A 144,179-nucleotide genomic window follows, 5' to 3' on the forward strand; every position below is an offset into this window, starting at 1 on the left:
TGTCTATTAGGGGCACAGGGTGAGCAAGAAAATAATGGACATTAAGAAATGTCTTGGATTACTTAGAATGTGACAGTAATATTCATCCACAATATCTCCCAGGATATATGCCATATTAGAAAGTGACTTATTCATACTGTTGGGACATATACTGCAAGGAGATGCTAATGTGTTCAACTACAGCCACCTGTCTGTTATAATGTAAATGAGTCTAGGATAACTTCAAAGGATCTTTCATTGTGGCTTGTGCTAATTGACCCTGTAATTGTGTGAAGGGGTTCTGTGTTGATTGGTGATAATGTCGATTGTGTCTTCTGAGCTACAAGACGGCAAGTCTAGCCTAAAGGTCATGCCTCTGAGTCATCTTAGCTGCTTAAAGGGATTCATTAGCTCATGTTAATTAGGTCTGGTCACAGGTGTATTTTCAGAGTAATATGAGCAGGATATGTATGCACCTCCTATTTTACTGTATATAAGCCTGTAGTCTTTCAATAAAGATTATATTCCTGTTTGACCTTCAACACAGAGCTTCGTCTCGTATTTGGGGGAGAATTATTCGTATGGGTTTCTTCTTCGGCTGGTTGGAGTGTTGGTAGCTGCCCTTGTGCCCTAAACGACTTCACCCCTTTCATACTCGGGGTGTCGTTACACACATGTTGACAGAAAGAGAGGGTAGAGTTGAAGACTTACCAGAGTGTTACTATTCTTCTCTGTCCAATCAGCAGACTGCTAGCAGTAAGCCGACAAGATTGTACCCCCCCCAGTTGTGCGGCCTCACAAAGGTGTATGAATAAAAAAAAAACTGGCTAGACAGAATTGCAAATCCTATGACAGATAAATTATTTCAGGCGTGTGCACTTTAATTGTGGATTTAGTGATTTGCTCAGAGTTCAGCTTTATTATAGTCTGTTAATTTGTGGAGAAGTCTAATACAGCCTTCCAAATGCTAACTTTTTCAATTACAATACATAAGGAAATAAAAAGCAGCAAAACATGATTTTAGTACTGAAACACAAGTAGCTTTGGTTCAATAACACTACATATATGCTGGTGTGTAAAAATAGACTTGGACTATTAAAGCTTTTTTCCCCTAATCATACTTTCCGATGCTCCATCTGTCCCTCTGCGATTCTGCACTGGGAACCGAGCCATCAAACATCGCAGATGGCTCGGTTCTCTGAGAGGAGAGCTTCTGACTGTCAATCAGCATCTCTCCCACTCTGCTTATCAACGCTCATTGGAGCGATGAGCTGTGGAGGGTCAGCTGTCTCAGCGGCCCGCTGAGAGGCTGACACTGTCAACCGTCCAGGCACCTGGTGGATTCAGACTTCCCCTTATTTAGAATTAATTAGAATTACTCCTTTGCTGGCCCAGAACATCTTGCTAGTCTGCCTAAGCGTAGTAACATTTGACCTGTTAGTTGTCACCAGTGACAGAATCACTTGTGTGATATGGGCCATAGGGGTTATTCTTACTGGGTGAATGAACAGGAGAAACTGCACTGTGTATAAAATGCACAGCACTGCAACACATACAAAAATGGAGAAGCATGAAGGCTTCCTTAGAACAAATAGTAATAAAGCCAAAAAAACAAAAAAATGGTACAATATACTTTATATAGTTCAACCTTTTAAAAAATACATATTTTGATCATAGAAATGCAACAAGAGTTAACACATGTTTTTTGGTATCTGAACCAACACAATAAAAACATATTTTTTTTAATCTTGGCTATAATCATAGCATGACTTAAGGACCTAAAATAATTGTATACAAAAAAAAAAAAAACATTTTAGAGCATTTTTTCTGCCAGTTCGAGGATCCATTCTCCCGATTGCCATGATATCCAAGTGTGTTGGGCCACTGCCACAATTAATCTATATAAACTCATGTGAAACAATCTGTAGTAGAACTAGAAGGAAAGAATGTTCACAAAGATAAAAAAAAAAAAAATATTATATTAAAATGTTTCCTATCCACAAAACAAAATAAAAAAAAAAGCGAGAAAATACAAAGGAAGCACACACTAGTTTTCTACCACGCCAGTCCTTTTGGCTGTTTTGACTTTCCCTTCTTTTTAGTACGCACGGTCTTAAGTTTCTTTCTTTGTCTCTGATTCATCCATTCAGGATATTGGCCGTGCTGGTCTAGTAGGCTCTTCTTGTTACGTTTTAGATCGGTGTCCATTTTCATGGTGGAGGCACCTATTGGAGAAATGAAAACATCAGAACTAGAACCACAGCTGTTAACCAGAAGCATTTTCACACTTCAGCTACAGACTTAATTAATTTAGGAATAACGTCATTAGTTATAGGGACATAAAAACACACTTTACACACACAAAAATATACTTCTTTCCAGTCTGACCAGTGATGACTAAAAAATATATATATATATATAAAAATATAAAATACTTTTACTTACCATTTGTTCAAAATTAAGTTTCTGGTATAAAGCATGGTTAATGTAGTCATGTTATTTTTTTTAAATACAATTTTGTAAATGTTGAACTTAAAAAAGCATAAAAATAAAGAAAAAAATAAAAACACCCCACCAAAATTAATGAAACCACATAAAACAGTTAAAAAGGAAGATAAAAAAAAAAGTAAGAGAAGCTAGCCATGAAAAACAGCGAGAGGAAAGTGTTAATTATGTCCATTTAAAGGCATTAATTAGGGGGTAAATCGCTGGGTACTTTTTTTTCAGATCTGCAAGGTAGAGCCAAAATGTGCTAGTATGCATTGCATACTAGCACATTATGTGAAACTTCTCTGAAAACAAAGCATTCCAGCGATACGATCTCATCGCTAGTGGCCGCTTCCATCTTCACTCGTCTTCCTTCTGGGTCCATGGACTCTGGCTGTGTGACTGGTTGAAGCCGCGATGATGTCACGTCCGCACATGCATGGAGGCGCCGCCATTTACGACACAGGCCATCCAGGCCGATGACGTCATTGGCTGCATATATAGTAAATATCTCCTAAACGGCGCACATTTAGGAGATATTTACAGCAGGGCTCGACAAATCCCGGGCGCCAGGTCGCCATGGCGACTAGAAATGGTGTCCTGGCGACTTGGCTTGGAAGGTGTTATTACAAGTTAAGCATTACAAGTTAAACAGCAATTCTAATGTCATTTTTCACTGCCATCTTCTTCCCTCTAATTAGAACCCCCAAACATTATATATGCCCCATTACGAAGAGTCACCTTCTCCATTTGTCCTGTTTACCATTATCACAGAAAGTGAAAGTAAAATAAAATCCTAAATTTGGGCAGTCCAAAAAAAAAAAAAAAACGAAATAAAAATTAGAAGAGGGAAATTTGGATTTGGAGGAATCACTTCTCACGTCATGGTTTTGGCTATAGGATATGAAGTGAAGAGAAGGCTTCCCAATGAGACACACTTGGTAAAATATATATATAAAAAAAATGACAGTGCTTATAGCCCCCCCCCCCCCCCCTTATATATTAAAAAAATAAAATTGTTTTTAGTTCCATGTTAAAACGGAACTAAACTCTCAATCAGAATTAAATCGGTGTTCCAGCCACAAACACTGTAGCTGCTGACTTTTAAAAAGGACACTTACTTGTCCAGGGAGCCCGGGATGTCGGCCCCTTGTGGCCAATCTGTCCATTGGATCAGGTGCATCTGCCATTCTAACTAAGGGAATAACAGCAGTGGAGGCTTCACCGCCGATTTCCTACTGTGCATGCACGAGTTGCGCGGCGCTTTCTGAATGCCTCTGTCGTCTTCTGGGGGACACACAGGTCCCAGAAGGCAGCGAGTGAGCAGCACAACTTCCACCCCAGCGGTGAGGCTGGGGTGGAAGTACATTATAATGTACTTCATTAAAGGTAGGAAGGAAAAAGCAAAAAAAAATAAAATCATTAGCTAAAACTAGGGGTGGAGGGGTAGTCTTTCCTTTAAGACCTAGTTGAAAAAGTGAGTGGAACTCTGCTTTAACTATGGTAGTTAGTAGATAGGTAGGTATATTATATTACTTATTTTAAACTTATTTTTTTACATCTTTAGTCGTTTCCCGATTTATGGTCTAGACCAACATCCAGAGCACCTTCAACATCCACTTGCCTGTATGCCTGAGCCAAGGACAGATGGATTCCAGGATGTAAATGCTACATGAATCATCAATTACTCCAAATGCCAGGGAGTGTTTTTCAACAAAATAAAGCATGGTAACATAAAATAGATGGATGGGGAATATTAAAAATGAATAGTGTTTTCAGTTTGTGGTGCTTAGATACAGTTTTGTTTTCCGTTTTAGGCTGCATTCACACCTGAGCGTTTTGTTGCCTGAAGCGCGACACTCAAAAACGCTAGAGGGGAAAGAATACATTATTCCCTATGGAGATGGTTCACATCTCCACTCCTAAATGCCTGACGCCGAACGCCTGAAGCTCAAACAAGTTCCGGACCCTTTTTTGTCGCGCGTATGGGCGTTTTTGAGCGTTTCCATTTCCCATAGAAAGTAATGGAAACGATTGATTCAAGCGACTAGCGCGACAAGGAGCGTTTGCTACGGGCGTTTCGTCGCATTAATCAATGGAACATTTCACCCAGGCAGAAGATAAAAAAAATCTACCAACATAGCAAAAAGTGATGAAAAGATGATCATTTTTCCTATTGGCTAAAATAAAAAACGTCGAAGTACAAAAACGTCGGACGACGCTGTATGCAAACGCGCAAATAAGCATGAATAAGCACGACAAAACGCAGGAAAAAAACACCCGACCAAACGACCTACGCTCAGGTGTGAATGCAGCCTTAAGGGACTGTTCGGTTCACGCCACAATTTCTGCAATCCAGATGCGTTTCTGCATACACGTTTTAGATGTGTTCCGGTGCATTTTCCCTCTTTATCTCAATTGAGGACATGTGTTTTTGATGCATTTGGCCACATTCCAGATGCGTTCCATACAGAAAAAAGGCAACAGGTTCTACTTTTGTTGACTGCACTGGAACGCACTGCACTAGTGTGAACTAGAGCCATTGGAATCCATGTGAAACACTTTTAATGCGCATTTGATGCAGTATAAAAAAAAATGCACTGAACTGCATCTGGTGTAAACCAGCCCTAAAAAAGGAAAAGAAAAAACATTTTCCTTCCTACTTTTAGGTTTACTTTGCCAAGTTCTGTAAAAAAAAAAATATAGATTCATTGTAATTAAAGCAGAGTTCCACTCATATAAAAGTCAGCAGCTACAAAAAGTCTCGCTCCTTTCCCCCTCCTCTCTGCGGCACCAGCATCACTACTGGAACCTGAGATGTGTCCCAAAAGTTGGCATGGAGGAGAGAGGTGAACGTCCTTCCGGCGCCGCGGAGCCCCGGGAGGAAGTGGGAGCTGGATGCCCCCCCCAAAAAAAATTACAAATGTGGCACTTAAAGCGGAAGATCCATTTTTTGTGGAACTCCGCTTTAACACCTTCCCACCCGTTGTACGTTGTACAATAACGACCAGGTGGGAGCATTGTTGTATGTAAAAAAAATAAAAAAATGTATACAATATTAAAAAATAAAAAAATTATATTATATATTAGGGTTTTCCCAATACCACTTTTTTAAGACCGAGTACAAGTACCTATACTTTTTTTCCAAGTAGTCGCTGATATCGATACTTTTTTTTTTAATGTCATGCGACAGTGGCACGTTATATTTTTTACTGCGCTTTCTTCTTCTTTTTTTTAGGGGGGGGGGGGGGGGTTTTGATTGAAATTTGTATTATTTTTTACAATTTTTATTTATTGCAATTTTTTTTATCAGCCCTGTTGGGGGGCTTTGGTGAGATCTCCCCTTTGAGATGGATTCCCCAGTCCCTTTCTCTGCAGCCTCAGCTAAAATGAATGGACAGAAGCTCCTCTCTATTCATAAACTGAAGCATCGTAAACACAGGTTACAATGTTTCAGTTATGTGAATAGACAGTCAGTGATCACCGACTGTACATTTCGAAAAAAGGTAGGAGCCCGGTATAGCAGCTCTTACCTCCGCTCTCCATACTGACCGATCGAGGGGGTGGAGGACAACATTGAGGGGGTCACGGAGTGCGGAGGGAGAGAGCAGCAGGAAGGGGGACACGGAGCACGGACAGTAGCACAAAGGACCCAAGGACCCAGAGGGGAGAGCAGCACGGAGGAGGGTACAGGGACAGTGATCGGTTTGGCTTTGGGGGGAAGTTACAAGCACCGATCACCGCTGTATAACTTTCACTAAAGCAGCTGAAAAGGGGGCAGATCAGTGCTTGTAACTACCCCCACCGCACCGATCACCCCTGACTGCTCAGGTATCGGGCGAAGCATTGGAGCATTTCCCAGAGTACTTGTACTTGAGTAATGCTCAGTTTCGGGACAACCCCAATATAAATATATACACATACACACCATAAAATACTATACAATTTGCAGACGCGATAACTTTCATACAGACTAAATGATTAACACTCATTTGGGTTATTTTTACCTAAGACATGCAGCAGTGTACAGTTTAGCCTAAAATAATGAAGGTAGATTATTTGCAGAATTTTATAACAGAAACTTTAAAACCGAATTTCATTTGTTTTGCAAAGAGTTCAGGGGTGACATTATGGACCTAAGAGAGTCTGCACTATGCCATCACATCAGCCCCCCTTGTGACAGCATAAAATTAAAATGAATAAACAAATCTGGCCAGGTTCACACAACCCGCATGGTAAAATGCAGCTTTGAGCTCCACTGGCAGGGAATTGTGCGATGCGTGATACAATTAGAGTAAAATTTGTGATCTTGTCCAGAACAGGCCCCCATCTCAGCCATCAAAAAACAGGGAGTGTTTAACTACGACAATTGCTGCCTAGCCCAAAGCACATTTTACAAAACAGACGCTCTCTTGGGGCTTTTCACGCAAAATTAATAAAACTATTTATTAAAGACAGCAAGATCAACTAAAAACATCCCCCCTGTACAATTCTTGTGGTTCAAGAAACAGCTTGCTGATGCCAAAAGACTGAAGGAGCATGACAAGATTTGGGCAACAGAACAAGCAGCCCACAAATAATCAAATTACAGCACATTACAACCTTGGTGGGCAGAAATAAAAGCGTGTCAAGTTTTCTTCTTTGTAATGAAAAAAAGTACAGCAAAAGATTAAAATAGACTTATCTATTTCAATCATTTGTTGTACTTTTTTTAATATAAGTCTATATTCATGTTTCATGCTGCTGGCAGATGAAAACTAGGGAAGAAAAATAAAAACGTATGAAATAACCGAGCTAATGCTCTTGGTTCAAAGAATGTTTTCCTGGCGGACATCATGTGCAGAGATTACTACGTAGTATTTCAGGTCCATGGAGTACTTATTTTTGCATCCTTATTCATCTCCACCACTGCAAAAATACTTTCAAGAGCACATTACACCAGCCCACTAATGTTGTCATGAAAGATCACAGAACAGAAATGCTTCAAATCGACTGAATGCAAACACTGCAAAATATATTCTCATGGACTAGGCCAAAGTCGCGGCCTCGCCTAAAAAATCCTGCCCACAGCTCCTCAGGACCGGCGCTGGAGTCCTCCTGCTACTGGGCGCGAACCCTCACAACTGACCATCCTGTGTCCCTCCTGCCTGGGTGGCCTCTCCGGGGTGTGCAGGGGAGAAGTCAATCTGCCGCGATCCCGGGAATAGGCCGCGAGGCCGGACGCCACGGACTAGGCCGATGCGGCAGCCTCGCCTAAAAACTCCTGCCCGCAGCTCCTCAGGACCAGCGCGTTGTCCATAAAAAAAAAAAAATAATATATCGATTCGAATCGTAAATCAAGTTTTTTTATTAAAAAAAAAAAAAAACGCAGATTTTTTTTTTTAGAGGAAGAAATCGCCCAGATCTAATGCATAGAGAGTGGGCCGGCAGTTTGTGATCTCAAACACAGCAGAAAAGTATGTTGCCTGAGAACCTCTGTCAATTATCACAGACTATAAGATGAGGCACCTAAACGGACTACAGAAGATGCAGGCAGAGGGTCCTGCATCTCAGAGCAGTATTCCAAGGGACATTAAAGAGGAAGTAAACCCTGATGGGTTTTACTTCCTCTTTTGCTCCCTGCAAATTAAAAGCATAATGGGCTAGTATGCATCGCATACTAGCCCAATATGTGACACTTACCTGCAAAAGAATCCAGCGCTGTCCCCTGTGCAGGCTGCGTCCATTTTCTGGCCCCTCTTCTTTCCGGGCCGCAGACTCTGGCTCTGATTCGCTGGAGCCACATGATGTCACTCCCACGCATGCGCACGGGAGCCACCATTAACAGCACGTGCTAGGGAAGAAACAGCACCGAGTTTCGTTTCTTCCCAGCGCATGCGCCGTTTACATTAATCGGCAGACTACAAGTGAAATATCTCCTAAACGGCGCATGTTCAAGAGATATTTTCACTACCTATAGGTAAGCCTAGAATAAGGCTTACCTATAGGTAGACGTCACAAAAAAGGGTTTACAACCATTTTAACAAAGAAGGGCTGGGCAGTCGGTGTGGCACCTAAACTGACTAAGGGAAATAAAAGCAAACACTGTGTGTTGTGACCTGTATCTCCTGCCAGCCATCCCAGGGACACAAACTGACCACATCAGCATGGATTTGCTTCTATGCTTGGGATGGTCAGTTTGATACAGGATCATCGGGTATTTATCTGCACCAAAGGGGAAAAAAATAAAAAAATAGAGACTACATTGACAAGGGCTTGTGTGAATAAACCGTATTAACATTTAAAAATACACTTTAATGCTACCAATATATGAAAAACTACTACCTTCTATTGCATCAAGATCCATTTTATTTTCATCCTTCAATTTTTTAGACGTTACAACAGTTGCTATTTCTTTTATGTCATCCATCAACGCATCTGTGTTTGCTTTTGCCACAACATTTTTTAGGCGGGCAAGTTCCTTCGGAGCATTCTTCTTCCTCTTCTCTGCCCTCATTTTCCTCTTCCATTTGCTTCTTAGACTTTTAGCCATTTTATTTTCTGAAAGAATAACAAAAAGTGCAGTATTAGTATACAAATGGTGCCTGTAATCTCATGGAAGCCATGTAAACAACTACTGAGGTCTGTTTAAAGCGAGCCTGGCATAACACATTTCGAAGTTAACAACAAGCACATCGTTGGGTACCTGTGTTAGCCTTCAATCATTTATGATTGATGCATCTAATTTATGGAGCTCTTAAATCCAAGGCTGTACACAAGGCCGTGACTTCTGTCCAAGTTAAAGGGTAAGTTTACGTTTGTACACTTTTCTTTTTCTTTCTAAATTCCAGCTCCCATATGCACCAATATAGCATTTGTGTACTTTTTTTGCAAAAATATCAAAGCTTTCCATTAAATCTACAGTCATGGGCGATCGCTATAGGCAAGCCATAAGATGCTGCCTACTTCTGGGTTTCAGGCACACGCATGAGCGCCCCCTGCCCAGCACCCGCTGCAATTGCACACACAATGGGAGCCTGTCGGCAAAACCTGGCCAAAGATTCATGCCTGGGACCTGCTGATCAGCCCAGAGATCTTGTGTTGGTAAACAACAGAGCGCTCTGTACAGAGGGAGCAATCTGTCAGTTTCTCATTCCTGCAAAGGGGATGAGAAACAGAGATCTTTTAGTAAAAGCAGCACTCATTACACATAGTTGGGCACATATTTAACGCCTTGATCACCCTTAGATTTTAACCCCTTCCAAGCCAGTGTCATTAAAATGGTGACAATGTACAGTATTATGACTGATCACTGTATTAAAGCGGAGCTCTAGGCTTCTCAGAAAAAAAATACTGTAGCTGCTGTTAAAACTAGGGTTGCACCGATACCACTTTAAGACCGAGTACAAGCACTGATACTTTTTTCACGTACTCGTCGATACCAATTACCGATATATATTTTTTTAATGTCATGTGACAGTGCCAATAATATGCAGCACTGATAGGTGGTACTGATTGGCACTGATGAGGCGTGGACTGCGTCAGTGTTTTTTTTACAATTTATATATTTTTTTGGGGGGGGGGGGGGAGTGGACGCTGTCAGTGTTTTTTTATTATTTATACTTTTAAATATTACTAGGATTCTATATTTTTTTATCAACTCTGTTGGGGGGGGGGGGGCTTCGGTGAAATGTCAGGGTTTAGACCCCTGACATCTCTCTTTTGAGACAGGGAAAGGGACTGAGGACACAGATTCCCCAGTCCCTTTCTCTGCAACCTCAACTGCGCTGAAGATGAATAGAGAGGAGACAGAGGCTCCTCGCTCCACTGTTTATGATGCTCAGTTATGAATGGACAGAGTTACAATCACGATCTCCCTGCTGTCAAATTCTTTATTGAAAGATAAGGGAGATCAGTGATTGTAACTCCCCCCACCGCCGCACTAATCGTCCCTGACTGTACAAGTATGGGGTTCAAGTACTCGTGCAAATGCTCGGTATCAGCACTGATACCAGTATCGTTGCAACCTTAGTTTATATTAGGACACCTGTCCACGTATCCAGCGGTGTCATCACCTGAGCCGGCAGCGAGGGGAAGGTGGAAGGGGAGCCGAACTTCCAGCTGAGCTAGCCGTGGAGAACTTAACCAAAAGTGGGAGCGGGTACCTGTCAAAACCAAGTACCCATTACTAGGGCCAAAACAACTAATCGATTATGAAATTAATTGGATTACAATTTTCATAATCGATTAATCGGCCAGTAACATAATGGGGTTAGAACAACTAAAATTAGCCCTTTATAGCACAAAAAAGCAAATCGCTACTGTAAATATTACTTGCACTGTCCCACAGTAAAAAAATGAACCCCTTACAGTAGCGATTATTTGCTCTTTTTGTACTTATTTTAGTTTTTTTTAACCCCATTATGTTACTTAACATCTCAGGCCTGTTTTTTTTTTTATTTTTACATTTTTTCTGGGTCAATTTGTCACACTGTATTTGCTCAGCGGTCTTACAAGCTTACTTTTTTGGGAAATAAATACACTTTTTTAAATAAAAAAAATAAGACAACAGTAAAGTTAGCCCAATTATTTTTTTATATTGTGAAAGATAATGTTACGGCGAGTAAATGGATACCCAACATGTCACGCTTCAAAATTGCGTCCGCTCACACACAGCTCTTCTCTCATCATCCTACATTCACAGGAGACTCAGACAGCAGCGGGAGCCAACGGCAGTCAAATCCTGGGAGGAGGAAGCGGAGGTGAGGCTCGGCCACGCTTAGGGGTGCAACGGATCATCATTGATCCGTACGGGCCGCCGCATTCCTATGGGCAGATTGCGCCCATAGGAAATGCCGCGGCTTCAGCCTAGCGCCGGAGCGGCAGCCATCTTAGTATACCCAGCGGCGGCGGCCTAGGTGAGATGTGGGGAGATGTGGACATTACAGTGGGGGAGACGTCTGTGGACATTACAAGGGGGGGGGGGAGACGTCTGTGGACATTACAAGGGGGGGGGGAGACGTCTGTGGACATTACAAGGGGGGGGAGACGTCTGTGGACATTACAAGGGGGGGGGGAGACGTCTGTGGACATTACAAGGGGGGGGGGGGAGACGTCTGTGGACATTACAAAGGGGGGGGGGGAGACGTCTGTGGACATTACAAGGGGGGGGGGAGACGTCTGTGGACATTACAAGGGGGGGGGAGACGTCTGTGGACATTACAAGGGGGGGGGAGACGTCTGTGGACATTACAAGGGGGGGGGGACGTCTGTGGACATTACAAGGGGGGGGGAGACGTCTGTGGACATTACAAGGGGGGGGGGGAGACGTCTGTGGACATTACAAGGGGGGGGGGGAGACGTCTGTGGACATTACAGGGGGGGGGGGAGACGTCTGTGGACATTACAAGGGGGGGGGGACTTCTGTGGACATTACAAGGGGGGGGGACGTCTGTGGACATTACAAGGGGGGGGGAGACGTCTGTGGACATTACAAGGGGGGGGGGGGGAGACGTCTGTGGACATTACAAGGGGGGGGGGAGACGTCTGTGGACATTACAGCGGGGACTATATATGGTGGTGATCCGAAAAATCATGCGATCCATGACTCTGATCCGAGGAACGATCCGAACCGTGAGTATTCGATCGGTTGCACCCCTAGGCACGCTGTGTGTTTCTATGGACATACACAGCCCGGCACGGGAGTGCGCGCACACACACCTACCATCATAGCTTGCTATACTGGCACATGCAGGAGGGGAAAAGTGCAGGGAGGGGGGGGGGGGGGAGTAAATCTTTATTTTAATTTAAAAAAAGCTTGACAACCACCTTTATTTTCTCAGTAATCAAGTCTGTGCAGTAACAATCACTCTGCATTCATTTCTATGGCTTCGGTACAAAACAAACTGTAGTGACAAATGCTAACTCAGCCAAAGTTTGTCCTGCCGCTGCGAAAGAAGCATTCTTAGTAACAAATCACAATGTTGTGTATTTTGTCACTCACTACAAATCGCTGTTAGCATTTGAATTGTGTTGCCTTGTCAATGTGACATGTTCTTTATCCATTTGAACTGTACTGTTGGTGTAGTCGTGTCTTGCTACATCGCAAACTGTTGGCGCTATATAAATCCTGTATAATAATAAGAACTACCCCAACCAACAACTACTCAGATGAAGACAACTGTGACCTCCTAATTAGACCCCCCAATGTATGCTCACTGTGATCACCCTACGACAGACACATTGAGGAACTCACCCTTGCAGCACACGAGAACCCACGTTGTACAAAGCACCGCCCCGGAAATGACGTCCATACGGAAACTCTCTAGTGGGGACTCTAGTGGGGACACTAGAGGGGACTTCCATGGTAACGTGACCCGGTGTGATGACACGCGTTATAATATACCATGACATATTCCCCGTGTGATAACATTGGCAGTAATGACATAGGTACAAAGGCGTTAGAAAGATTTTAGTGCTGCGCTAACAAGAGCGTATAGTACTGGTCTTCGGGAAAATGGCTGCCATACTCCGACGTAGGCATACACGCACTAAACCAAGTGTCTCGATGACGATCTTGCTCCCTATTGGCTGTCGTTCTTCCTGTTCCGTTTCCAGCTTGTCTGTACTGGGAAAATCCGTATTTGTCAACTAGGTAACCTGTGATCATGGCGTCTGTTGATCCCTATCCCATGTCCTCCATCGTAGATGACTTCAACTATGGGTCCAATGTCGCCTCGGCCAGTATTCATATCCGTATGGGTGAGCCTGAATCTCTGTGTGCAATCATATGTCCAGCTGTGACTGATCTTACCTGTTGTACAGGAATCCATTATTGCCTGGTATGGTTAGATCTGCCCACAATCTCATTGTACAATTTCCTTTAGATTTCCCTTCAAATGTGTAGTGCAAGGACCAGCCAGATTGCATACATAACATATGTCCTCTTATTATTTGGAAAATCTAAAGGAGATTGTACAATCTGACTGTATAGTGTATGGACCGCTTTAGATCTAGCATCAGGTTTGTAGTACAAGGGCCTCTCTGATTTCATACTAGTTGAATGTTTAGGTATGAACTCATATTACATAGTTTTGGTAAATAGAAAGGAGATTATATCGTATTTGGCCAGCTTTAATGTGTATGTATAGCCAAATCTGTAGTAAACATTTTGGCTAGGCCAGAGAAAGGGTTAAACCCCATCTGTTATTTTATTTTACATTTGTTGCGGTGTCCCCAGTGGAGAGATTTTCTTTCCTGAAGATGTAACAGGAGGGAACAGTGAGGCAAAAACAGCCTTAAAGCGGTTGTATACCGCTGGACATTTTTATTTATTTTTTCCCTGCAAGGTAAAGTTATATTGTGCTAGTATGCATTGCACACTAGCACTTTATGTAAAACTAAGTTGTTCCAGTGTCGTGATGTCAGTGATGCAGCCGCTTCCAACATCACCCATCTTGCTTCCTGGTTCGAGGGCTCCACCTCTGTGACTGGTCGGAGCCGCGATGATGTCACTTTTTTCAGGTGTTTTAGCGCTACAAAAGAGCACCTGAAAAACGTCTCCCATGCCTCCCCAGTGTGAAATCCAGAGTGCTTTCACACTGGGGCGGTGCGCTTGCAGGACGTTGGAAAAAGTCCTGCAAACAGCATCTTTGGGGCGATTTTCGAGCGCTGTATACAGCACTCCTACACTGCCCCTGCCCATTGAAATTAATGCAGTGCCACAACAATGCAATGCCACAACACAGGCGCTTTTAACTTTTTCTTCAACCGCTAGTGGGGGTTAAAAATGCCCGCTTGCAGCCAAAAAGCGCCTGCTAAAACTAGCGTTGCTTTACTGCCAACGTTGACTGCTCCCCAGTTTGAAAGGGGTCTAAAGGAAGTTTACTAGTTTACTTCCTCTTTAAAGAAATGTGTGTGTGTGTGTGTGTGTGTGTATATATATATATATATATATATATATATATATATATATATATATATATATATATATATATATATATATATATATATATATATATATATATATATATATATTAAAATGGATAATAACCTAACTTACATGTATTGGCTGTTTCTTTTTTTCTATAAGACCCCTTTCACACTGGGGCGGTTTGCAGGCACTATTACGCTAAAAATAGCGCTGCAAACCGACCTGAAACAACGGCTGCCCCGAGGGCTTTTACACTTGAGCGGTGCGCTAGCAGGACCTCTCCAAAAGTCCTGCTAGCCACATCTTTGGAGCGGTGTGTTTACCGCTCCTTCCCATTGAAAGCAATGGGAAACCGCAGCTATACTTCTGCAGAGGCACATTGCCGGCTTTAATAACCCTTTTTCGGCTGCTAGTGGGGGTAAAACCGCCCCTGCCAGCGGCCGAATAGCGCCGCGAAATTAGCGGTAAAGCGCCGCTAAAAATAGCGGCACTTTACCACCACCGCACCTGCTGCCCCAGTGTGAAAGGGGGCCTAAATCTCCTCCTCCTCCTGAGCTTACTTTTTCTTTCACTATTTTTGATGAGTTTTCTAATATAAAAGTTATAACAAAATACAGTAAGGTCATGGTATCCATAGGTATTGATCACTTGTAATTGGGCAAGAATATAGACAAAAATACTTTTCACATAAAATTTTTATCTGTGTATCATTATGAGCATACAGATCCATTGGTCCTTCAAAATGGGCCACGCTTCTCATCTCGTGGCTGCACTGACGCACACCACGTGTTATTTGTGCCTCCAGGAGTCTCCTCTTTGTTTGTGGTTCCATACTAAAACTCTATATGCAGCCGTTCCATCATTCAGTAGAGGGGAAATACACCAGCTTCCTGCTGATTGCAAAACCACATCTCCCATAGTTCCTTGCAGAGCTCAGTCACTGTACTGCTGTTTTGTCTAAGCAAAAAATTAAAGAACCGATCCCAAAGACCTTTTAGACATGCACATTCCAGGAAGAGAGCTTGTCAGTGGATGGTTTAGGCTTTAGCTATGCAGTCAGCCCATTGGTTCCATGATTACATTCTATCAGACTTGATTCTGGAACAGCAATCAAATAACTGTTTAACAGAGCTAAAGTCTGTATCATCCAGTGACCAGTAGGGAGTGGGAGTGAAGACCGCGGAGGAGCATGTCGGCAACAGGCAGTACACCGATCTTTCCAGTGAATGGCTTTCCAGGGGGGCATGTCAGCAGAAGTCTTGGCCTCTTTCCTAGCACAGCCCAAAAATTTACACTCTGGGATTGACGTGCTCTCCTGCCTAGAGTGGTCAGTTTTGAAATAGGAAAGAAAAAAAAACTGGCAGGAACACCAGTGATTTCACACAAAGGAAGCAATGCAAACAGGAACTTTTTAATACAAGTACATGGTACAGCAGGCACATACATCCGGAAAGTATTTACAGAGCTTCACTTTTTCTACATTTTGTTCTGTTACAGCCTTATTCCAAAATGGATTCAATTCATTATTTTCCTTAAAATTCTACAAACAATACCTCATAATGGCAATGTGAAAGAAGATAGTTTGGTTGAAATCTTTGCAAATTTATTAAAAACAAAAAAAAGATCCCATGTACATAAGTATTCAAAGGCTTTGTCATGACACTCAAAATTGAGCTCCGTTGCATTCTGTTTCCACTGATCATCCTTGAGATGTTTCTACAACTTGTTTGGAGTCCACCAAATTCAGTTGATTGGACATTATTTGGAAAGGCACATACCTCTCTATATAAGATCCCACAGTTAACAGTGCATGTCAGAGCACAAACCAAGCCATGAAGTCCAAGGAATTGTCTGTAGACCTCTGAGACAGGATTGTGATGAGGCACGGATCTGGGGAAAGGTACAGAAAACTTTCTGCAGCATTGAAGGTCTCAATGAGCACAGTGGCCTCCATCATCCATTAACAGAATAAGTTTGGAATTACCAGCACTCTTCCTAGAGCGGGCTGCCTGGCCAAACTGAGCGATCGGGGAGAAGGGCCTTAGTCAGGGAGGTTATAGAGAACCCGATGGTCACTCCGACAGAGCTCCAGCTATTTCAAACCAACTTCTTTCACGTTGTCATTATGGGGTATTGTTTGTAGAATTTTGAGGAACATATTGAATTGAATACATTTTGGAATAAGGCTGCTTTCACATTGGGCAGTGGAGCCGCGGTGACGGTATAGCCGCGCTATTTGTAGCGCCGCTATACCGTCGTATTTACCGCGATATTCGGGCGCTAGCGGTGGGGTATTAACCCCCGCGAGCGGCCGAAAAAGGGTTAAAGGGTTAAATGCAATTGCAAACTTGGGTATTACTTTATAAAAGTATCTGTGACATCACCATGGTGCTGATCGTAGCTTGTGCAGAGAGCAGAGCTGTGTGAGGGGCCCAGCAGGTCCCACCCAGCACAGGCTGCCTGAAGAAAAGGAGGCAGAGACAAGACCAGTCTCCCTGCACAAGGAGAGAGAGCAGCCTTGACCGGTCTTTATTACAGGAAGCTCTGCACAGAGGCAAAGTTTTACACTGGATTGCTGCACAGATCTGGAAGAAATATACAAAGCACAACAGGATTGAAGAAAGCAGACACATGACTTTTGTATTTAGACAATATTTACATATCCTGGAGCTCCGCTTTCAGGGATGGGGGAGGTTAGAATGGGAAGAAATTAGGAGAAAAGAGTGACAGAGAGGGGGGGGGGGGGTCTGATATTTGGCACTTAATGTGCATATATGCCAGCACACCACAGATTGTTAATTATGTCCAATTCTTTTATTGAAGAATGATCACATCACAGAAAACATTCAGTGTGCTGCAGAACCCCTTGGTCAGGCATGTGATGCATGTCTTCTGTGTTGTGATCATTCTTCAATAAAAGGATTGGATATAATTGACGATCCCTTGTAAAATAAATAAGCATGACAGGTCCTCTTTATTAAGAGATCTGGGGACACAAATACCCCAGATCTCTCATTTACCTTTTTAAAAGAAAAAAAATAAGGCATTTTAACTTAAAAAAAAATCCTGTCAATCTGCCCGAGCACCCGAAGTGACATTGGAGGTCGCTCTGGTCCTCCGTGGGCATAGAGCTGAGCAGGCGCTACCTTGCCCCTCACTTAGCTCCCTGCCTAGCTATTGGCTGCACTAGATTGGTTCCGGGCTTACCGACAGCTCCAGTAAGCTCGGAAACCACCAGGAAGCAACAGGAGGGAGGGGCACCTCTCCCGCTGCCTACAAAAGTGATTTAGTGGCAAATCCGCCACTGGGACCACTTTTATCTGAAAGCTAACTGCCTGACTGAAAAAAGATACCGGGTTTATGGTAACTAGCTGCTGCAATAACCCCAATGTTTAACGTCCAAAGTAATAACGTACATTTACAGTTAGGCGGTCGACGGGTGGTTTTAATAAAACAACCTCGGTCTCCCAAGTTATGGAAACGTACCTAAACCCAAGAACAAAAATGTAATATTGGAGCTTTCGAGTCCTTGGATGTAATGGTTGCTTTAGTTTTCTTTTTTCAGCTTTTTTTTCTTTTCATTACTTCCACCTAGTGATCCAGACAGTAACACTGTCCTAGGGCAACAAAGCTCACTCACTGTACTGTATCTATAGAGCAACAGCATTGTCACCCTAGGACAGGACTACAGAACACTTCCTCCTAGAGTGCAGGACCACTAGATTTCTGACAGGATCAACAGGCATGACCCAAACTAATGCTGGCCATACACTATACGAAGAACAGGTTGAAATTCGGTCGTTCAGACAGTTTGTTCATTGTTCGAACAGTTAATGGGCTCAAAATGGATAATCGTCAGGACGTTTTTGAGCCGAAAAAACGAAGGACAAGTTTGGAAATTTTCTGCCGAACGAACGATAAATCGGAAGGTTAATGTGTTTCCCATCCGAACTTTCTACACTAGGGGCCAGATTCACGAAGGAGTTACGCTTGGCGTATCTATTGATACGCCGCGTAATTTTAAAGTTGCGCCGTCGTATCTCTGCGAGGTATTCTGGGAACAAGATACGCCTGAAATATGGCTTCAGCCAGTCGACGCAAGTCTTAGTACGCCGTCGTATCTAGGGTGCATATTTACGCTGGCCGCTAGGGGCGCTTCCATAGATTTACGCGTTGAATGTAAATGAGCTAGATACGCCGATTCACGAATGTACTTGCGCCCGCTACGCCGTTTATGTAAGGCTTACGTCCGGCGTAAAGTTACCCCTGCTATATGAGGCGTAGGTAATGCAAAGTATAGACGTCAGAACAAGCGTATCTTTTTACGTTGTTTACGTAAGTCATACGTGAATGGGGCTGTGCGTAGGTCACAGGCATTGAGTCGGCATATATTGAGTAAATTTGACGTGATACTGAGCATGCGCCGTTCGTTAGGTGCTTCATTTACGTGGGGTCACGATTCATTTCCATACAACACGCCCCCTACCAGCCTACTTTGAATTACGCGGGCTTACGCCGGCCCATTTACGCTACGCCGCTGCAACTTACTGAGCAAGTGTTTTGTGAATACTGCACTTTCCTGTCTAAGCTGCGGTGGCGTAGCGTAAATAGGATACGCTACGCCCAACTAAAGATACGCCCAGGTACGTGAATCTGGCCCTAGGTATATGTAAAAAAAAACTAACCAAATTTTTTTAAATTATGTCCACTGAACGATTTATCGGTCATTACATGATGGCACCATCGTTTGCGCTCACGGCCGAGCGTTCGTTTTTTCGAAAGTTCGTTCGGACAATTTTTCGTAGAGTGTATGGCCAGCATAAGTTTACAGGTGCCGCTCAAGGCTCCATTAGGTTCTCTTATGTAGCAAAGGCTTTGGGTGCAGACAAGGACAGAGCTTGTCCAGCTGTAGACATCTAATGGGAAAGTCCGTAAGAAGGTGTATGACAGCCCCAGCCTGGGCTCCAACCATCCCGGGCTGAGGCTGCCATACGCCATCTTCTGGGTTTTTTCAGAGATGTGCGACTTTCAGGACTTTTCCAGTTTCTGTAAAGAGGGCATTTCTTTCCACTGACCACCAATATAAGGAACATCCTTCCCGCTTACTACCATGCTAATGTACTGTGAGCTCAGGATGCAGTGGTTATTGTCAGGGGTTCCCTGAGACTTGTAAGTTATTTTAAGGGGTCCTGTTTGTTAAAAAGGTTGATGAACTCTGTTGTAGAGAAATAATAGTCTGTGTTCTCTGTTATGTATTGTTTGTTGCGTACTGATGCTTTATTCCCACATTTACCAAAGTATTCTTTCCCCTAACTAGATTTTCTACGGAAGGTCTATTCGATTTTGTCTGTACAGATTATTCTGACCACAGTGACAGCTGCAGTATTCCTCTATTTTGAGCCAATCAAGACCTTTGTTCATGAAAGGTAGGATAGTGTCTTTGTTATTCTACATCAGAGGTCTCCAAACTGCGGCCCGAGGGCCAGATGTGGCCTTTTGCTAGCCTTTATCCGGTCCTTGGGGCACAATTTCTTCCAATGATATGAGGCACTATTCCTCCCATTGACACCAACAATGGGGCACTATATTATCCACTGATACCAATGATGGGATACTATTCCTCCTACTAATAGGGGGAATACTCCTCTTCCTATTGACCACCAACCCTGAGGCCATATATGTTCTCACTGATGCCGGGCCTGTGACTTTTTCTTCCCTTGCTGGCCCCAATCCGGCCCTCCTAAAGTCTGAAGGGCAATAAAGTGGCCCTTTGTTTGTAAAGTTTGGAGACCCCTGTTCTACATGAATGTGATGAGATGCAAATGTCAAAATGACTACTATAGATGACAATGTTAAATTGCACCTTTACTATGGTATGTTGCTATGCCTTATCTTAGCTGTGGAAGCTGAGCCTAATATAGGCAAGCAGTGGGCAAAAGACAAGTCTTCCTCAGTACTGACTTACCATGCCTTTTTCCACACTGTGGTTTTGATTGATCATTGGCAAATAGGCTGCTGCACTTTGCAAGGATATTTTCTCCAGAGTTTAGAGAAGACAGTATACTGTAGTGAAAATTCATTTTACAAAGTATACCAATCTTGTGTGGGCAAAATGTATAAAAAAATATATATATTTTTGCTTGCACATGATTGGATGATGGAAATCAGCAGAGCTTCACCTCGCCTCATTCACTAATCTCTGGGGAAAATTCCCTTGCAAAATGAACAGTCTTTTTGTCTTTGGTAAATCAACCCCTGTGCTTCTGTATGGAGATGATCATTTTGTTGGAGGAGCAGGAGTTCTTCCTCATGTCAGAACTGCTACTCTGACTGATGGAGGAATAATCAAGACGCAGCAGGAGAGGTTCAGAAATGCTCAGAATGGATGAAGCAGAACCTCCGGGTACACCCTTTTTTTTCCAACAAGGAGAAGAGTTATTGGGCCATTCTAACACATGAATATGCTTTGATCTAAACCATTTCACGGTAGCTCTGGCTGTATGTTTAGGGTAACTTTCCTGCTGGAAGGCAGTGTTAATTTCGTCGACTAAAATATTTTTGGCGCCTGATTTAATACTATTGTAGTCGACTTAAACAATTCAGATGACTAAAACTAAAACTGCATTTTAGTCAAGACTATAACTAAAGCTAAATTGAATTTATATCACAATGGCTAAATCTGTGTCTGTAGTATTCAAACCTTAATACCATAAATAATAAATGAGTTCATAAGATTTTTACTCCAGGAGTATATAATGTTTGGCAGTTCTATAGACATAATGCATTAAAATTTAACTAAACCCATTCGATTTAATACGACTGAGGCCTCGTACACACGACCGAACATGTCTGCTGTGTGTAGGGCCTACCGGTCCGGATTCCTGGCCGAGCGGACAGGTTTCCAGCGGACAAAAGTTTCTTAGCATGCTAAGAAACTTGTCCGCTGGAAGCCTGTCCGTCGGACATGTCCGATGGTCAGTACGACTCATCGGACATGTCCGCTGGCCCGAGAACCCGCGCATGGCGTCAAAGTGATTTGACGCATGCGTGGAAGCATTGAACTTCCGGGTTCGCGCACGTCGCCACGTCATCGTCGTCACCGCGTATTCTGTCCGTGGGGAATTTGGTCTGATGGTGTGTACACACATCAGACCAAATGATCCCAGCAGACATGTCCGTGTGTACAAGGCCTAAAACTAACATACCATTTTAGTCAAAAGACTATAACTAAAACTAAATCAAAATTGTATGTCCAAATTCACACTGCTGGAAGGTGAACCTCCATCCCAGTCTCAAGTCTTTTGCAGTCTCTAACAGGTTATCTTCTAAAATTGCCCTGCATTTGGCTTCATTCATCTTCCCATCAACTCTGACCAGCGTACCTGTCCCTGCTGAAGAAATGAATCCCAAAAACATGATGCTGCCACCACCATGTTTCACGGTGGGCATGGTGTGTTCAGGGTGATGTGCTGTGTTAGTTTTCCTGCACACAGCATTTTGCTTTTTCCATAAAGGCAGATTTGTGGAGTGCACGACTAATAGTTGTCCTGTGGACAGATTCTCCCATCTGAGCTGTGGATCTCTGCAGCACCTCCAGAATTGTCATGGGGCTCTTGGCTGCTTCTCTGATTAATGCTCTCCTTGCCCGGCCAGTCAATTTAGGTGGACGGCCATGTTGTGGTAGGTTTGCAGTTGTGCCACACTCTTTCCATTTTCGGATGATGGATTGAACAGTGCTCCGTGAGATGTTGTTCAAAGCTTGGGATAATTTTTTTATAACCTAACCCTTGTTTAAACTTCTCCACAACTTTATCCCTGACCTGTCTGGTGTGTTCCTTGGCCTTCATTTTGCTGTTTGTTCACTAAGGTTCTCTAACAAACCTCTAGGGCGGGGATATGCAATTAGCGGACCTCCAGCAGTTGCAGAACTACAAATCCCATGAGGCATAGCAAGGCTCTGACAGCCACGAGCATGACACCCAGAGGCATGATGGGATTTGTAGTTTTGCAACATCTGGAGGTCCGCTAATTGCATATCCCTGCTCTAGGGCTTCACAGAACAACTGTATTTATACTGAGATTAAATTACACACAGGTGGACTCTATTTACTAATTAGGTGATTTCTGAAGGCAATTGATTCCACTAGATTTTAGTTAAAGTGGAGGTTCACCCTCAAAAAAAATTCTGACATCACATGGAGTCGAGCCATCCTACCGACAGAATGCCAGTGTTTTTTTTTTTTCTTTTTCTCAGCACATACCTCGTTATCACGATTTTCACCCCCCGGCAATCCCGCGGGACTGGGCGTTCCCAAGCACTGCCTGTGATTGACAGGCTTCCGAACGGCGCATACTGCGCATCACAGGTTGCCGAAAAAGGGTTCTGTCGGCAACCTGTGACGCGCAGTATGCGCCGTTCGGAAGCCTGTCAATCACAGGCAGTGCTTGGGAACACCCAGTCCCGCGGGATTGCCGGGGGGGGGTGAAAATCGTGATAACGAGGTATGTGCTGAGAAAAAAAAATTCTGTCGGTAGGATGGCTCGACTCCATGTGATGTCAGAAATTTTTTTGAGGGTGAACCTCCACTTTAAGGATATCAGAGTAAAGGGGGCTGATTACAAATGCAGGCCACACTTTTTACATATTTATTTCTTAAAAAAAAGGAATTTTCCTTCCACTTCACAATTATGTTCCACTTTGCGTTGGCCTATAACATAAAATTTACTTTTTTGGTTGTAAAATGACAAAATGTGGACAATTTCAAGGGGTGTGAATACTTTTTCAAGGCACTGTATGCTGCTGTAAGAACAGGCACTGCAACTGCTATTTGTTAGGAGGAATTCAAGAAAAAGGTATTTGTTGGAAACCTCCCTTTAAAGACATGTCAAGAATGCACATTTGCAATATTTCAAATGATTTGCTACCTTCTCATGTTTGTAGATTTTGATTCCCACACCTTTTTTTTTTTTTGCTTTTCTTTTTTTTTTCTTTTGTGTCATGAAGCATGGGAATTAATAAATTAAGCTCCAAAAGCAGCAACACTAATTACTTCCTAATGTGTGAGAGATGACATCACAAAAAGTCATGTGTTTTCTGCTGCTAAACTCTATGGAATAAACGCAAATTAGATGGTGCCTTGCATGAGCTGATTGCTTACCAGCATGAAGGAAAAGTGCTTGACACAGATCGGTTTTGCCTAGTAATAGCATTGACTTCAGTATCGTGTGGTATTTATCATCTTGAAAATGTCAACACTAATTTGGATAATTATACAAATAAATTAGAAAAGCTCTTTAACTTTTTTTTTTTTTTTTTTCTAGCCCTGCTTTACTTTTAATATGTGCCATTGGATCACTAGGTACAATTATCGCCTTGACCATCTACAGGCATCAACATCCAGTGAACCTGTATCTGTTATTTGGTTTTGTAAGTCTATTTAATTTCAGTCTGTGATGAGAAAATAAATGTTAATCTGAGTTTTGTAAGTCAGTGTTTTTTTTTTTTGTTTTTTTTTTTTAAGAAAGTGTTTTTTTGTATTGATATTTTGTATGCAACAACATGCAGTTTTTACACAACTCTAAAAGTATAATCAAAGAACACCTGAAATATTGTGTGTGTGTATGTATGTATGTGTGTGTGTGTGTGTGTGTATATATATATATATATATATATATATATATATATATATATATATATATATATATATATATATATATATATATATATATATATATATATATATATATATATATATATATATATATATATATATATATAATTTATTATAGATGTATATCCCTTAGCCCTGGTTCACATTGATGCTATTTTGAAATTGCGCTACTTCACTTGAAGGCAAGGTCAGCGGAATTTCAGGTGCTACTTGATAGACATCTGTGTGGCTTCATGTACAGATGTCTATTGAAGTCGCACCTGAAATCGGCAAAAGTAGTGCAGGAACTACTTTTTCAAATCGGTGCCACACCGCTTAGAACAGTGCCATTGCTGCCGACAGGCTGCGACTTATGCGATTTGATCTCTCAAATCGCACAACAAATCGCTCCAATGTGAAGCTAGGCTAAAGGTCAGTGATGTGAGTAAGGCCTCGTACACACAAGGGGACATGTCCGATGAAAACGGTCCGCGGACCTGTTCGATCGTGTGTACGAGGCCTTAGAGGAAGAAAATGTTGTAAAATCATAATGAGCTGTATAACCGCAAATGTGCATGTTGGGGTTCATACGTGGCTTATATTTTGTATTTGAGCAAAATAATTCAATGCCAGGTTGTGTTCTTTAATAATCACTTGAATGTCAAGGCCAAACAAGAAAATCCTTCTAATGGGTGTTTGATTCAGGCATGATTTAAGTTAACAAACATCTTAAAATGTTCTGATGACTGATGAGAATTACGCTGCATGGTTTCAGTTTCAGGATATTTCCTTAAAGTAGAACTATAGGCAAAACTTATTTTTTTTTCATTTTGAATTGAGGGGTATAACCCCTGTCAGATATATATATATATATATATATATATATATATATATATATATATATATATATATATATATATATATATATATATATATATTGCCTTCTGTGTCCCATTGCACAGAGTTCCCTTAACTCCCTGTCCCATAGCCAAACAGGAAGTGAGAGGAAATCTCAGAAAATTAAGGACATTCTTTGGGGATCTCCAGGTCACCAGAACTAGTGTCCTGATTGGAAGATTTCCCCTATATATTACTTTTTTGGAGACAGCTCAAAATTTGGGGTTTTCTTTTACTTTCAATGAACAGGACAAGTAGAGAGGGTGAATCTCCCCAATGGGGGCACAGACAGCAATAAAAACTAACGGGTGTTCTAATCCATCTCCACTCTATCCAAAACTAATTAAGTTTTACCATTAGTTATATGTTGGGCTGGGTTCACACATATTCCCTGCACCCAATTTGCATGACGGGAGAGTGTGGTCGGCTCTCAATGCTCCGGGGGAGACACGGTCCGCATTTAAAAAGGGTCCTGTGTGTCTTTGGTTTCCGATTCAGTTGCAAATCCAGGCAAAAATTCGGACCCGAATCAGTGAACACGGACGCATTAGACCCCATTCTGTGAATCACGGCTGCAGCAAATGTGAACTCAGCCTAAAACTTATGAGAAACAAAATGTCACCCCAGCTCCACTGCCAATATAGAAGTCCACGAACTGTGATCCGATGCTCTAGCCAGGACGTTCAGGCCCCATAAATACAATACCTGAATCAAAAAGGGCCGGCAACTCGGATGCTCTTGAATAAAAGTATTTTATTGGTTACATGGGTACAGGCTATACGCTGACGCGTTTTGGCTAAGAAACCGTCATCAAAGCATCAATGTTTTGATGAAGGCTTCTTAGCCGAAACGCGTCAGCTTATAGCCTGTACCCATGTAACCAATAAAGGACTTTTATTCAAGAGCATCCGATTAGCCCTTTTTGATTCAAGCCTAAAACTTATGACTTGATTCAGGCTTGGTTCACACATGAGCTGTGCGAATTGAAGCTCTGTTTTCCCAGATAATTGACACATGTAGTTGTTTTTAGTGTTTTCAGGTAAATTTTTGATCGGTATACGGTCAGGTTTACATCAGTATTGGGTCAGGATTTTATCCTGTTCACAACTGAATGACATGTGCGATTCAGAAACATTCCCATAAAAATCAATGTACCTGAATTCGCACCTGAGCCGGACCACACTGCTCAGAAAACAATCCGCACTCGGGCTGCACTGGACATATGTGAACAGGCAGAATAGAAAGAAATGTTCTTTCACATGTGAAAATCAATAGAAGAGCGCTACCCAGTGCTAATTGTACTAAAACATAGTTACCATTGTGCAACAAATAATCAATACAGGACAATAAATAAATATCCATATAGAGTTCATGAATTCAGAAAAGTTCATAGGCTACACAATCTTCAAAGTGCAGTTTAAAATTTTTCTTTGTGCAAAATAAAAGTTCTAAGCGGTGAAAAACAGATTAACTGTGCAGTCGGTGCTCCCCTCTGTGTGCCCTCTCACCAGATACTAAGGACGCCTATGACAGAAATCACAAACTATTTTGTGGATTGTCCCTCTGGCTATATCTCTGACTGTGGCGTGGGTTGTCCTCAGTGTGCGGTCATACGGTACAAATGAATGGCAGAGAAAGCGCAATTTAGCGTAATTCCATTTATTCCATAATATTCCAAATATTTATCCCCTCGCATGTTAAAATGCGGTGACAAGTATAAAAACCTGCAACCGTAATTAACCCCATGTATTGATTATGTGTTGTACAATGGTAACTGTGTTTTAGTATAATTGGCATTAAAGGGGTTGTAAAGGTACAATTTTAATTTTTTTCCTAAATAGCTACCTCAGTGCAGTCCTCCTTCACTTACCTCATCCTTCCATTTTGCTTTTAAATGTCCTTATTTCTTCTGAGAAATCCTCACTTCCTGTTCTGTCTGTAACTCCACACAGTAATGCGAGGCTTTCTCCCTGGTGTGGAGTGTCGTGCTCCCCCCATCCCTTGGACTACAGGAGAGTCAGGACGCCCACTAACACACAGCTCCTTTCTCTATCTGCAACGGGGAGCACGACACTCCACCCCAGGGAGAACGCCTTGCATTACTGTGTGGAGTTACAGACAGAAGAACAGGAAGTGAGGATTTCTCAGAAGAAAGAAGGACATTTAAAAGCAAAATGGAAGGATGAGGTAAGTGAAGGAGGACTGCACTAAGGTAAAGGAAGCTGTTTAGGGAAAAAATATGTTACCTTTACAATCCCTTTTAAGCTTTGACAATAAAACCTGGATGCTGATTGGTTTCTATGCATCAGATTCTGTGTGCACCCGTTTTGGTAAATCTCCTTAAAAAAAAAAAAAAAAAAAACCTCTAATGCCGCGTACACACGATCGTTTTTCGGCATGAAAAAAAAACGACTTTTTTTTTAAAACGTAATTTAAAATGATCGTGTGTGGGCTTCACATCGTTTTTCGGCTTCTGAAAAACGACAAAAAAAAAATTCGAACATGGTGCATTTTTTCACGTCGTTTTTAAAAATGTCATTTTTCATGTTGTTAAAAATGATCGTGTGTGGGCAAAAACGACGTTTTAAACCCGCGCATGCCCAGAAGCAAGTTATGAGACGGGAGCGCTCGTTCTGGTAAAACTACCATTCATAATGGAGTAAGCACATTCATCACGCTGTAACAGACAGAAAAGCGCAAATCGTCTTTTACTAACAAGGAATCGGCTAAAAGCAGCCCAAAGGCGAATAGAACTTCCCCTTTAGAGTGCCGTTGTACGTCACCGCGCTTTGTTCATAATTTTTCAAAAACGACGGTGTGTGGGCAACATCGTTTTTAATGATGAAGTTGGAAAAACTTCGTTTTTTGGACATGCTGAAAAACTACATTTTTTTTTTTTTTTTTTTTTTTTTTTTCATGCCGAAAAACGATCGTGTGTACGCGGCATAACTGTTTGGACAATTGCCAAGCTGAAAATGTTATTAGTAATTGGAAAGTTGGGAATTTACTGACTGATTTAATCTTTATTTTATAGACTTTACTGGAAGCTGTTACTGTTGGTATTGCAGGTAACTGATTCATTTTTTAGCTTTTGAACTATGGCTATTGTTTTTATACATGTTGTTGTATTTTCATGCTCACTTATTTGATATTTACATCGATTTTGCCATTTGTATGTGTTTTTCAGTGACATTCTATGAGGTGGCTGTGGTTCTACAGGCATTTATACTGACTGGTGCTGTGTTCCTTGGCCTTACTGCATACACTTTCCAGACCAAGAAAGACTTCAGCAAGTTTGGGGCTGGGTATGTTTGTTTGCAGACACTTTAGAACAATAGGATTGCAGCTGTTTGCGATATCTATGCAGTTAAACTGAACATGTAAAGCTGGTTTTATGAGTTGCAATGCCACTTTTATTTTAATGGTTTAGCAAATAAATCTAATACTAGCTACTCGCACAGTATTAGTAATATTGCTCTACTTTGATGTTAATTTATACAATTATTTTATTAATATTATTATGGAAACGGGAAGTGATGTGTAGAATGTAACTTTCTCCCAGTGACCCTCGGTTCTTTTTTAGAAAGTGTAGAATGTAACTTTCTCCCATCAAATTCCAGTGAACCTCGGTTCTTTTTTAGAAAGTGTAGCGTTTATTGGAACCCAGCAACATATTACAAGTCCAGCAGAGTGTATACAAACTAATACAATAAATGGAAGCCCTACCTTTATAGCAAAACTTCACCATTTAAAGTGAATATAAACACACTCTCATCCTTTCTAAACTACTGCCATAGTGCTGATCTATAAGGATATAGATGCCTCCTACCTGACAAATGTCTCCCCCTTATATAAGAACTGAAAAACTGCAGATTCTGTGGGTGGGTCTGTTGTCTGGAGCTCGAGGGTGGAGTCGTGATGTCAGTAGACTCCCTGCCCTCCTCTACACTCCCCTTGTCGACATGCATTTAATCACTAACATCCAGTCAAAATCCAGCAAAGTAACCACATGACTTCAGAAAAGGAGAGGGGGTGGGAATTGAAAAATAAAGCCTGTCTCCAGGCTAGTGCATGAGATATGTAATAATAGCTGTCACTCACAGCAAGGGGGCGGAACGGACTAAGGTTTTTTTCTGTAAGTCCATTTTATTTCACTGAACAATAAAAGAGGATTGCTCAGAGTTGGATTAACTCTGTGTGGCAAGACTGGGCACAGATTATAGGAAATCTTATACTCTACATTGTGACATAAAAAAAAAATTTGGGTTTACATCCACTTTAAGGCTTTTTCCCTCTAGACTAGAGTGCCTCCACTTGGATGTTTGTGCACAGGGCAGGGGACAGATTTTGACAGCAGTATTGTCAGTCTGGGGGGAGTGTTAGATGTACTAGCAGATTTCAATAAACTAACAAATCGAAGCTCAACTCCAGCTAATACTTTATAAGCAGTTACAGCAAAAAGATTTTTTTTTTTTCTTTTGAAATAAAAGCTGTTCATTTTAATTGCCCCTGCCAGTGTTATTAAATGGTTTATCTCATCCATGTAATCTGATACATACTGCTGGGGACTTTTATGTTAAAGGGGGTGTAAAGGTTCGTTTTTTATTTTCTAAATAGGTTACTTTAAGCTAGTGCATTGTTGGTTCCCTTACCTTTTCCTTAAATTTCCCTTCTTAGGGTCCTTTCACACGAGCGGACCGTTCGTCCGTTCATTACAAGTCCGTTAACGGACTTGTAATGAATCCCTATGGGATCGCGTCTGTTAGCGGATGGAGCATCCGCTAGCGTCCGCGTCCGTCGGGATCCGCTTTTGCGAACGGAAGAAACCCTATTTTTCTTCCGTTCGGCGGAACGGATCGAATGCAGACGGACAGACGGTCCGTCTGCATCCGGTCCCCCATAGGGGAGAGTGGAGCAGAGACAGGGCGGTCTCTGCACTGTGTGCGGGGACCGCCCTATCCGCCGACAGCTCAGCGGGGATCCCCGCTGAGCTTTGGCGGACACACGGAGCGGACCCAGAAACGGTCCGCTCCGTGTGAAAGAGCCCTTGTTTTTTTTTTTTTTTCTGTTTTCTTTGTCTGAATTTCTCACTTCCTGTTCCTCCTCAGTAAGGTGTTCAGTAAGCTGTTCTAAATGACTTTCCACCGCTCGGATGATGGTGGAAAGCTTACTGAGGAGAAACAGGAAGTTAGAGATTCAAACAAAGAAAAAAAAACATTTAGAAGGGAAATCGAAGGAAAAGGTAAGGGAACCAACAACGCACTAGCTTAAAGGAACCTATTTAGAGAATCAATCCCTTTAAAAACAGATTTACTGGCTGGATCACCAAGTGAAAATATATATAAAAAAAAAAAGGAAATTAATACAGCTTATCAAATCTAAGAATTGATAAGCTACAATATAATTGTTTCCTTTTGGGTTTAATACTGCATTAAGGTTCAATCTCTATATATAAATCTGTGTCTTTCATGCCATGTCAGGGAATGCATTCATATACCCGGGCCTAGGGTATTCCTTCCACTATCCTCTCATAGCAGTTAAACCTTTTTTGATATGCATTTTTTTTCTTATTTACTAATATGTAAAGGAAGCTGACTGGTTGATCACACACTTTTTTGTTAAACAAGATATATGCATTTATTGAAAAACAACACACAGTAAATACAGGCCAACTGTAGTGTTTACAACCGTCGTCTCTTAAGCCTGGTACACACTATAGGTTTTCTGTTCAACCTGTTTTCGGCCCGTGTGTGCCCAGCTTTAGTTTTAAATTTGTTTTATTATGTTTTTGCAGATAAAAAAATCTTACATACTTTGCAAAACAATTTCATTCATAAAAATACAAAACATTCTCAACATACACATAAATACATAAAAAATACATATAGGTACATAGATGGATCAATCCTCTAACATGCACTTAAAAATGTATTTATACCGCAGCATGTACTCTTAATTCTCCTGGGTCATCCAGAGAAACATGGGAGCAGGCCCATTCCCCTATGCCCTCCCCTCAAAAAAAAAAAAAAAACCTCTTGCCCGTGTCTGTTTATCTTTACTTTCAGGGAAGTGGGGGGGGGGGGAATTCCCATCTCCCTGTCCCCATTACTATCGTCCTTCAAATTGTGCACAAAAAAAAAAGGAAATATATATATATATATATATATATATATATATATATATATATATATATATATATATAATCTCTTTATGTGAATTGCATTACCAGTTATAGGTTTTCAGTTTTAACCTGTTTTCGGCCCGTGTGTACCCGGCTTTAGGACAGTAAACAATTACCTATTTGACCAATCACAATAAGTCTCTGACCGTACAGTTGGTATTGGACTTTTGAATAGAATTCACATCGAATAAAATTGAGACTTACCCTATCTGTTCTGAGGTTCTTCTTTTTAATGTGTAAATGCAGGTCTAGCTGTTACACAAAATTGCTAAATATTATATTTTAATATATATATATAATCTCTTACATTCATTGCTTATTAAATTAGTGTTACCAAAACCAGCTCATATGGACCACTAAGACCCCTTTCACACTGAGCCGCTCATAGCGTCGGTGGTAAAACTCTATTTTTACTGCCGACGCTATGGGTGGATTTGCAGTACATTTCGGCCGCTAGCGTGGCGGTTTTACCCCCCCTAGCGGCCGAGAAAGGGTTAAACCCGCCCGCAATGCACTGCTGCAGCAGCGCATTGCCAGCAGTATAGCTGCGCTGTCCCATTGATTTCAATGGGCAGCAGCGGTGAAGGAGCGGTAAACACACTGCTCCTTCACCGCTCCAAAGATGCGGCTAGTGGGACTTTTTTTTACAGAAGTTCCTTCAAATGTGTTGCATATTATGCTAAGGTAGTTTAGTGGCATAGAGTTGCTGGGCCTTGTGGGATGATACATAGTTATGCTTTGCTACTACGTGGCGCATGTAAAGGTATTAATAATAAGCATACACTAACTAGCAATTGTGTAGCGAATAGTGCTTACAGCTAAAGAAGCTGCTTAGGTAAGCTGCTAAAATTCTTCAACATTACAGAACAAGCCCAGTTGAATGTAACTAACCAGTGCTAGCTATACAATGACCTGGATAAATAGGAATCTTTGCAGACGTACAGTACTAACTGTTTATTTTACTTTTGTAGGCTCTTTGCTGGGTTATGGATTTTGATCCTTGCCGGATTCCTTAGGGTAAGCTTTATTTTTAGTGTTTTGTAAGAAGACAAAAGCCAGTGAGTGATTTTGACAGTTTTTGCTGGTGCTCAGGGAAAGAAATTAACATTTGGGGCAGATTTTCAACCTGCGACGTTAATGTTAATCAAATAGTTATTATGTATATTGTTTTTGAAAGCCTAACTCCATGTTTTACTGAACTTTAAATAGTTTGTTTTGGACCAATATGTTCTAAATGAACAGTTTCCTTCACTACCCTATGCAGCAGCTGTCAGCACTGCATTTATTCTCAACTACTTACAGTATACAGCTCTGCGCTCCGGAAGCAGGATAGGGACTTCCCACCCTGCTTCCAGAACAAAATCAAGTCGTAATGAATACAAGGCTTCCTCTGATTGGCTGAGGTGGAGAGGCAGACAGATGACGACACAATCTCTACTTCAGCCAAGCAGAGTAAACCTTGTATTTATTCATAAAATCCAAATCCTGTAAATGGCTGAGCTCAGCCTGACTTGATTTTATTTCCAGAGTGGGACAGGAACACAGCGCTGTATGCTGTAAAATATTTTAAGTTCTCTAAAACTGGAGTTAGGCTTTAAGTATTAATTTTTATTGCTCCTTCCTGGACTAGGCCATATTGTCGGTGTGTCTAAAAGTACTGTTGATATCGGTTGATGTGCACCTTTCCTGAAATAAGGGCCATTATCAAAAACTGTTTTGTATTCTCATAACTGTAGCCATGTCCCTATACAATATTATGAATTTAGGCCCAAGAACATAAAATGTTATATGTTGCAGCTTACAAGTCCTTCAATTTGGTAGCATCATTTTTTTTTTACTTTTTAGGCTAAGGCTTTTCAGCAAATTCACAAAATATATGTTGCTCTTTCCAGAAATGCCGTGTCCTTGTCCCTTCCTGTAGGATGAAACAATAATAATATCACATTTGTGTAAACTATTAGGCTGGGTTCACACTGTGTGTGGATGCGGCTCACAGCAGGGGTCCGGTGCGCCACTGTTCTCTGTTTCATGGACGGATCCTGAATTCGGATCTGAAACGAAGCCAAAGACGCACAGGACCCCTGTGCAATGCGCTTTGCGGCCGCTCCGAAGATGTGTGAACCGGCTCCATTGAGAGTCAGTCACAGTCTTCTGTTATGCGAATTGGATGCAGGGAAAGGGGCATCAAACTTACATCAGTGTGATCCCAGCCTACAGTCCATCATTCCCCATTTCATGGAGAATAATAAAGGCTGAACCACAAAATCCAGCCTTAGTGGCTTCCTCAATAAATACAGTGGGGGAGTGGAGAATGGGGTGTGGTGTCGTTTGTAGGATTGCCAGGTGAAAATGGGGGGGGGGGGGGCGTGGAAAAAATAAAACGAATGCAGCCACCTCATCTAAGGAACACAGCACATTAAAGCGGATGTTCCGACAAAAAAAAAATATTAAAAGCTAGCAGCTACAAATACTGCAGCTGCTGACTTTTAATATTAGGACACTTACCTGTCCTGGAGTCCAGCGGCGTCCGCAGCAGATGACGAGCGATCGCTCATCACCCTGCTGCTCCCCCCTCCATCCACGCTGAGGGAACCTGGAAGTGAAGCGCTGCGGCTTCACTGCCCGGTTCCCCACGGCGCATGCACGAGTCGCGCCGCGCCTGCCGATTGGCTCCCGCTGTGTGCTGGGAGCCGAGTGTTCCCAGCACACAACGGGGGGGCCACGGGATGTGATGTAATGCCCGTCTTTTGCCCGTGAATGCCGGGCCGGAAGTGGGTGCAAATACCTGTATCTGCACCCCCCTGAAAGGTGTCAAATGTGACACCGGAGGGGGGGAGGGTTCCGATCAGTGGGACTTCACTTTAGGGTGGAGAACCGCTTTAATTTCCTGTTTATGGGTTTAGATGCCCCTTGCAGATGACCCTTGTACGCTTCACTGGCAGTATAATAGTTTGTTCTAAACCATGTCATTGTCCACTGAAAATGTAGATACAAATATAGAAAAGGCACTGAAACTAAAAATAAATAAAAAATAATGAATGTATTAAATGCTGTTAACACATGCATTACCTTCATACAATTGGCAAAATGTAGTACTTATTGTGATGGTGGTCCCCTATTGGTAACTGAGATGTTGAAAAGATTTCCCCTATTTCTTCTCCCGGTGACAAAGATGTCACCAGGGAGGAAGTGTGGGAAAATAAACATTGACCGGAGTTCTAGCCCTCCCTTTAAAGCAGTGGTCTCCAAACTGCGGCCCGGGGGACAGATGCGGCCCTTTGCTAGCCTTTATCTGGCCCTTGGGGTACTATTCCTCCCACTGACACCAACAAGGAGGCACTATTTCTTCTGCTGATACCAATGATGGGATACTATTCCTCATACTAATAGGGGCACTACTCCTCCTACTACTGACCACGAACCCTGAGGCCCTATTTATTCTCACTGATGCTGGGCTCGGGACATTTTCTGCCCAAGCTGACCACAATCCGGCCCTCTGAAGGCCAATAAACTGGCCCTTTGTTCGAAAAGTTTGGAGACCCCTGCTTTAAAGTATAAAAAATAAATAAAGGTGTCTTTATTGCATAACTTCCTGTCCAGGTGACAATGTTTCCAGGAAGAAAAAGTCAGGAGAATTCACCCCAGTGGAACCCCATAGAGCGGAGGTATCCAAACCACACCCTAGGGCCAAGTCTGCCCTGCTGCAGGATTGCATCTATTCCGCAGCTAGGGTTGGGTTTCTCCTCTGATGCGAACATGATATAAGGGGGGCTCTGATGGAGGACTTTGATGTAAGGGGAAATATGATGGGACTCTAATGTAAGGGGGAACTTCTACAGCGAACTCTGATGTGAGGGTACCTGCTGTAAAGAGGGGCTCTGATGTAAGGGGGGGTCCTAAGGTGAACCCTTATGTAAGTAGGGCTCTTATGGAGACCTTGATGTAAGGGGTGACTGATGGTGGGGATGTCTGATGAGGACCCTGGTGTAAATGGGGGCTCTTTTGCTTCAAATCATATCAGGCTGATTCCAAAAAAGTATAAAAAAAATTTTTTTCGACCTGTGAATATTTGTAAAAATGTGCATGTGGCCCTCCTACTGAAAAGTTTGGTGATCCCCGCCATAGAGCAGTAAAACGTTTTGGTGGGAGATGCACTTTTTATTTTCTTCTATTTATTATGATTGCCTCATTTTTATGTTGTGAATCGTTGCTTGATCGTTAAGTTTTATTGCATCTGTGGTCATTGTAATACTCATTCTTTGTATTTTTTTTCTTTCGTCAGTTTTTCTTCTACAGTGAGACGATGGAGATTGTGTTAGCTGCTGGAGGAGCTTTGCTATTTTGTGGATTCATCATCTATGATACTCACATGCTGATGCACAAATTGTCCCCAGAAGAACACATTATCGCTTCCATCAACCTCTATCTTGATGTGATCAATCTCTTCCTTCACCTTTTACGCTTACTAGAAGCCATAAACCGAAAATAACTTGCAGTACTCTTTTATTCTTAGGATTAAAACTCAATTCAAATAATGCAGTTTTAATGATTCCATTCGTATTTAGCCAAACGTGCTGTTTTATCAGTGTTCTTCCTAATAGAGGATATTTATTGCAACTTCTTCGGGATAAAACAGACAAGATTGCACAAGAGTAGTAAACAAAGGAGTTAAATATATCATCTTGAAAGCATCACAATGCATTCAATCAACCTAGTTTCAGTTTATACCTCCTAGGCGATTTTGCACTTTTCCTACTGCAGCTGTACTGCAATACAACTATATTCATGGTGGAGTGGAAATTATACTCTAACATTTTTCTGCTTATTTGTATTATGTTCTGTTGTGTGAATAGCAGTATATTTCCCAGGATGTTTAATGGGCTTAATTTGCATAACGGACTGTATTGGCATTTAAGTCCACCCAGAAATGAGAACTACATTTTGGATGGCTGAAGTTTTAATTAGCTGCTGGCTTCCTGAGAATCGCACTGGGAACAGATCCTTTGGCCTTATGGCCAGCAGTGTTTAAAGCACTCCAGTGTAGAAACTTGCAGCCCTCAAAACCAAAATGCCTACCATTTTAACTTCTGAAGACAAACCTTACTTTGACACACAGGGGCTTCTGCTCTGAAGAATTATGTACAATGTGCTTCTATCACTACAATAAATTAAGCTTAATGATACTGTGAAAAGAGTTTATTTGATTTAGCGTTTTAGGTTAGAGTAAATCCTGGTTTCTTAAATTAAAGTCTAATATAAAAATTTCTAATTTAGTTTACAATGTATTATGACATGCCTAATGGATAGTATTGGTTTGTATATGTGTTTTGCTGCACAAACTGCAATTAGGGAAATAACAGACATATGAGATCTCTCATTCCTGGCCTGTTTGTAAAGGTAAAGGCCCCCAAGCTTTCAGCACTCAATAGTGAGTCACTGCCCTGCAACAAGCATTTGCTTATTGGGTACCTGTTAACTTTCTTATCACCAGAATTAAATATAGCTTGCTAACCCCTCCAGTGGATCCTGTGCACATAGCACTTGTCCCCATATAAATCCATGCAGGGATTTCTGAGTTGTGTTGTCAGGTAGCTAGCCCCACCCACCTAACTACCTACCTACCGTTTTGACAAACCTGATCAACAGAAACGGAGTGGGTTTCTGAGCAACAGCTTGGGAGGTGAGGAGGCATGACATGCAGCGTATAAAGAACATAAGCTGCTAGATCAAACCTTGTTGTGCAGTGCCATACCTTCCCATCTCCCTGTTTAGGTTGCACTGTTTCAGAGCTGCAGCCTGCTATTCAGTGCAACAGAGAGAGTGGAAACTGTAACCTTTTGTGGTGAATGATTGCAGCATTTTCATTTATAAAAACACAAGCTGACAACAGCACAAGCAGGTACTACACTAGACTGCCTCTGACAAGTGTAGTATCCAGTGGGGGCAGGGCTTAGTGTTGGCTGTAGCTCCACTCATGGAAAGGCCCGGACTGAATGATTTTATTTAATTTAGAAAGTTTTATTTAATTACCACTATTTCCTCTGGTGATATTTCTTCCTTAAAGTGGATGTAAACCTGATTCATGAAATTTGAGTTGGACACATACATCTTCAGTGTTTTTGTTAACTCTCTTCAAAGCACTATGTCCCGTAGCTGTCTCCTGCTCCGTTCTTCTGTTATCAGCCTGATAACTCCTGACAAGTTCTCCGTCACATATGATAAAAGCAGGCAGAGTTTTATGTTGAGGAGGATGCTATAAATAAATTGGCAGAGCCCTGAACCATTTAACAGAGCTGAAAGTCTCTACCTATGAGGAGAGGGGGTGTGTGCCTTTCCTCCAATCAGCTATCTTGGCTGTATGCCCAGGCTTCACTGCAGTGCTAACCAGGAAGAGAAAATCTCTTAACACCATGTGCACCTTCCATGGTTTCGTCCCTGTGTATTATCTGAGGCTGTTCACTTTACTGGGTATATGTAAGGGTTTACATCCACTTTAAAACTTGTTCTGGGTCAGCCTGGGAGCCTACACTTTCACAAACAAGTCCGCAATTTCTTTTGACAGCTTCCTTTTAAATAGGTTTTTCTTTGTTTTTCACAAAGCCATCAAGAATTAAAGCTACCTATAGACCTCAAAGAGCAGTCCACCAAAACCTCTTTCTGTGAACGCTTTTTCTGTGTATGCTAAAATCATCTATGTATGTATGTATGTATGTATGCATGTTTATGGCTATGGATGGAAAAAAGAAATTGGGTAAAAATAGTAACCAGAAAGCATTGAGGCTAGAGGTAGCCCAGCGAATGAAGTTAACAATGGCAGCCTGCATGACTTTCTCAGTACAGGTCTAACCTACATGGTCAAATAAGTTCACAAAAAAGGTTATGCTAATTGATCTCTTTTTATTTCATAAGATACTTTCCCATGTCATGTCTAGTCTTTAAGTGGTCATTCCTTCAAGATCGCTAAATTGCAAAAAGAAAATCATGAATTTTACTGATCTTCAACATATGCAGTATTTTTGTGTGGATTCAAAGACACCTCTTGCCAATAAAAGTTTGATCATTAAGTAATTGAACTTCTTTTGTGAGCATTTTATCATGCGTTTCAAATTTACTCACATTTTGTAAGTGTCCTGAAGTAATTTTAAAACCCTGTTTTGATTATTTCTGGTATGATATTGACAAGTAAACAGGCCATAGATAATTTTATTTTATTTCCTTCCACCACAGGAGCCTTCCTGGCTGGCAGAACAACGTGATTACTTCTAGCAGCTATAGCTGCCTGCAGTAATCGCATGTGACATTTTTTGACAAGCTGGTTCGGACGACATTGGTACAATCAGCCTGCCCATAGATGGATGAATCTTGGGACAGTCCCTGCTGAACCGGACAAATTTTTAATCCATGTATGGCTGGCTTTACTCACTGTTTCACATTTAGGAACCCTTGTAGCTTAGATCTGTAGCCAAACACTTTTTTTATTTATTTTGGATAGACTAGGGCAGTGTTTCTCAACTCCAGTCCTCAAGGCGCCCCAACAGGTCATGTTTTCAGGATTTCCCTCAGATGAAACGGCTGTGGTAATTACCTAGGCAGTGAAACTGATCAAATCACCTGTGCAAAATAATGGAAAGCCTGAAAACATGACCTGTTGGGGCGCCTTGAGGACTGGAGTTGAGAAACACTGGACTAGGGAATATTTAAAACCTGTCTTTTTTTTTTTTTTTTTTTTTTTTTTTGTGTGTGTTCTATTCAAAAGATTATTTTTTTCCTTCTTGTTCTGTAAACAAGACAAGCAGTAAGAACAAAGTGAGGCAAGTCTCCTATTAGGTATTGTGGGAACAAGTGTCCCCATTAGATGGTTTCAGACTACAGTTCCAATTCTGGAGGGAAAATTGGTCACCAATGTCAGTGGGAGGGAAAATTGAAGTGGATGTAAATCCGATTTCATGAAATTTGAGCTGGGCACATATTTTAAAGGCAGTGTTCTCTTGTCTATCTTCAAAGCACTATGTACAGTGGCTTTCTCCTGCTCCGTTGTTCTTCTGTTATCAGCATGATAACTTCTGACAAGTTCTCAGTCAACTGAGATAAAAGCAGCCTAAGTTTTTTGTGCTGGGGAGGATGCTATAAATTAGTAGAGTGCTGAACTATTCAACAAATGGTTCTGAAAGTATCTACCTATGAGGAGAGGACCATTTGTCCATTTACATCAGTTTTTTTTTTTTTTTTTCATTCGTTCCATTTAAATGGGGAAAAAAAAGCAGTTAGACTTACCGGTAACGGTATTTTCAGGACAGCTACTTGAGAGATGATTGGCTCCGCCCTCTACAGGAAACAAATCGGATACAATTTTAAGGCACCTCCCTTTCCTCTGACCCTCAGTTGTTAGAAGATCAAGTAAACCTCCACCAAAAGTGCACTCGGCAGAGGAAAAGAAAATGCAGAAACTCGTATAAAAACACCACCACCAGGTAAACAAGGTCAACCAGTGAAAAAACAGAATAGGGTGGGAATATAGACACTGTCCTGGAAGGTTCCTGGAAATACCATTACCGGTAAGTCTAACAGGGGTATTCCCCCCCCCCCCCCTCTCACCTTCCAGGACAGCTACTTGAGAGGATAAGCAAGATACTATACCTTAGGCCTCGTACACACGGACGGACAGTCCGCTGAAAAAGTTTTCAGCGGACATGTCCGCCCGGAGATTTCTGTCTGATGGTTGTACACACCATCAGACAGAAATCCGCGCGTAAACAATACGCGGGGACGTGGCCGCGCCGTCGCCGCGACGATGATGCGGCGACGTGGGCAGCCCTGGAAGTTCAAAGCTTCCACGCATGCGTCAAATCAGTACGACGCATGAAAGGGATGGCGGCCGATCGGACGTGTCCGGTGAGTCTGTACAGACGACCGAACATGTCCGACGGACAGGTTTCCAGCGGACAGATTTCTTAGCATGCTAAGAAATTTTTGTCCGCTGGAAACTGTCCGATCCGCTGCACAATTGTCCGGTAGGGCCTACACACGACCGAACATGTCTGCTGAAACTGGTCCGTCGGACCAGTTTCAGCGGACAGATCCGGTCGTGTGTACGGGGCCTTAGGGAGGGACAACAGCCAGAAGCACTTTCCTACCAAAGTAGAGGCCCTGGCTGGAAAGCATCCAAACTCTATAATGTTTTACAAATGCATGAGAGGAGGACCAGACAGCAGCTTTCAAAATTTCTTCTCATGATGCCCCTGCTCTTTCTGCCCATGATGTGGCCATGGATTTCATTGAATGAGCCCTAATTCTAGAAGGAAGGGTGCGACCTGACGCTTTGTACGCTTCACAAGTAGCTCCCCTAATCCACCTAGCAATAGAGCTTTTAGACGCTTTGGAGCCACTGAATAACACTAACAGCTGGGAGGACCTCCTAAAACCACTGGATTTCTCTAGATAAAGCAGAAGACATCTCTTTACGGCTAAAAGACTAAATCTTTCCTCCTCCGCGTTCTTGGGGAGAGGTACAGAAACTAGGCAGGACTACCTCCTGGGACCTATGAAAGTTTGAAGATTCTTTGGGCAAATAGAAAGGATCAGGCCTAATCGCAACCCTGTCCTCTAGAATCCTCAGGAAGGGGTCTTTACAGGAAAGGGACTGCAGATCAGAAATCCTTCTCCCTGATGTAATAGCCAAAAGGAAGGAAATCTGCAAGGAAATACATTTCAGGGAAGCCTCATGCAAAGGCTCAAAAGGAGCCCTTGTCAGAGCATTTAATACTAATAACAAATCCCAGGGAGGAACGTGTCTGACGACCTTGGGAGCATGTCTAGATCTGGCTGAAAGGAACCTCCTGACTAAAGGATCTTCCGCTAGTCTCCTTTCTGCAAACAAGGATAGGGCAGTAACCTGAACCCTACTCCCCTCTGCAAAAAAAATCCAATATACAGGGAGTGGAGAAAGAATCTAAACCGGATCTATGTCTGTCAAAACCTGTGTTAACTAAGCAGCAGGGGCAGTAACTTGGCATTGGGACCCAGAAATGTGGTGCAATTTCTGTAGTAGTAGTGCCTAGTACAGTGATTTTCAGCTTCAATAAGGGTTTCTACAGGTATGGCACATATATACTTACATTTTTCCAAGCTGTAACTACAGTATATAAACATTGCTATACCTAAACTTCAGCTTTAAAATACTGTATTTATCAGCGTATAACGCACACCCCAATTTTAAGAGGGAATTTTCTGGAAAAACTATTTTTTTTTTAGTCCAAATAGTAAATGCTGCTTATCTTATTTTTAATTTTAACTGCAATGTACAGCAAGCAACTCAGAGAGCAGCTCCTATGTTCAAGGAGATACACAGTACCTTAGGGCTTCTAGCTGTCGGCACTGGATGGTGTAAGGGAGGGAACTGGAACTCTCAGAAGCAGGCAGCGCTAACCGGGACTGTAGCGCGGCTTGGGGCTTCTATACCCAAATGTTCAGCAGTCTGAGGAAACCCTTAAACGTGGGCAGCGCTGGCTGAGACTAGCGCATACCTCGGGGGGGACGAGCGCCGCCGGAAATCACCCAGCTGTCATCTCCACTCAGCTGTCGCGTCACACACACACAGTCCCGCCATTGGCATTGGACCATCTCCTGTGACAGACAGAACACTGGTCCAATGCTGGTGGCGGAGGCGGGACTGTGTGTGTGTGACGTGAGAGCCGAAAGGAGATGACGGCTCAGTGATTTCCGGCGGGCGCTCGTTCCCCTCCGAGGCATGCTATCGGCGTATAGCGCGCACCCGTGATTTTCCCCCTATTTTCAGGGGAAAAAAGTGCGCGGTATAAGCCGATAAATACGGTACTTGATTGATTAATCATAAAAATGTAATAAATGTATGCTTTTTGACAAAATCTAAGCTGTTACATTTCGGAGTCTCTTAAGAAAAAGTTTTTTGATACTTGGCCCTTATACCTGCTCAATACCCTGACATATAGCCAACTTATGTCGCTGTTTAGATACTCTAGATCAGTGGTCCCCAATCTTTCGGACCTCAAGGACCACTAAACTCACAATATTGAAGCCCGTGGACCAGTGATCAGCGCTGCCATTGGGAGTCCCCTCCTCCGTCACCTCTGGCTCTCTGCACTACTCCCAGCACATCCCTCTGTGTTCACAGGAGCTGGAACTACAGAGGAGACATTGGGTATCAATGCGTGCTGACAGTATTGACTGTCAGCACGCATTGAGAACAACACTGGGCAGTATAAATCCGCCACAATGTTCATTTGCAGCAGAACCCCTGGGACCATAATCATTTTCTCGTGGACCACCAGTGTTCCGCAGACTACTGGTTGGAAACCGCAGTTACAGCAACAGTTTTTTTTTCCTTTTAGGATAAAGGTTTTACATAAATAAATAAAAGCTGATCATTTTAAGCACCTATCAGTGTTAAATGGTTTGTCTCATCTCTGTAACAACAATAGAGCTTTTCTGTTGAAAAAACAACTTACTGGCCAGATCACCAGAAGGAAATAGAGGAAAGAAAGACTAAAAAGGAAAACGAATACAGCCATTGCATCTAGGAGTTTGTAAGCTGCAATGTAACAATATAATAAATGTTTGCTTTGGGGTTTAATACTCCTTTGTCTCTGTGTATGAGGGGGACATATGTCATTCTTTCTTGCTGATAAACCGAGTCCAACTGGCAATGTTTTAAAAAAATAATAATAATTATTGCGATTTAACAATAAATTTGACATTGGGGCACTGCCAATCGGTGCATACAAAAATACACAACATAGAAAACAATTACATATCCAGACAATGGTAGCAGCACACACAGGGCCTGCAAAGAAAGTTGACCCACCCCCCGTTGTCCACTGTGTTTATCAGGGTTCTCCAATGTGATTGTAGAGCCCAGGATTATTTTTCTGTAAAGCAGAGATCAATGTTTGTTTTCTCTCTATAAAGAGGACCTGTCATGCTTTATTTCTATCACAAGGGATGTTTACATTTCTTGTGATTGGAATAAAAGTGATAAAAAAAATTGAAGGGATAGTGTAAAAAATAAATAAAATAATAATAATAAAAAGATTAAATCGCCCCGTCCCCTTGTACTTGTGCGTAGAAGCGAATGCATACATATGTTGCACCAGTATGTAACTCTAAACTGGTAACCTGTAAAAAAAATGAAAGCGTTGCCTATGGAGATTTTTAAGTACTGTAGTTTAGCGCCATTCCACAAGTGTGTGCAATTTTAAAGCAGGACATGTTAGGCATCTATTTACTCTGTGTAACATCATATTTTAAAGCAGGGTGCCCAACCTTTTGAGGTGCAAGTGCCACTTTAGTGACTTGGTAAGCAATCACGGGCCACAATGAGCGTAGCAGGCAGATGACAGGTCCGTACTATCCACATTGCATATGCAGAGTAGACACGGACACAGCCCGCTCTACTCTATGGGCCCTCCAGTCCTAACAGCCCAGACAGAAGAGGACAGATCCCCTTCTGTTTTTTAAGTGGATCAGATTGAAGATAGGTAGGTGTAAATAGACACAAGTCAGTTTACATCTGCCGCTCTATAGAAGTGAATGGAGGGTCTGATTGGGACAGGTGGACCCAATTGGACTGATCGTGTGAAGGGGGCCTAAGGCTGCTTTCACACTGATGCACTGCTGTTTACCCGCACCTCAACTGACCTCAATTGTAACTTCTCTCTCAGGATTCCTGCAGGGCTGGTACTGCTGGCACTGGCACTAATGGTGGGTACTGTTGGCACTGCTGTTTACCTGCACCTCAAGTGACCTCAATCATCACTTCTTCCTTAGGATTCCTGCAGGTATCGCTCACTGCTGTTGTCCCTGGGGCAGGTATGGCTGGCAGCTGTTGCTGTCCCTGGGGCAGGTATGGCTGGCAGCTGCTGCTGGCTGTCCTCCAGGGCTGGTACTGCTGGTGGTGTCTGCTGGCTGGTACTGCTGGCACTGGCACTATTGGTGGGTACTGCTGGCACTGTTGGTGGGTACTGCTGGCGGTGGGTACTGCTGTCGGGTGCTGGTGGTGAGTACTGCTGGCACTGTTGGTGGGTACATTTTTTGTGGGGGGCGGATACCGTCACAGGTCCCAGAAGATTTCCCGACCATTCACAACGCGTAGCGCGGCTAGCACATGCACAGCGTGTGCCTAGCTGTGAAGCCACAGCTGGGTTCCCACAGTAGTGATGCTGGCTCTGGGGAGAGGATTATTAAAAGTCAGCAGCTACACTTTTGTAGATGCTGACTTTTATTTTATTTTTTTTCGGCGGAACTCCACTTTAAGGTGAATTTTTTCCAAAAACAATTGCGTTTGAAAAATCACTGCACAAATAGTGTGTGACATAAAACAATGTAACATCCACCATTTTATTCTCTAGAATCTCTGCTTAAAAAAAAAATGTATAAAAAGTTTGGGGGTTTTAAATCATTTTCTAGCAAAAAATTATGATTTCTACATTTATTATTATTATACACGATTTATATAGTGCCAACAGTTTACACCTTGCTTTACAATGTATAGAGGGGAGAACACAATTACGGTACAGTTCAATACAAAAGGTACAGGACATTTAGGAGAGAAATGCCAGAATTGGCCTGGGAAGTGGTTAAATGCATCTGTTATATGCTGTATTTCTAAAAAAAAAAAAAAAAATGCAACATTTTTTTTTTTTTTAACTACTTGATTCTTCGGTACCTGTCATTTTTTAAGTTGGTGACATGGGCTTTTTAAAACAAAGCAGCGCTGCTCTACAATCTCCAACCTGCGCACTACCTCAATCTCGTCACTAGATGGCGCTCAAATGCCCCATACGCCTCGTCATCTCATGTAATACTACAGCAATTCACGATCTGCGCGCCCGTCTTTGCGTCATGACGACACACCCCGGAGCGCGCCGCCAGGCGGAACGTGTTATTGGAGTATTCGGGACTTGCCTGGTCCGCTGCTGCTGCGTGCTGATCTACTGACGCTGCGACGTGCTATAGGCTTCACCTAGAATACAGCGGGTGGGAGGAGGAGCCGCCGCATGGAGCAGTGACCGGCGGGGAAGGTGAGGAAGCCGGTTGACACTCAGAGGGGGGTTGGCATCTTTCTGCCATGCTTGTAGATGAAGGCGGCCCTGTAAGTCGGCACATGGGCATGGCCTGCGGTCTGTGCTGGTGTCAGCCGAGTCATCCTGTGCGCATTGGGGAGAGGCTCCATGTGTCATGTATGTGGAGACTTCACACGTGTCCTCCGGGGGGGGAAGGGAAGCATTGTATCATGTGATCACCGGACAGCACTGTGTGTATCACTCAGGTGTCATTCCATAGATGGAATACAGGAGCCATAGAGGGACTAGTACAAGTTCCATGTTATTCTGGATATTATTGTGTAGTTGTGGCTATCAGTAACAGTAAAAGTGCTTTGTTCATAGTATGGTTACATTTTCATGCAATGTTTATCTTGCTTAAAGTGATTCTAAAGCCCCGCCCCCTTTAAAAAAACTATTTGGCTTCTCTGTGCCATGGTATGGCACGGAGTGGGCCTGATCCCTGTCTCCTTGGGTCCCCAGCTGGCACTGTCCCCCCTCCTTTTATCGTTTTGAGTCCCCCCCTCAGCGAGCCATATGCTTGGGGCATCTGTGTGGGCATGGCTGTGCGCGTCCATAGACGCACGCAGCTCAGCCCCACTCCCTTCTCACAGGACTTGACTGCTCTGAGTCTCCTGTGAGACCATGAAAAGAGCAATGGTGCTGCGAGCGGGACAGTGCTGAAAGTGGTATTAACCACTTCTGCAACAGATGGTTACCCCCCCCCCTTCATGACCAGGCCATTTTTGTGCAACATGGCACTGCATTACGGTAACTGACAGTTGTGCAACGCTGTACCCAAATACCTCTTGTGGTAACCCCAAAAAAGTATTCAGAAAGCGATTTTATTAGAAAAATGTAAGCAGAGTTCAGCGGAAAAAGGTGAAGCTTCATGTAACAAATGAGTTATTGGGTAGCCATTTCTTCTACTTTAAGGCCCCCTTCCCCACTGGGGTGGGGGCGGCGTCGGGGGTAAAGCGCTGCTGTTTTTAGCGGCGCTTTACCGCCAATTTCTCTGCGCTATTAGGCCGCTAGCGGGGCCGTTTTACACCCTGCTAGCAGCCGAGAAAGGGTTACAAACTGGCCGGCGGTATAGCCGCAGTGTCCCATTGATTTCAATGGGCAAGAGCGGTATACACACTGCTCCAAAGATGCTGCTAGCAGGACTTTTTTTTTACCATCCTGCTAGCTCACCGCTCCAGTGTGAAAGCCCTTAGGGCTTTCTCACTAAGGCTTTCACACTGGAGACACAGCAGCACCTGTTTCAGGTTGGTTTGCAGGTGCTTTTAGCGCCTGCCAAACGACCCAGTGTGAAAGGGATGTAACGAATCGTCGTTCCTGTAGTTCAGTGATTCTCAACCAGGGTTCCTCCAGAGGTGGTCCCTTCAGCATTGGGCAGTTTCTGCCTCTCAGATAAGTTCCCACTGACACCATTGATCTTTTTAGCTATCTGTAAGGAGGTAATTCTTCACCCAATGACCACAAGTGTAAGGCACATTCTTCCCACTGAGCATCACACCAATTTATCATGAGTTGTAGATTTCAAATATTTAGCAGGGGGTTCCCAGAGATCGGAGAACTATTTCAAGGATTCCTCTGTGTTGAGAAAAGCTGCTGTAGTTATTCAGCTTTGTTGTAGCTATCCAGCTTCAGGGGAGAAGTGAGGGTACCTGAGCAGTAACGTTGCCCATAGGCTTACCATGGGGCTTCTGTTGTCAGCTGTCCCTCTTCTCCCGTAAAGCTGCCACTGGCAGCCAATTATGTGACCGGAGCGCCTTTAGAATAGATAAGTAAGCATCTTCCTTCTACAGGGGAGTTAAGGGGAGTGGCAGCTGTTTTAAGTTTAGTTATAGATTGGACATTCACTTTCTTTTTTTTTTTTTTTCTTTTTTTTTTGTCTTTAAGCAGCCACAGCCTAGAAAAGCCTGTCTCCTGCCAGCATGTGATAGAATGGGACCCTTGCTCCCTGCATGGAAACAGTGATCTCTTGCCACACGTCACTGAAACCCTGCATTCTGAGCTCCCAAATCAGTGGGGAGCATGAGTGTTGCTGATTGGCAACCTATATGTTGGACTTCTGCAGTGAGACCACTGCTTTAGGGTCGAAACAACTAATCGATCTTGAAATTAATCGGCCAGTAACATAATGGGTTAAAAAAACAACGAATTATACCTTTATAGTACAAAAAGAGCAAATCTCTACTGTTATTATATGAATACTAAAAATCTTTGTACATTCGCTGAAGGAGAGAATGTTGTTTGAAATTTTCACTTGCCTTTAACATTCAGTTTTAAAATGAATGTAATTTTTGAACGAAAACCACCTACTGTCTGAAGATCCTTTGACCAAGAAGTTTTCTATTTCAAAATTTCCCTGTCACTGCGGTTGTAAACTAATGTCGATTTGAACCCACTTTTTTGAAGGAAGATGTTGTATGTAGTGCAGAAACATCTTATCGATTACTATTTTCATAATCGATCAGTAACATAATGAGGCTACAATAAAATTAAAATTTGCCCTTTATAGTACAAAAAGAGCAAATTTTTACTGTAAATATTACTTTCACTTGTCCCACTGTAAAAAATGAACACCTTACAGTAGCGATTATTTGCTCTTTTTGTACTAATTTTAGTTTTTTTTTTTTTTAACCCCTATTATGTTACTAAACATCTCAGGCCTGGGTCACACCTCTGTTTTTTTGGTGCTTTTTGCAGAAACACACTACAGTTCATTTACATGGTTTGCTATGGGACACGTTCACATCCATGATTTTTTCAGCGGCTGCGTATTTGGAAAGGGCAAGGACTTTGTTTTGATTAATAACCTTAAAAAAAAAAAAATCGGCCAACTAATCAATTATGAATATAATCATTAGTTGCAGCCCTACACTGCTTACTCAGAGCAAGGGTCCCTGTCTGCAAGGGCAGACTTTTTACTTTGGTTGTAGCTGCTTTATAAAGAAAACAAGCTGTAGGATATTAACCACTTGGCATCCAGCGTATTCTCAAGACGGCCACAAGGTGGCTCTCAATTGCCGGAAGGACGTCTATAGACGTCCTCGGCTCCTCCAGCCACTGGGGGGGGGGCGCGCATCACTGAGATGCCGATGCGCGTGTCTGGCGGCAGCGATGTCCGCCAGGCACCCGCGATCGGCGGTTACACAGGCAAGGGCGTGGATCTGTGTGTTTTAACACACAGATCCACGTCCTGTCAGGGAGAGGAGACCGATGTTGTGTCCCTTGTACATAGGGACACAGATCGGTCACCCCCCACAGTTGGAAACACTATGCAGGGTACATATTTAACCCCTTCCTCGCCCCCTAGTGTTAACCCCTTCCCTGCCAGTCACATTTATACAGTAATTAGTGCATATATATATATAGCACTGATCGCTAGAGCGGCACGATTCTGGCCAAAATGCGAATCACGATTTTTTTGCTTAGAATAATGATCACGATTCTCACGGCGTAAAATCTTTTACATTTATACAAAAAAACTTTTTTTTAATTCATTAAAGTAACTTTTTCCAAAAAAATTGCATTTAAAAAGACTGCTGCGCAAATACAGTGCAACATAAAATATTGCAACAACCGCCATTTTATTCTCTAGGGTCTCTACTAAAAAAATATATAATGTTTGGGGGTTCTAAGTAATTTTCTAGCAAAAAATAATGATTTTAACTTGAAAAGAGCTGTCAGAAAAAGGTTTGGTGTTTAAGTGGTTAAACGTCGGTAGCGGCTGAGGCGATCGGGTCCTTTCAGCTGCTGTGTGGGGATGCGAGTGAGGGCAAGATGGCCCCCACCTGTCCCCATAGCATTGCTGGGCGGAAGTAACGTCAGTCCCGCCCATGCGTCTTAAAGAGACTTTTTTTGTTGTCATTTTTTCAAATGACAACGTTTTCCTTTTTTTTTTGCGTTTAAGTCTAAATATGAGATCTGAGGTCTTTTTGACCCCAGATCTCATATTTAAGAGGACCTGTCATGCTTTTTTTCTATTACAAGGGATGTTTACATTCCTTGTAATAGGAATAAAAGTGTTTTTTTTTATTTTTATTTCAGTGTACAAAATTATAAAAGAAATAAATAAGAAAACCCCAAAAACTTTTTTTTTTTAAAGCGCCCCGTCGAGCTCGTGCGCAGAAGCAAACGCATACGCGCGTAGCGGCCGCATATGAAAACAGTGCTCAAACCAAACATGTGAGGTATCGCCGCGATCGTTAGAGCGAGAGCAATAATTCTAGCCCTAGACCTCCTCTGTAGCTCAAAAAATTAAACCTATAGAATTTTTTAAATGTCGCCTATGGAGATTTTTAAGGGTAAAAGTTTGACGCCATGCCACGAGTGGGCGCAATTTTTAAGCGTGGCATGTTGGGTTTCATTTTACTCGGCGTAACATTATCTTTCACAATATATAAAAAAATTGGCCCAAATTTATTGTCTTATTTTTTAATTAAAAAAAGTGAATTTTTTCCAAAAAAAAGTGCGCTTGTAAGACCACTGCGCAAATACAGTGTGACAAAAAGTATTGCGATGACCGCCATTTTATTCTCTAGGGTGTTAGAAAAAATATATAATGTTTGAGGGTTTTAAGTAATTTCCTAGCAAAATCTGAAAAACACCTTCTGTCCTTAAGTGGTTAAAGCGACGCAGTGCCGGAAGCTGAAATATTGCCTGGGCAGGAGGGGGGTATATGTGCCCAGTAAGCAAGTGGTTAAAGACCTTTTGTTTTGATGCACCTGGAAAAGCTTCAGTCCCCCCCCCCAAAAAAAAAAAAATTACAAGTACTGTAGCTGCTGACTTTAAATATAAGGACACTTGCCTGTCCATGGACCCAGCAATGTCAGCACCTGAGCCCGGGCATCTTGGGTAAGGCAAACCAAACCAGCAGTAAAGCCTACCAGCTTCACAACCTGTTTTCTGCTGTGCCTGTGTGAGTCAAACTCCATTTGCGAATGGACGGCGTGTCCCCCAGAAGCCTGCGGGGACGAAGGAGGAGGAGCCGCACATTGTCATAGATCACCGCGGCAATTTGGCGTAGGAGTGGGTACCTGTCAAAACCAAAAAAGTGCCCAATGTCGCAGTGGAGGAGGGTGCAAACAAGCGGAGCTTCCCTTTTTGGGTAAAACTCCACTTTAACCTCGCCGGCGGTAATCCCGACTATGGCTTGGGGTTAAATTTCAGCACCATTAGCAGTAACACCAAGCCACACTCGGGATTGAATTGCAGGATCCTGGTCCAGGTTACTTGCCTTGTCATCAGGATCCTGCGATGTCCCCCGCCCGATGCTCTGTGTGACAGGCTCCGTTCACTGTGAGCATCGCAACGCATGGGAGCGGTGCCTGCTGAAAAATTCAATAATTACAATAAACAGAACACATACATTACACTGTAGTCTTGCAGATTACATTATGTATCAAATCATTTCACCTCAGTTTTGTCCAGTGCCCAGAGACAATTATATATAAAGTGTCCCATTTACGTCAAACGTGGTTTTAGACCAGCTTGAAAACAGCGATAGTAAATTGCAACACTTGCAGAATTTTTTTTTTATATAGTCATTTATTTCGTATTTCAAACTTTATCATACCTGAGATGTCTACTAGACTCTTGTTTGGACAGATTTAAGTGTGTTATTACTAAGAATTGCAGGCCTTCAATATAAAATGCCAGATTTCTATGCAAAACAATGTACCGCTATTCAAAAATCTGACATAATCATACTTGATTTGGGTGTTCAACAGGTTAGTTGAGCTTTTTGTTTGTTTCATGATAATTGAGCAATCTGGTTCATTGAAATTTTCACTTCTTTTTAGTGCTTTTATTGTATAAATATAAAGTTAAAATCAGTTTTTTTGTGGCTGTACAAACTGTTAAAAGTTTGTCAGTTATGCTGGGATTGTGCATGTAAACTTAGTTTATGGGAAAAACACTGTGCAGGATGTTCCTAGTCTTGTGTTCTAGAGTTTTGCTGAGACTAGCACCACCATTGTTTTTGCAAATACCATGTTTCTCCTAACTTTGCTTTTTCATTCTTTGGCAGATGTTGATTGATTCTGCTGTGCCAGAAAGGGGCAAACCTATTGTGAGAAATAGGGAGCTTGAAGTATAGCAGCAGACATGGATGAACAAGCCCTGCTTGGACTAAACCCAAATGCTAACGCTGACTTCAGAGAGCGTGTATGTTTTCATTCTGATAATAATCAAAAATGTTTTTTTATATATTTTTTTTTTTTTTGCTAATTGATATATCCCTTTTTTTTATTTTGAAAAATACCCCCAACTTTTGGTACCTGTAATATGAGTTCCAAAAGAACAATACACTTTGTGCCTTTTTAAATTTATATGTCTTCTGTGCACCTCATTAAATTTATGGTCTCCTAAAAAAAAATATATATATTTTTTTTTATTTCAGGCATTGGCCTATTTTGAACAACTGAAAGTTTCACATGATGCATGGCAGATCTGTGCTGAAGCGTTGGCCAAACGCATATATAGGTGAGGGGCTTGTCTTTTTTATTGTACGCTCTCATTATGTTTTTCCATTAGATAAGTGTACTGGTAATAGACTGTCTTTCTGTTAGTGGATCTTTCTTTCTTTTTTTTTTTTTTTTTATATCAAGAATCATACTGAAGTGTGTGTTGTATAAAATCAATTTAATGGGTAAAAGCTTTTCAGACATTAGTGTATGGATCAAACATTTTCTAGTCAGGAGTAGCTTGTGAAAAGGCAAATTGGAATGGTTTTAGCACTAAAGGTTACTAGCTTAGGATCCTCATACTTATTGTTGCTTTAAGCGGAGCTCCACCCTAGAGTGCAACTTCCGCTCATCGTATTCCTCCCTCCCCCCCTCCGGTGCCACAATAGACGCACAGATAAAGTATTTTAAGTGCTTACTTTCAGTCTTTTTTTTTTTTTGTAAAGGTGTTGTTCCCTTCCACCCCCCTTGCAGTGTGCCTTTTGAGTATGATAGAAAATTAAAATTTTCGAGAAGTCGGTCCATTGGCACAGCACATGCTTCACTGCACATCATAGTAGGGATGCGCCAATACTAATATTGGTCCTGATGCCAAGCATTTGCACGAGTATAGGTACTCGCCCAAATGCTCCCGATACTTAAACCGATGCAGTGCCATTCCTGTCCGAACTGCATGCAATTTTCCCCCACTGTGTGTATTAAAACGCCATCTAATGGGCAGTTTAAAACATTTTTTTAGCTTGCACGCACAGACCGCTGGAGGTGCTCATGGCTGAAGGAGATGTAGAGGGTGGTCTGCCCCCAAGCTGACATCACTTCCGCCATATACTTAGATGGTCCTGGAATGTCTCCTCAAGCCCTGTGACGCACGCCACACACTCCTGGTCAAATTGCATGCGATTCTTTGCAGTGTAATGATGTGGATTTTTGCCAGCACACAACAGATTGCGTCCAAACAAATTTTTTATTGAAGCATCATCACATAGAAGGTAGTGCAAAGTTTTGGCATGTGATGACTAAGGGCCCTTTCACACAGGGGGGATCAGTAATGATCCGCCTCCGTGTGTCCGTAAGCTCAGCTGGGATCGCTCAGTAAAATCCCTGCTGAGCCGTCGGCTGACAGGGCGGTCCCCGCACACTGTGCAGGTCCCGCCCTGTCTTTTCTCCGCTCTCCCCTATGGGGGGATCGGATGAACACGGACCGTGTGTCCGTGTTCATCCGATTCGCAGACGGAAGAAAAAATAGGATTTTTTTCCGTCCGCAAAATCGGATCTTTGCGGAGGCGGGTGATTACGGGTGTCATCCGTTGACACCCGCAATCACATAGGGACCAATTTGTGTCCCGTTTTCATCCGCAAACGTGAAAGGGGCCTTAGGGGTCCTGCGTGGCTCACGAGACGTTGTACTGCGTTTTTTTTTTTTTTACGCAAATCGTACTGCAAAGTATCGGTACTTGACCAAAAGTATCGGAACTCATACTCTGTGATTAAAAAACCTGTATCGGTGCAACCCTACATCATAGCCTTCTCTGGGAGTGTCTAAATATTCTGTCCTGACCCAGAACCTCCACCGCTTATGTCCCCGCAAAACTTTATGTAGCTGCCTCAGGAGGAGGGAAGGGGAAATTTGAGTCACTTGGTTTGCATCATATGCATTAAGGTGAAAAAACTTCTGACAGTCATCGGGCCCCACAGCCCCTCCGTTTTACCTGAGCCCCGAAATTCCGACGCTGGAGACGCGCTGTCCCCCGCTGAGCGGGGGTCTCTGCTCTTGATTGGATAGTTTGATAGCAGCGCAGCCATTGGCACCCGCTGCTGTCAATCGAATACAATGACATGGGCATCAGGGGGTGGGGCCGAGTCATACATTCAGTGGCTATGTATGCAGAATGAATGACTCGGGAGCGCACCCGCAAATTAACCCCCCGGGAGAGCACTTCTCCTAGGGGGTTATCTAATGAGCCGCCGTGGGACCCCAGAAGTCGGTGTTCGGGGTCGGTGCAAGACGAGCTGCACAGTGGGGGTAAGTATGACATGTTAAAAAAAAAAAAAAGATAAGGTTCCCCTCTGACACATTTTACTAGATCAGTGAATGCTTCCTGAGCTTATTGGTTCAAGCTTCTGTTCACCATATTTGCAAGGCTACCACCACCTGGTTGTCTTTTGTTCACATATACTGTAAGTTTTATGAGATGGCTGTTCAAGCATCTGATGCAAGATTTGGGCATAAGGTCCTGCAGGCAACCACCTAGTATTAACTGTTTTTTTCTTTTTGGGCACGATTACCGCTATTTGCTGTGTTGCCTACTTTGTTGAACTCCCTTTTGAGACTTCCAAATAGTCTCCAATTTACTGAAGCATTGTGGAAGTGAGAATACTTGCCAACAGCTGTTTTGGTTTGCCAGTGTCTGTTCCAACTAAAGGTGGCAGTATAACTTGTTGGTCTGAGATACAACCGTCCTTTGAAGATCTGTGAAAGGATTTTAAAGGAAGCAAAAACAACCCTTTTTGCTGCTTGAACAGAATATGTAAATGTTTTTTCTCCATAGCTTGGGCACATGTTCACTCTTAAATTCTAAATAGGATTGCAGAAAATGTGTAAGACCTATGAAACTCTCCTTTTTTGTTTCAGTGACGATCATGTCAAGTTCTTCTGCTTTCAAGTTTTGGAACACCAAATAAAATTTAAGTGAGTTCTACATCTGCTTGTGTCAAGAATGGACGCTGATGTATTTTGTTGTGGGATCCCAGGAATGACTTGGCTGCTGTGTTATGTGGGCAGTGGTGTTTGTGAAGTTCTTTTTAAATTTATGGTACAATTTTGTATTTTGCCACAGGTATTCTGAACTGACTGCATTGCAGCAGCAACTGATAAGGGAAACTCTAATTGCATGGCTTCAATCTCAGGTAAATATTAAAATGTTTGATATCTGCAGAATGGAGGTCCTGATCCTTTTATCCCACAGCAAACACGAGACATACAAGTCTACGTGGTTTTACCAGGATGCCTTTACAATCCAATAACTTTTTTTATTGTTTGCATATCAAAGATAAAAATTAGTACACCAACGTGCATAGCATGACATATTAAAGGGGAGTTCCAGCCTTTTTTTACGTTTATTAAAAGTCAGCAGCTACAAAAAGTGTAGCTGCTGGCTTTTAATAAACAGACACTTACCTGCTCCAGCGACGCGCCGGCCAGGGCTCCGCTCCTCGCCCCCCCTCGCCGGCGTCTTCATTCCTAGTGTGGGCACCCGGCAGTGACAGCTTTCGGCTTCACGGCCGAGCACCCACTGCGCATGCGCGAGCGGCGCCATCCGATTGGACAGGCGCTCACCTACAGGGAGGGGCTGCAAGAAGACGATTAAGCTAATTGCCTTTCCAGCCCCTCGGCGGAAGGAGGATGTGGGACAGGAAGTCCCCTTCTCCTGAAGCCCCCACTCCCCCCCCCCCCCCCCCCCAAAAAATTACATGTGGCATGTAAGGGGGCGAGGAGTGGGTTAAGCGGAAGTTCCATTTTTAGGTGGAACTCTGCTTTAAATGCACAACCATCGTTTTTCTCTTTTTCCCCCTTTCTTTTCTTCGTTAACCTTGTGAGAAATGAAAAACCTCTCAGTTCCAAATTGTCTTCCCTCGTTTCCTCCCACCCCCCCCCCTCCCTTCCCGCACACCATAAACCAGTTTTTGAAGTTAGTGTACTTCATTAATTAATTCTTCCCTAAGAAGGGATGCCCGATAATGGGTTAAGATATGTACTAAATTTGAGGGCCGACTACCATCTTATATAGGGCATCCTGTTTCGTCTAGCAAAGGTTTCCACATCCTCATGAACTTCCTATAATTGCCCTGTCTGGTGAGTGTCACTCTCTCACTCCAGATCATTGAGTTAATAGTTTCAACCCAAGACTTGGCAGTGGGTGGCGTCTGGGCCTGCCACCTCCACGCAATTAACTTTCTTGCCTGGAAGAGGCATCTCGGCACCACCTCAAGGGAGCCGACTGGCACTCTTCCGCTATACTGCCTAGTAGGCATGTCTTAGACTCAGCTTCTGACTTAGTTTTAAAGGTTTTATTTATTGTGTCTACCACCTCCTCCCAGTATCTAAATAGCTTTGGGCATTTCCATAGCATGTGGATGAGATTGCCTGACGATCTGCACCTTGGACATTCGTCAGTGCGTCTCCACCCAAGATTAAACATCCTCCTGGGGGTGTAGTATACTCTATGCAAGAGGAACAGGTGTGATACTTTCTAAGATGGGGAGATCGAGACAAGTACCCCCCTCCTCAAGATCGCACTCCACTGTTCCGTGGTCATTTGACCTAAGTCTCTCTTCCATCCTGCCCTGCTCTTGATGGGGCCTGCCCTACTCATTGTTTTAGCTCCTATTCTGGAGTACAGCTCGGAGATCAGGCCTTTAGTTGTGTTTGAAGAAGTTATTTTGAGGAGGGTAGGGGCCAGGGACCATACAATTGGTTGTGACCCAAACTGGGATTGGATGGCGTGTCGAATCTGGAGGTATTTGTAAAATGTATTATATTAAATTCCTGCCACAAGTCTGAGAAGGATTTCATATTTCATGTTCTTCATCATACAGTTGAATTAAGCGGCTTATACCTTGTCTCTCCCATTCTTTAGATCTCTCGATTTTCTTTTAATTCCCTTAAGTTTTGATTGCACCAGAGAGGGGCAGAAATTGTTGTTCCACTGTAGCCCATCAGTACTTTTGTTGTTTGCCACACTTTACGGATGAGTTTTATAGTCGGACATCTGTGGATAAACGAATCGGCCTCAAGTGCTTCCACTATTGTCCTATGCGGTGCCCCTGTTAACATCAATCTACCGGAATTCCCCCCTCCCGCCGCAGTTCGCAAGATGTTGTAGCTGCAAAGCTAAAAAGTATGTTTTTGGGTGTGGGACTGCCATTCCCTCCTCTTTAGCTGGTAACTGTATGGTCTGGAGTCATATCCTGGCTTGTCCCTTCTTCCAAATTAGATCTCTGAAGAGGGATTCTTTTCTTTTAAACCATTTTTGGTCTATCCAGATTGGGAAGTTATGAAGGATATAGAGTAACTGGGGCAACCATAGCATCTTTATTAGGTTACATCACCCCGCTATGGATAATGGGAGTCTGCACCAGATGTCTCTTTTATGTTCCCATTTAGACAAAAGGGGGATTAAGTTGTTTTGGACAAAACTATTGGTGTCCCTCGTGATCCATATCGCAAGATATTTCATCATGACTACTACTTTTAACTGATCTGGACACCAAGAGGGTCAATTGGCAATAGTGCTGACTTTTCCCAATTAATGACCAACCCGGAGCATAGCCCAAACTCACCCACCGTTTTGATCACTTTTTTAACAAGATTTTGACGTCTCCCAGGATGCCTTTACATTCACAGCTGAAGGACAGGCACTACTGTTTGGGAGTGACCCAGAGTAATAATCGGTTCCACCTTCCTGAGCTCCTGTTTTCCTTCCTTTTTCTTCACTCCTCCAACCCCCCCCCCCCCCCCTCACTGACATCCCCTCCCACAATTATCTGCCTCCCCGCATACTACCTGAATCTGTTTTTGTGGTTTTTTTTTTTTTTTTTTTTTTTTTTTTTACTACCAGGTCAAACTCAACAGTTATCTCATTACCTTTGGGTTTGCGGGTGCTCTTGATGACTTTGAGGAACTGCAGTCTGCTCACATAATTTGTAATAAAAACATCTTTGCTATTCTGAAGCTTCCCTCCAACCACTTTTCATATTTTATATATACTGTGATTCTGTACTTGCCAAATGTGCTGCAGAAATCTCCCTCCACTGAGTCTGGCTGCATTCATTTTAACTCGGGGCAGCTGAAGCTGCCGCCTGTTCACTTTACAAAGACACAGCAGCACATCTCCAGCTCTCATTGGCCCTCTTATGACTCATTCCCACTCCCTTCCTGGCAAACTCAGGCCAGAGAGCTGTGCATGATGTCTTAAGCCTAGGCTCTTTTTAACCAGACAAACAGTAAGTGGGCTGTCTAAGGTGTTTACTGGCAGAAATTTTTTTTTTTTACTATCCAAAGTTAAAACAACAAGGACAGAAGATGTAATGCAGGGGTGCCCAACCAGTGGCCCGCGGAGCCCTCTGATGTGGCCTGCGACCTCCTGCTTTGGGATGGAATAAAATAGAATAAGAATACTGTTATTAAAGGTAAGATTATTCCTAAAATGACAGTGTATATATGGGCATATCTGTTCTGCAGTGGTTACCGGGCCGATTTCAAACTGATCCGCAGGTGCAGAGAAGTGCACCTGAGGGTTACCTGCACTGAGCCATAGACTTCTATTACCTGCGAGTTTGGTGTGCTGATAGTAGAGTGGGCTCTATAGAGCAGAGTTGACTGCCATCCACCCGCTCCACTTATTGTGGCCAGCGACAGGTTAACAAGTCGCTTAAGTGGCCCTCGCTCTTCAAAAGGTTGGGCACCCCTGAGGTAATGGATTGAAAGTTGAAAAAAAAATGACTGAAGTTCTACTTTAACTTTGCACCATCTCTTTGTAATGGGTTGTGATTGACAATTTTTGTCAGATTTGACGGTCACTTCATGCTTCACCCTTTGTATCCTGACCAATATTTTTGTGTCAAGCCAGTATCTAATTGAATGTTTGAAAAATTCTAAAAAATGGTTTATCGTGTGAGTAGTGTGAGAATAAATGTTCTATAGAAGCATTGGTTTGAGGTTTAGTTTTGAGTGTGCTACTTTTTTAGAACTTTAGTAAAATGTTCAACGCGAGGTATGTGGTTTAACGTTAAGAGTGCATTGCCGTAGACGGACTGGTCTGTTAAACTCTTGTGCTGGTAAAACAGACTTTTTTTTATATACTACACACTTGAAAGTGGCAGAGCAGTGGGTTAAAGTACCACCGATTGTAGGATTGTGTTATTTTCAAAGGGGTGAAGTTAAAGTGCAGCTGACCACTAATGATTGTGAATTTTTTTTGTAAAAAAAAATTACCTCTCAAAGATATTAAAGTATTTTGGCTGGTGTTTTATGCCTCAGTAATTGTTAATCAAAGTATCACAACACCGGGGGGGGGGGGGGCCTGATAATGAAGCGTTCTATACAGACTAGTACTCAATTGTTTAAATGATTATGAGCATAATACTGTTACACTTTAATTTTCGTTTTTAATATTATGTGTTTTTTTTTTTTTTTTTTTTTTTTTTTTTAAATCTTGCAGATGCTCAATGCCCAACCAGAAAAAACATTTATACGTAACAAAGCTGCACAAGTCTTTGCCCTGGTCTTTGTTACAGAGTACCTCTCAACCTGGCCTAAATTTATTTTTGATATTCTGTCTGTTGTGGGACTGAACCCCCGTGGTGTTGACCTGTACCTTAGAGTTCTTCTGGCTATTGATGCAGAGGTTGTGGACCGGGACATCATTCACACTCCTGAGGTGAGCAGCATGGTTTTATTATTTTGGTTTTTATTACTTTATACTGTGCCTGTTTGGGAGTATATTTACACGATCTAGATTGCAAAGGACATTAAAAACCAATTTCGGCATGGGGGGGGGGGGGGGGGGGACCCTTACAATGCAGTCCCCTGCACTGCTAGGGTTGTATCCTTGTTAAAGGTTGGGGCTGTATTACTGAATTGTTGGCTCCAGCGCTCTCCTCTTCTCCCTGATGCTCTGAGTTGCGGGTGGCCCCTTAACATCATCAAGTCTGATGCAAGACTATTAGACCCCTTTCACACTGAGGAATTTTTCAGGCGGTACAGCGCTAAAAATAGCACTGCGATACCGCCTGAAAAACTCCTGCCCAGCAACCTCAATGTGAAAGCAGGAGGGCTTTCACACTGAGGCGATGCGCTGGCAGGAGATAAAAAAAAAAAATCTCCTGCAAGCAGCATCTTTGGAGCGGTGAGAGGAGCGATATGTATACTGCTCCTTCCCATTTAAAACAATGGGAACCCGCGGCAATACTGCCTGCGATGCGCCTCTGCAGAGGCGCATTGCGGGGCGGTATTAACCCATTATCGGCCGCTAGCGGGGGTTAATCCCGTGGCAATTCCGATGGTATAGCGCCGCTATTTTTAGCGGCGCTATACCGCCACCGCAGCTACCGCCCCAGTGTGAAAGGGGCCTTAGTCCTGAATTCTGCATGGGGAGGTAAGTTCAGGCCAAAGTGCATTAGCAATAATGTTGTGGGGACTTTTGCACAAAAGGAGGGAGAGCCTGCTGGAGAGATAAATAAGGCATATAGTACACCTTTTTCTTAATGAAAATTTACTGTAGATGAGGTGGGGGCCACTGAAAGGTGTGTGTGTGGGGGGGGGGGGGGGGGGGTTTGTGCCTGCAGTTGAGATGTGAACATTTAAAAGTTTCAGTTGTTAATGCTAACCTCCAAGATTATACTAATCCATTTTATTTTTTTTCACTCTGACTATATTTCATTTAAAAATGTAGGGCTTTATCGCATAGATACACACAAACATGCACAATTTGACATCTACTACTGCATGCATTTTTGTTCATGGAATTTGTAAAAATAGAAAAGCACCTTCAAGGGTACATTTTTTATTTTTTTTGGTTTGTTTTTGGTCTAGATGTGCTCACAATACATGTTTCCTGAAAAACTGCTGCAGCCATGTACAGGCGCCTGCACATATCTGAAACGGCCTCCTAAAGTCTGCAAATACCGCAAAATTTTTATGCAATAAATCCCCCCACCGTCTAAGGGATACCACAGTGTTCCACTTAAGACCCAGACCAATATGTAGGTTAAGGACCTTGCCACTTTTTTTTGCGATTCGGCACTGCGTTGCTTTAACTGACAATTGCGTGGTCGTGCGACATGGCTCCCAAACAAAATTGGCGTTCTTTTTTTCCCACAAATGGAGCTTTATTTTGGTGGTATTTGATCACCTCTGTGGTTTTTATTTTTTGCGCTATAAACAAAAATAGAGCGACAATTTAAAAAAAAAAATTCAATATTTTACTTTTTGCTATAATAAATATCCCCAAAAAAAATATAACATTTTTTTTTTTTTCCCCCTCAGTTTAGGCCGATACGTATTCAACCTATTTATGTTCAAAAAAATCGCTATAAGTGTTTATCGATTGGTTTGCGCAAAATTTATAGCGTTTACAAAATGGGGGATAGTTTTATGCCAATTTTAATAATTTTTTTTTTTTTTTTTTTTTTACTAGTTGTGACTGCAACATTATGGCGGACACTATTGACACATTTTTGGGACCATTGTCATTTTCACAGTGAAAAGTGCTATAAAAATGCACTGATTACTGTGAAAATGACAGTGAAGGGGTTAACCACTATGGGGCGCTAAGGGGTTAAGTGTGCCCTAAGGGAGTGATTCTTGCTGTAGGGGGGCGTGGCTACATATGCAACATATAGTGCATATAAAAAATAGTCCAAACATGTGGTCTTGTAAAGCTACAACAAAAGCAGTAACGTGGTCCTCCTCCGCACCCTCGGTGCACACACCACACTCGCCAAAACGTGTTGATTTCCTGATTACAAGCCGTCAAACACTTTACATGATGGTTGGCATCATCTTCTCCTTGAGTAGAATGTGGTCTTCGAACTCCCAAGTCCTTCTTTTGGGTCCTCTTGCAAGTATGGCCTCTATGCCATTAAAGTGCCTCCATGCTTTTAAGAATCTCTGTGGCATTCATTATTGACTGAATAAAAAGATAGGAAAGTCCGCCGCTTCTAATGTATGTATTTTGTGACCAAAAAGCTAAAAATGTACATTGGATATAATGCTGGAAATATCAACTAAGAAAGCCTATATGCGTTCCACCAAGCGGAAGTAATGTTTACCGGAAGCATTGTCACTTCTGCCTCCCTCGGCCAGTGAGGCAGCCAAGCGTAGTGATGGCTCGGTAGAAATGTGAGGTTGTGAGACATGCTGGAAAGCTCCAACACTACTGGAAAATGTTGGAGCTTTGCGTGTCAAAACAGCTTAGAATTCAGCTGTTTTCTGTAGGCTTTTTTTTTTTTTTAGGTGTCTGTTTTGATGTTTAGAACAGTTCTTTGGATTTTGAAACGGTCTTTTTAACAAGTGGTGATGGCCGAAATATGTCCTTTGCAGCACATAAATGTGACCTCATACTGGATTGGATTTGTTTTTGAAGTGCATTGTAATGTAAAGCAGTAGCGCCAGGCCCCTATGTTCATGAGCCCATCCTATGTTCAGACCTGTATGTTTGGGTGAGGCATGTTTTTATGAGTTATCCTGCTTGTTGTAGACTCGTTTTAAAAAATGTCTAATCATTGTTAAAACGTGTTCTTGGATATAGTATTTTTGGAGCTCGATAATGGTAATCAAAAGATGAATCTAAGGTGTAATTTAATATGTTAAACTATAACTATTAACTTTATGGACCTCAAGCAATGGAATCAAAATAAATCACTTTTATACATTTTAAATTTGATACTTGCATAGGTGAATACCATGGTTTTCAATTTAGTTGAATCAAAACTGTAACCCACTAAAAAAAAATATTCTTGTATGTGTGGTCTTGGTGCTTCAGGGGGGGGGGGGGGGGAACCCTATGCCTGCTAGTTAGGCATTCCATGTGTCAGCAGATCACCTGTGACAACCAACTGAATTGGACAGTGAGTGAGGGCAGAAATCATCGGAGGAAAGCTAATAAAAATGGTTGAAAAAAATAAATAAGGGACAGGCAGCCAATAAACACAATATGATTGTTTAACTCTTCTCCAATTGACCACACCTGTTTACTTTCTAGGAATCACGCAGAAATACATTATTGAAGGACACCATGCGGGAGCAGTGTGTCCCAAACCTGGTGGAATCCTGGTACCAAATATTACAGACTTATCAGCACACAAACTCTGAAGTGACATGCCAGTGCCTTGAAGTGATTGGAGCCTATGTCTCATGGATAGATCTGACATTGATTGCAAATGACAGGTATACTTATATTGTGCATATGATTTTTAAAAATGCTTGTGAAATATTGTACCAGAAACTCCTAAAATTTAAAGCAAAAAACAAAAATGGCTAGCAGTGATTGCAGGGGAAATTAAAACATTTTGACAGTTGATAGGAAGGACAGTTTTTACCCACATGTGGAAATGCTTATTTTGTACAAACTAATAACTACAGTAAAAAGGGGGCACGGTTGGTGGCTAGTGGTGGTGTTTCGATCGCTGACACTGTTAACCGTTTTTCAAGTTGCATTAGATATTTCTTTTTTTAACCCCCCAAAATCTGAGTTAAGTATAGCCTGTATAAAACTTTAGGCGATTCGGACTTTGGAAGGGTGCAAGACCCAGCCTTTTCAAACATCGGTCTTGATGTGTTTCTGTTGTAACACACGGAGCGGGAAACGTGGAACAAATCCACCAAAGTTTTAATATACCAGCTTCTGCTTGTAATATACTGTTTTTTTATATTTTTTTTTTTTTTTTTTTTTTTTAGTTCTTTAGATAAAAACTACAGTTAAACGCACAACAGACCATATTAAAGTGATTTGTAAATGTGAATAAAAAATAACAGGTTTATACTTGCCTACTCTGTACAGTGGTATTGCACACTGATAGGCCCCAAACCTCTTCTCAGAATCCCCACGACCACTTCTGTCAAGTGCCCCCAAAGGAAGCCGCTATGTGGAGAGCGTGCAAACGTCCCTAGCTGCACTGCTTGTGTCTATAGACAGCGGGACTGAACCCCCGGTCCGCTCCCTGATCACTGGCTTTGAATGGCTCCTGCAGCCTCCGCAAAGCCTGCGAGAGAAAGGAAGTGAGGGGAGAAAGCCGCAGATGGCCACAGCGCTGGATCGTGTGTGTGGGGGGGGTGGGAGGTTGCTACAGCCTAAACATTTTGTTACTTTAATGCAGAGAATGCATTAACCACTTTAATACCAGGCACATTCGCCCCTTCCTGTCCAGGACAATTTTCAGCTTTCAGCGCTGTCACACTTTGACAATTGCGCGGTCGTACAACACTGTGCCCAAAACTACATTTTTATTTCCACAAATATAGCTTTCTTTTGGTGGCGTTTGATCACCACCTGGAGTTTTTATGTTTTGCTAAACAAACTAAAACAATTTTTGAAAACATTTTTCTTTCTTTTTATTTTGTTTCTATTAAAGTGTGTTTTCTACTGATAAGGCTGCACTCATGGGCACTGTATAGGCAGCACTGATAGATGGCACTTATGAGGAGCCACTGACAAGCGTTGCTGTTATGGGCACAGACAGGTGTTCTTGATGGGGCACAGACAGGCAGTTGATAATGTGCTGGTTATCGGCACAGAGCCGCCGATCGCTTTCCCTGTCAGCGCGAACCGAGGAAAGCCGTTTCCCGGCAATTGCTGGTCTATGCAATTATTAGCTGTGATTGGTCACAGCTGATCACGTGGTAAGGAGCCTCCATCAGATTAACAAAGCACCAGCGATCGCTGTGCGCACCGGCATATTATCCTACTGGATGTCATGTGGCACCCAGTCAGGATAACCAAACCACCGCCTGGCCGCCATTCTGTTATAGGCCAGGCGGGAAGTGGTTAAAGTAAAAAACATTTAGGCTTTATAACCACTTTAATATCATGGTGCAAAGGGCAACAGGTGTATTAATGACACAGGGCAAAGGGCCATGGAATTTTGTAAACTTCTAATACTTCAGTTTCGTTAACATAAGTGTGCTTGTGTAGCTGGGAGGGGGGGGGGGGGGTTACCCTGTTAATATCTCCTAATTTTACAATGGAGAAGTACTGCAAATCATTGTTTCAGTTCAGAAAGATATATACAAATCATTATCAAAATGTAGTGGAAGTACATAGTTGGACATTTTAAAAGCCTGTGGTTTGTTATGCACTTCTGTCTGTGTTTGTTTGTTTATTTTTTTTTTTTTTTTTTTTTTTATATGCTTGTATATTAATAGATCTGCATGCTTTTATTTCTGTATTAAAGTTTCAGCCTCATTCGTTATTTTGCATGTTCGACTTCACTTTTGTGTTTTAAATTGATTACTCCTTTTGTGCTGATCTCTCAGATTTATTAACATGCTGCTTGGTCACATGTCAGTGGAAGTTCTCCGTGAGGAAGCATGTGACTGTTTGTTTGAAATTGTAAATAAGGGAATGGATCCTGTTGATAAAACCAAACTAGTGGAATCTTTGTGTCGAGTATTACAGTCTGCAGGATTCTTCAGCATTGAACAGGTTTGTGACACTGGTGGCTCCATGCAAGGATATTTTATATTTAAATTGTATGTTTATTATGATGTTTAGTCTTTAATTCTATCCTTCCTTTTTTTTCTCTCTGCCTAACGCTAGAGCTAAAATGTTAGCAACCGGATTTCATTAGAATCTCCAGATAACAGATTTCTGGGGTGTTTTCTTGCAACCTCGCAAATGTGCTTTTTGAGGAATGGTCACATTCCCATTGATGCACTCCAAAACCTTGTGGACAGCCTTCCCATAATAGTTGAAGCTGTTATAACTGCAAAGGGTAGGCCTATTAAAGTTCTGGTGCGTGTAAAGTCAGGCGTCCCGATACTTATGGCAATATAGTGTATGTAAGTTATTAAAGTACAGGACTTTTATTTCCATTTATCAGGCTAAGGACATGTTTAGCAAGTACAGAAAATGCCTGTTGGTTCCAGAAAGACAACATCCTCTTAACTTCCTGTGAGCTGAACTACAAACTTCCCACTTCAGCCACCCAGGGACATGAAGTGCACATGAGTTTGTAAGAAATATAAAAATGCAGCCACCTTCTCTGCGGGTAATAAATGTTTTTGGGGTAGGTACGCTATAAGACGATAAAGTTGCGGGAAATGGGTAAAGGCTATGTGCCTGTTTAGTTAAAGCGGTGGTTCACCCTTAAAAACAAGTTTCTACCATTAAATCCAGCATACTAGCGTGAGCTACAGTATGCCTTTTATTTATTTATTTTTGCGCCATACTCAGTTTGATCGCGTAGTTACGTTTCAGACTCCCCGCGGGGAATGGGCGTTCCTATGCAGAGGGGAACATGATTGACGGTCGGCTATGGCGCGTCACGCTTCCAGAAAATAGCCGGAGTAGGACTCGGCTCTTCACGGCGCCTGCGCACAGACTAGGAGCTGACTGCGCAGGCGCCGTGAAGAGCCAAGTTCTATTTCGGCTATTTTTGGGAAGCGTGACGCGCCATAGCCGGCCGTCAATCATGTTCCCCTCTGCCTAGGAACGCCTACTCCTCGCGGGGAGTCTGAAACGTAACTACGCGATTAAACTGTGAGCATGGCGCAAAAAATAAAATAAAGGCATACTGTAGCTCGCGCTAGTATGCTGGATGACATAGTAGAATTTTTTTTTTTTTTTTTTTTTTTAGGGCGAACCCCAGCTACTAAAGTAGCATAGCTGTAGGGCAGGGGTGCCCAACCAGTCGCCCGGGGGCCACATGTGGCCCGCGGAGCCCTCTGATGTGGCCCGCGACCTCCTGCTCTGGGATGGAATAGAATAATGTTATTTAAAGGTACGTTTATTAATAAAATCAGTGTATATACTGTATGTGTTCTGTAGTGGTTACTGGGCTGCTTTCAAACTGATCTGCAGGTGCAGAGCAGTGCATCTGTGGGTTACCTTCACTGAGCTATAGACTTCTATTACCTACGAGTTTGGTGAGCTTTCTGAAAGTGCACCACATCTACAGTATATAATAGAAGTCTATGGCAAAGTGCAGCTAACCTAAAGAAAAGCCACAGGTGAACTGTGCTGCACCCGCGGTGCGGGTAAACAGTCTGTTTACAAATGCCTACCTCCAATCCGATCCGCAAAAAAAAAGAGTGGGCTCTATAGAGTAGAGTGGGCTGCCATCCACTTGCTTTGCTTATTGTGGCCCACGATCGGTTACTAAGTCGCTTAAGTGGCCCTTGCTCTTCAAAAGGTTGGGCACCCCTGCTGTAGGGAATGGCAGTTTTCATCTTATCTTTGACATGTGCTTTGGCAGGAATCGCGTACTTCAATGAATGTGTTCTCTACATTGTAGTTTAGGTCGGATGGATTAATTTAGTTTTTTTTTTAAGAAGTAATGATTCAGTTATTTTTTTAGCCAAAAAAATAAATAGAATGTTGACTTTCATAGAGAACAAAATAAATCTAAGCTGAAATGTGTAAGCCTCGTCTTTTCCGTCCTGTTTTTACTTCTGGTTCTTCCAAGAAAATAATTTCTGATTAATTTGAACTAGGAGGAAGATGTGGATTTCCTGGCCAGGTTTTCAAAGCTAGTAAACGGAATGGGACAATCTCTGGTGGTTAGCTGGACTAAACTGGCAAAATCTGGTGATCTGAAAAATGCACACGACACACTGCAGTCTATTGAATCCAAAGTGCCTCTGATGCTCCAGTTGCTCATTCATGAAGATGACGACATCTCTTCCAACATTATTGGATTTTGTTATGAGTATTTACATATCTTGAAACAAGTAAGAACAAGTGCATTTAGTGTGTGTGTGTGTGTGTGTGTGTGTGTGTGTGTGTGTATGTATGTGTGTTTACTTCCTGACCATAATAAGAAAATGTTTTCCCAACACATGAGATGGGCAGCCTCCCCCCCCCCCCTTGCTGAACGGGTATGTTACTGTTTCCTCCATCCAGAGGAGGTGCGTCACTTGGAATCTGGTGGAAAGCGGCTCAGGATTATTTTATTTTTTTTTTTATTTTTTTTTTTTTATGCTTGCTCATGGGCCTCTTGGGAGGTGACTTACTCCCCAACCTTGGCTGATGTGGTTCCCTTTTTCAGTAAGGGAATGTCTCTGCTGGGATGTGCAAGACTTGACCAGTGATGCCAGGCACCAAGTCCAGGCATGGTAATGTCACTGCCTAAGTGCTGCAGCTCCTGGTTTCAGGTCTGTGAAAGCACAGGGGGAAGTGGGTGGGGCCTTTTTGTGCCTCTTCTGACCAAGTCTCCTAAGGGAAGTGGCGTAAATGTCGGTTTTAGAAGATCACTTCCGCTGCACCCTCTGCTTTAATTCGGGTGCCCATGGCATTCCTGGGAGTGAGACATCTGTGGCACCAGCAACATTCAGTTGTAGTTGGTTCTTGTCTGCCTGTTTGTAGTCTGGTTACTATATTTTTTTTTTTTTTTTATTTTTTTTTTTTTTGCTTTTCTTTCGGTCCTGCCTGTGACTGAATCCTTTTGGAGGGCTTCAAGCATCCTGCCACGATTCTGTATATCGCACCAGCTTGGGGGTACTGTATGGTGTTACTGGCCAAATCGCCAGGTGAAAAGGGGGGGGGGGGATAAGAAAAGAGAACAGATGCAGCCACCACATCTTAAGAATTGGTAAGCTATTATGTGTCTTTGTCGTCTTCTCTTCTATTCATGCATCAAGACCTGGCTGCAGATAAGTCGGAGCAGGTCCTGTGACATTACCTTGGCTTTTTCCGGTCCTCTCCTTTAGGCTGTGTGAAGCTGAGAAGAGCTATCTGTCAAGAATCTGCACCTTTTGGGTATATCAGAACCTTGGCTGACAGTCTGTTTGTTTGTTTTGTGCTGAACAAAGGGAAGATATGTTATAAGGAAGGGTTTCCTTTTTTTCCTTGGGTGATTTAGGCATTCCTTTTAGGCATTTACCTTCAAAAGGTAATCCAATTCTGGACAATGTACAGAATGTAAACTGCAGGCATCTGAATTTGATACATTTAGAAAATCTTAAGGAGTAGCAGCTGCATGACATAAACATTTGACAACTCCTTAGACTTCTTGATTGGTCACTTTTTTTTATTTTTATCAACATCATCCTCAAACACCAAAAAAGTGGCTGCATTAGCAGTCTGGAGCTCTTCTTTGCCATACAACAAAGAACATTGTATTTTTATTTTTTCTAATGAGAGCCAAGATTGATCCATCCCATCCTTCATTGACTAAACGTTTCTGGAACCTAAAAAAATGTAGGACCTTAAAGGTTTGTTTTTTAAAATGACAAACATGTCATACGCAACTCCTCTGTGCAGAGGGCCCTGATCCTCCTCTTCTGGGGTCCCCCAGCAGCGCTCCTGGCTCCTCTTCTTGAGTGCCTCCACAGAGACCCGCATTCCCTGGGGGCATGCTCCCGAGCTCTGCTGCTGCGTCCATTGACCGACATCAGGACTTGGCCCCGCCCCTTGTGTCACTGGCTTTGACAGCAGTGGGAGCCAATGCTCCTACTAGTCAGCCAATAAGGACCCAAGATAGTGGCTAGAGCTGCTCTGCTCATTCCCGTTGCTGGGACGATCAGGTTCAGTTAAAGCGGAGGTTCGACTTTAAAAAAAAAAAAAAGTCCGCAGCTACAAACACTGTAGCTGCTGACTTTTAAGGACACTTGCCTGTCCAGGGTGCCCGTGATGTCGGCAGCCGAAGCCGAGCAATCGCTCGGGTCTCGGCTGCCCCGCCGCCATCCTCGGTGAGCGAATCGGGAAGTGACTGCCCGATTCCCTACTGTGCAAGCGTGAGCTGTGCGGCGCTATGTGAATGGGCGGATGTCTCCTGGGAGCGCTGTCTGCTGCATTCTTGCATAGAATGTATTTTTAAGTTTTCTGGCCCTTTTCATTTACGAATCTGTTGAGAGGTTCGTTTACCTGGATTAACTGTATCTGTAACACTCGTGATCAGTTTTGTGGGAGGAGAGCTTTCCATGCTTTCTTACTACTCTGGTAAGTACTTGTTAATCCTCTCATGCTGTTCTAGAAGTGGATTTGGGAAATCCAGAATTAAGCTATTTCCAGCAGTTTTCCAGGACCGCATCATTTCCTGTTTTATGTCCTTTTTCAGTTTGTTTTTCTGTTCTTTTGGTTCTTGTTCACTATAAACCAGTTCAGCAGCAAGGCTTCCTTCTTTTTTAAGCTGTTTTTGGTGATATTTCCCATTAACATGAGATGCCTATTGTGCTGTCCTGGAATTGGCTACTGGTAAGTCACTCTGTATTCAACCAACAGTCATTTCTTTTTACATGTACAGTGCATCTGTAAACTATTCACAGCACTTCACTTTTTCACACATTTTGTTATGTCTTATGTTATGCCTTATTCCAAAATGGATTAAATTCATTATTTTTCTCAAAATTCTACAGTACCCTATAATGACACCGTGAGAGAAGTTTGTTTGAAATCTTTGTAAATTTATTAAAAATAAAAAAAGGAAATAATGTACTGGAAAATTCACAGCCTTTGCCATGACAGTCAAAATTTTGCTCATGAGATGTTTCTACAACTTGATTAGAGTCCGCCTGTGGTAAATTCAGTTGATTGGACATGATTTGGAAAGGCACACACCTGTCTATATAAAGTCACACAGTTAACAGTGCATGTCAGAGCACAAACCAAGCCATTCTGTAGACCTCCGAGACAGGATTGTATTGAGGTACAGATCTGGTAAAGGGTACAGAAAGTCTGCAGCATTGAAGGTCCCAATGATCACAGTGTCCTCTATCGTCCCTAAATGGAACCTTTCGGAACCCCCAGGACTCTTTCTAGAGCGGGCCATCCAGGCCAAAATGAGTGATCAGGGGAGAAGGGCCTTAGTCGGGAGGTGACCAAAAACCAGATCAATCTGACAGCTCCAGCGTTTCTTTGAAGAGAGGAAAACCTTCAAGAACAACCATCTCTGCAGCACTTCACCAATCAGGCCTGTAGGGTATAGTGGCCAGACAGAACCTACTGCTCAGTAAAAGGCACACGACAGCCCACCTAGAGTTTGCCAAAAGGCAGCTAAAGCACTCTCACAATGAGAAACAATTATCTCGTCTGATGAAACAAAGATTGAACTTGTTGGCCTGAATAGCAAGCATCATGTCTGGAGGAAACTAGGCACCGCTCATCACCTGGCCAATACATTCCTACAGTTGAAGCATGGTGGTGGCAGCATCATACTGTGGGGATGTTTTTTCAGCAGCAGAAACTGGGCGATTAGTTCAGATCGAGGGAAAGATGAATGCAGCAATGTACAGAGACATCCTTGATGAAAACCTGCTCCAGAGAGCTCTGGATCTCAGACTGTGGGTGAAAGTTCATCTTTCAACAGGACAACAACCCTAAGCACACAGTCAAGATAACAAAGGAGTGGCTACGAGACAACTCTGAATGTCCCTGAGTGGCCCAGACTTGAACCCCATTAAACATCTCTGGAGAGAACTGAAATTGGCTGTGCACTGACATGCTCCATCCAACCTGATGGAGCTTAAGGGGTCCCGCAAGGAAGAATGGAAGAAACTGCCCGAAAAAAAAATATGGCTGTAATTGGTACCAAAGATGCCTCAACAAAGTTATTGAGCAAAGGCTGTGAATACTTTTTTATTAAAAAAAAAAAAAATTGCAAAGATTTCAAACAAACTTCTTTCACTTTGTCATTATGGGGTATTGTGTAAGTGGGATATTACTGCGCTACCAAAAACAAGGGGAAGGGGGGGTAATGCTGCAGCACTGAAGGTGTGTCAAACCCAAAGTGAAATTATAAGAAAGATAATGCTGCACTGTATGAGTGGGCATAGGTGAAGAATGGATACACCTTACAGGTGATGAGGGAATAATGAAATCCAAACACAGAGCATATATAACATAAGTGAGTCAAAATGGCTAAAATAATAAACTATCAAATTTAAATGGCAACCCAAAGTGCATCAATAATCAAATCCAAAGTGAATAGTGCTGGGTGCAACTATAAAAACATGCACTGAAATCCAAGTCCTCAGAGTTGCATGGATACAAGATATAAGTGACTGATGTGTGAACTTCAATAAAAATCTGTGTTCGTGTAGCAACATAAATGTTTGTTTAAGCAATAGGCTGAAAAGTGCTGGTCAAAAGAAAAAATGTATCTCGCGCCAAATGTGCAATTAAACAAAGAATTTAACTAAATATGAGCTGCACCTCAAAAAAACAGTGGATTTAAAAAAAACGGGTGAGTGCGCTAATAGCTGATAAAATTATACCTATACTCAAAAATAAATAAATGAACAGCAAGTGAAACGCCAGCCTACCTAATATAACCTAAATATCAAAAAAAAAAAAAACGTGTTATCTAGTCCCCAATGTGACAGGTGCCTAATGGATAAACTTGATAATTGGTGATCATTAAGTGAAAAACACAGAATATAATATTCCATAAATAATCACAATAACATAAATTAAATAAATTCATGTGCTGCCATCAGTCCATAGAACTGTAGTGTACTGCAAGATCCACAATTGCCACGAACATCCCAGTGAAATAATATCCAGTGATAAAAGCTGTTAATGGTCCACCTTCACCGACTGATAAGGACACCCACAAAAGTGCTCAAAAGATGGCAGATTACCAACAAGTAGTTGACCCTTTTACTGAAAAAAGTGGTCAAATGTGCTTCATAGCAAGTTAGACTTTGCTTTTAACAGATGAAATAAGCAGATAATGGAACAACCTCTTAACCCATGGGGACTCAGGATGGCATATGCAAATAAAAAGATAAGGTCCAAAATAGTATAATCCCGTTTATTAAACTTAATGTTCAAATAAAAAGCAAAATGGCTGCTTAAAATTGGTGGAGATGGTCCCGACTCGTGTGCGCTGGCGTGTGTTCCACCCTGCACCTGTTAGCCAATTTGATTCTATGCCATCCAGCCTCAGTGCCGGGCCTTGGGCACTCCTAAAGTAAGCAGCCATTTGGCTTTTTATTTGAAAATGTTTAAGTTTCATAAACGGAATTACACTATTTCGGACCTTATCTTTTTATTTGCATATGCCGTCCTGAGTCTCCATGGGTTAAGAGGCTGTTCCATTATCTGCTTATTTCATCTGTTAATAGCAAAGTCCAACTTGCTATGAAGCACATTTGACCACTTTTTTCAGTAAAAGGGTCAACTACTTGTGGTAATCTGCCATCTTTTGAGCACTTTTGTGGGTGTCCTTATCAGTCTGTGAAGGTGGACCATTAACAGCTTTTATCACTGGATATTATTTCACTGGATGTTCGTGGCAATTGTGGATCTTGCAGTACACTACAGTTTTATGGACTGATGGCAACACATGAATTTATTTAATTTATGTTATTGTGATTTATTTATGGAATATTGTTATATTCTTTGTTTTTCACTTAATGATCATGAAGCGCACTCACTCGTTTTAGGAAAAGTGATGGTGCTTGTGGGAGTATCGGTACTTGTACTCTGTCTCAAAGTGGTATCGGGACAACCCTAATTATCTGTGGAGCCCATTTAATTTACATCTGTGGCTGAATTTGCCGATGCCTTCGACCCTTTCCTTTTCCCATTTGGGGATACCAGTGTAATCGATCCCAGGAGTCAGTGGGTGTGGTCCACTGCTAGCATCGTGTCGTTTCAAAACCAGAAATGAGACAATGCTAGGCGGAGGTAGATGCCATTTTCCAGGTTGCAATGTGATTGGCAGGTTGGTTACCATAACAAAGGGACGGGTACTTCTACCGCCATTGTAAATTGTTCTGGACAAACTGCGCTGCGCAGTGGCATTACTGCGCAGGCATGAGATAGAGGTGCATGCTGGGTAGCCAGCTCTTAGAGTACTGAAGCAGGGTTACTGTGATGTTTTCAGGAAACTGTGTACAGCACCCTGCCAGCCCATCCCACAAGCCATGATCTCTCTGCATTGCACAGAGACCTAAAATCTCTGTGCCTTGAAATTATCTTTTTTTATTTCTTGCCTAGACACATTGCATCCACTTGGCCCCTTAACCTGAAAATGTTTCTGACAGAAAAGTGTTTTTTGATCCAGCAGCTACTTGGTGGAAGAAACCAAGTATGACAAGTATGTTATACAAATCGCTTGTTAGCAGTAATCTAATCTAAAGTAGGCATAGCCAAATTGGAGTAAACATGTATAATGTTAAGTGATTTTTAGGTTTTTAATTGCCATTATTGTAATGAATATTTTTGCTTTTACAGTTGGTTATGCTCACTGATCAACAGAAAGCTAATGTGGAGGTGAGTGGTCCTCATTCCTTCAGGAAAACTTGATATATTCTACAACTGATATTTTTTCAATGTACTAATACATTCAAATATTTCATTAAAATCTAAATTTTTAGTGTCCTAAATAAGTAAAATAACATTTATGGTACAAATACCGCTTTCCTGTTACCACATCCGTTTTGATATAGTACGCTACTATTTATATGTCTATAAACTGTACAAGATAGGATGGTCCTTTGAGTCTTTAATCTCTACCAGTTTTGTTTAACTTTGGAACAACTTCAACAGTAAAGCTTGGATAATAAATGTATACCTTTTTTATATGTATGAAGAGATAATATTTATATAGGAGTTGAACCATTATCTCACTACTGTGCATTATGGTCACTGCGCCAGTAGAACAAAAAGGTGTGCTGGTATTTTGGTAACGCAGTGCATCTGGGCCAAATGTCATCTGCATGCCAGAGAAAACTAGCTGGTCTCTAATTTTGACTAGTGTCTTTATTTTAAATTTCTTGTCTAATGATTATCACCTCTCTTGTAGGCTGTAATGTTGGCAGTAATGAAGAAATTGACTTACGATGACGAATATAACTTTGATAATGAGGCAAGTTTGACATTGTTGAAACCTAAGCTTTTCTGATCTTAAACAGAAGCCATGTAGCCCTGTATATATGTATATATGTGTGTGTATATGTATATGTGTATATATATATATATATATATATATATATATATATATATATATATATATATATATATATATATATATATATATGTGTGTGTGTGTGTGTGTGTGTGTGTGTGTGTGTGTGTGTGTGTGTGTGTGTATATATATATATATATATATATATATATATATATATATATATATATATATAAATATAAAATAAGTTTACATTTCTAAAAGTGCTATGGACATGACATTTTCACCACATGTCGGTAACAACCCATGCGATCGATGCATACAAAGAAACCAAAGCAAATCAGTCCAGATATTAAGTTTTGTGTAATAACATAAATGACACAGGGAAAAAGTATTGGACACATGAAGAAAAGGAGGTGCAAAAAAAATGGAAAGCCAAGGCATAGAAAGCAATTCTACAAAGTAGCGAATAAAGGAGTTTGGTGCTATAGTGGAGCAATTGTCCCGAAAAGACTTGTACATCAGCAATACCCTCTAAGACCCCAAAAAAAGGGGGGACTATTTTGGGCTACTTAGAGGTGCGCATTAGTACGATATAGTAAAAAAAAATCCAATTTTATTTATACAAACCTATATGATATAAAAACAAATTGCGGCTTGGATATAGTAAATTGCACAGATATCTTAACACATGCCAGTCAATGATCATGGATATGGAAGGATAACTTTTGTTGGATCACGATGAATAAAAGCAACACTGAAGTGTACAGGGAAGGCCCAGTTAACACGTTTCACACTGCCAAAAGTGCACTCCTGTGACCCACTTGGGAAATAACCGCCTAGAAAGCTTTGGCCTTATTTCTCTTCTAATGATTCCCTGTGTTCTGGCCTACTTGAAATTTTTTTTTTTTTTTTTTTTTTTTTTTTTTTAATGCAATTGATGTATGTTACAAATGTGCCTTATACTGTTTTCTCATGATATGGTTACCATGTATTTTTATACTAAAATGTATAAACTGTAGAATGCAAAAAAATTACGATCTATAATTTTTAGATACATTATCTTTCGCTTAGATTTTATTATAGTGGAGGTTCACCCAAAAAATCAATTTTTAACAGTAGATTGGGCCTAATTGCGGGAAGCAGAATCGGGTGTTTTGATTAAAATCAATGCAGTACTTGCCTTTTTTGAGAGAGATGTTCTCCCGCCGCTTCCAGGTATGGGCTGCGGGACTGGGCGTTCCTATTTGACAGCCTTCCGACCGTCGCATACAGCGTGTCACCAGTTTCCGAAAGTAGCCGAACGTCGGTGCGCAGGCGCCGTATATCGCCGCAACGACGTTCGGCAACTCGTGACACGCTGTATGCGACCGTCAGAAGGCTGTTAATAAAATAGGAACGCCCAGTCCCGAAGACCATACCCGGAAGCAGCGGGAGAACATCTATCTCAAAAAAGCTAAGTACTGCATTGATTTTAATCAAAACACCCGATTCTGCTCCCTGTAATTAGGGAGCAGAATCTACTGTTAAATTTTTTTTTTTTCGGGTGAACTCCCGCTTTTAAGAACACAAATTTATATTTCGCAAAGATACTATAATATGGCCTAAACTGGTAGAAAAGGGTACATTATCATAAGGCCTCTTAAAGCACGAAGACCAAATTTAGAGGGAGACTCCCTCTGCATATATTAAAGCAGAGCTCCACCCTAAAGTGGAACTCCCGCTGATCAGAACCCTCCCCCCCCCTCCGGTGTCGCATTTGACACCTTTCAGGGGGGAGGGGGGTGCAGATATCTGTCTAAAGGTATTTACACCCACTTCCGGCCACACAGTCTGCGTGTAGACTGCGGGCAGGACGTCCCCTCCGTCAACCAGGAAGCGCTTCACTTCCTGGTTCCCTCACCGAGGATGGCGGGGGGGCAGCAGAGTGATGAGAGATCGCTCGTCCTCTGCTGCTGACGGCGCTGGAGTCCGGGACAGGTAAGTGTGCTGATATTAAAAGTCAGCAGCTGCAGTATTTGTAGCTGCTGGCTTTTAATTTTTTTTATTTTTTTATTTTTTCAGCGGACATCCGCTTTAAACGGCTACCATTATTCTTAAAGGAGTGACTGATCTGGAAAACATTGTAATGTTAGGTAATCAAATAGAGCGATGCTTGAAATTGTAACATTCTCATTTTTCAAAAGACTCCCCAACTGGGGGCCCAGTGAGCAAGCTAGAACATGGGTGCATCTACAAGACCAAACATAGAAATGGCAAGTATGTGTGGACAAAGACGTCCTACGCTGGGTTCACACTAGCTGCAGAGCACAGCAGTGGGTCTGGTGCGTCCCTGTTCTCTGGTGTCATTTGGGGCCACATTTTTTTTTTTTTGCCTGAAATGGAACCGCCCCAGAGCTGTGTGAACTGGCTCCATTGAGAGCCGGTCAGTCTCTTGTCATGCGAATTGGATCACTGTAGAGGCTCACGCAGGGTTCATTAATTCGCTGCATTGGCTTGCAATTCTCGGAAATGCACGAACAGTTGTGTAGATAGAAAGTGATCCAATCAGTGTCGCCATATGAGTCTTTTAGCATCGCCGTCAGTTTTTCATTCACCAGTGTACCATAAACCCTGACTTTTCACTTTGTCAAAGCTGTGATTTGGCATTTTCCACGCTTTTGGCATCCTCTGTTTTGTGGATGAGAATGTGGGTCACTAAAGCACTTAATAAATTGCACATAATGCACAATGTTTGGTTCCCGACTGATTCCTGTTTTTGTTTCTTTATTTACTTGGTACTGGTAAATGATTCTTATTGTATGCTACCCAGTCTTGTGTAAAAAATAGTTGCAGTCAGAGTTCCAGAGGTATCGCTAAACCACACACCCCTATGAGTGCGTTATCCACAGATTTTCAGTTTGGTACTATATGGAACACATTTTTATCTGGGCCCGTGCTAAAATGATGCATCTTTCAAAATGTTCTCTAGTAAACCTTTTGACTTTATTCTTGAATCCTTTTGGTACTACACAAATGTTACGTAAAGTACAGAAATGCTGTAAATTGAAAACACCAGGCAACGATGGGTGGGGTGAAAACACCTTTATTCCAGCTGTGGCATCCACAGTGCAGAAGAGCTAAATGGTGTAGGTCCATATAATTACATGATTTGCACTAGTGACTAACTGCATGACTCTAGATGGTAAGCTTTGATAATGTTGAGGAAAGCAAGGAGCGGTAAATGAAGGAGGGCAGCTAAAGGCAGCTGTGGTCAAAATTTTCTCCAGGAACTGTCCCTGAGGCTAAAAGGGCGTTTAGAAATATTCCAGGAGCAGACAGAGAGGACTTTACCAGTGTGGCAATGTTTATCATCCAGCCAGCAGGCTAGAGGAAGGAAGAGGATAAGGGAAGCTGCACAACTTACAATGGAAAAGCGTGGTAATCCAAGCATCTGATCATAATGGCCTTGGTCAGAATTTTAGGACAATAACACATTTTAAAATGGATTTTATTATAACTTTTTTTTTAAACTATGTTCTAATAAGTTAAACTGGGGAAGGCTTATAAATTAAAGGCAGCATTCTGCAGTGCGTGCAATATGACTGCTTGTAATAACAAAAAAAATGCTGTTTTCAAAAACAGGGTGAAGATGAAGCTATGTTTGTTGAGTACAGAAAGCAGCTGAAATTGTTGTTGGACCGTCTTGCACAAGTGTCACCAGAACTTCTGTTGGCCTCTGTTCGCAGAGTTTTCAATAGTACACTACAGTAAGTGACTTGTAATTCTCTCCTTGGCAGTAATTACCGCATAACCATAAAAGGGTGTTTTGCATTGTGTAAGCAATTAAAAAAAAAAAAACATTGACCATAGTTAAATGCCATGTAGCTATTTTTCCCGGTTGCTAAGAAGCTACTGCTAACTAGTGAGAAAATAAGCCCTCAGCCCAGGTTCACACTGGGTACGATTTGAGATGCGATTTCACATCTCAAATCGGCGGCATTTGTCGGCAATTGCACCGTCCTAATCGGTGCGACGCCGCATCTGCGGCGCTGCACCGATTTCAAAAAGTAGTTCCTGTACTACTTTTTGCGATTTCGGGCCGCGATTCACATTGAACCCTGCAGCCGAAATCGTGGCAAAACCGCAGCCGCGAAATTGTGGCAGTGTGAACCTAGCCTTATAAAGAGACGGTGCAACATTGCCGTGAATCATGTTTGTTCTGTTTTTGTCTTTGTTCCTTTGAAGAAACTGGCAGACTGCCCCATTTATGGAAGTAGAGGTTGCTATTCGGTTGCTGTACATGTTGGGTGAAGCTATCCCTGCATCCCATGGAGCTCATTTCTGTGGAGACGCTACTAAAGCAAGTGCATTGCAGGACATGATGAGAACTGTAAGTAGGAGTGTTTTTTTTTTTTTTTTTTGTTTGTTTTTCCCCTCTTCTTTTTTTATAGCCCTCCACTTTCTCCTTCCTCCTGTCCCATAGCCAAAACAGGAAGTGAGGAAACTTTAACACTGTCATTGGCACTTTTGCCCTTGCAGCACAAAGGTCCCTAGTCTATGCACACCACATTCCTCCATCTACATGTAATGATTTATGTTTAAGTGGATCTCCTTTCGTGCTCTTACTTTCTGCCCTGCAGGTTAATTGGCTGTCGTCCAAATTGATTGTAGGTCTGTGCTGAAGACATTTTGGCCAGTGATGATCACGTGACATCACTGACCCTAGCCTTCTTTTTTTTTTTTTTTACTTGCTGGAAGGATCCTTTTTGGGGGAGAAAGAGGGCAACATCCTTACAGGGTGATGGCAGAGGACTAGTTATCTCAAGGCGCCATTGTAATACTGGATCGGTGTTTCCCAGCATGGAACTGGCAGTAATGAGGGACAGAGTGGACTTCAAGCTTCTCTGCAGTAGGGCCTAAAGTTGATTGTTTTATGTTGTGTAAGGTGCTGTTTGGTTTGTAAAAATGTGTGTTTTGTTTTTTTGTTTTTTTTTCTTCCAGCTTGTTACCTCGGGTGTGAGTGCCTACCGTCACGCATCTGTTACATTAGAATTTTTTGAAACTGTGGTTAGATATGAAAAGTTTTTCACGGTTGAACCTATACACATTCCTAACATTTTGGTAAGTGTTTTTTTTTTTTTTTTTGCGCAAGTATGTACTTGACAATCTTGAAAAACAAGAACAAGCCCACAGTCCCTGGCTCCTTAACCCTGTCTAAGAAAAATCGCCTAGAAGTGATACTTGCCATTTCTAGATGGTGGCACCATTCTCCGTTGTTAATACCCTTCTGCCTGAAATTTTCTTCCACATTATCTGCAAACCCATAGGTTTAAAAGAGGGGATATTTTGCCATAGTTAGTCGATGTGTCCGTCTGTTTGATCCCATCCCGATGTACATACAGTACAGACCAAAAGTTTGGACACACCTTCTCAATCAAAGTTTTCTTTATTTTCATGACTATGAAAATTGTAGATTCACACTGAAGGCACCAAAACTATGAATGAACACGTGGAATTATACTTAACAAAAAATTTTGAAACAACTGAAAATATATTTCCTATTCTAGGTTCTTCAAAGTAGACACCTTTTTGCTTTGATTACTGCTTTGCACACTCTTGGCATTCTCTTGATGAGCTTCAAGAGGTAGTCACCTGGCGCAGCACCCCATCACTCTCCTTGGTCAAATAGCCCTTGCACAGCCTGGAGGTGTGTTTGGGGTCATTGTCCTGATGGATGGAATAGCATACCGCTGCAAGATGCTGTGGTAGCCATGCTGGTTCAGTATGCCTTCAATTTTGAATAAACCCCCAACAGTGTCACCAGCAAAGCACCATCACACCTCCTCCATGCTTCACGGTGGGAACCAGGCATGTAGAGTCCATCCGTTCACCTTTTCTGCGTCGCACAAAGACACGGGGGTTGGAACCAAAGATCTCAATTTTGGACTCATCAGACCAAAGCACAGATTTCCACTGGTCTAATGTCCATTCCTTGTGTTCTTTAGCCCAAACAAGTCTCTTCTGCTTGTTGCCTTTCTTTAGCAGTGGTTTCCTAGCAGATATTCTACCATGAAGGCCTGATTCACACAGTCTCCTCTTAACAGTTCTAGAGATGTGTCTGCTGCAAAAGGTGGCTACTTTGAAGAACCAGGAATATGAAATATATTTTCAGTTGTTTCACACTTTTTTGTTATGTATAATTCTACATGTGTTAATTTATAGTTTTGATGCCTTCAGTGTGAATCTACAATTTTCATAGTCATGAAAATAAAGAAAACTCTTTGAATGAGATGGTGTGTCCAAACTTTTGGTCTGTACTGTATAGTAAATGTTTGTAAATTGGGGGCTGAACTGGGTTTAGTATTTTCAAAGCTGAAGGTTGGATCCACGCTATAAGCATTTCACAGCAATGTGTGATGATTCAATTAAAGATGGAAAATAAGAGGAGATCCATCCGCATATGCAGGTCAAAGTGCCGCACAGTAAAGGGGTCACCCAGAGGTGGTGTATAAAAAATCTTAGTCGTTGGAAAGGTATCTTCCAAAGTCTGATAACGATCGATCAAAAGAAGTTGATTGACAGAGATCAGCCTTGTTTGACTTGATCAATCCTAGTCTTGTCTATTGGTAGAGCAAGGTAAAGAGGAGGTGTAGGTATATCCTCAACTAAAGGATCTATAGCAATCTTTGGGTTCCTGGTAGGGCTTGGCGTGGCTTCACTCGTTAGTCGGCAAACAAAGATTTAAATAGGGCTGTACTTAATAGCAGGATTAGGACTATGACCATATTAAGGTTTATGGAAAGATACTGTGTAGATTCAGCACTAAGGTTGTAAATGTTGATGTACACCCAGAAAGAAGTTAATAAACACCTGGGTGGGAGTTCAACTTAGATTAATGCTGAACTCTAGGCAGATATTAAAGGAACACTAATGGCAAAAATGTTTTTTTAAAAAAAAATAACAAACATGTTATACTTGCCTCCACTGTGCAGCTCGTTTTGCACAGAGTGTCCCCGAATCCTGTCTCCTGGGGTCCCTCGGCGGCTGTCTCGGCTCCTCCTCGCAAAAGCTTTCCAACTTCATGCGAGCGAGCTCGCATGGTGGAAAGCTTTTGCGGGCGCGCTCCCGTGATACAGCGGCGGGCATAGCCGCCGACTGTATCACTCAGCCCCGCCCCCGGCGCACCGCATCATCGAATGTGATTGACAGCAGCGCCAGCCATGGCTGCGCTGCCATCAATCCGTCCAGCCTAGCCAATCAACGGCCAGACTGGGAACCGAAGAGTATCACAAGGACGCGCGCGGGACTTTCAAGGGGTGAGTAAAACGGGGAGGGCGGGGGCGGTACCGTCGGATTGTTTTTTCACCTTAATGCATAGGATGCATTAAGGTGAAAAAACATTTACCTTTACAACCCCTAGCTCTGTAATTAAAGTGCAACTTAAGTTCTGCTGTTACTGTGAGCATGCAGGCTTTCTATTGCAGAAGAGGCATTCAATGTTTCTTCTGCAATAAACTACACTTAACTGCCCGGATCCCCCGGACTATAAACTGAACGTACAGCGACCAACCCGATCCCTAGGTGACAGAATAACTAGCTCCTGCACATATGCAGAAGTCGCATCCTCCCATGCCGGCGGCTGAAAACTGGCATGCAGGAGGAGATGCCAGTGAGGGACTGTTGGAAAGGCAAAGCATTAATGAATTTAACTCTGCTTTTGTTTATTTTTTTTCTCCAATTCGAGCAGTGTAAATAAATGACTTTAACTTGGTATCAACCTCTTGCAGTCCCTGTATAGCAGGGCTGAAGTGTAAGAGAAAGCAGCAGTGCATGTAGCCAATCGGTCCATGCTGATAGGTAGCGAAAGAGTGACAGAAAGATGAGCTCTTTACTGTGTAGCTTCTTCTTCCACTGTCCTACCACAGACTGGGGCAGGTCAATGGTGACTTGGGCTCAAATGAAAGGGTTCAATGATGCTGGCCATCACACAGGCACGCTAGGAACTGTGTGTGTGTGTGTATAAGACCAAAGATTCATTTTTGCTTTGGATAGCATGAAAGGATCAGAACCCCTTACAGGTTTTAATTGCTGTCCTGTTGGGGAGATTCACCCTATCTGTTCCGGTGACTTGTTACCCATACAAAAAAATAGTCAAAACTCAATTTGAATAGTCCACAGAACTTAACCACTTGCTTACTGGGCACATATACCCCCTCCTGCCGAGGTAAAATTTCAGCTTTCGGCACTGCGTCGCTTTAACTAACAATTGCGCGGTCGTGCGTTGTGGCTCCCAAACAAAATTGACGTCCTTTTTTCCCCACAAGTAGAGCTTTCTTTTGGTGGTATTTGATCGCCTGTGCGGTTTTTATTTTTTGCGCTATAAACAAAAAAGTGCGACAATTTTGAAAAAAATACAATATTTTTTACTTCTTGCTATAATAAATATCCCAATTTAAAAAAATAAAAAAAAATTTTTTTCTCAGTTTAGGCCGATGCGTATTCTTCTACATATTTTTGGTAAAAAAAAAAAATCGCAATAAGCGACTGGTTTGCGCAAAAGTTATAGCGCTTACAAAATAGGGGACATAATTTTTTTTTTTTTTTTTTTTTTTACTAGAAATGGCGGCGATCTGCGATTTTTATTGGGACTGCGACGTTATGGCGGACACATCGGACACATTTTTGGCGCCATTCACATTTATACTGCGATCAGTGCTATAAATATGCACTAATTACAGTATAAATGTGACTGGCATTGAAGGGGTTAACACTAGGGGGTGAGGAAGGGGTTAAATATGTTTCCTATAAAGTGTTCTAACTGTAGGTGGAGGGGGGGGGGGGTGACCGATCTATGTCCCTATGTACAAGGGACACAGATCGGTCTCCTCTCCAGAGACAGCACCGCTGTCTCTGTGTAAAACAGCAATGAGAGATGATCTCATATGTTTACATATGAGATCATCTCTCATTGGCCGCACAGATCGAATCGCAAACGGCCACTCTCATTGGCCGTTCGCGGCGATCTGTAATTGGCTGTATCCAAGGGACACGGCCAACACAGATTTTCCCCGCTGCGCGCTCTGGAGAGCGCGCGGGGACCGCCCAAAGGGGCGGACGTCAATTGACGTCCACTTGGATTTTGGGATCCGCGCTGTAGCCGTCAATTGACTATAGCGCGGGTCCCAAGTAGTTAAAGTGGATTAAAACCAGATTCATTCCATTTTAGCTGGGCACGTCGTCTAATCTCTCTTCAAAGCCCTAAGTCCCGTTGCTTTCTCCTGCTCCATTCTTCTGTTATCAGCATAACTTCTGACAAGTTCTCTGTCAACTGTGATAAAACCAGGCTGAATTTTGTCATGATGGGTGCTATAAATAGCTTAGCAGAGAGCTGGCCTATTCACAGCACAGCTTGGCAAGTCTCTACCTATGTGGAGGTGGGTTTGTGCCTTTCCGCCAATCGGCTGTCTGTGTATGACAAGAATCCACACCCACAGGTGAATCGGGAAGAGAACATTCTAACAGAATGTACATTTTCTAAACAGTGAATAAAGCTGAGGACCGCAGATATGTGTAAAACTATGTAGGGAGATCTGTTTCATCTGTGTATCATCTGAGGCCATGCACTTCACTGGGTATATGTGAGGGTTTACATCCACTTTAAGGTAAAATTGAGGACTCCTGTTGCAGCTAGGACATGGTTCTTCAAACTATGGCCCTCCAGTTGTTCAGGAACTACAATTCCCATCATGCCTGTCATGTTTGTGAATGTCAGAGTTTTACAATGCCTCATGGGATGTGTAGTTCCGCAACAGCAGGAGGACCGTAGTTTGAGGATCCCTGAGCTAGGAGATGATTTCCCCTTTTTAGAGAAGTCTCCCTGATGGTACACCGACATCAAAAAATAAATTGACACTGAATAATCCTTTCCCTACTTAAAAACAAAACACATTTTGACTATACGTAATCTTATTAAGACTTCTTTCATGTTTTAAAGTACCATGCATGCTTTAGTTTGGCAGTCGCCACCAAACATGACATTTTTTTATGTTTTGTCAACGTTTGGGATAAAAGTAGTGTGGGAGCTTAGGTTTTATGTATGTATTGGTGCATTAAAAGCAAACTGCAAGGAACCCACTACTGTATGGTTTATTATAGATCACAAACTTTTAGGTAGTGTTCTGGCACTGTTCTCTATTGGTAAGTGACATGGTCTGTTTATCTTCTTTCATTTCAGATGGCATTTCTGGATCATAGAGGCTTACGCCATTCTAGTCCTAAAGTTCGCAGTAGAACATCTTACCTTTTTTCACGTTTTGTGAAATCACTTCAGTAAGTGCAACTTTTCAGTAAGTAAGGGCTGTGCTGCGATAACCCCCTTCTGTTTACAGAACATCAAACCCTTACCATCTTGTCACTAGATCAAATTGAGTGATGGCTGAGTGTTAACAATCTGATTCATTTCATCATAATTCAAGGCCATTTCCACTGGTCACTGAAAATTTGTTTTAATGGATATTGATGTGAAATGCATCTTCAACTTGATGTACTATGCTGCACTTATTTTATTTGTTTAAGTTTTAGATATTTGAATTGGTGTAAACATGCTATTTGTCCATGTGTTTATTTTCTTAGTAAGCACATGAATACATTTGTTGAAGACATTCTGACTAGGATTCAAGATCTTCTAGAACTGTCTCCACCTGTAAGTTACAATTTTTTTTTTTAACTTTATTTATTCTTTATTTCTTGGTATTCGATAAAAAAAAGTAACAAGTTAAGGTAAAAGCTGAGCAAAGATCTAATGCACAGTTAACTAGGGCCGAAACAACTAATCGATCAATCGACAAATCGATTACAATTTTCATAATCGATTCATCGGCCAGTAACATAATGGGGTTAAAAAAACTAAAATTAGCCCTTTATAGTACAAAAAAGCAAATCGCTACTGTAAATATTACTTTCACTGTCCCACAGCAAAAAATTAACCCCTTACAGTAGCGAGTATTTGCTCTTTTTGTACTTATTTTTTCTTTTTTTAACCCCATTTTTTTAACCCCATTATGTTAATAAACATCTCAGGCCTCAGGTATTTGGACAGGACAAGGGCTTTTTAACTAAAAACGGTGCCATTTTGTTTTTTTTGGTTCAATATACTTCAATGGAGAAGCTGCAGAAAAGCATGTAATGTGTTTTTTTGCGGCAATTTGTGTTTTGTAATCTGCCCAACAACAAATTGGCCCAAAAAAAAAGAAAAATGCTAATTTATCCGATTAATCGAAACAACAATCCGCCAACTAATCGATTATGGAAATCATGAAAATGTCATGTGTGTACTGTGCTGCATGACCGTGAAATTTGTCATTAAAAATGCGACCGCACTGAAAGCTAAAAATTGGCCTGGGCAGGAAGGGAATAAAAGTGCCCAGTAGGCAAGTGGTTAATATCTAAATGTATATGTTACTGTTTTTTACTTGCAAAAGGATTTTAATTTCTGTACGTACTTGTGTTTTACACACCACAGTGGACAAGAAGGGTCATATAGGCTACCATTAGTGACCTACTAAAAGTGTAGTTTCTGAGCTGCTGACCTATAAGAAGGAAGCAGCCAGTAAAACAAAGCTCCTGATCAGTCTGTTCCCGGTAAGTTACTCTGAAAAATATTAAGGTTAGAGCTGGCCAGAAAATTTACATTTTCAGATAAAGGTCAGCAATGGCAGCCTAGATGTTGCAGTGAATATTGGTTTCTGTTATGCTGAGCCAAATATAAAAAAAAACTTTGCACCACTTTAGTGTTTCCAATCGCAGGCTTTTAGGTTAAGAAAAAAACAGCATTGCCTTCCTAAAACAGACATACTCTATTAGAGCTCAAATCTAAAAATGTTGGCATCCAACTGTTCAAAAAACATAAGGTTAGAGACAGGCAGTCACAGCAGTTTTAAGGCCCCTTTTTTATGCCCCTTTCAGACTGGGGTGGGAGGTGCGGTGGCGGTAAAGTGGTGCTTTACAGTTGGAATTGCGGCGGTATTTGGCCGCTAGCAGTGTGGTTTTACTCCTCGCTAGCGGCCGAAAAAGGTTAATACCGCCGGCAATGTGCCTATGCAGCGGTATAGCTGCTGTTTCCCATTGCTTTCAATGGGAAGAAGCGATGGAGGAGTGGTAAATGCACCGCTTCTTCATCGCTTCAAAGATGCGGCTAGCAGGACTTTTGGAGCGGTCCTGTTAGCGCACCACTCCAGTGTGAAAGCCCTCGGGCTTTCACACTGGAGAAACAGCAGCCACTGTTTCAGGTCTGTTTGCAGCACTATTAATGGCGCCTGCAAACCGCCCCAGTGGGAAAGGGGCCTTAAAGTAAAACTATAGGTACAACTTTTTTTTGTGTCCCATTGCAGAGATTTCCTGTCGCTTCCTCTCCCATATTCAAACAAGAAGTGAGAGGAAATCCCCTGCAAATTATGGGAAAGCCTTAGGGTCACCCAGGTCACCAGAACTAGTATCCCTATCGGGAGATTTATTCTCTATTACTTTTCTGGGAATAACCCAAAACTTGGGGATTTCTTTAAATGATAATGGTAAACAGGACAAATGGAGAAGGTGAATCTCCCTAATGGGGGCACTGACAGGCATTCTAATCCTACTCCCCTCTATCCAAAACTTAAGTTTTTCCCTTTCGTTCTACTTTAAAGCTTAACTAAACCTGTTGATTTTACAGTTTCAAAAATAGTTATTTTCAAGGCGTGCTGTGAAAAACTTTCCCTGCTTATGCGCTCATAACTGATCACATGTGCCGCACCATAGCAATTGCAGAGCAAACTGAGGCAAATATGGCAGCTTCCTTGGCTGTAAAAGGATGAGGAGGGTTTGGTTCCCTTTTTTTTTAATAAAAAGTAAACACCTTTCTGTCAGGATGTTTTTTGGATATACAGGTATTTTTTAAATATCTTAATCATACAGGACCCCTGTAACATGTTCCTATGGCATGGGCTGTAGGCGCTCACTTTAAGGTGATTGGACACGCTTTTGAGGACATGATCCCACGGGGTGCATCTCTTGTAACCATACCCCACGCTCTGAGTTCTCACTTTTTTTTTATTTGTTTGCTAGTGTCTAATGGTGATGGATCCAGGGGCGTACCTAGAACATTTGGCACCCGGGGCGGATCCAATATCTGGCACCCCCCCCCCCCCGGTAAAATGTAAAAACACCCCACTGTGCCCCCTGCATCCTTCAATATCTCTTTGTCACTACTGTGTACCCCCTCTCCACAACTGCACCACGGGACCCCTTTACATTTCACAGCACTCTGGACCCCTTTACATTACACTGCACTTCTGGACCCCTTTACATTACACAGCACCCTGCATCTCTGGCCCCCTTACATTACACAGCACCCTGCACCTCTGGACCCCTTTACATTACACATCACCTCTGGACCCCTTTACATTACACAGCACTTCTGGACCCCTTTACATTACACAGCACCCTGCACCTCTGGACCCCTTTACATTACACAGCATCCTGCATCACTGGACCCCTTACATTACACAGCACCCTGCACCTCTGGACCCCTTTACATTACACACCACCCTGCATCTCTGGACCCCTTTACATTACACAGCACCTCTGGACCCCTTTACATTACACATCACCTCTGGACCCCTTTACATTACACAGCACTTCTGGACCCCTTTACATTACACAGCACCCTGCATCACTGGACCCCTTACATTACACAGCACCCTGCACCTCTGGACCCCTTTACATTACACAGCACCCTGCATCTCTGGACCCCTTTAAATTACACAGCACCCTGCATCTCTGGACCCCTTACATTACACAGCACCCTGCACCTCTGGGCCCCTTTACATTACACAGCACCCTGTATCTCTGGACCCCTTTAAATTACACAGCACCCTGCATCTCTGGACCCCTTACATTACACAGCACCCTGCACCTCTGGGCCCCTTTACATTACACAGCACCCTGAATCTCTGGACCCCTTACATTACACAGCACCCTGCACCTCTGGGCCCCTTTACATTACACAGCACCCTGAATCTCTGGACCCCTTACATTACACAGCACCCTGCACCTCTGGACCCCTTTACATTACACTGCACTTCTGGACCCCTTTACATTACACAGCACCCTGCATCTCTGGACCCCTTTACATTACACTGCACCTCTTGACCCCTTTACATTACACAGCACCCTGCACCTCTGGAGCCCTTACATTACACAGCACCCTGCATCTCTGGACCCCTTACATTACACACCACCCTGCACCTCTGGACCCCTTTACATTACACTGCACCTCTTGACCCCTTTACATTACACAGCACCCTGCACCTCTGGACCCCTTTACATTGCACAGCATCCTGCACCTCTGGACCCCTTACAGAATACAGAACCCCCTCAGAATACAGAATCCCCCCTCATATACACAACCACCCCCTACAATACAGAACCCCCCCCCACAATACAGAACCCCCCCTATACAGATACCACCCGCCTACAATACAGAACACCCCCCCCCCCCCCAGAATACAGAACCCCCCCAGAATACAGAACCCCCCCTATACATATACCACCCCCCTACAATACAGAACTCCCCCCACACAATACAGAACCCCCCTCATATACAGAACCCCCCCCCAATACAGATACCACCCCCTACAATACAGAACACCCCCCCCCACAATACAGAACCCCTCTCATATACAGAAACCACCCCCTACAATACAGAACACCCCCACAATACAGAACCACCCCAGAATACAGAATCCCCCCTCATATACAGAACCACCCCCTACAATACAGAACACCCCCCCCCCAGAATACAGAACCCCCTATACAGATACCACCCCCTACAATACAGAACACACCCCCCCACAATACAGAACCCCCCCAGAATACAGAACCCCCCCTATACAGATACCACCCCCTACAATACAGAACTCCACCTCCTACAATACAGAACCCCCCCCCCAGAATACAGAACCCCCCCTCATATACAGAACACACCCCCCCCTTACAATAGTGCACACACCCCCCTTGCCTTCAGACCCATAATGCCGTCGGACAGATGATCATCAGCGCGCCGCGTGTTACACTGTCTACACACACAGGCAGCACAGCACAGGGGGAGGCGGCTGCAGCTTCACGCTCCTCGGCGGTGTGACTGTCAGTGTCAGACAGTCACAGCCGTATCTATCAGAGCCGCGGGCGCTGCGCTGCCACAGAGAAAGGGATAATTGCGGTCCCGGGTATGGGTACGGCTCGCACGAGTCACACCCCCCCCTGAAAAGCCACGCTTCAGCTGTGTCTTACCATAGACTGCCGCTAGCGCTGCCTCCCTGTTACCGTGCGACGCGCCATCATCATGCCGCACGCTAAGTAGTCCTCTTCATTCGCGGAGGGGGTTGCGTTGGCCTGACACCCCCCCAGTGTGTGGCACCCGGTGCGGCCCGCCCCCTCCGCCCCATGCTTAGTACGCCTCTGGATGGATCTCTTCTCTTTCCTGCTGCCATCACGCTTGCCTGTCTCCCAGATTCTATTCCATGAGTACCACAAGGAGAATACCCTCACATTTAGCTAGGGTAGCCAATTTTAGATTGCAGGCCAACATTTGCTCTGCCAAGGGCCCATGCAACAGTCAACCTTTGATGTTTCATGCACTGGAGCAAGAACTGGTTTTAGCATTGGCCTTGGCATCTGAATTGTAGCTCTAACTTAGGAGTGCAACAAGCAGCCAATTTGACTAAAGCAGACTTTTATGCATTTATGTCACATTTCATTGGATAGATTACGGCCTTAATACAGCTATCTTTGTCTGGGACATAGAAACGCCCTGCCTGTTTTCCAATTTCTGTTTCACAACCGGAGTCCTATCACAATATGTTGGTCTAAGACAGAGATATGCCTTTTCTTCTGGGTGTCATGCTTGTGGCTGTCAGAGTCTTGCTATGCCTCATTGTACTTGTAGTTCTGCAACAGCTGGAGGTCCGCTAATTGCATATCCCTGGTCTAAGAGGATGCAAACTTAAGAGAATGAAGTCTCTAATGAGACCGTATTGGAGGAAGCTGCAGAAGATTTCTCTTCCCTCAGATTGTCACTATATTGAACAAGGCACTTTACCAAATATGCCTTTGAATATCAAATCTCACTGCCTCCACAAAAGTCTTGGCATTGTACAGCCTGACTCTCCTTTGTCGCGCCATGCCCATTTTTGGACATAAAGATCTATAAAACATTCCCGGTTTATGAACAAGATAGAATGTGCCATTTGGTTACTCTTTGCAAACTGTTCCTATGACTGGAGATCGGCAAAGACGTGGGCCTTTCCTGTAATTGATCCTACTGTAGGTCCTAAACATGTCCCTGTATTTCAGGACCGTGCTGTTTTTTAAGAGCAATTTGTTTCGTGGATTCCCTAACATGTCAGATATTTCCAGCATGGTGCCAATCTCCATTTACATGCGCAGAATCTTATGGCTAAAAGCTTGGACAGTTAAAGCTGCCTGCAAATGGGTGCCTCACACGTAAGCTCTTCAAAGGAAGCCTTCAGTTTGGTGAGGCACTTGACCAATTCATCAATAAGTCATAATTGAGAAGGTTTTACTTCCACAGAGGAAGATTCCAAAACCACCCTCCTCAGATACTTCTAGTTCTTCCTATTGTAGGACACCTGTCCACTATACGTCAATTTCAAAACCTAAATTCAGCCATTCCTTTTTAGCACAAGGTTTGGCCCACAAAAGCCCCCAAAGCCTTCTTCATATCCTGCTTCACAATGAAAAGGGGGAACATCACTCCAAAGGGTGGGAGACGTCTGTTCATTTGCCTCTCTGAGTAAAATGTCCCAGATGTGTGGTCCATCGGTTTAAAAGGGGTCTAAGATCGAGTTCAAAGTCGACTTTCTGAAAGCTGCTTTCTTTCAAATCATGGACAGTTGGATTTGCAAGGTGCCCTAAATCACCTCCAAGGAGTCATTGTGCCAGTACCTCCACAAGACAGGTTAAAAGGATTCTACTCAATACTGTTCATGAAACCATAGACCATGGTAGTATTCATCCTATTCTGATTTTGAAATCCCTCTGCAAATTTCTTCACGTTCCAAAATTTTGCATGGAACCTGCATGGTCAGTAATTGCCTATCCAAGTCAAGGGCTCTGTGGACATCCAATATACCCATCTGCATTTACTTACTGCATCCAATTTGTCGCACTGCTCTTTGCCTTTTCCTCTGTTCCCAGGTTTTTCACAAATGTCTTGGCACCCTTGCTTGAACTTTACAGAACTCGGGCCATTCACGTCACATGATATCTAAATGACGACCTCCCGAGGAATTAATGTCCTTTGCAGTGTTCAGAAAATGTTCACAAGAAAATTTAGCTGCTCTATGCCTTTTGGCTTTATGATTAGTGTTGACAGATCTGTTGTTCCTTCCCTTTACCTGAAATACTTGGGTCTAGTCATGGACAAATCCCAAACAAAGGTATTTCTTCCAGAAATGAAAATTCTTTCTCGAAGTTCATGCTTGACGACAAAAATCCCACCTTGAAATGCTTCGTGAGAGTTCTAGGCATTATCTTTGCCTCCTTTTGAGGCTGTTTATTTTGCCCAATTTTGATTTGAGAACTCTCCAAAACATTTTTGGGAAGCATGGAAAAAGCAGGTTAAACTTACTCACGCTCCTATTCAGCAAATAAGAACTTCCCTATTTTGGTGGATCTGGGTCACCACACCAGCGCTCACTGTGGAAGCCTGTCCTTACAACTTGTCAAGGAGTGTTCCAATGCTTCACAGTTTAGGCAACATGATAAAGGGAGAAAACCAAACTCTCCATCAAAATCTTGGAGCTCAGAGCAGTCAGGCTGTCCCTGCAGCCCTGGACCCATCTTCTGATGGGACACCCAGTCCAGGTGCAGTGGGGGGAAGTGCCACCACAGTGGCCTATATATCAACCATCAAGGGGGCACAAGGAGCCTGGCTGCCTTTTTAAAATAAGCAAACCAGATTCTCTCATAGGCAGAAACCCTGCCCAGCACCACTTGGACCAAAGGGAATAGTCTCTTAATGCAGATGTGGTTTATCTGATATGCCATAGATGACCTCCCAGATTCAACAACATGCAACTTTCTCTAGTCTTGTACTAAAATGCCCTAATTTCCCCTGGTCTTAGTTCAGACTAATTTATGCCTTCCCTCAAGTATGAATTTTGCTTCGCCCCTAACTGACCCAGAAAAATCTGGTATACAGACATACCCTAACTTTTAGCAGAAAACCACAGGCTTCTTCCCAAAAAGCCAGATCTGCGACCTCTATATGGCTTTAACCGCTTGGCTGTTGAAACCCAGGTCTTAAACAATAGAGGGATTTCTGAGTCTGTCACTCCTACCTTGCTGAAAGCAACAAACACTTTCAGGAAGATCTGTTATATTATTTGGAAGTCTTGTTTTGTTTGGTGTGTCCGGTGTGATTGCAGTCAATTCATTCCCAGAAATTATTCTGAGACTCACAATCTTGCCTTCCTACAAACTTGATACAAAATTGGCTCTTGGCACCCTTTAAAAGGCAGATATTTACCTTCTCTATCCTTTTTCCAAAAGTGTCTGACTTTTAAAAACTTTTTTTGTGGTTCTTGTTTCAAGCCTCTCTTGCAGCATCCTGTGCTCCCCCTTGACTCTTACTCAGTTCTCCCTGATTTACATAGACCACTCTTTGAACCCATCGGGAGATTCCCCTGGAGATTCTTGCCAGCAAGGTAGCCTTTTGGTTGCTACTTGCCTATCACACTTGTCTTTTGAATTTGCGGCCCTTAACTGGAAAGAGCCCTTTCCCCATACTTCGCAATGACCAGGTTGCTTCATGCCAAAGACCATCCTTTCTTCCAAAGGTGCATTCCATCTCAATGAGGACAATATTCTTCCATCCTTGTGCCCTGCTCCTAAGCATCTAAAGCAGGGGTCTCAAACTCAAATTACCTGAGGGCCACAAGACAAGTTTTCATATGCCATGGGGGGCCGCATGCAAACTTTCAAACTTCAAAAACAGTACTGGTGTCAGCGAACACATTATTAACCCCCAGCACTGGTGTCAGCGAGCGCATTACCACCAGCACTGGTGTAAGTCAGGGTTTGACAAATTTGCTTGGAATCTAGGAGCCAGCTAAAAAAGTTAGGAGCCAGAAAACGCACCCCGTCCCGACGAGCTTGCGCGCAGAAGCGAACACATACGCAGCAGCGCCCGCATATGTAAACTGTGTTCAAACCACACATGTGAGGTATCGCCGGGATTGGTAGAGCGAGAGCAATAATTCTAGCACTAGACCTCCTCTGTAACTCAAAACATGCAACCTGTAGATTTTTTTTTAAATGTCGCCTATGAAGATTTTAAAGGGTAAAAAAGTTTGTCGGCATTCCACGAGCGGAATTTTGAAGCGTGACATGTTGGGTATGAATTTACTCGGCGTAACATTATCTTTCATAATATAAAAAAAAATGGGGATAACTTTACTGTTGTCTTATTTTTTAATTAAAAAAAGTGTAATTTTTTCCCAAAAAAGTGCGCTTGTAAGACTGCTGCGCAAATACGGCATAACAAAGTATTGCAACGATCGCCATTTTATTCTCTAGGGTGTTAGGATAAAAAATATATATAATGTTTGGGGGTTCTAATTAGAGGGAAGAAGATGGCAGTGAAAATAGTGTAAAATGACATTAGAATTGCTGTTTAACTTGTAATGCTTAACTTGTAATACCAACGGCCACCACCAGATGGCGCCAGCTCACATCTGGTGGTAATAACTTTTAATACCAACGGCTCACCACCAGATGGTGCCAGCTCACAAAAAAAAGTTTTGTTTTTTTTTCCCCTCTTTGCTCCCCCCATATCCGCCCTGCCTGCGGGCCATTTATAACTGGTCCGCAGGCCACAAATGGCCCGCGGGCCGGTACTTTGAGACCACTGATCTAAAGGAATTCTCTCTACAATGCCTGGATGTAATTTGCCATTAGGGTATACATAAAAGCTACTGCTTCTTTCAGGCTAACCGATTCCCTCTTTTTATCATTTTTTTTTTTTTTCCTCGGGTCCTCGCAAGGGTCACCCTGCGTTAAAATCCACCATTGCACAGTGGATAGGGACCTTGAAGGAGCGTACGTTCTTAAACTAAATCATCATCATGCGCCGTTGTACGGCCACTCCCAACAGATCTGTAGGCGTTTCCTGAGCATTTTGGAACCAAGCCCCTGTAACTCAATTACATAAAGCCGCCACCTGGTCTTCTGTTCAAACTTTCTCAAGGTTTTATTAGGTAGTTGCATCTGCGAATGCAACTTTTGGCTACAACGCGCTTGCAGTGGCACTCTGAACTTAGTTTCTTTTACCCCTGTTGTATTTGAGCCTGTTGACAGTTAGTTTGCCTAGTTGTTGTCCACCCTTCATATCCATTGCCTAGGGACATCCCACGGTGTATGAATGTTGCCTGTGTCCAGTATAGTATGAATAAGATCAATGGAATTTTGACCTGTAAATTCTGTATCTAAGTGTATAGTGTAGGATCACCTCTCCTATTCCTTGCTTTTACTCTGCTTTGGTTTCTACAAAACCGAGGACTCCAAAATGGGGTAGGATTATGGGGGTACACCACAGGGATGTGTCTATTTATTTATTTATTTTTTTAAGCTTGTTTGTGTTCATTCACCTGAAGGTATGTCGCTATAACCGATGCTGTATGCACATTTTTTACTCCAAGATATAGCGGTTTATAGGGAAGTGTTTTTTTTTTTTTTTTTAAATGCTGAACCCTAGTAAAGTATATGCATGTTTCAAAGCTCTGTAATGTTTCGGGACTGTCAGTTTACCATGTGTTAATGTGAATTAACTCTTGTTCGTTTTGTTTTTGTTTTTTTTTTTATTAAGGAAAATGGTTATCAGACTTTGCTGAGCAGCGATGATCAGCTCTTCATATATGAAACTGCAGGTGTTCTTATAGTAAACAGTGACTATCCAGCTGACCGGAAAAGCATTCTGATGAGAAATCTGTTGAATCTGTTAATGGAAAAGTTCAAAATTTTGCTGGGAAAATTGATGGTCGAGCAAGATGAAGAGAGACAGACTGTTCTAGCAGATTGCCTTAATCATGCTGTTGGGTTTGCCAGGTAGATTAAAAATTCAACACCTGCATATATTGTACTCAAATTATACTTGTGATCGAATGTACTGGGGTGACTCCTTGCCTTTTAAAATCTCATATGACCCAACGATGGGTAGAGATTGCTTTAAGGATGCACTATTGGGACGTCTGCCTTTACACGCACTTGAACTTTAATAGTATCCCAGTCTTAGTCCCTAGGGTTCAATAATGAGTTGACCAACCCTTTGCAGCTAAAACAGCTTCAACTCTTCAGGGAAGGCTGTCCACAAGGTTTAGGAGTGTGTCTTTGGGAATGTTTGACAATTCTTTCAGAAGCACATTTGTGAGGTGAGGCACTGATGTTGGACGAGAAGGCTTGGCTCACAGTCTCCACTCTAATTCATTCCAAAGGTGTTCTATCAGGTAGGTGGAGGTCAGGAAAAAGCAAGTTCCATAAAGACATGGATGAGCGAGTTTGGGTGTATGAACTTGATTGGCCTGCCCTAAGTCCTGACCTCAACTCGATAATTAATCTTTGGGATGAATTGGAGTGTAGATGGCAACTTAGGCCTTCTCGGCCACATCAGTGCCTAACCTCACAAATGCACTTCTGGAAGAATTTTCAAACATTCCCATAGACACACTCCTAAACCTTGTGGACAGCCTTCCCAGAAGAGTTATAGCTGCAAAGGGTGGGTCAACTCAATATTGAACCCTACAGACTAAGACTGGGATGCCATTAAAGTTCATGTGCGTGTATAGGCGGGCATCCCAGTACTTTTGACAATATAGTGTACAGAGCCTTGAAAAAGTATTCACACCCCTTTCCACATTTTGTCATGCAACCAAAACGTAAATATATTTTATTGGGATTTTATGTGATAAACCAACACCGTGTCAAATAAAATTGTGGAGTGGAAGGAAAATGGTTTTCAAATGTTTTTACAAATGGGTGAAAAGTGTGGCGTGGATTTGTATTTGGGCCCCCTGAGTCAATACTTTTTAAAGAATCACCTTTCGCTGCAATTGCAGCTGCAAGTCTTTTCGAGGATGTCTCTACCAGCTTTGTGCATCTAGAGTGAAATTTGTTACCCATTCTTTGCAAAATGGCTCAAGCTCTGTCAGATTGGATGGAGAGTGTCTGTGAACAGCAATTTTCAAGTCTTGCCACAGATTCTCAATTGGATTTAGGTCTGGACTTTGACTGGGCCATTCTAACACATGAATATGCGTTGAAATAAACCATTCCATTGTAGCTCTGGCTGTATGTTTAGGGTCGTTGTTCCCCTACTATCCCCTATTTTGTAAACGCTATAAATTTTGCGCAAACCAATCGATAAACGCTTATTGCGATTTTTTTTTTTATTATTTTTTTTTTACCAAAAATAGGTAGAATACGTATCGGCCTAAACTGAGGAAAAAACAAAATTTTATATATGTTTTTGGGGGATATTATAGCAAAAAGTAAAAAATATAGCATTTTTTTCAAAATTGACGCTCTATTTTTGTTTATAGCGCAAAAAATAAAAACCGCAGAGGTGATCAAATACCACCAAAAGAAAGCTCCATTTGTGGGGAAAAAGAGGACGTCAATTTTGTTTGGGAGCCACGTCGCACGACCGCGCAATTGTCTGTTAAAGCGACGCAGTGCCGAAACGCAAAACCTGGCCTGGGCATTTAGCTGCCTAAAGGTCCGGGGCTTAAGTGGTTAAAGCAGGGTTAGGTTGTAAATAAAAAAAAATCCCAACCTTTTGAACATCTGACCGAGCACTGTTAAATCCATCATCCAAAAATGGAAAGCGTATAGCACAACTGCAAACCTACCAAGACTAGCCATCCACCTAAACTGACACGCCGCGCAATGAGAGCATTAATCTAAGCAGCGAAGAGGCCCATGGTAACTCTGGAGGAGCTGCAGAGATCCAAAGTAGGGCTAGCGAGAATCTGTCCACATGACTATTGGAATGCTGTCACACGGACTTTCATATTAGGTCCGCCTGTCAGTTTTTCAGATTGACCTGATCGGATCTCGCAGTCTCCTCCTATGGCGCAGCAGATGTCAGGGTGTCCACTGACACCCGCAGCCATCCGATCTGCTCCTGCCCCCAAAATCCAGACAGATGGTGGTCCTATTTTCCATCAGTTGATTGGATGAAAATGGGCAGGCATTCTGTTTCCACCCGATTTCCCCATAGAGGAGAGTGGGACTGTGTCCATGTCTGCTCTGCACAGCGGGGCAGACAGGACCTGTCATTTGCCTGCTCAACAGGGATCAGCAGAGCGATGTCCCGCTGAGCAGGCAGAATACACAAGACAGACACCCCTGTGAAAGGGGCCTTAGTCATGCTCTCCACAAATCTGGTCTTTTATGGAAGAGTGACAAGAAAGCCATAATAAGTCCTGTTAGCGGGAAGCCATGTGGGGGACACAGTGAACATGTGTAAGAAGGTACTCTGGTCAGATAAACCAAAATTGAACTTTTTGGCCTAAAAGCAAAACGCTATCTGTGGCGGACAAATAACACTGCACATCACTTTGAACACGCCATCCCCCACCGTGAAACATGGTGGTGACAGCATCATGTTGGGATGCTTTTCTTCAGCATGGACAGGGAAGCAGGGCAGAGTTGATGGGAAGATGGATGGAGCCAAATACGGGGCAATCTTAGAAGAAACTCTGTTAGTCCGCAAAAGACTTGAGACTGGGGCGGAGGGTCACCTTCCAGCAGAATGACCCTAAACATACAGCCAGAGCTACAATGGAATGGTTTAGATCAGGGATCTGCAATTAGCGGACCTCCAGCTGTTGCCAAACTACAAGTCCCATGAGGCATAGCGAGACTCTGACAGCATCAAGCATGACACCCAGAGGCAGAGGCATGATGGGACTTGTAGTTTGGCAACAGCTGGAGGTCCACTAATTGCTTATCCCTGGTTTAGATCAAAGCATATTCATGTGTTAGAATGGCCCAGTCAGTCCAGACTCAAAATTAATTGAGAATCTGTGGCAAGATTTGAAAATTCCTGCTTGGACGCTCTCCATCTAATCTGACAGAGCTTGAGGTATTTTTGGAAAGAATGGGCAAAAATTTCTCTAGAGGTGCAAATCCGGTAGAAATGTACCCCAATAGTGGTTCTACAAAGTATTGACTGGGGGGGGGGGGGGCCATAATGGAGGCCCAGGCTGTACGTGATTTTACTGTTGTCACAGTATTTGTGCAGGCTACTAACGCGTGTTCTGTTTTTTTTGTTTTTCCCCTCTTCAGCCGTACAAGTAAAGCCTTTAGTAATAAACAGACCGTGAAGCAATGTGGCTGTTCTGGGGTTTATTTGGACTGTTTGCAGAGCTTCCTGCCTGCACTAAGTTGTCCTGTTCAAAAGGAAATTCTCAGAGGTGGCGTCCGCACTTTTCTTCATCGTATGATCATCTGTTTGGAGGAGGAAGTGCTACCTTTTATCCCTACTGCTTCAGAACACATGTTGAAAGACTGTGAAGCAAAGGACTTGCAAGAATTCATTCCCCTTATCAACCAAATTACTGCCAAATTCAAGGTATTTAGTTGTCTCTCTTGCATGGAACTCTCAGGCTCCAGCGTAACTGGATGATTGATGCCATTGCACACACGGACACTTTGATCCTGTTGCCTACCACTATTTTCCACCTTCTTGACTGTTCTTTATTCCACCTTCTTGACTGTCCTTTTTTCCACCTTAACCAACATGATTAGCAGATTACAAAAGTTCAGTTACAAGACTGTATTGAAACTTGTATCTTGTGATTTCCTGTACTCGTGTGTACTCATTGAAAACCTGCATTATAGTGGTGGGGGGGGGGGGGGGGCAACAATTGCAACATAACAAAGATGTGCCAAGCTATAAGGGGTAGCCAGTTTTTTTTTTGTTTTTTTTTGTTTTTTTTTTCAAAGCTTGTTGTACTTATTGGCTTTATCTAACTTCTCTCCATAGACCCAAGTGTCACCTTTCCTACAGCAGGTCTTCATGCCACTTCTTCATGCCATATTTGAGGTGTTGTCCCGCCCTTCAGAAGAAAATGACCAGTCTGCTGCTCTAGATAAGCAAATGTTACGAAGAAGCTATTTCGCCTTTCTCCAAACAGTTACTGGAAGTGGAATGAATGAGGTCATTGCCAATCAGGGTTAGTAGATATAGCAAAGGGACATTTTAAAGTGGTTGTACAGGCAGATGTTTTTTATCTTAATGTATTCTATGAATAAAAATAAAAGCCTTCTGTGTGTAGCAGATTCCCCAGCACCCCCTAAATACTTACCTGAGCCTCATCTCTGTCCAGCGATGTCCACGGGGAACGTCTGGTGCTCTTTCCCCCCCCCCCCCCCTCCCTGATTGACTGAGATACAGCAGCGGTGTCATTGGCTCTCAAAGTCTGTTGACCAATCGAGAGAGTGGTTGGGGCTTAACAGCAGCTCCATGTTTGAATGGACCCACAGAGCTTCAGCTCGGGCCACATTGCAAGCTGCTTGCTGTGGGGCACTCGACAGGAGGGAGGGGCCAGGGGCAGCGAAGAGGGCCCCGAGAACTGAAGGGTCCAGGCTACCCTGTGCAAATCCACTGCAACAGAGCAGGGAAAAATGACTATTAAATAAAACTTTAAACATTACCCTGAAATTTGACATGTTTGTGAATGTATTTTATATTATATTTTTGATCTTTAACATATAATAAATATTTCAGTACACATAGAATGACTTTCCTCTGTTTATGGTACAGATGCTGAGAATGTGGAGCGTGTATTATTCACAGTCATTCAAGGAGCAGTAGATTATCCCGATCCCATTGCTCAAAAAACCTGCTTCATCATACTCTCCAAATTTGTAGAACTATGGGGTAAGTGCCTTTTTTAGGCTTCTTATTTTTGTACTGTTGCATTCAGAAGCCAATTTAATTGTTTTTTTTGTTTTTGTTTTTGTTTTTTTCAGGTGGCAAAGATGGATTGGTTGGCTTTGCAGATTTTGTCTACAAACATATTTTGCCTGCATGCTTTTTAGCTCCACTGAAACCAAGTTTTGACCTTGCGGATGCCCAAACCATATTGGTGGGTTGTCACTCTCCAATAATCCTATAGCCTTTCTAAAGTTTTTTTAATGTGCATTGTCTATGGCAGTGTTTCTCAACTCCAGTCCTCGAGGCGCCCCAACAGGTCATGTTTTCAGGATTTCCCTCAGATGAAATGGCTGTGGTAATTACCAAGGCAGTGAAACTGATCAAATGACCTGTGCAAAATAATGGAAAGCCTGAAAACATGACCTGTTGGGGCGCCTTGAGGACTGGAGTTGAGAAACACTGGTCTATGGTACATGGGGGAAAGATTACATATTATGGTTTTTAAACCGCTATAATTTCCCAGTGAATTTATCAAGTGTGTGTATGTGTGTGTATATATGTATGTGTGTATATGTGTGTGTGTGTGTGTATGTATATATATATATATATATATGTATGTATGTATGTATGTATGTATGTATGTATGTATGTATGTGTGTGTGTGTGTGTGTGTGTGTGTGTGTGTGTGTGTGTGTGTGTGTGTATATATATATAAATATAATCTATCTATCTCGGCAAAAATAAGTACACCCCAACAAATTTGTCAGAATTCCGTTTTACTTTCCTTTCGGAGTCAACATTTTCTATGGGACACTATACTTCAAAATAATCCCACAAATGCAGGCCATTGATTGCAACCAAGATTTGTTAAATTGTACACACACATAACTTCATTCAAGACCATGTTGCAAAAAAATTTAGACCACAAAATCCTAATTAACAAGAGTTCAATACAGGTGAGTCTATTCATTAAACCGGTGTCCAGCAAACAGTTGATTATTAAAGGGCATTGCTTAACAAATAAATCCCCTTCCATTTTCATGTTGTCAACAATGGTGCCACGTGGAAGAGAAATGTCAAGGCCCGAGAGAGAGAATTAATTTCTTTACACAAGGTTTTTTAACAAAGATGGAACTGTTTCAAACTGCACAATATGGGGGCACTTGAAGAAAGATGGGCTGCATGATCGAGTTGCCAGAAGAAAGCCATTACTATGCAAATGCCACAAAGTATCCCACTTGCAATACACCAAACGACACAGAGACCAGCCTCAAACCTTCTGGCACAGTCATTTGGAGTGATGAGACCAAAATTTAGCTTTTTGGCCACAGCCATAAACGCCTCATTTGGAGAGGAGTCAATAAGGCCTATGATGGGTACACCATTCCTACTGTGAAACAGGGAGGTGGATTGCTTATGTTTTGGGGATGTGTGAGCTACAAAAGGCACAGGAAATCGGGTCAAAATTTATGGAAAGATGAATGCAGTATGTTATCAAAATACTGGAGGAACATTTTAGATTCATCAGCCAGGAAGCTGTGCATGGGACGTACTTGGACATTCAAACATGACAATGATCCAAAACACAAGGCCAAGTTGTCCTGTCATTGACTACATTAGAATAAAATGAAGGTTCTAGAGTGGCCATCTGTCTCCTGACCTCAATATCACTGAGCCACTCGGGAGATCTCAAACGTGCCGGTCATACAAGAGAGCCAAAGAATTTTGCAGGAACTCTGGAGGCTTTTTTGCCAAGAGGAATGGGCAGCTTTACCATCTGAGAAGATAAAGAGCCTCATCCACAAATACCATTATGATTTAAAGAGTAGACACACTGTGTATGTATGTGTGTATATGTATATGTGTTTGTGTGTGTGTGTGTGTGTGTGTGTGTGTATATGTATGTATGTGTGTGTGTGTGTGTGTGTGTGTGTGTATATATGTATATGTATATGTGTGTATATATATATATATATATATCCATTTATTATCCGAGGGAGTGTGTGTATAGATGGAGAACGTGTGTGTTTTTATTTTTATTTATTTTTTGTTTGTTTTTTTTTTTTCTTCTTTTGTTTCACAAGAGTAAACCACTTTTATAGTTGGGCTGTTGACACCAGTCACACTTCTTGTATATGAAAAATGGTTAGGTTTAGTAACTATCTCAGCGACCTCACACAAGCATCTATTTGTGCTTACTGTCTTTCTCATGTAAAGAGCAAGTTCTGGTATAGTTTTCATGTTTATAATGACATCTTATAAGTATGTATAAAATGTAATCATTATATTGAGATTAAAACAACTCCCTTTTTGTCTGTAGGCTTTGTCGGAGTGTGCAGTGACAATAAAAACCATATATCTAAAAAGGGTAAGATGTCGCATGAAAAATTATGTTCTTCAAAGACTGAGCAAATAAGTTTGACTAAAAGACAAGTGTAGGTTCTTTGCCTGCATTTTAAGCCCCATACACACTGCAGATTTTTGTATTTTAAGGTTTAACCTCATATTATATGTTTTTGGTAAATCTGAAGACAAAAATCTGCAGAAAATCTAATGGTGTGTGTGTGGTCTTACTGTGATATTAGTTTGAATGCTTTGGTGCACTGGAAATGTTTACTTTTAAAGTGGAACTCCAGGAAATTAGATCTATTTTTAAATTTTGCTTGGTTTATTGAATTGTTTTCTAATGCTACATCCAGATGGGGGCTGGCATGTTAAAAATTCTAGTTTTATTCATGCCTGATGCTGTTCAGCCTTGAGCTTTAGGCGCTGCAGCTGACTGTACTAACCACTGTACAGTAAGGGATCAAATTGCTTGCTCTCATCTGTTTAAAAGAAGCCTTGTATTTTTTATTTTATGTTCTGTAAGTGCGGGAGAGGTGGGTAAATCACGGGATTTTACACTCATGCTTTTACAGAACGACTTGTATTCAGTGGGGGGGGGGGGGGGGGGCTTTTTATGATTGGACGAGAGGAGAACAGGAGAGCAAGCAACTCTATTTTCATTTTAAACTGCTCTAACTGTCAGTTTTTCCGTTTTTGAACAAAGCGTTGACGTTGGCAGTTTTTTATTTCAGCTTTCATTACTACTTATGTATGTGATTGAATGAGATATGTGAATACTTCTGTTCTAAGAAATCTCAAGCCCAGCATGCTATGAACATATCGGAAGTTACAATTCTAGCTGTAGTGTTTACTTTTACTACTTTTGATTTTATTTCTATAGGGACCGGAATGCATTCAGTATCTACAGCAAGAGTATCTACCGTCTTTACAGGTGGCACCAGAAATCATCCAGGTAAACTAGAAAACATTGTAAAATGAGGAATCTAGGTAGAAATACAAAGGTTAAATTATGCCTATAGCTGCATTTATGGCTCGTTAAAACACCCATTGTTGGCTCTACACTGTCTCATAATTCTTTATCCTTGCTGCTTGCATTAATGTGAAATTATTACACCGTTCCCATAAGCTGCAAAAAAAGATTTAGCTTGGGGAGAATCGCACACGGAGCAATTATAGCCTGCTATGAAGTGAAGACCAATGTTCATTTCACACCTGTGCAGTGTTATGTGCATTGCATTGAAGGATGGCTTCAATACCTTTTTATTTTCAGTTTGCTGCACTGTAATTTTCTGTTAGGTTCAATGCAATATGGCAGCCTGGAGGCGTTCTGTACACAGCTGATTTATAGAACGCCTCCTAAACAGTTCCTGCTTGTGATTGGTTAACCGTTTTTCCCAGAAGTCTACACTAAGGTCAGGTTTCAGGTACCCCAGTCATTAGAAATGTATGTTTTTGGTGCAATAGTCCACAAGGAGTTATCGCGCCAAAACAAGATGCAGACACTGCAGATTTTCTCATTTGAACATAAAGTGCATCTGCTGATTTAATGACGAGCCAGTCCCTCCCATGCAGAATTAACCACTTGCTTACTGGGCACATAAACCCCCTTCGTTCCCAGGCGAAATCTCAGCGTCCGGCACTGCGTCGCTTTAACTGACAATTGCGCGGTCGTGCGACGTGGCTCCCAAACAAAATTGGCGTCCTTTTTTCCCCACAAATAGAGCTTTCTTTTGGTGGTATTTGATCACCTCTGCGGTTTTTATTTTTTGCGCTATAAACAAAAAAAGAGCGACAATTTAAAAAAAATATATATTTTTTTTTACTTGTTGCTATAATAAATATCCCAACTTTTTTAAAAAAAACTTTTTTTTTTCTCAGTTAAGGCCGATACGTATTTTTCGACGTATTTTTGTAAAAAAAAAAAAAATCGCAATAAGCGACTGGTTTGCGCAAAAGTTATAGCGCCTACAAAATGGGGAACAGAATTATGGTTTTTTTTATTATTTTTTTTTTTACTAGTAATGGCGGCGATCTGCGATTTTTATTGGGACTGGGATATTGCGGCGGACGTATCGGACACTTTTGACACAAATTTGGCGCCATTCACATTTATACAGCGATCAGTGCTATAAAAATGCACGAATTACTGTATAAATGTGACTGGCAGGGAAGGGGTTAACACTAGGGGGTGAGGAAGGGGTTAACCGTGTAGCCTGGGTGTGTTATAACTGTGTGGGGGGAGGGGGGTGACTGGGGGAGGTGACCGATGCTGTGTCTCTATGTACAAGAGACACAGATCGGTCTCCTCTCTCCCTGACAGGACGTGGAGCTCTGTGTTTACACACAGAGCTCCACGTCCCTGCTGTCACCTGCCGTGTCACCGACAATCGCGTGTACCCGGCGGACATCGCGGCCGCCAGGTACACGCATCGGGTCTTCGGCGATGCGCCGGGACAGTTTTTACCCGCCGCGCGCCACCCAGTGGCGCGCGCGGGTAATGCACATAAAAGGCCGTGTTTAAACGGCCACTTGGCACTTGAGAGCCGCGCTGCGGACGTATTTTGTCTCTAGCGCGGATCTCAAGTGGTTAATATACATTCAGTCTGATGAAACAAACGCTATTTCTTCATGACAACACAAGGTAGGAATCAACTAAAATGTATGTTGAAATCCCTGCAAGTCACAGTTGCACCATTTGTTGCTCGCCTCTTTGTCCAAAGCTCCCCCCCCCCCACTTGGTTTCTCAACAGGAGTCGAGCCCTGATATGCCAGCTTTGGACAATGCTAAATTAGAGGTCGTAGAAGCAGTGCTGGAGGAAGCTGCAGAAGATTTGACATTATACTTGCTCTCCTCCATCTTGCCATCCTTCTTTTGGCACAAAGAGGCCTACCAAGCCTTGCAAAATATACCCTGTTCATCTAAGGCCTGGTTCACAAACTGCAGCTTTGCGAGCCACGTTTGCATGGGTTTCATGCAAGAAAAAGTATGTTGCACCATTTTTAAATGCAGCAGCAGCAGGGAAATTTTGCTTTTTACATGCCCACAAATGCATTGCGTTTTTAGATGCGTGGAGGTGTCATTAGGAACAAATAGCAGTCCACCTATTTTAGTTATTTTAAGAGCAGCATGTTGTGGTTGCAGGTGCAGAACCGGGTGCGATTCCCAAAAACACCTGTGATCATGTGAGGCTTATGCAGGTGAAAAATCCAAGTTTGGGAAGGTTTATAATGCCTTTAACCAATATGCCAAAACTTTGGTTTATAAGTACATTTTTTACATACATACCATTTACTGTCTGTTCAGGACAAGGTTAAAGCAGAGTTCCACTCAAAAGTGGAACTTCTGCTTATCTGTCTTCTCTCCTCTCCCCGACCCCATCTCCTGGAAGTTCGGCCCCCTGCTCCGCCACCAGACCAATTGGAAAGCTCAGCGAGCTTCACGCAGTAGAGAACCGGATGTGAAGCCGAAAGATCGGCTGCGGTGCTGACATTGTGGGCTCCCTATATTAAACATGGGCTCCACGTATTAAAAGTCAGCAGCTGCATTATTTGTAGCTGCTGACTTTAAATTGTTCGTGGGGGGGGGGGGGTGCTGGACCTCCTCTTTAAGGCCTTTTCTGGCAACTAAGGTGGTTGTTTGGTAACTTGCTTTGTGCATGCCAAGTCATTTGACAGTTGTTTTCTGGAACTGGGGGGCCGGGGAAGCGGCAAGCTGCATTTTTGCCAAAGCACTGCCGCATAGATGGAAACTTTTGTATTCTACTCAGTTTAATGTATTTCTCAAATGCAGGCAAACTATAACAAAATATGTGCCCTTCTGAATAACCGATTTCCATTACGTTTTGTTTTTCTAAAATGGTCATATCTGATTTACAGGAGTTTTGTCAAGCTCTTCAGCAACCAGATGCAAAAGTATTTAAGAATTACTTAAAGGTATGTAATGTGTTTTTTTGTTTTTTGGTTTTGTTTTTTTATTTTGTTTTTAAGAACCTTTTGACAGTTTGGCACATTAGACAAATATACTAATGTTCTTGTTTTTCTGTTTTCTAAGGTCTTCTTTCAAAGGGCCAAGCCCTGAGGAATATACTGGAATTTTCATGCACCTGATACTCAGGACCTCCAGTTAATAATTTATGTAGATTGCTAATTTTGTACATGCCTTTGAACTGGCATTCTATATGGATGTCACATATTGTCATTCAAAACCAAATTCATCATCTTGTAATGAGCTGTAGACCAATCCTACTGGTTACGTGCTACTTGTAGAAAATGTCCCCAGTGACAAGGCGCTGACTGGGTCGTCTTCATTTTCTGCCATTTAACAAGCTTATGTGTTATGTGCACCAATTAAATTTAATATATTCAATTGGATTTTTATTTTGGAATTTAAAAACAGAACTGTAAAAATCAATTGCCATTCAGGAGGCTCTGTATATACTTTTTTTATTTTAATGAATTGTAGCTGTTAATATTATAACTTTGAATCTCCTGATGCTTTGCAATATAAATAAAAGAAAACATACAGTGAATTTTGTAGATAATCATGAAAATTTGTTAGAACTGTATCAGTCCTTTTCTTTAAAATGTCAACTTCTGCACGGACACAATCCAGAAATCACTTTTATAGCTACATGAACTGAACTTGAAGCCAATTTAAAGCTGGAATTCTAGCATAAGCAGTATTTTTCAGACACAGAGGATAAAACACATTGCTGCTTGTGATGTCTGAATTTAAACATGAGAGCTCATTCTACAAAATTTTTATAAAAGAAAAAAACAATAAATTTTATGTAGTCAAAATGGAAAAGATTCTGCTGGTTTTGTCTTCACCATTTTTATTTTGCGATGGCTGATAAATGTCCTGCTGTTTTCACAGCATTTTGTTATTTTATGTTAAGCATCTACATTTCTTTCTGAAGTACTTTACCTGTTGACTGTATCCATTAGAGGGGCACTGAATGGAAATTTTGGTGCTGAAACCAAAAATGCAGGATGCATTGTTTAAAAAAAAAAATGCAGGCTGCACTTGGCCAAAAAATCATTTATAATATATATATATATATATATATATATATATATATATATATATATATATATATATATATATATATATATATATATATATATATATATATATATATAATTTTAGACAATGGAAAAGAGTGCAACATCCAAAAAATCATGCAACACTGCAATTAATGGTAGAAAGTGGACATAGGGGACAAAAAAGCTAACATGTTTCACATCATGGATAGATGCTCAGTCATGACTAAGCATCTATCCATGATTTTTTACCAAAAATATGTAGAAGAATATGTTTCGGACTAAACAGATTTTTTTTTTTTATTGGATATTTATTATAGCAAAAAGTAAAAAATTGTGTGTTTCAAAATTGTCGCTCTATTTTTGTTTATATCGCAAAAAATTAAAACCGCAGAGGTGATCAAATACCGCCAAAAAAAAGCTCTATTTGTGAGAAAAAAAGGACGACAATTTTGTTTGGGAGCCGCATCGCACGACCGCGCAATTGTCATTCAAAGCGTGACCGTGCTGAAAGCTGAAATTTCACCTGGGCAGGAAGGGGGTATATGTGCCTAGTAAGCAAGTGGTTAAATATGAATTTATTGCCGGCCATTATCGGCATCTTTTTTTGGTGCTCAACAAAAATGCATTCCTTTAACCACTTGCCAACCTCCTCATGTAAATATACGTCAGCAGAATGGCACGGACAGGCACATGTACGTACCCGTACGTCCTCTGCTTGTCGGGGGTCGGATCGGGACCCCCCCCGGTACATGCGGAGGTCGGGGAGCGATCCGGGACGACGGCACGGCTATTCGTTTATAGTCGCGATCGCTCTCCGGAGCTGAAGAACGGGGAGAGCCGTGTGTAAACACGACTTCCCCGTGCTTCACTATGGCGGCGCATCGATCGAGTGATCCCTTTTATTAGGGAGACTCGATCGATGATGTCAGTTCTACAGCCACACCCCCCATAAGTTGTAAACACACACCAAGTGAACACTAAATGTTACAGCGCCCCCTGTGTTTAACTCCCAAACTGCAACTGTCATTTTCACAATAAACAATGCAATTTAAATGCATTTTTTGCTGTGAAAATGACAATGGTCCCAAAAATGTGTCAAAATTGTCCGAAGTGTCCGCCATAATGTCGCAGTCACGAAAAAAATCGCTGATCGCTGCCATTAGTAGTAAAAAAAATAAAACTGCAAAAATGTAATAAAACTATCCCCTATTTAGTAAACGCTGTAAATTTTGCGCAAACCAACGATTATTGCGATTTTTTTTTTTTTTTTTTTTTACCACAAATAGGTAGAACACGTATCGGCCTAAACTGGGGAAAAAATAAAATTTTATGTATGTTTTTGGTGGATATTTATTATAGCAAAAAGTAAAATGCATTTTTTTCAAAATTGTCGCTCTAAAAACTAAAAACCGCAGATGTGATCAAATACCACCAAAAGAAAGCTCTATTTGTGGGGGAAAAAGGACGCCAATTTTGTTTGGGAGCCACGTCGCACGACCGCGCAATTGTCTGTTAAAGCGACGCAGTCCTGAACTGTAAAAACACCTTGGGTCTTTAGGCAGCATATTGGTCTGGGGCTTAAGTGGTTAAATTCTATATGTCTTCACACTCATTTTTGGTCTGTGCTTTAATAAAATAAAGCACCAAAAACACACCTCTCTGTTGACATGCAATGAAAAAGCATCAATAATGCACCTGTTGCGTTTTTGATGTGGTTTTTGAGTCGCATGACCTATGAAAAACCGAGCATGGTGAAATCGTGCCAAAAATGCAGAAAACACAATTCTCAGCCAATATGTTTGTCACTGACATTTTGGTGCATCTCTAGTATCCATTTTAGCAGTATTTATTTTAGGAGTATAGTAATGCTTGACATCAACCTATGTCCCTCTGGTTTTTGGAAATCTGCAACCCACTTGAATTATTTATATATGCTCATTATATCCCTTTTAAAAGGTAAGCATTTTGGCCAATATAGTATTTATAATGGCAACAGAGACTTTTGTCCATGTGTGCCTTTTTTACAAGCCAGTGCATTCACACTTTCTGTCAATGGCCATATGATGGGTCCTGCTATTTAGATTGTGGAGGGAGTGAATGGAATATGGCAGTGGTAGCCTGTTTAAATGGGACATTTGAGTACTTGTGTCGTCTCAACTCTGAAGTAAGTTGTAGAATAGTCTATCTTCTAAAAGTTGCCACTGCTTTCAACCCTAACAGTTTTGTGTAGAGGAAGGAGGAAAAACAAAACTGCGCTAATAATCACACTAAATGAACACACTAAATTGGTGGCGCGGCTTTTTTGTTCTTAGTTTTGTGTAGATGGTGGTAGGCAAAATTTGTATCAATACTGAATGTAAACACTGAGTAGACCTTGTAAAATAGCATTTTATCACCTCGTCTTTCTGGACAGCACCCACTTCCCAGGAAACACTGCAGTCATTTTCCCTGTTCGTCTTTCAGGACAGGTACTGTAGAGAGACACAGGTTCCTCCCCTCACAGGAAACACCGCCTTCCAATTAAGAATTTAAGCCTCATCCTCCCTCAGCTCCTCAGTTTTTGGTGTTTCCTCCGGAGGGGAGACACCGCTTGGGGCCAAGGGCCAGACAGCTGGGGAAGCTGAGGCCAATATTCCTGAAAGGGGGGACCTGTTCTCCCTAGGTTCAGGGCTAATTTTTAAAACACGGCGTCCTGGCTGGCTGGGGAAGCTACTTACCCAGGACATCGCCGTGTTGCGTCCCGTGGACATTCCTGGGGTGGATTCGACCGCGGAGGTCTATTTTCCTATCGCACAGGGGTGGCGCTGCAGGCGCGGTGTGCACGTTCCCTGTGAGAAATCACAGTCGGCCAAGAAGCTGGGCCGGACCGGATGACGAGTGACGTCAGTTCCGGGGGGGGGCGGGCACTTCCGCCGGATACGCGTCACTGGTCCCAGACGCTGCAGTGTGAAAAGGCCTGACGCTGGGCTGGTGCGGCCTCTCTCTTCTTAGCCGTAGGGTCGGCGTTTTTGCAGGCAGTCGCGACCACATTCCTCAGGGAGATGTCGGAAGCAGAGGCTTCCCGTGCACCTCCGGATGACGACAGCACCAGCCACTCTAAGGTAAGGAGAACCCTGGGGTGGTGTTCCCTTATGTTACACAGCTTCACTGGTGATTTTTTTTTTTTGTTTTCTTCTCCTGGTGGTCGGGGAGTTTGTTTGTGTAGTGTGTCTGGAACCCTGGTGGTGGTTGGTCCTAGAACACTCCTGGTGGTTACCTGTGTCAAGCGCTGGGCTCTCTCTCATTTAAGCCTCCACTTTCTTCTGTGTTTTTCAGAAATCCACAGAAAAATCAGCCCACAGCAAGAAGAAATGCCCTTCCTGCAGACCTTCCCTTAGTGAGAGTTGGAACAAAGCACTTTGCAGGAGATGTATTGAGGGGCTGGTTAAGGAAAGGGAGGCAGAGCAGGCATCTGAATTAGCAGCTTCTATGAAAGAGCTTTCTGGCACCTTTCAATCGTTTAAAGATATTTTTGCTAATTTTCAGTTGCCCCAAAGCAGCCCTTCTGTAGCGCAACAGGTAATTCCACCCAATTCTGAGGTTCTTCCCCCTGGGAGTAGAGAGAAACCTGCGGACATCAGAGAGGATGCTGAGGAGGAGCAAGACAGTGCCGCTTCTAGCTCCCAAGAGGAGTCAGATGGTGAAGGGACAGAAGCAGGGCCCTCAAAGGTCTCTCGCTACAAACTTTCCCTTGAGGAAGTGGAAGAATTATTGGAAACTATCCACACTACTTTAGGGATAGTTGAGGAGAAAAAGACACTGTCACTCCATGACCAGATGTACAGTGGTTTGGGAGAACAAAAGAAAAAGTTTTTTCCAGTCCATGAAGTCCTGGTCAATGCCATCAAAAAAGAGTGGCAGGACCCGGAAAGGAAACCTTTCTTCTCAAACTCTTTGAAGAGAAGGTTTCCTTTTTCTGAAGAGGAGGCTTTAGTATGGAACAAATCCCCCAAACTAGATGCTGCCTTCTCGCAGGTATCCCGACATACGGACTTGGCGTTTGAGGACATGGGGGTCCTTTCAGACCCCATGGACAGGCGGATGGACTCGCTGTTAAAGTCCTGGGATGCTTCCCAGGGGAACCTTAAGCCAGCTATGGCAGCAACAGTGGTGGCCCGTAATCTAGAGCATTGGCTCTTACAGATCAGGGCACATATTGAGGCCGGAACGCCTAAAGAGACTATACTATCCTCTTTTCCAACTGAGTGGCGTGCGGTATTTAGCGGACGCCTCAGCAGAGTCAATCTGCATGTCCGCCAGGTCTGCAGCTCTATCTAATTCTGCAAGAAGAGCTCTCTGGCTCAAGACATGGCAGGGGGATAGCGCCTCAAAGGTTAAATTGTGCGGGATCCCCCTTACAGGAGATTTATTATTTGGGCCAGGCTTGGAGGCTGTCTTAGATCGTACAGCCGACAAGAAGAAGGCTTTCCCCTTAAAGAAAAAATTTGGGGGACAGGCAAAGAAAAAATTCTGGACCCAAAAGAAGGTGGAAGTCCCAAAACCTGAGGGAAAGAAAAAGTTTTGGGGACCAAAGGGGAAAGGCCGTGCCGGGGCGCTTTTTCGTGCTCCTGAACAGCCCCAAAAACCTCAATGACGGAGTCAAGGTGGGAGGAAGGTTGGGGGCCTTTCTCCCACAATGGGAGATGATCACCAGCAACCAATTTGTGCTGGGGATCATAAGGAGAGGGTACAGACTAGAGTTCTCAAGTCCCCCCCCATCCAGACTCTTAGTCACCAATTTGCCGCAGTGCAAAGAAAAATCTGTGGCTCTGCTCTCCTCTCTTCAGGAGTTGGAGGATCAGGAGGTGGTGGTTCGGGTTCCATCGGAGGAGATAGGAAAGGGCTTCTACTCCCACATTTTTGTGGTCCGCAAGCCTTCAGGGAAATTCAGGCTTATACTGAATTTGAAACCTCTAAACGCCTCGGTCACGTACAAACGGTTTCGGATGGATTCTATCTATTCCGTGAGGACGCTCCTCCTTCCGAACTGCTTTATGGCATCCATAGACCTAAAGGATGCCTATTTACACATCCCTATAGCAGAATGCCATCAGAGATTTCTCAGACTGGCCGTGAGATCCAGAGAAGGGACGTTTCACCTTCAGTTCAAAGCACTTCCCTTCGGGCTCTCCTCTTCCCCCCGCATTTTCACCAAGGTGATGGTGGAAGTACTAGCCTTTCTACGTCTCAGGGGCATCCTGGTGGTGGCTTACCTGGACGATCTGCTATTTTTTGCGGATTCCCCGACACAGTTGTCCCAGGACCTCCAGTCAGCAAGGGAGATTCTGGAAAACTTAGGTTGGCTACTCAATCTGGAAAAATCCAGCTTGACGCCCTCCCAAAGAGTCACCTTTCTGGGATATGTGCTGGACTCAACCAGACAGATGACTTTTCTCCCAACAGAAAAAGTTCAGAAGGTGGACAATGAGAGCAGCGGCCAGCTTCCGATAAGGAAAGTCATGTCAGCCTTGGGGTTATTAACATCTTTCCTTCCTGCAGTACAGTGGGCAGGTCTACATTACCGACCACTACAACTGTTCATACTAAACATTTGGGATCACAAACCGGACTCCTTGGACTCCTTGATATCCATACCGGGTCACATCAAGAGGTCCCTTTGGTGGTGGAGAAAGGGGGCGAACCTATTACAGGGTCTGGATTGGATCTCCCCGATCTCCAGAACAGTGACAACAGATGCCAGTGGCTCCGGTTGGGGAGTACACCTGGACTCCCTTCTGACACAGGGTCACTGGGCAAAAGAGGACTCGCAAAAATCCTCGAATTGGAGAGAACTAAAAGCGATAGAGTTAGCCCTCAAAGCCTTTCAGAAGGAACTTCAGGGACAGCATGTTCGAGTCCGGACGGACAACTCCTCCGCAGTAGCTTATGTCAACAAGCAGGGGGGCACCAGGAGCAAGTCCTTATGGGACCTGACAAAATCTATTCTCATATGGGCAGAGGCCAATGTCTTATCCCTCTCAGCCATACATCTGAAGGGAGAATTAAATCAGGTCGCAGACTTCCTCAGCAGGAAGAAGCTGAGGGAGAGCGATTGGGTTCTGAATCAAGAAGTCTTCAGAGCGATCACTCAAAGGTGGGGTATGCCGGAGGTGGATTTATTCGCCTCAAGAGAAAACGCCAAGACGTGGGTCTTTTTTTCCCTAAACAGGTGGGATGGAGCTCTGGCGGTGGACGCTCTGGCCCAGACCTGGCAGTTCTCCAGGTGTTATGCTTTCCCCCCTCCGGTTCTAATACCAGCAGTCTTGAGGAAACTGCAGGGGGAGAACACAACACTGATTCTCATTGCACCTCATTGGCCCAGAAGACCATGGTTCTCCATCCTGAAAGGTTTATCGATAGAACCTCCTTGGATTCTACCAATCCGGGAGGATCTCCTTTCACAGGGTCCAATCTGCTGCCCGCAGGTAGAGAGGTGGAATCTGGCAGCTTGGCTTCTGAGGAGGAGCTGCTGAAGGGCAAGGGATTTTCAGAACGCTTGATTAAAACTCTCTTAAGCTGTAGGAAAAAGGAGACGCAAGCCATTTACCAAAAAGTGTGGAAACGGTTTAACACCTGGTGCGCAGAAAGTTCCTTCAGTGTTAGCAGCTCTGTGGCCGTTTTAGAATTTCTACAGGCTGGGGCTGATAAAGGGCTGGCAATTAGCACGCTGAAAGGTCAGGTGTCAGCGTTAAGTGTATTTTTGGAGAAACAACTAGCGTTTGACCCTTGGGTCTCTAGATTTTTCAAGGCTTTGAGTAGACGGAGACCTGTAAAAACCTCCAACTTCCCAGTTTGGGATCTCTCATTGGTTCTTCAGGCATTTACAGTAGAACCATTTGAACCTTTAGACAATTGTACTTTAAAAGTGATCACTCTTGAAACAGTATTTTTGGTAGCGATCACTACAGCCAGGAGAGTGAGCGAACTCGAGGCCCTATCGGTTAGGGCCCCCTTTTTTCAAGTTTTTCCGGATCGCATCATTTTTAAGACAGATCCGGCTTTTCTACCAAAGGTAGCTTCTAATTTTCATAGGAGTCAAGAAATAACATTGCCTTCTTTTTGTTCAAACCCTGTGAGGGAACAGGAACACAAGTTTCACAACCTAGACGTTAGGAGGTGTGTACTACAATACTTGGATATCACAAGTCAATTCAGGAAAGCTGATTCGCTGTTTGTTTTATTTTCTGGGTCCAGGAAAGGGTCCAGGGCTTCTAGACACACGATAGCCAGGTGGTTAAGGGCAGCCATTGTTCTAGCTTATTCTTCTACGGGAGTAGAGCCTCCACAGGGTATCAAGGCTCATTCCACCAGGGCAGTAGCAACTTCCCAAGCAGAGTGTGCTGGTGCTTCCCCGGAGCAGATCTGCAAAGCTGCAACATGGTCTAGTTTTTCAACGTTTGTAAGACACTACAGACTGGACCTACTTTCAACCAAAGACCAGGCTTTTGGACGGAAAGTACTGCAGGCAGTTGTCCCACCCTAGGGTAAGGTGCTCGCTTATCCTCTCTACAGTACCTGTCCTGAAAGACGAACAGGGAAAATCGGGGTTACTTACCGGTAACATCCCTTTTCCAGGAGTCTTTCAGGACAGCACTGGTACCCACCCTCTTTTTTTGTAGGGGATATTATGAAAACTCATCAGACGAGGCCGTCAGGTAAGATGAAATATTATACTTTTATGACGTGTTCTTGTGTCTCCCCAGCTGGCCGGAGGTACTCTGGAAAAAACTGAGGAGCTGAGGGAGGATGAGGCTTAAATTCTTAATTGGAAGGCGGTGTTTCCTGTGAGGGGAGGAGCCGGTGTCTCTCTACAGTACCTGTCCTGAAAGACTCCTGGAAAAGGGATGTTACCGGTAAGTAACCCCGATTTTTTTAAAGTCTGGACACTTCTACCATGGCCTCAGTTGTTGTGTTTCCTCCAGCCATGGTAAAAGCGCTGCAGGGGACCAGGGGTATGCTGCGCTCCAGGTGGAGAAGGGTTAGGGCATACCTGGTGTTGCTTTGTTTTCCCCTAATCGTCTTTCAGGACAGCCACCTAAGAGACCTTGGCTCCTCCCCTCTGTTGGAAACACCGCGCCAGCCCATAAATTTCCTCCTCCCCTGCTGGTCCTCAGTTATTTGTGTTTCCTCCAGAGGGGAGACACCATAGGAACAAGCCAGGAGAGCCAAGGGAGGCTCAGGCAAGACGGTCCTGAAAGGGAGCAGGGGCTCTCTGGACTTAAAGACAGGTACTAACCTGAAGCAGATGGCCACCCTCACATCCCTGAGCGCAGGTGTAAGTCGGGGGGGCTCCGGTTTTGTATGCACCGAGTGCGGTGCGAGGAGGTACAGCCAGCGTCCCATACTCGGCGCATGTGGCTGCCGGAGGAATGGGGATTCCAGACGCGCAAGCCACGCTGTGTATTAGGACCGCTCGGAGCCGATGGCGGGTGACGTCATTCCGGCACGGGGGCGGGTACTTCCGGGTTCGCGGCTTCCGGTTCCGGGCGCGAAACTCAAAAACGGAGCCAGTCAATGGCTGGAGGGGGCTGCATAGACGCTGTAGAGACAGCACACGCGGCGCTGGTGACACAGACATGTCGGAAGCAGAAGGGAAAGATGTTGCTCCAGCAGAGACCAGCTCCAGCCACAGCAAGGTAAGGGGAACCTAGGGTGGATTTCCCCTCTCCTAGAAAATAGCTCACCATCCCTCTTCACCCCCCAGGGTAATAGGGAGGGGGAGGTGGGTTAACCCCTCAGTGTCAGAGGGTGATTCATAGGGCCCCTAGTGTGGTAAGCCCATATGAAGACACTGCGCACCTGCTGTGTAGCAGGGGGAAGGCTACGGTACTAATCATGGGGTATATATTTTCACTTGTGTCTTTCAGAAAACTGACAAAGACAAGAATACCCACAGTACAAAGAAAAGATGTCCATCCTGTAAAGTCACACTTAGGGAGTCATGGAAAAAGGCTATTTGTAGCGACTGTATTGATAAGTTAGTACAGGAGCACACTGCGGAACAAAGTGATTTGGCATCATCAGTTAAAGAACTTTCTAACACCTTTGGGTCATTCAAAACATTTTTTGAAAATTTCCAGATCCCGCAGCTTCAGTCAGCTCCTCCTGTACAGGCAACAACGTTAGTCCCGGGAGTAAGACCTTCCACTAGTGCAGGCCCTTCAAGAGTTCCTAGTGAGGAGCTAGAAGAGGAACCTGACAGCGCAGTGTCCGGTTCACAGGAATCAGAGGAGGAGGCTCGGGAAGGTGATTCCAGGAAGCCCTCCCGCTATAAACTCTCTTTGGAGGATGTAGATCACTTATTGGGAGCTATTTATGCCACACTGGGTATTCAAACAGAGAAAAAACCATTATGATTGCATGACCAGATGTATGAAGGTTTAGGCGACCAGGAAAGTAAAAATTTCCCAGTCCATGGTGTCTTGATCAAAGCAATTAAAAAAGAATGGCAGGACACGGGTCGTCCGTCTCCCCCTTAAATGGCATGTTGATATGGCGCCCGGCCCTACGTTTCCCTTCGGGGCTACTATGCCTGCCATACAGCTATCCTGCTGCTTTACTGGAACCGGAGCTCCTGTTTGCCCCCTTTTCCTTTGTTGATGGGCTCAGGTGGTGGTAGTAGTGATTGCCCTGCCTTTTTCTCCCCCTTCCCTCCGTTGATGGGCACTCAAAACTGACCTATTTCGCTTGATGAGACCTGACAAGTGCCTCATGATCCGGCACTATGTCCTGCCCAGCACGTGCCAGTGTGGCCTCTACCTGACTTCCAGCATTTGCCTCCCCCCTCATTGCCTGCACGTAGCACTGGCCGTTGCATCCTGCCCCGACCGGGAATCGGTCCTTTCACCAGATGCTAGGTGATGGGATGCTCAGTCCACGAACTTGAATGCACGTCACCCCGACTTTGCCATGAGGCAGCACTCCAGGACTGCTGCCCCCCTTCCCTCTATGCTCTGTTCACTCATCCCCTTTTTTTTTGTTTTATCCCTGTCTTTTTTTTTTCCCTTTTTCTCTCCCCTATGTCCCCCCTTGCTGTCCAGAGCCTGAACACTGATCACAGGTCTCTGCTGCGCCCGCTCCCCGGGCTCAGACGGAGGAGACCTGATGTCTACTGTGTAGGGCCCCCAGTTTTTAGGGGCTCAGTTACACTAGGTTGTACCTGTTTTTGGGAAAAAACTATTCCCACCCCCCAGACCGTTGTTTGGGGGCCGGGACATAGTAGGATAGGCACCCCGTGCCTGGGTAATTGGTTTGGTTTACTGTTTTTTGTGTATGCTCAGCTCTATGCTTGTTACTTCTATTTGAATATGTCATATATATATGGTTCCGGTGTGCATTATTATGCATGCGGAGTCCTGTTGCTCCTGAGGTGCTCCCTGATTTATTTAACTGGTCATCCAACCCACTTCCCGCCCCCTGTGCCTGATGGCTGACCGCTCACACGATTCCTTTACCATTCTCTCGTGGAATGTTAGAGGCCTCAACTCTAAATTCAAACGTGCCACTCTATGCCAATATCTAAAGGCTCACTCGCCCCAGCTTATTCTACTCCAAGAGACTCACCTCATGGGCAGCAGGATCCTGACTCTCAAGAAACCTTGGATACAGAGGGCACTGCATGCCACGTATTCTTCATATGCCAGGGGAGTGTCGATCCTTATTCATAAAAACTTCCCTTGTGTGATTGAGGAGGTCAGGTTGGACCCCCAGGGGAAATATGTGATACTGGTCTTTACGCTCTGGGCTCAGAGATACATTGTTGTAAATATTTACATTCCCCCTCCTTTCTCACCAGACTTGCTATACACGGTTGTAGACAAAATTACGCCCTTCTGCCCCGGGAAGGTTATGATAATGGGGGATTTTAACGCCATCCTGTCCCATGACCTGGACAGACCGACGCCCCCTAAACATAGAGGCGCAGACCTACCTGCCTGGGCTCAGGCGGTGGGTCTTGAGGAAGTCTGGAGGTGGAAGCATCCAGGGGTGAGGGCATACTCATGCTTCTCATCTTCTTACAAGACCGCATCTCGGATTGATTTGGCCTTCTCCAACCCCGCACTGTTAGCGGATGTGCTGGGGGTGGACTATCTTCCGAGCGGTCTCTCGGATCACAGCCCTTTAGTGGTGAGGCTTCGCTCTCCGGCACTGCGCAGTGCTGCGCTTTGGCGGTTGGGCGCACAATGGGTCACCCACCCTGACATACTGGACACTGTCGCCCCCTTACTGTCTGAATTTTGGGAACGGAACGTGGGTACTGCCTCCCCGGAGGTTGTATGGGACGCGTTCAAGGCTTACTCTAGAGGGCAATACATCTCCTCCATAACTAGTGTCAAGAAAAAACACTCGGCTCAGACCCGGGAATTGGAGCAACTGATTGTTGACAACACTGACAGGTACAATATGGACCCCACCTCGGATCATTTTGATCGGATGATGGCAGCCCAACGGGACCTACATCTCCACATGGCAGAGGCGACTCGCCTAGAGATTCACAAGAGCAGACAACGTGCCTTTGAGCAGGGGGACCGGAATGGCCGCCTGTTGGCCATGATGGCCCAGCATGACCACCCTCTCACCACAATTTCTCTCCTTCGGACGGCTGGGGGTGATACGGTGTCCTCTCCCCAGGAAATCCTCCAGACATTTAGTGACTTTTATAAGGCGCTGTACTCCTCGGGACTTCCCGCGGACTTCCGACCTGAGACTATAACCACTCTGATGGACTCCTTGGCGCTAGGCTGGTTATCCGACGGAGAAAGGGAGGCATTGACTCAACCGTTTACAGTCCTAGAGGTGCAAAGGGCCATCCAATCCTTCCCTCCGGGCAAAGCGCCTGGGCCGGATGGACTCCCGCTTGATTTCTACCGGGCACACGCGGGCCTCTTGGCCCCTCTGCTAGCCCAGCTTTATACATCATCCCTGACGGACGGCAGTCTCCCAGCTTCCATGTACCATGCCCACTTGACGTTGATATACAAGCCCCCCAAGGACCCAACTTCATGCGCCTCTTACAGACCTATTGCCCTACTCAATACTGACTCCAAGATCTTGACTAAACTGCTTGCCCTTAGGCTGTACCCTATGCTGCCCACGGTGATTGACTCAGACCAGACCGGTTTCATGCCCCGTAGGTCCACAGACGTTAACCTTAGAAGACTCTTCACCAACATACACGCCACACACAACAATGTAGGGACGAGGACGGTGGCCTCCTTAGATGTCGAAAAGGCCTTCGACACAGTCGAGTGGCCTTTTCTGTGGGAAACATTGCGCCGGATGGGTTTTCCGCTGCTATTCATCAAATGGCTTCAAGTGATTTATAAGTCCCCCACTTCCTCGGTGCGCTTGGGGGGGGGGCCTTTCCGCCCCCTTCGGGCTCTTCCGGGGAACGCGACAGGGTTGCCCTCTCTCTCCGGCCCTATTTGCCCTTGCCATTGAACCGGTGGCAGAGGCTTTGCGCTCCACACCGCTCATTAGAGGTCTTCGAGTGGGCTTGCTGGAGGAGAGGGTGGCCCTGTACGCGGATGATATGCTACTGTTCCTGAATGATGCGGGTCCTTCTTTGCAGGGTGCACTGACCGTTTTGGACACATTTGCCTCGGTCACTGGACTCAGGGTAAATTGGTCCAAATCACTGCTTTTCCCGATAGACCAGGCGGCCAGATCTACCTCCCAACCAAATAACCCGTTATGCTGGGTCACCTCATTTAAATACTTGGGTGTACAGGTCTCTGCATTAGCTTCTGATTTCATCCCGTTAAATCTGACCCCGGTTCTGCTAGACACTCAGTCCAGGCTCAAGGCATGGAGTAATCTCCCGCTGTCTGTGTGGGGGAGGGTAAACCTCATTAAAATGAAAATAGTACCCAAGCTGATCTACCTCTTCCGCCATTCCCCACAGTGGATACCCAAGTCATTTTTCAACAAATTAAATCAGATCTTCTCCTCCTTTGTATGGGGCCCTTCCCCGCCCAGGTACAAGCTCGCGACTCTGATGAGGCCGCGAACACAAGGGGGAATGGCGTTCCCCGACTGCCACAAATACTTCCTAGCAACACAATTGGTGACTGCAGCCTGGTGGTTGCGGCCGGATGGGACCAACACTGCCACAGCCCTAGAGGCCTCGGTGGTCGGTTCGAGGGAGGCACTCCAGCTTTTGCTGTTCCGCGGCCCCCGCGCACCGTACACCTTGACTCCTTCCATGCTTACAACTATGCGGGCGTGGAGGACGGGACTGGCCATTGAGAAGTGTAAGCCCACCGAGATCTCCCCTAATGCCCCTATTTGGGGAAACCCAACCCTAGCGCACTTCTACAGGCTCCCGGATCCGGTAGCATGGTCGAAGCGCGGCGTTAAATTGATTTCACATATAGTCTCGCAAAATAAACTACTATCCTTTGACGAGCTTGAGTCCACGTTTAACCTGCCCCGACACTACCTTTATGCACGCAAAAACATTGCCATGCATTGGAAGAAGCCTACTTCACCCTCCCTGATGCAGTGGAGGGGCCTGGTGAATGCCAGCCTTCCCTTGTATAAAGATACATATGTAAATCGGGCTTGCCCGCAGAAATACGACAAAATATGGCGAGCCTGGCTAGCAGAAGATGAAACTGCTGGGTGAACACCTGTAATAGATGACATGTTGGCCGTGAGGGCATAGAGAATAATTTGTTTCCTTCTTATTTTTATTTTTTATTTTCTTTTTGGTTGGCCGGAGCGCCGAGGGAGCACGCTGCTAGGGGGGGGGGGCATCTTAGCTCCCCCTGTCCCTGTTCTCATTGATCTATGGTTGTAAACTTCCACCTTTCAGGAAGCACTATGTAACAACATGTAACAACGTATATATTGATTCATGTTCAATGCATATGAGCTGTGTATGTTTGTACTGTCTTCTGTCGTGTTGATGTATTGTTCAGAAACTTAATAAAAACAATTTAAAAAAAAAAAAAAAAAGAATGGCAGGAACCAGAAAGAAAACCATTCTTTTCCAAAGCTTTGAAAAGACGATTCCCATTTTCGGATGACCCATCATCAATCTGGAATAAGATACCAAAGCTGGATGCTGCCTTTTCTCAAGTTTCAAGGCACACAGACCTAGCTTTTGAGGACATGGGCATTCTATCCGAACCTATGGATAAGAAAATGGATTCATTACTAAAAAAGTCCTGGGACTCCACGCTGGGTAGTTTGAAACCAGCAATGGCAGTCACGGTGGTAGCCAGGAACATGGAATTTTGGCTGAACCAGATTCAGGAGCACATTGAGGAGGAGACGGCAAAAGACCAAATCCTAGCCTCATTTCCCACATTGTTGAGAGGCATAGCTTATATTGCAGACACCTCAGCTGAACTGGTACGGATGGCAGCTAGGTCGTCTGCATTAGCTAACTCAACTAGGAGGGCTTTATGGTTAAAGACGTGGCAGGGGGACTGCGCGTCTAAAACCAAATTATGCGGCATCCCATTCACAGGGGACCTGCTCTTTGGGCCTGGATTAGAGAAAGTGCTGGACCGTACAGCGGATAAGAAAAAAGCGTTTCCGCTGAAACGCAAAGCACCCTGGAGTCAGCCACAGCAGACCAAAAAGAGACAGAACAAATTTAATTGGGTACCAAAAGGTCCCCGCTTCACACCCAAGGTAGACAATCAAAAAAGACCCTGGGCCCAGAAAGGGAAAGGCAAAGCAGGAGCTATTTTTCGTGCTCCTGAACAAGCCTATGATAAAAAATTACAGATTGCTCACAGTGGGAGGAAGACTGGGGGCCTTCCTCCCTCAGTGGGAAAAGGTGACTTCCAATCGATTCATATTGAGGATCATAAAGGAAGGTTATCATCTGGAATTCTCCAGAACACCCCCAAGAAAGTTTTATTTAACAAAACTTCCGAAGGACAGAAGAAAGGCCGAAGGGTTATTGAGAGCCCTGGAGGATCTAAAGAAACAGGAGGTAGTAGTGGAGGTCCCCAAAAAAGAAAGGGGACTCAGGTTCTACTCCCACATTTTTGGAGTACAAAAACCCACGGGGAAGGTCAGACCAATCTTAAACCTCAAACCCCTGAACTTGTCCATAACCTACAAGAGGTTCAGAATGGACTCAATTTACTCAGTGAAAGCCCTACTACCTCCAAACTGTTTCCTGGTCTCCTTAGATCTAAAGGACGCCTACTTACACGTCCCAATACACAAGGACCACCAACGGTTCCTGAGATTGGCGATAGAGACGGGAAACAGAACCTTACATTTACAATTCCAGGCCTTACCCTTCGGCCTCTCTTCCTCACCCAGAATCTTCACCAAGATTCTGGCGGAAGCCCTGGCACCCTTGCGAGTCCAAGGCATTTCCATCATTGCATATCTGGACGATCTGTTGCTGTTCGCAGAAACCCCAGAGAGGTTGCAAAAGAACCTCGAGACCACACAGATCTTTTTGAAAGACCTAGGGTGGTTAATAAATGTGGAAAAGTCAAATCTAAAACCCACACAACAGATTACATACTTGGGGTACGTGATAGACTCTGTGCAGCAAAGGATTTTTCTACCCAAAGAGAAGATAGAAAAAATCCAAAAAGAAACAAAGGCAATTCAGGTGAATTCACTGTGTACCATCAGACAGATCATGTCAACACTGGGTTTGCTAACATCAGCAATCCCAGCTGTTCAATGGGCAGCCTTACATTTCCGACCACTGCAAATGTTCCTTCTAAAGGTTTGGGACCACAGGCAGGAGTCCTTAGACACCCAGGTTCAAATACCGACACAGGTAAAAAGAACCCTTTGGTGGTGGAGGACGGTGGAAAATATGACCATGGGTCGGCTGTGGACACTTCCCATTTCCCAAATTCTTACCACGGACGCAAGTGGGATAGGATGGGGAGCACATCTGGGCTCCCAAATAACCCAAGGGATTTGGAAAGGGGAAGAGAGGAGGAGATCCTCCAATTGGAAAGAATTGAAGGCAGTGGGGGCTTGCACTTCAATTCTTCCAGGGACAACTGAAGGAACATCATGTTCAAATAAGATCCGACAACGCTTCAGTTATTGCCTATGTAAACAAGCAGGGTGGAACAAGGAGCGGAACCCTGTGGGCATTAGCGAAAGAAATCCTGACATGGGGAGAAAGGAACATTCTCTCGCTATCAGCAATCCACCTAAAAGGGGATTTAAACACAGTAGCGGATTTCCTCAGCAGAATTCAGCTGAAGGAAAGCGACTGGGAACTAAATCAGGAGGTGTTCAGGCAGATCACACTAAAATGGGGGAACACCTCAAGTGGATTTATTCGCATCCAGGAAGAACAAAAAGGTCAAGACCTTCTTCTCTCTAAACAGAGAGGACGGAGCACTAGGAGTGGATGCTTTAGCACAAGGGTGGACTTTCAGGACATGTTATGCCTTTCCTCCACCAGTATTAATTCCACAAGTGTTACGGAAACTGCGTGCAGAGAACACCAACCTGATTCTCATAGCACCTCACTGGCCCAGGAGACCGTGGTTCTCTATACTGAAAGAGCTAGCTATAGAACCCCCCTGGTTGTTGCCAGTCCAGGAGGACCTACTCTCCCAAGGCCCAGTATACTGCCCCCAAGTGGAAAAGTGGAACTTGGCCGCGTGGTTTCTGAGGAGCAGCTGCTGAAAGCAAAAGGTTTCTCAAACCACTTAATTGCGACTCTACTGAAGAGTAGGAAGATAGAGACACGCAAAATTTATGAAAAGGTATGGAAGTGCTTTGGCAAATGGTGCACAGAAAACTCCTTTAATACACAGAGTTCAGTGGCCGTCCTAGAGTTTTTACAGAAAGGAGTAGAAAAGGGACTAAGCCTTAGTACGCTAAAAGGTCAAGTATCCGCACTGTCAGTGTTCCTAGAGGAAAGGCTAGCATCTGACCCATGGATAGTCAGATTCTTCAGATCCTTGAGCCGGCAGAGCCCTATTCAGGCTTCAGTCTTTCCGAAATGGGACCTGTCATTGGTACTACAGACGTTGACATCCAAACCTTTTGAGCCTTTGGAGGATTGCAATCTAAAGACGCTGACACTAAAAGCAGTCTTTTTGGTGGCAATCACCACAGCAAGACGGGTCTGTGAGTTAGAGGCCCTATCGATCAGACCCCCCTTTTTTCAGATCTTCGCAGATCGTATAATTTTTAAGTTGGATCCGGGATTCCTGCCCAAAGTAATCTCAAGGTTCCATAGAGAACAAGAAATTATATTACCTTCATTTTGTCCGAACCCTTCCAGAGAACAGGAAGTGAAATTCCATAGCTTAGACGTCAGGAGATGCGTCTTGCATTATTTAGAAGTGACTAAAACTTTAAGGAAAACGGACTCTTTATTTATTTTGCATTCTGGAGCTAGAAAAGGACAAGAGCTACCAGGCGCACTATAGCTAGATGGTTAAAAGAAGCCATTGAACAAGCTTACAGTTTAGGAGGCATACCGATCCCAGAGGGTATCAAAGCGCACTCCACAAGGTCTATGGCAGCCTCACAGGCAGAGAGAGCTGGAGCAACGCCGGAGCAGATCTGTAAAGCGGCGACATGGTCCAGTTTTGCCACCTTCGTAAGACACTATAGGGTGGATCTTTGGTCAGCTAAGGATCAGACCTTTGGACGTAAGGTCTTACAAGCTGTGGTCCCGCCCTAGGGTAAGTGCTCGGTTATCCTCTCAGGTGGCTGTCCTGAAAGACGATTAGGGGAAAAACGAAGTTACTTACTGGTAACGTTCTTTCCCGTAGTCTTTCAGGACAGCCGGGTAACCCACCCAAAGGTATGTATAAGATTTCCTTACAGGAATTGTGATATGGTTAACGATGTGTATCATGTTTTCTTGTGTCTCCCCAGCAACTGGAGGTGCTCTAAAAGAACTGAGGACCAGCAGGGGAGGAGGAAATTTATGGGCTGGCGTAGTGTTTCCAACAGAGGGGAGGAGCCAAGGTCTCTCAGGTGGCTGTCCTGAAAGACTACGGGAAAGAACGTTACCAGTAAGTAACTTCGTTTTTTGTTTTAGTTTCTGCTGATCAGCCCAACTCCCTCCCCTGATGGGTGTTCCAGTGCCTTTCCTCTTTTCGAGCCCGGCAGAGGGTCCCACGCAGATAGACCGGGGGTACGTGTGGAATGTGGGGACTGCAACAGGCAGTGCAGCGTCTCTGGCTGCCAAGCCTGCGCTCTCTTTCGGGTTACTGCCGGACAGGGTGGGATTTCCGGCCCCTGGAACGCAGGAGGAGGAGGTGGCCTCGACGATGCAATTCCCGGTCCTCGCAGCAGTGAAAGGACCGCAAATATTCAAATAAAAAGCTGTCAGACAGCTACTGAAATTCTGGGTGAGATGGAGCCAGAGGAACTGGCGGTGGTGGCAGAAGTTAGGAGAGGCAGTGGCCTCTGTTAAACCTGGGCTATTTTTTTTTTCTCATCCTCCTCTGATGGGAGGTGCATGGTAGTGGAGAGCATGCATTACACTCCTCAGGTCATGTCTGAGGAAGTGCAATGAAAATATATGATAAACTATGTGCCCCATGTAAGGCTTCCCTTAAGAATTCTTGGACCAAACCTTTGTGCAGTTTTTGTCAGAGAAGACTTCTACTAATGCGCCCTCTGCCTAACCCATTGAGATGCTCACTTTGTTCCGGAAGGAGTTGCAAGACACTTTCCAGTCCTTCCGCTCCTATCTGGCTAAACATTCAGTGGCACAATCAACGGATGGTTCCCATCCAGCCCTTGCACGTCCTGTGCTACTCTGAGAGTGGTTAGTGAGTCGGAGGGGAGAAGTATGTCTTCAGGATCAGACGGAGGGGGAAGGGGAAGAAAAGGAGGTTTCTTCCTCCTGTTACAGGTTGTCCTAGGAAGAGGTAAATGACCTATTAAAGACCAGACATGCTACACTCAATATTGAGGAGGATAAGACCCAATTGTCATTGCATGACAAAATGTATCGGTATGGATGAGGTCAAACAAGTGTTCCCGGTGCACAAAGTGTTGACAGAGGAGTGGAAAGACTCAGAGCCCCCCCCCCCTCCAGGTCTCTTAAAAGGAGTTTTCCTTTTGATGAAGATGGAGCATGTTCGGAATAATAGACCTAAGCTTGACGCAGGTATCGCGAAACACCGATTTAGCTTTTGAGGACATGGGGATCTTGAAGGACACTATGGACATGAGGGTTAATTCTTTGTTTAAAAAGGCTTGGGATTCTACAATAGTTAATCTCAAACCAGCAATGGTGTCAACAGTAGTAGCCAGGAATTTGGAACACTGGTAGAGCAGCTAAAGGGCCATAGTAAGGCAAGAAATTTGTATAAAGATCTGCTGGAGACTCTGCCAGTCCTGCAGTAGGTTACATGGCAGATGCCTCAGCTGAGTGAGTCAGGATGACTGCAAGATCTTTGGCTTTAATTCAGCAAGAAGAGCTTTGTGGGTAAAGACCTGGTCAGGCAATTCAGCCTCCAAGTCAAAGCTGTGTGGCCTACCTTTTTGAAGGGAATCTGGTGTTTGGTCCGGACACTGTTCTGGACAGAACAGCTAATGAGAAAAAGGCCTTTCCAGCTAAAAAGAAAGTTGCACCATAACCTAAGAAATGTTTTTGTTCTTTTCACCAGACCTGGGACTCAAAGGAAACTGGACAGAAGACACCTTGGCAGTCCCAGAGGGGTCGAGGGAGGACTGGGGTGTTTTGTCCCCCCCAGTCAACCCACAAAGACCCAGTGACGGTCTCCTGAATGTAGGAGCAAGACTGCAGTATTTTCTCCCACAGTGGGAGGGGGTGACATCCAGTGCGTTTTGTCCTCAAATAATCGGAGGGATACGCACTGGAGTTCTCAGGAAACCTGCCATCTCGAGTTTGTGACGTAGCTCCCCAAAGATCTAGAAAAATCTTTTTATCAATAACCTCACTCTTGCAGGAATTTCTTCAACAGAATGTAATCACCCCAGTGCCCCCGGGAAGAGGAAGGACTAGGGTGTTCACGTGTTTTTCTAGGAAAGAAGCTGTCGAACGTTTAGGTTAATACTGAACTTAAAAATCTTAAACAAGTCCATTCGATACAAAAGATTTCACATGGACACTATTTATTTGGTGAGGAATACAGGAAAAGATTTTCCTCCCCAGAGGTAAAAATGATAAAGGTGCAGGCAGCGGTGAAGAGTACAGACAAATTGATGTGTTATAGTTCGGGCAGCCATGTCCATGCTGGGGCTTCTCTTTAAAAGCAGTACAGTTGTATTGCACTTACAAACATGCAGTAAAAAATGCCTCCAATCTAATGTGCCGGCCGGTACACAAATTCCCAGACACCCATCCACTGGGGGAATGTTTGGAGCTCTTGGGTGACGACAGCGCGCCGCTCCGAGCGGGTGTCTGGCATTTCATGTGTTAAACATTTATGGACTTTATTGCTACAATATTTGTTTTATTTATATGTCTATATATTTTTATTTGGTTAATATTTATTGATCTAATGATATGATCCAAACATTTTTGATGTTCATTATCAATATTATCACTGTTTCACTGTTATTGAGGGACTTGAGTGCTATATAGTGCCCTCTAGTGGCTATCAACCTCTCTTGTTTTTTGGTATATTAGTTATTTATATAATATCATATACCACATGGTTTATGATTTATATCAATATATATCACATAGTTTTGTGATTCAAACATTTGTTTCACACCGTTTAGAGGTAGGTTTATATTGTTCTCACTGTTTGTTATTTGTATCTATTGTTTACATGGTAATTGCAGCTCTCGGATTGAATGGACTGTGATTTCATTGCAGTTCGTTCTTTCTTGTTTGTTTAGTATTTAGCGCAGTTTCTTTCCAATTTTCCACATTTGAAAAGCAGCCTAAACCAGATGGGGGACTTAAGCAGAAGAAAGGTACTAGAGTGCAAAGGGAGCCTAAGTCTGGATGTTTTTCAGAGCATAGTAGACAAATGGGGGGCTCCCCAGGTTGAGCTTTTTGCATAAAAAAACACAAATGCAAAAGTACCAGTCTACTTTTCTCTAAACAGGCAGGACCCGTGGCGGGTCTGGAGACACTGGCTCAGAACTGGACCTTCCACTTGTACTAAGCCTTTCCCCCTGTGCAAATGATCCCTTTTAGTGCTCAAGAAATCGCAGGGAGAAGACTACCCTAATTTTAGTATCCCCGTATTGGTCCAAGATGGCTTGGTTTTCAGTTCTACTAAAGTTGGCAGGAAAGCCCCATTGGTTGCTTCTGGTTCGAAGGGACCTGCTGACTCAGGGTCCCCTTCTGTATCCAGATGTAGGTCATCTCAGGCTGGCAGCCTGGCTACCGAGGAGAAAGGATTTGTCTGAAGGTTTAATTTGTACCCTACCAAATAGCAGGAAGAAGGTCACAAGGATAGTTATAGCAAGTGGAGACGCAACATTTTAAAACCATACATGACCTAATACAAATCTGCAATAAAACTGTAGAAAGATCTGTAATCATTCCCTATTATATGCAGTCTGTATAAGTCTATGTACAGATAGTAAAAGGGGGTTAAAAGTCCAGCACAAGCAGGGCTGCCATCATATTGGAACAGAAACCATGGGGGCAAGGCTTGGACATGAGACAGTGAGGACGCATCTCGTGAGCTCTGGTGCTCGTTTTACCAGCTTATCGATGGCCTTTTGTGATTAAACACCTATGGCCGGCATGGGAAGGAAGTCAGGTAAGACCTAGCCTAAAAAGAGCACCTCTGCGAACACCATTAAGTGATTCCTCACCGTGGAGCCAAGGATTTCCCAGAGACTGATGGCCTAGGCTGCTCAGCGCGTGGGTCGGGCGCGGGCTCCGCCACCCGTCATAGACACTCAACAGTCATTAGAGACTTACAGGTCACCACTCGCTACCTTACCATAGCCCACTGAACGACACTCTATAAGGTCGAAGACCAAGAGAACCGTAACCAGAGAAATAATATCCACATTAGAGGATTACTTGAGGTGACAAAGGATGATGACCTTGTGGCTACCATTCGCGGCATCTTTAATGGCCTTCTGGGGAACCCAGCTGATCACCCCCTGAGACTGGACAGAGTTCATCAAGCCCTTCGACCACGCAACCTGTCTTCTAAATACCCCCAGCGATCTTGTCTGTCGGGTCCATTACTTTGAATAACGGGAACTTTTTTTTTATGCAGAAGGTGAGGGAGGCAGCTACTTTGGAATTTGATGGTGTCACCCTGTCTTTCTTCCCAGACTTGGCCAGGGAGACCTTGGAACGGCGGAGGGCACTTAAACCTCTCAGAGAAGCTCCGTGAGGCCTCTATTAATTACAGATAAGGGTTCCCAGCGGCCCTTATAGCAAACAGAGATGGAAAAACGGCCATTCTACGCTTCCTGGACGACTTGGATTAGTTCTGCATGGATCTCGGCATCGAGCCACCAGAGCTTCCAGGCTGACGGGATACCATACCCGTACCCTCTAACATGTCGAAAGTGCTATGGCAGAAAGTCTCCCGCAAACGCCGCTCCGCCACACAGCTTTCACTTATTCACGGCAAGCAGGTATTAATATGATAAACTGTTATTTAATGTTGTATTTTTTGTGTTTGTTTTACTGGACAGTTCAAACAGTTATTTTTTGTGATTATGCTTTTCAAGGAGGCTTGTATGATGGTCACATTGCACTACCTGCCTACACTTAAGGTTACTTATTACAGTGTAATTTTGTGCCAGCGCCGGACCACTCAGCGTGTTCCTGGTTTGGACATGTGTGACATGGGTTCTGATGCGGCACCATCCCCCTGTGGCGGGGGCCCGGTCTACCATGTCTGTTATCCCTTACAGGGTGCCGCATTTTGGAGGGGAGGGGGATTATGTCCCCTGTCATCCTGAGCTTTGCGTGCACACCATAGGCATGTTTTTATGTCAATTATATACTCTTTTCTTGTTCTTTCTCTGTTTCTCCTTTTTCTCTCTCTTCCCTCCCCAGCCTCCTTACCAGATATGCGGGATGTATGATTCTGAAGTGTGCCCCCAACGAATTAATGGCCACAATCAATTTTGATTTCCCTCAATTTGAGAGGGCTTCATGCTCCTGGTAAGAGACATACCCTTTATAGAGAACTTAAGCGTATGCAGGGGGACATCGTCTTCCTGCAGGAAACACATCTTGCACACAATACATTGGTTAAATTATATACACACCATTACCCTACCTACATGGTATTATAGCCTTTCAGATTTCAAGAAGGCAAAAGGTTTGGCCATTGGATTCCGGAAGGGAACCTCCTTTACTTGGAAGGACACTCTTGTGGATCCTTTTGGTAGATTTCTATTTATCAGGGGCAGCCTGGGTAACTTGCCGTGCACTTTTAGCTAATTTTTATGCCCCAAATCAGAACCGAGTGAGCTTTCTGGCCTCCACTGACTTTGCTCGCGGATGATTTTAATACCCCCATAGAGCCCACCTTAGATACCTCCCAGGATAGATCTAGCATTCCCCACAAACGTCTTGCATTCATATGCAAGAAGTTACATGAAGCTCAGCTACTGGATGTCTGGAGGATAATGCATCCCCAAGAGGACTATACGCACTTTTCACATCTTCACAATTCCCACTCGAGGATAGATTACTTTTTAATGGACCATCACCACTTGGAGTTATTGTCGCGGTCGTGTATTGAAATCTCGACGATTTATGACCACGATCCAATTAGCCTGACACTGAAAATACCATCCCTGCCTGTAAAATACACAAACTGGAAACTAAATGACTCGCTTATCTCAGAGGAAATTGATATAAAGGAGATTGGGCTCTCTATTTGCAGGAGAACATGTGCTCAGAAATATCTCTGGGAAGCCCACAAGGCTCATATATGTGGCAAACTTATAGAGCTGGGCTCCAGGAAGAAGAGAGAACACATCTGCAGTCACAGCTTATTAAAGGACATAGGTACACTCAAAAACCCATAAAATCTCTAACTCCTATACTTCACTCCCTCACACAGAAAAGGGAAGAATTGAAGGCCCTCTTTCATGAGGAGCGCACTTCTCGGCTCTGCATAGTGTCCCAACAATTCAAAAAAAATCAGCCTCTTGCGTAGCTAAAATCAAATAGTCGAAATAGTAGAATTATAAAACTGAAAGAAGGAATCGTATATAACGATGATTAAAATATGCGTGTGATGTAGAACAATATAAACACGTATAGAATTAAATATATATGTATGAAAGGCACACACAATCAATAAGGACGTGGACTAATAATTCTAGGTAAGATAAAAACAATGCTAATATAGAAAAGAAATGTTATAAAATAGTAGAGATTTTGATTCCTTCATTGATACCACCAGGCGAGAGGACGTTGAGATAGTAGATCCAGAACGTTTCTCTGGCACAACGTTTTTTTAAACGTTCTGCTGCTGGGAGAGAACTGGATATTTGTTCAATCACCCAGACTTGCAAACCATTAGTTGATTGTTGATGGGCTTCAGTGAAATGTCTTTGGACACTATGTGGATCAGTCCCCCCTTCTATCAATCTCTATACATTTTTTATTCTCAACTTTGGAGATTGGTATTTGCCCAACATCATTGAAGACACTGTATAATCGCAGTTCTATACTGGACATTACTATATTATTCACCTATCATTACTGCACTGAGGAGGAGTGCTTCAGGCTCTGTGTGCTACACATGGATGGATGGCTCGGCTGCAAATCTCTCTGGCAGCACGTGAGTACAGATTTGATGTGGTAGCTACGACTCTGAGCTACACATAAGAGCCCAACAGTGAGTAAAACCTCAGCCGTTTATTTTCTGTGGAATGCTGATCAATTATCCGCTCACCAACAGTGTATATATCAACACATCCAATATTCATGTAAGCCTAATTGCCACTAGCAGTTCAACAAGATTTCAATATCTGATGGACATATCTACTTGATATATTTGAATGGACACTACCCATAAGTAATGGGAACCCGTCAATTAATTGTGGCTACATTGTTGCAAAGTCCTGTTAAGTGCAGCATAGGTGAACTCTGATACATAATGATCACTACTACAGTGTCTCAAATATATATTTTTGTTGAATGCCTCCTTATCAGTTACTATTTGATGGAAATTGAATAACTGTTTACGCCAGACGCGGCGACCCATCTGAAGAACAGAGACATATATATATACCACTTTTTTTCTCCAGCCTAGTAGAATTGTCTGCGGTCCCTGGGACTATATCTTTCTCATCTGATTTATCACTTGCCATTTATCTCCAATTGAGCAGTATTACTATACCACTATATAGTAGATCCTTCTCATGTCCCCATTTTTGAGCTTTTCTTTTTTGCAACTTTTCCCACTTAGACGGTGGTACTTTCACCTGTAGTTACAGGGAACCACCGCATGGTGTGGAAATCTTTAGGATTATTGATAGCAGTGGGGGTTTTATATGTGCTTGGGGTGGGGGGTCTCTTTGTGTTGTGTGGAGGGTGAATGGGTGAGTTATGGACTTAGATCTCCTTATTGGATGATCGAGCTCCAGTTTTCAATTTGTCACTGATTTTTGCCGTCTCGTTTTTTTGTGAGTGTATTCTCAGGTTACTTCTAGGGTACTATACCATAATTGGATACCTGTGTGTTTTTAATGCCTTTTATGCTCTATTTTCTGATATTTAATAAAACGTAGTAATAACTCTTAAGGGTGTGCAGCAGTCATTTTTCTTTTTTTCTTTTTTTCTCTCTTGGTTCTATCAATCTCCTGTGTTTGCCGAATCTGGTCCTTATGGTGCGGCCCACATACAGTAGGCCACACGGACAACTGAGCCCATATATAACAAAATCCGACGAACAGTTGTAAAAAAAATTCAGATGATAAGTTGTACCTTTAGTGATGAAAGATTTTTGGCCATGTTTAATGTATTTACAAGCTTTACAGAGGGCCTTAGGAGAGTGGTACATCCCAACCAGTGGTATGAGAACAGGTTTTACGGGGGGGAATATGACTAGATCTAATTTAACTGGGGGCTATTTTGCTTTTCAAGTTTGGCGCTCTACGGTATGTGACCCTGGGACGTTCCGGAAAAATGGATTTCAGGAGTGGGTCCTGTAATAGGATATTCCAGTGGTTGGTAGAGTTGAGCGGACACCTGGATGTTCGGGTTCGGGCGCGGAGGTCCCCCCAAATTCAAAAACCAGACCCTTTAGGTCTGGTATGGATATTAAGGGGAACCCCGCCGTCAATTAAAAAAAAAAACTACGTAGGGTTCCCCCTAAATATCCATAACCAGACCCTTCAGGTCTGGTGTGGATTTTAAGGGGAACTCCACCCCAAATGTTAAAAAAAAATGGCGTGGAGTTCCCCCTAAAATCCACACCAGATCCCTTATCCGAGCACGTTGACCTGGCCGGCCGCAGAAAAGAGGGGGGGACAGAGTGCGGCCCCCCCTTCTCCTGAACCGCACCAGGCCACATGCCCTCAACATTGGGAGGGTGCTTTGGGGTGCCTCCCAAAGCACCTTGTCCCCATGTTGATGTGGACAAGGGTCTCATCCCCACAACCCTTGCCCGGTGGTTGTGGGGGTATGCGGGCAGGGGGCTTATCAGAATCTGGAAGACCCCTTTAACAAAGAGGACCCCCAAATCCTGCCCCCCCGTGTGAAATGGTAATGGGGTACCCTGTACCCCTACCATTTCACGAAGGAAGTGTAAATAGTAGTTTTCAGAAAAAAAACACACACCATAGAACAAATTACTTTACTAATTAAACCAAATAGAAATCCAGCTGTGAAAATAGACGATCGATGCTGCTCGCTGCTCCATCGTTGTCTCTATCCAGCGACGGGTGATGTCTCCAGCGATTGGTCCAGCGATGAGAACATCCATCCATTCAGAGCACAGCTCAGCGAATGACGCGCTGATGCTTTAATGTTTCTTTTATAGGGGAGGCGGGCCACGCGTCACGTGACCCCGTCCCCCTCTGACGCACACTCTGCTACGTCACTGGGACAGCCCTTGCGTCAGAGCGGGACGGGGTCACGTGAGGCGTGGCCCACCTCCCCTATAAAATAAACTTCAAAGCATTGGCGCGTCATTCGCTGAGCTGTGCTCTGAATGGATGGATGTTCTAATCGCTGGACCAATAGCTGGAGACATCACCCGTCGCTGGAGAGATCACCCGACGCTAGATAGAGACAACGATGGAGCAGCATCGATCGTCTATTTTCACCGCTGGATTTTTATTTGGTTTAATTAATAAAGTAATTTGTTCTACGGTGTGTGTGTTTTTTTGTTTTTTTAAAAACTACTATTTACACTTCCTTCGTGAAATGGTATGGGTACAGTGTACCCAATTACCATTTCACATGGGGGTCCCCTTTGTTAAAGGGGTCTTCCAGATTCTGATAAGCCCCCTGCCTGCATACCCCCACAACCACCAGGCAAGGGCTGTGGGGATGAGACCCTTGTCCCCATCAACATGGGGACAAGGTGCTTTGGGAGGCACCCCAAAGCACCCTCCCAATGTTCAGGGCATGTGGCCTGGTGCGGTTCAGGAGAGGGGGGGGGCCCCGCACTCTGTCCCCCCCTCTTTTCTGCCGCTGGCCAGGTCAACATGCTCGGATAAGGGGTCTGGTGTGGATTTTTAGGGGGAACTCCACACCATTTTTTTTTTATTTGGGGTGGAGTTCCCATTAAAATATACACCAGACCTGAAGGGCCTGGTTATGGATATTTAGGGGGAACCCTACGTCATTTTTTTTTTTTTTTTTTTAAATTGATGGCAGGGTTCCCCTTAATATCCATACCAGACCTAAAGGGTCTGGTTATTGAATTTGGGGGGACCTTCGCGCATTTTTTTTTCCCCGAACTCCGAACCCGAACTTTCAGCAATTATTCGGGTTTGGGAAAAACCCAAAGTCCGTACCGAACCCGAACTTTACAGTTCGGGTTCGCTCAACTCTAGTGGTTGGCCAATATTTTTTCCATCTTTTTTAAATTGGAAGTGAAACGTGGCAGTGAACTGAACAGAATGGTTTTCTGGTTTACAAACTACTTTAGCAGGTTTCCCTTTAAGGTAATGTTGGAAAGCTTGATTAATCAGGGTTTCAGGGTATTCTTTGTCACTGAACTTCTTTAATAGTGAACTTTGATCAACAATCACTGTCTCTCGTGCAGTTCTGTCGTAATCGATAGAACTGGCCTTTTGGGGAAATGACAGCTATTATGGTGCAAGTTAGAAACACACACACACACTTATATTTTTTTTGTTAGGGTAAGGAGTTAGAAGTTTGGTTAGGATAAAAAGTTGAGGTTCGGGTATCATGTACCTTGGTTGGAGGCTGAGTTAATGAGAGGGCTTCCCTTGTGGTTCTGGTCCAAGCACCCCTGAATGCGTTCACAGAGGTACAAGGCTCAAATAAGCACTGGTGCCAGTAGCTTGATAGCAGGTGACTGCCACCGTCAGAGAAGTAGGCCAGGGTCATACACGGTAAGACAACTGGGTGGTCAGGAGGCTCCTACGTGCTGGGCACACTGGATAAGAGGGCACTTTCACATTGGGGCGGGGGCGTTAGTGGTAAAGCGCTGTGTAACGGTCACCACCGTTTACGATTTCCCTTCCATCAGTCACGACAGCTTATCTGACACTCCACAATCTAGCAGACATCCCATTTCCCAGAATAAGACGAGACAAGCTCCGTTCTCTGAGTCAAAACAAAATGTATGAACACTTTTAATGGTTAGCCTTCAGGTTTATATACAGTTTACAAGGCATGTTTCAGTAATCACAGGAATATTCAAACTCTCCACCCACACATCACACACTGGGGGGGCTTCAATACACCTTCAGATGGGCAAATTACTAAACATTCCAGACAGCCTGTCTCCGCATTAGAGGAGGTAATTACCACAGCTAAGACAAGTCACATTCCACACACAAAACAGTATTTAGCATACATAATGAGAGATCCTGAAGCCAGGCTGTCTACCAAGCTCAAATCCACCTCATACCAGTCCAGACTTAATTAGCATATCAACAGCCTATGCTACACAGAGGAATGAGTCACTATTGACCGGTTGTGGGTCAGCATGAAATCACTTAAATATCTCAAGATATCCTGCAATATGAATTATCAGTTATCAGTCACATCTCATGTAATTTATAATTAATATTTCCCAGTCACCCTATGCCCAAAAGGGGCACAGGGTGACCCTAGACACAAGAGCCATTAGTGACGCTGGCACAGGAGTACCCCTCATCTTTCAAAGGTCTCTGGGTGTCACTGGTCATTCCGTTACATCTCTCCCCTTTCGGTGGTAGACTAACACAGGAGGGAACCCCAAACGGGTTGACTTCGAAGTTAGTCAGTAGTTCCAGTCCTCCAATGCTGGTATCCATACCATACCCCGAATAAATTGCTCCAAACAGAGCATTACTCACCCAGCCAACCTCTGCCTCTCTCAGAGAACCTGCCTGCTGCTGGAGAGAGGCCTGGACTGGCCCTTCTCCCTGGAGTCCTTTCTGCCGCTGGAGAGAAGACACGGTGACTGGGCTCAGTCCATCATGCTGTTGGGGGTCTGGGCCAACTGCCCCCCCCATCCCTGGGGTATACCAGTGGAGACTGAAGTCCCATCCACTACCCCAGGAACTCCCTCTTCCGTTAGTTGAGAGCAGAGGCTTGTGGCACTCTGCTCTGTTGCCAGCTCTTCTGCTGGGTTGCTTTGAGTGGAGACCACAGTCCCATCCACTTCCACAGGAACTCCCTCTCCTGCTAGTTGGGAGCAGAGGCTTGTGGCACTCTCCTCTGTTGCCAGCTCTTCTGCTGGGTTGCTGTGAGGGGAGACCACAGTCCCATCCCCTGATATCAGCTCAAGCTGCAGTGGTGTGCAGCGGTCAGCAGCATCCTGCCCCGCTGCCAGTGATTCCGCTGGGAGTAAAAGCTTTACCACCTCAGCTTGTTGCTGGAGAGAGGGGCCAAATGCCCGGCTTCCTGGAACTCCACTTCCATGGCGACTGGCATCTGTACCTCTCCTCTCTCTTCAGTTGGTGCTGCTGTGACTTCTGCTGCTGCAGCACCTCATTGATGTAGCCAAGTTGCATCCACAGCTGCTATAACCCGGTCTATGATCTCCGTGGAGGATTAGGTCCATACTGTGCAAGTCCACGTTTAACAGCCCGGTCAAAAAATTCTTCCTCGGGTGTCCTGTCTGTTATGCTGGGCCTTTCGGCTCTATCCATTTGGACAAGCTCTGCAATAATGTCCCTTCTCTTACGGTTGCTGGCCGGTCTGCCCCGGCTCTCCAGTAAGTCCTTGAGGGAAGAGAGCTTCAGCCGTTCATACAGCGTCTCCATTGTCCTGTGTCCTTGTAGCCGTCCTTCTGACGATGGAATCATCTCACTGCTGTGCCACCACTGTAACGGTCACCACCATGATTTCCTTTCCATCAGTCACGACAGCTTATCTGACACTCCACAATCTATCAGACATCCCATTTCCCAGAATAAGACGAGACAAGCTCCGTTCTTTGAGTCAAAATATATGAACACTTTTAATGGTTAGCCTTCAGGTTTATATACAGTTTACAAGGCATGTTTCAGTAATCACAGGAACAATCAAACTCTCCACCCACACATCACACACTGGGGGGGCTTCAATACACCTTCAGATGGGCAAATTACTAAACATTCCAGACAGCCTATCTCCGCATTAGAGGAGGTAATTACCACAGCTAAGACAAGTCACATTCCACACACAAAACAGTATTTAGCATACATAATGAGAGATCCGGAAGCCAGGCTGTCTACCAAGCTCAAATCTACCTCATCCCAGTCCAGACTCAATTAGCATATCAAAAGCCTATGCTACACAGAGGAATGAGTCACTATTGACCTGTTGTGGGTCAGCATGAAATCACTTGAATATCTTAAGATATCCTGCAATATGAATTATCAGTTATCAGTCACATCTCATGTAATTTATAATTAATATTTCCCAGTCACCCTATGCCCAAAAGGGGCACAGGGTGACCCTAGACACAAGAGTCATTAGTGACGCTGGCACAGGAGTACCCCTCATCTTTCAAAGGTCTCTGGGTGTCACGGGTCATTCCGTTACAGGCTGCTAATGTTAGTGGCGCTTTACCGCTGTAATAGCAGCGCTTTTTGGCCACTAGCGGGGTGCTTTTTTAACCACCACTAGCAGCCGAATAAAGGGTTTAAAGCACCACTGCCGAAGCGCTTTGTAGGCACTTCAGCAGCAGTGCCAATTGATTTCAACAGGAAGGAGGGGTGTGTATATACTGTTCCTCTACTGCCCGAAAAATGCTGCTTGCAGGACTTTTTCTAATGTCCTGCAAGCGCACCGCCCCAGTGTGAAAGCACTCAGGCTTTCACACTGGGGCTGTAGGGGAGGCATTTTTCAGGCACTATTTTTTTAGCATTAGCTGCAAAATAATTTGCATTAGCTGTATGGGAGTTAGTATTAGTTGAAAAAGCTTCCTGACCTAGGGTTATTTATATTTTCTTGTTTTTGTTAGGGTACTACTACTTAAAAATAATCATAAATGAATACTAAGTAATAGTAAATAATCATAAATAAATTCAATAAATGAATACTAAGTAATAGTAAATAATTAACAGTCGGTTCACACAGGGGCAACACGACTTCCAGCACGACTTTGGGAGGCAACTTGACACGACTTGAGTATGAATCATCAGGCAACTTACAAGGCAACTTCAAGTTGCCTCCAGGACAGTACAAGGCAACTTCAAGTCGCCTCCGAGACAGGAGGCTTTGCAGTAGTCAATCAAACAACAATCAGCTCTTTGGGAGGGAGGGAGGGGTTTGCCTGAGAAATGTATGTTATCTTCCTGGAAAGTTGCTTCAGTTAAGACAGTGATCAGACTTCTGAGGCAACTTCCATTGAAATCAATGGGTACAAGTTGCCTACAAGTCGGATTGAAGAAGTACAGGAACCTTTTCTGAAGTCGTGTAGTAGTGTACATTAAGAGGCTCCATTCACTTCCATTGATTTTCTCAACCGCGCGACTTGGGGAGACTTCAAGTCGGATCCCAGGTCGCCCCTGTGTGAACCGGCTCTAACCTTAACCCCAACCCTTGAAAAAATAATAAATAACTAAACACTAACACTATATTAAATTACTATTATTATTTATGATGATTTTGTTAATGTTTTTTTAAGGTTGGGGTTAATTATCATTTATTTATGTATTACATATTATCAATTCATTTTATTTATGATAATTTTTAGTCATTTTGTGAATTTAGTTTACATTTATTCATATATTTTTCATATTTTATGTTTTACAATTTTTTATTTGAGCAGAAAATCGTGCACAAACACACTATGAAATGCACCAAAAAAAGCACAAATGGCGCATTTCTATTGGACTAAAGACATGCCAAAAACGCTCAAATCTGCCTGATTTGAGCTACAAAAAAAGCTCCAGAACTTTTTGGAGCTTTAGGCAAATTGTAGTGTAGATGTGAATTCTCTCGATAGAGAATAATTGGAGGAGGAATGGGCGGACCACTATGTATGTGGCCCCGCCCCTTTTCTTAAACAGCCCAATAATTGGCTGGTGTTCGATAGCTGCTCAGTCCCGTCCACCCCCATATCACCGCAGAATTATGACAGCTCCTCCTCTCTCCCTACAAGTAGTTACAATAGATGACAGTGTCGCACACTGAGCGGATCCACCAATATCTGCTCAATGCGATACTCCCCTCTCCTCTGTCAATGCTTCCAATCCATGCCACCTGTCAGTGCCAATCAGTGCCATCGGTCAGTGCCGCTTGTTAGTGCCAATCAATGCCACCAGTCAGGGCCAATCAGTGCCAGTGCCGCTTGCCAGTGCCATCTGTCAGTACCAGTGCCACCAGTCAGTGCCAATCAGTGCTAGTGCCACCAGTCAGTGCCAATGCCGCTTGTCAGTGCCACCTGTCAGTACCAGTGCCGCTTGTCAGTGCCTGTTCCGCTTGTCAGGGCCAATCAATACCACCAGTCAGGGATAATTATTGCCAGTGCCGCTTGTCAGTGCCAATCAATGCCACCAGTCGGTGCCAGTGTTGCTTGTCAGTGCCTGTGCCGCTTGTCAGTGCCACCTGTCAGTGCCCGTTTGTGGTTCCAATCAGTGCCATCTGTCAGTACCAGTGCCGCTAGTCAATGCCACCAGTCAGTGCCAGTGCTGCTTGTCAGTGCAAATCAGTGCCTGTGCCGCTTGTCAGTGCCACCTGTCAGTACCCGTTAGTGGTTCCAATCAGTGCCACCTGTCAATGCCACATGTCAGTGCCAGTCTATGCTACCTGTCAGTACCAATCTATGCCGCCTTTTAGTGACAACCAATGCCACCTATCAGTGATTCCAATTAGTGCCTCCCATCAGTGCCCATAAGTGCCAATTAGTGCTGCCAATCAGTGCCCAGTGTTGACTATCGGTTCTGCCCATTAGTGCAACTAAATGCTGCCAATCAGTGCCAATCAGGGCCCATTGGTGCCGTCAATCAGTGGTGCCTATCAGTGCATGGATGGGGAGATGAACTCAGCAGACAGGCACATTGTCCATAGGGTGCCGGCCTGGTGGGGCACAACTGAAATCTGTTGATGTTTATTAATGCCACATGCCGATCTTTAGTATAATAGGTAATCACCACACTACTATATACAATAATCTACTGGAGGTAAAATAAAAAAGTGCCTGCCACTAAGCACTGTTATATGTTCCCACACCACAAAAAAAAACTGCATCGCTTACCTACTAAACAATAATGGTGGAACCCTCTAATGTATGAAAATCTCAATAAACTTCAATATTACCACAATACCGGTCTCTGTGATATGTAACAACACATATAATACACATCACACTGAAAATAAGACATACTTTATAAGGCCCCTTTCACACGGGCAAACAGTTAAGGTCCGCCTGTCAGTTTTTTCGGCGGACTTGAACGGGCACTCCATACAACTCTATGGAGCGTCGGATATCAGCGGTGACTGGGATGTCATTAAAGTTCATGTGTGTGTAAAGGCAGGCGTCCCAATACTTTTGACAATATAGTGCGAGTATGTGTATTATATACACACACACACACGTGTGTTTGAGCTTTGGGTGCACACCCTAATGCAGGGGTTAGGCAACCTGGAGCCCTCCAGCTGTTGCAGAACTACAAGTCCCATCATGCCTCTGGGAGTAATTGTAACTGCCAGCTTTGCAATGCCTCATTGGAAATGTAGTTCCACAACAGCTGGAGGGCCCCAGGATGCCTACCCCTACCCTAATGCAATAGGCTGCGCACAGTAAACAGGTAGAGAGGGTCTATCAAACTGAAAAGCATGACTGTTAGTCGGTTGTTATGGAAACAAGTTGTCAACAAACATGTACATAGAAGGATGAGTGAAGACTGAGGGAAAGGGGGCTCATTCATGCTTTAAGATCAGAAGCCACTCATGATACAAGAGGATGCCTGGTCTCCAGAAGAATCGTCAATGGAGAGCATGAACATACCAGTAATCTAAGTTAAGTAACTTTTAAGTTTATTTGAACTGTTATAGACCATAGGCTGTTAATTTGCTAGGCATTTTTCTTGTTATAGATATCTGTCAGTCTTGTATTGTATTCCTAATATTGTAATAGTTTTGTATGTACAGCATCTTTGTCAGGGGTCAAGTCCTGGGGAGAAAAGAGTGGGAACTCCCACCCAAAATCCACTCCCCCACTGTACCTTAGTAATCCTTTATGTTACCGGCCGCTTCCTGTATATGGATTCATCGGGTAGTGTGCGGGTATTCCGTCACTTCCTCGATGCCGCAATGTCTCCTGGGAGCTTTTGTCATTGTTCCCAGGAGACATTGCGGAGGTCTGCCGCGAGTTATCACGGGATTTAGAAAGAAGCAAGTTCTTTCTAAATCCTGCGATAACTCGCGGCAGACCTCCGCAATGTCTCCTGGGAACAATGACAAAAGCTCCCAGGAGACATTGCGGCATCGAGGAAGTGACGGAATACCCGCACACTACCCGATGAATCCATATACAGGAAGCGGCCAGTAACATAAAGGATTACTAAGGTTTGCCTGCCCCTGACAATGACTCGAGCTGGGCATCGCCGCTTAGTGAAGGATTGGCTCGAGCGGCTCGGCTGCTCTCAGCTGCTCTAGTCCTGCAAAGGGAACTGAGTTCCTGCTGTGAAAAAAGTGCAGGAACTCCGTTCCCACGCATTCCCGCAGGACTTGAGCCCTGATCTTTGTATAGTAAAAGCACATCCACACACTGCAGAAGTCTCAGCTTCCTTGCTTATACCACAAAGTAACCTTGCTAGATAGACGCAAGCAAAACAGTCAGCAAAGTGTCATTGCCAGCAAGAGTCAGTGTCAGCAAGCGACCTTGCCAGCAAGAGTCAGTGTCAGCAAGCGACCTCGCCAGCAAGAGTCGGTGTCAGCAAGCAACCATGCCAGCAAGAGTCAGTGTCGGCAAGCAACCTCGCCAGCAAGAGTCGGTGTCAGCAAGCGACCTCGCCAGCAAGTTTTGGTGTTAGCAAGTGACAGTGACCATCTTTCCATGATCCATGAGCTGGACCAAACCAAGTGTCAAAGTATACGAATCCATCTTGCAGAGAATTCACAAAAATGTGTGATATTACACCACAACCTAACCAAACCTCAAAGCAGATAATTTCCTCTACATCACTTCCCCTTTAAGCACTTCACACTAGAAAAACACTTTTCAGGCTGGGTTCACACTATTGTGAATTGGATGGGGGGGGGTTTATGCAAAAAGTGGACTTTCGCATTTTTTTTTTACTATAAATTTGCATTTGATAAACACGTGCTTATATGTGACATAAAAAATTACAACTATCGTATAGCACGCACCTTCATTTTAACCGCTTGTGGACCACCGCACGACGATATACGTCGACAGAATGGCACGGCTGGACACAAGGGAATAGAAGAAGAAGAAGAATACATATCGGCCTAAACTGAGAAAAACATTGTTTTTTTATATATTTTTGGGGGATATTTATTATAGCAAAAAGTTAAAAATATTGATTTTTTTTTCAAAATTGTCGCTCTATTTTGGTTAATAAAGCAAAAAATAAAAACCGCAGAGGTGATCAAATACCACCAAAAGAAAGCTCTATATGTGGGGAAAAAAGGACGTCGTCAATTTTGTTTGGGAGCCATGTCGCACAACCACGCAATTGTCAGTTAAAGCAACGCAGTGCCGAATCGCAAAAAGGGGCCTGGTCCTTTAGCTGCATAATGGTCCAGGGCTTAAGTGGTTAAGAGGGAAGTTTCAGGAAAAAAACTAAAATTTTAAATAAAGAGCTTTGAAGTAAAATAAGGATCACAGCCTCACCAGTGCCCATCAATGCAGCCTGCACAGTGCCCATCAGCAGCCTCTCCATAGCCTATTAATGCAACCTCACCATTGCAAATTAATGCAGCCTGCCAAGTGCCCATCTGCAGCCTCTCTTTTGCCAATCTGCAGCCTCACCATTCCTACTGAATGCAGCCTCTCTATTGCCCATTAATGCAGCCTCATTATTGCAGATTAATGCAACCTGCTCATCCGCAGCCTCGCTAC

General features: G+C 43.5%; 3 protein-coding genes across 3 annotated transcripts; 2 read left to right on the top strand and 1 right to left on the bottom strand.

The window, feature by feature from the left end:
* Positions 1-863: 863 nt before the first annotated feature.
* On the bottom strand, positions 864-12,786 carry LLPH (LLP homolog, long-term synaptic facilitation factor). Its single transcript, XM_040344094.1, has 3 exons — positions 12,701-12,786; positions 8,791-9,006; positions 864-2,204 (listed from the first exon to the last, which is right to left on the bottom strand). The coding sequence occupies exons 1-3, from the start codon at positions 12,756-12,758 to the stop codon at positions 2,035-2,037; spliced, it is 444 nt and encodes a 147-aa protein (XP_040200028.1). The 5' UTR covers positions 12,759-12,786; the 3' UTR covers positions 864-2,034.
* A 244-nt stretch (positions 12,787-13,030) lies between these two features.
* Positions 13,031-36,297, top strand: TMBIM4 (transmembrane BAX inhibitor motif containing 4). The gene is made up of 7 exons (XM_040344093.1): positions 13,031-13,206; positions 19,695-19,803; positions 23,699-23,804; positions 27,959-27,992; positions 28,112-28,229; positions 32,077-32,122; positions 35,388-36,297. The coding sequence occupies exons 1-7, from the start codon at positions 13,113-13,115 to the stop codon at positions 35,592-35,594; spliced, it is 714 nt and encodes a 237-aa protein (XP_040200027.1). The 5' UTR covers positions 13,031-13,112; the 3' UTR covers positions 35,595-36,297.
* Positions 36,298-45,003: 8,706 nt separating this feature from the next.
* On the top strand, positions 45,004-107,356 carry XPOT (exportin for tRNA). The gene is made up of 25 exons (XM_040344095.1): positions 45,004-45,159; positions 51,221-51,357; positions 51,593-51,675; positions 54,289-54,345; positions 54,494-54,563; positions 58,877-59,095; positions 62,420-62,604; positions 64,690-64,858; positions 66,868-67,104; positions 73,553-73,591; positions 74,124-74,186; positions 77,850-77,974; positions 78,453-78,597; positions 79,209-79,328; positions 84,442-84,536; positions 84,840-84,909; positions 95,131-95,369; positions 98,610-98,895; positions 99,310-99,499; positions 100,090-100,206; positions 100,299-100,414; positions 102,524-102,571; positions 103,430-103,501; positions 106,426-106,482; positions 106,601-107,356. The coding sequence occupies exons 2-25, from the start codon at positions 51,298-51,300 to the stop codon at positions 106,625-106,627; spliced, it is 2,889 nt and encodes a 962-aa protein (XP_040200029.1). The 5' UTR covers positions 45,004-45,159; positions 51,221-51,297; the 3' UTR covers positions 106,628-107,356.
* Positions 107,357-144,179: the final 36,823 nt, after the last annotated feature.

Source organism: Rana temporaria, chromosome 3, assembly GCF_905171775.1.
Source record: "Rana temporaria chromosome 3, aRanTem1.1, whole genome shotgun sequence".
NCBI lineage: Eukaryota > Metazoa > Chordata > Amphibia > Anura > Ranidae > Rana > Rana temporaria.

Excerpts from the sequence above, each read along its gene's own strand:
- LLPH (XM_040344094.1), bottom strand. The coding sequence starts at position 12,758 with ATGGACGTCATTTCCGGGGCGGTGCTTTGTACAACGTGGGTTCTCGTG. Across the intron at positions 9,007-12,700 it reads GGTTCTCGTGTGCTGCAAGG|AAAATAAAATGGCTAAAAGT; the intron begins GTGAGTTCCTCA and ends TTATTCTTTCAG. Across the intron at positions 2,205-8,790 it reads GGATCTTGATGCAATAGAAG|GTGCCTCCACCATGAAAATG; the intron begins GTAGTAGTTTTT and ends TTTCTCCAATAG.
- TMBIM4 (XM_040344093.1), top strand. The coding sequence starts at position 13,113 with ATGGCGTCTGTTGATCCCTATCCCATGTCCTCCATCGTAGATGACTTC. Across the intron at positions 19,804-23,698 it reads AAGACCTTTGTTCATGAAAG|CCCTGCTTTACTTTTAATAT; the intron begins GTAGGATAGTGT and ends TTTTTTTTCTAG. Across the intron at positions 28,230-32,076 it reads TTCAGCAAGTTTGGGGCTGG|GCTCTTTGCTGGGTTATGGA; the intron begins GTATGTTTGTTT and ends TTACTTTTGTAG.
- XPOT (XM_040344095.1), top strand. The coding sequence starts at position 51,298 with ATGGATGAACAAGCCCTGCTTGGACTAAACCCAAATGCTAACGCTGAC. Across the intron at positions 64,859-66,867 it reads GATTCTTCAGCATTGAACAG|GAGGAAGATGTGGATTTCCT; the intron begins GTTTGTGACACT and ends AATTTGAACTAG. Across the intron at positions 74,187-77,849 it reads AATATAACTTTGATAATGAG|GGTGAAGATGAAGCTATGTT; the intron begins GCAAGTTTGACA and ends TTTCAAAAACAG.